This window comes from Cinclus cinclus, chromosome 8 (genome assembly GCF_963662255.1).
Source record: "Cinclus cinclus chromosome 8, bCinCin1.1, whole genome shotgun sequence".
NCBI classification, from domain to species: Eukaryota; Metazoa; Chordata; class Aves; order Passeriformes; family Cinclidae; genus Cinclus; species Cinclus cinclus.
In genome coordinates this window covers 29,953,037-30,057,311 of record NC_085053.1, presented here as the reverse complement: position 1 = coordinate 30,057,311, position 104,275 = coordinate 29,953,037, and the positions used below count along the sequence as shown (strand labels likewise).

General features: G+C 49.0%; 7 protein-coding genes across 11 annotated transcripts; 4 read left to right on the top strand and 3 right to left on the bottom strand.

Annotated features, from left to right (window-relative positions):
- Positions 1 to 5,094: 5,094 nt before the first annotated feature.
- LRRC40 (leucine rich repeat containing 40) lies at positions 5,095 to 17,106 on the bottom strand. Its single transcript, XM_062497490.1, has 15 exons — positions 16,950 to 17,106; positions 15,990 to 16,171; positions 15,668 to 15,741; positions 14,823 to 14,952; positions 14,323 to 14,446; positions 13,934 to 14,076; positions 13,228 to 13,400; positions 12,378 to 12,468; positions 10,267 to 10,312; positions 9,386 to 9,494; positions 8,757 to 8,864; positions 7,646 to 7,756; positions 6,817 to 6,894; positions 6,458 to 6,643; positions 5,095 to 5,843 (listed from the first exon to the last, which is right to left on the bottom strand). The coding sequence occupies exons 1-15, from the start codon at positions 17,104 to 17,106 to the stop codon at positions 5,738 to 5,740; spliced, it is 1,818 nt and encodes a 605-aa protein (XP_062353474.1). The 3' UTR covers positions 5,095 to 5,737.
- Positions 17,107 to 19,801: 2,695 nt separating this feature from the next.
- Positions 19,802 to 37,129, top strand: SRSF11 (serine and arginine rich splicing factor 11). 5 transcript variants are annotated; one of them, XM_062497968.1, is made up of 13 exons: positions 19,802 to 19,864; positions 20,011 to 20,163; positions 24,371 to 24,504; positions 28,331 to 28,440; positions 29,573 to 29,665; positions 30,880 to 30,929; positions 31,218 to 31,345; positions 33,559 to 33,640; positions 33,895 to 34,026; positions 34,186 to 34,275; positions 34,762 to 34,857; positions 35,446 to 35,584; positions 35,688 to 37,129. In XM_062497968.1, exons 1-13 carry the CDS (start codon positions 19,809 to 19,811, stop codon positions 35,880 to 35,882), a joined length of 1,458 nt encoding a protein of 485 aa, XP_062353952.1. In that variant the 5' UTR covers positions 19,802 to 19,808; the 3' UTR covers positions 35,883 to 37,129. The 5 variants fall into 5 exon arrangements, with proteins under 5 accessions (XP_062353952.1, XP_062353951.1, XP_062353954.1 ...); XM_062497967.1 differs by having other exon boundaries at positions 35,685 to 37,129; XM_062497970.1 differs by lacking the exons at positions 19,802 to 19,864; positions 20,011 to 20,163; positions 24,371 to 24,504 and adding an exon at positions 24,524 to 27,302 and having other exon boundaries at positions 27,911 to 28,440; positions 35,685 to 37,129.
- Positions 37,130 to 37,920: 791 nt separating this feature from the next.
- Positions 37,921 to 56,929, bottom strand: ANKRD13C (ankyrin repeat domain 13C). The gene is made up of 13 exons (XM_062497273.1): positions 56,608 to 56,929; positions 52,581 to 52,622; positions 51,054 to 51,158; positions 50,044 to 50,129; positions 48,997 to 49,042; positions 48,254 to 48,320; positions 46,878 to 47,022; positions 46,041 to 46,172; positions 45,136 to 45,297; positions 44,353 to 44,432; positions 43,655 to 43,753; positions 42,805 to 42,905; positions 37,921 to 41,959 (listed from the first exon to the last, which is right to left on the bottom strand). Exons 1-13 carry the CDS (start codon positions 56,912 to 56,914, stop codon positions 41,829 to 41,831), a joined length of 1,503 nt encoding a protein of 500 aa, XP_062353257.1. The 5' UTR covers positions 56,915 to 56,929; the 3' UTR covers positions 37,921 to 41,828.
- A 3,057-nt stretch (positions 56,930 to 59,986) lies between these two features.
- Positions 59,987 to 71,590, top strand: CTH (cystathionine gamma-lyase). Its single transcript, XM_062497956.1, has 13 exons — positions 59,987 to 60,148; positions 61,714 to 61,795; positions 62,241 to 62,336; positions 64,045 to 64,154; positions 64,895 to 65,026; positions 66,218 to 66,275; positions 66,507 to 66,584; positions 67,153 to 67,305; positions 67,444 to 67,565; positions 68,330 to 68,382; positions 69,445 to 69,583; positions 69,699 to 69,775; positions 71,407 to 71,590. Exons 1-13 carry the CDS (start codon positions 59,987 to 59,989, stop codon positions 71,588 to 71,590), a joined length of 1,446 nt encoding a protein of 481 aa, XP_062353940.1.
- A 9-nt stretch (positions 71,591 to 71,599) lies between these two features.
- Positions 71,600 to 82,325, top strand: DEPDC1 (DEP domain containing 1). Its single transcript, XM_062497955.1, has 12 exons — positions 71,600 to 71,677; positions 72,378 to 72,643; positions 73,939 to 74,077; positions 74,752 to 74,870; positions 75,265 to 75,395; positions 75,805 to 75,852; positions 76,543 to 76,683; positions 77,133 to 77,945; positions 78,510 to 78,682; positions 79,324 to 79,500; positions 79,700 to 79,885; positions 81,659 to 82,325. Exons 1-12 carry the CDS (start codon positions 71,600 to 71,602, stop codon positions 81,797 to 81,799), a joined length of 2,412 nt encoding a protein of 803 aa, XP_062353939.1. The 3' UTR covers positions 81,800 to 82,325.
- Positions 82,326 to 84,367: 2,042 nt separating this feature from the next.
- On the top strand, positions 84,368 to 90,918 carry RPE65 (retinoid isomerohydrolase RPE65). Its single transcript, XM_062497429.1, has 14 exons — positions 84,368 to 84,378; positions 85,137 to 85,219; positions 85,565 to 85,715; positions 85,992 to 86,099; positions 86,190 to 86,331; positions 86,919 to 87,066; positions 87,329 to 87,410; positions 87,608 to 87,740; positions 87,858 to 87,997; positions 88,873 to 89,002; positions 89,772 to 89,886; positions 89,990 to 90,084; positions 90,167 to 90,278; positions 90,767 to 90,918. Exons 1-14 carry the CDS (start codon positions 84,368 to 84,370, stop codon positions 90,916 to 90,918), a joined length of 1,602 nt encoding a protein of 533 aa, XP_062353413.1.
- Positions 90,919 to 91,808: 890 nt separating this feature from the next.
- Positions 91,809 to 101,253, bottom strand: LOC134046851 (biotin-dependent 3-methylcrotonyl-coenzyme A carboxylase beta1 subunit-like). Its single transcript, XM_062497665.1, has 14 exons — positions 101,012 to 101,253; positions 100,748 to 100,924; positions 98,888 to 99,084; positions 97,822 to 98,000; positions 97,032 to 97,112; positions 96,671 to 96,849; positions 95,775 to 95,967; positions 94,736 to 94,851; positions 94,395 to 94,551; positions 93,762 to 93,884; positions 93,243 to 93,385; position 93,086; positions 92,824 to 92,931; positions 91,809 to 91,892 (listed from the first exon to the last, which is right to left on the bottom strand). Exons 1-14 carry the CDS (start codon positions 101,251 to 101,253, stop codon positions 91,809 to 91,811), a joined length of 1,980 nt encoding a protein of 659 aa, XP_062353649.1.
- Positions 101,254 to 104,275: the final 3,022 nt, after the last annotated feature.

Sequence of the window (104,275 nt, the reverse complement as noted above, 5' to 3'; positions counted from 1 at the left end):
TATCGTGTCGCATACGAAAGTATAGAGAAGAAAAATATTTTCATAAACACCTCAAAGAAAGTATATATTAAATTAAATTTAATAATGTTCATTTATTTTCAATGCAAAGATATTCTATGCCTTATGAAAATACCTGTACATATGTCGTGTGTATAGCTGGCTCCGTAGGGATCAGGAACAATTCACTATACAGGGTGAGAGACTTCTCCAATTGTAACTCTGGGACCTCGGGACAAGGAACCCACGTGGGAATGGGAGAACTCCCTCTGGAATGGGAGAACTCCCTCTGGAATGGGAGAACTCCTGGAATGGGAGAACTCCCTCTGGAATGGGTAAATTCCCTCTGGAACGGGATAACAACTCCCTCTGGAATGGGTAAATTCCCTCTGGAGTGGGAGAACTCCCTCTGGAATGGGAGAACTCCTTCTGGGATGGGAGAACTCCCTCTGAAATGGGTAAATTCCCTCTGGAACGGGAGAACTCCCTCTGGCGTGGGTCAGGTTGGACACTGAGGCTTGGAGCAGCCTGGCCTAGTGGAAGGTTTCCTGCCCAAGGCAGGGGTTAAGCAAAGTGAGCTTCAAGGTCCCTCCCAACCCAACCCAATTCAACCATTCCATGGTTCTATGATTCCAGCTTCCTCTGGAATGGGTGAACTCCCTCTGGAATGGGTGAACTCCCTCTGGAACGGGATAACTCCCTCTAGAATGGGTGAACTCCCTCTGGAATGGGTGAACTCCCTCTGGAGTGGGTGAACGCCCTCTGGAATGGGTGAACTCCCTCTGGAGTGGGTGAACTCCCTTTGCTTTGGCTCTTCCCTCGATTCCATGTGCACACACTACAGGAGAACACCGAGGACAGGCAGGTTTGGCTCACGGATGGAGGAAGGTTGTGATGGTGGCAGTAAAACTCCTTTTGTTGCTGCTAATTTTACTCTTTAATTTCACATTTCAGATTCCCCATTGACATTGTTGTGTATTCCACACCCCCCCCCCCCCCCCCCTTCTCCAGGCCCTGCTCAGGATATTCCCATGGGTGAGGCTTTCTGGAATCCTTGACTGGAGTCCTGGAAAGGGATGGGTACAGAGCTCACACATCCCAGGAAGCAGCAGGTGACCCCAAGCCAGCCTGGGAGGAGAATTCCCAGCACAGGGACAACCCCTCATGTCCAAATCCTGGGGCTGTTCCTAATGGAGAATCCCAAAGCCCAGACTGTGCCCAGCTGCTCCTTCAGGGGTGCCGGGGTCCAGCCTGGTTATCCTTTGCTGGACAGCAAAATGGGAACATACAGGGAAAGCCCCCTGCAGGTGTTTCCAGGGGATCCGAGTGCCCTTGAGCAATGGCCAGAGGCTGAGGGACAGCTGGCTCCAGGGTCACCTACACCATTCCCACCCAAAATCCCACAGCCAAGGGTGCAGCCACAGCCCATGGGCACGAATGGGGATGTTCCACTGCTCTGAGAATTCCCAAACCTTCTCTCTCTGGCTGTGGGACCTGGGGAGCTGCAGACCCAGGGGAGCCTCCAGGACCCGCCACCCCTAATAATTTCTCATTTTCCCAGTGCCAGCTCACAGTTCCTACCCAGGTGATGGCAAACCAGGAAAGTTCTCAGCCAGTTGTCCCCAACAGCAACCATTTAACATCCTCAAATCCAGTTTCATGTTTTCCAAGGTATTTTTTAACACACCCACATCTGCATCTTAGTTTGGTGGCAGTGCCAGCCCTGGGAGGGGACAGGGAGCAGGCAGGACAAGGCTGAGGGTGAATGGGGCAGCTGACAGCAGAGCCAAGGAAATCCAGGAAAAATCTGAGTAGGAAATGCCCAGGAGGTTGGTTTGCTGTTGGTAGTGAGGACTTGGAGTGTAAAGATGTCACTTGGTTAGAATCATTTCCAGGGCCTAAAAGGGCTCCAGGAGAGCTGGAGAGGGACTGGGGACAAGGCACGGAAGGACAGGACACAGGGAATGGATTCCACTGCCAGAGGGCAGGGATGGATGGGATTTTGGGAAGGAATTGCTCCCTGGCAGGGTGGGCAGGGGCTGGGATGGAATTCCCAGTGTAGCTGTGGCTGCCCCTGGATCCCTGGAGTGTCCCAGGCCAGGCTGGACATTGGGCCTGGGACACCCTGGGACAGTGGGAGGTGTCCCTGCCATGGCAGGGGTGGGAATGGGATGGGATTTGAGGTCTCTTCCCACCCAGCCCAGTCTGGGCTGCTGTGACCCCTCTCTGCTGGAATTGAGAATTTAATTACGTGATGCATTCAGAAATGCTCCTGGACAGAAATCAGCAATCAGAAATGCTCTTGGACAGACAGACACGTACCAGAGCTCTGATGGACAGGGAATGCAAGGACAGGGAAATGCTCCCCACCCATGGGATGAGCTGAGGGCAGGGTTCAGGGGAGGCCCCAGGTCCTAGGGGGGATCAGGGTGTTAATTCCCAGGAACTGCCCATGGATGAGGGATGGGACACGGGGGCTCTGTGATCCCCTGGCCAGGCAGAGCCTGTCCCACAGCAGCAGGATTGGGGACAGCTCCCAACACAGCACAGGGGGGGTGACAGAGCTGGGGGGACACCACCCACCCTGGCAGGATTTGGACATGAACTCATCAAATCCCACCTCAGCAAGAGGAAGAATTTCTCTCCCTGGAGGTGGCAGAGCCCTGAACAGCTGCCCAGAGCTGTGGGGCTTCCCCCTCTGGAGACATCCCAACCCACCTGGACACGTTCCCCGCTCCAGGCTGGACTGGGCGACGTCCAGAGGTCCCTGCTGTGATCCTGTGAACTGGTGGGATGTCACGGTTAGAATTTCCAAAGGGGACTGGGGATGCTGTGTGCAGCTGGAGCTCCCTGCCCTGCCCCGTCCCTCCCCATCCCTTTGGCTGTTCTGGCAGGCAGGGCAGATCCATCCCGTGCCCGTACAACTTTCTGGGCAGCAGTTTGGACAGGACACGGATCCAGGGATCCACGGGGAGCTGGCCTGGCCCCGGAGCCACGGGCAGGCACAGCTGTGGTGGCACCACCACCCAATCCCAAAAAAGCACCATGGAATTTCAAACCAAAAAAAAAAAAAAAAAAAAAAAAACAAAAAAAAAAAAACAACCCCCCAAAAAAAGGATTTTTGCCAATCCTCTCCAGCTGATTTAGTGGGAGTGACTGACTGACACCATGGCACGGGTCAGGATTCCTGGGATCCTGGGCACTCCTGGCACAGCCCCGTGGCACAAGGGGTGGCACTGGGGCCTTTCTGTGTCCCCTCCCCGGGCAGGGCACCCGCTCATCACTTCGGTTTTCTACCTGTGAGTACTGTATCCAGTTCAGAACCAACAGCTTCCTTTAGTAAAGATTTTACCATTTTATAAAAGACATGTTTAATTATGATGGAGATGGCTGTATTGTAATTAATATTTTGAGATAATTGTGATTTTGAGCTTAAATTATATACAGAAATGGTCATTTTTGTATGTGTTCAAAGATTGCTATATTCCAGATGACTGTACTTTTCAGTTGAATTCCCGTATCCATGTAAATAAAGCTGAATGAGGAAATATTTACTACTTTATTAACATAGATTGTGAATGTACTTCATGTTTTTTGCAGTATAAAGACTTACTGAACTTGAAAGCTGCTTCATTTTATGTGCAAAAAGGTACTTCAAAAATTCTATTTTAAATCTATTGATTGAGTGCAATCAGCTCCTGTCCCTTGGCACATGCAGGTTGTCCCCTCCCCGTGCCCTGGAGGGCCTGGCCCGTGCATTTTGGGGTTTGCTGCATTTTGCAGATGCTTCTGTGCAGAGAGAGCCCAGGGACTGAACCGATGCTGTGCAGTGCACCAGAGCCATTTTCGGCTTTGCTGTACCCACCTTTTTCAGTATTTCCAAAAAAAAAAAGTGTTTTGAATAACATTAAAAGGTCTCTTTATTGTATAAATAATAAAAACGTCACCTTATTGTAAGGCTTTCGGATGTTGGTTTTTTTTTTACCCCCTGGGAGGCCTGGAAAATTGGGCAACTCCCAACTGGGACTCCCCTCCTGGTCCAGGTGCAGACACTGGGAATATGGAATGGAAATATGGAATATGAAATATGGAAAGGCAGCAATGGAAATGGGGAAGGAAACTCAGGTTTGGTGGCTTTTGGATGTGTGGAAGGGCAAATGTAAGGAAGGATAAAGGCAGGGAAGAAATGGATGAAAGGAAAAATGCAGGAAGGACAAAATGTATGGAAACAAAAAGGGGCAGGGGGTGAGGGCAGCAGCAGTTCCATCATCCAAGGAGCTGCACAAGTGTCCTTCAGGTGTCCCCTGCTGTCACTGCACGCAGGCACTGCCACCCACTTCCCACAGCCCAGATCCTCCCTTCCCATTCCCACTGCCCCAAACCCCTTTTCCACACAGGTCAGTGCCTCCCATTTTCCTTCCCAGAGGTTCTGGTCCCCTCCTTGGGGACAACAGGGAGATGCAGCTGGGCCTGACCCCCCTGAGCCATCCCTGCTCCAGCTGGAAGGGAATTCCCACACCTGGAGAGCTGAGGGAGAGCTCAGAGCATTTTATTTCATCTGGACACACTGAAAAGCTGGGAAATTTAATATAGAACTGTATTAAGTCTTGCTGTGCTACAGAACCTCCAGGGCTGTGTCCATGAGAGACTCTGAGGGGCTGGAACATGTTCAGGGAAGGGAGCTGGGAAAGCACTGGAGAATTCCTGAGGGAGCTGGAAAAGGGCTGGAGAATCCCTGAGGGAGCTGGGAAAGGGCTCAGCCTGGAGAAAAGGGAGATCAGGGGGACCTTGTGGCTCTGCACAAGTCCCTGACAGGAGGGGACAGCCAGGGGGATTTGGGATCTGCTCTCAGGGAATAGGGACAGGAGGAGAGGGAATGTCCCCAGGCTGAGCCAGGGGAGGCTCAGGGTAGAATTTCCCCATGAAATGGGATTTTCAGACACTGGAAGGTGCTGGAGGCCCACCCACAGCACTGTTACCATTAAAGGCAGCACCTGCAGGATATTTGGAAGAGTTCTGAATAAGAGAAGTGCTCAGTGTTCCATCCACAAAGCTCAATTACAGCTTGAAGGACCCAAAGCAGACATCCAAGGGGAACATTTATTGTCTGGGTGCAGCACCAGCCCCATCCTCACTCAGGTGAGCCCTGCACACACCTGGGGCACCTCTCACCTCTCACAGCTCAAACACTCCACCACACTCACAGCAGGGGCAGCTCTGGTGAAACGAGGTAAAACAGGGATACAAAAACCACAGTGTTGTCTCTGCCTTTGGCCTCAGTGCTTGATGGTGCCAACTCTCCAAAGCTGCAGGAAAACACCGTGGCTGAAGGCAGCTTTCCCTGCTGTCCTGTATTACAAACAGTGTAAACAGTGAAATCCCTGCTGGAACATGCAGAGGGCAGGGAATGTTTCACACCTGGGTTCTTAACACTGCAGCAAAGGCTCGAGGCCACACAGACACCCAGCCAGGAGCAGAGGGATGGAGGCAGTGGAGCCCAGGGGTGCTGGGGGGACAGGGGACACCTGGCTGCTCCTGTGGGGCTGGAATGTGGCTCTGCAGGGATTGCAGCAGTGCAGATGTGCCCTTGGCCAGGCCAGGCTTGGGAGGGAGGCCCAGGGCTCAGGAAGGATGCCCAGGGCTCAGGAGGGATCCCAGAGATCAGGAAGGAGGCCCAGGGCTCAGGAGGGATCCCAGAGATCAGGAGGGATGCCCAGGGCTCAGGAGGGATGCCCAGGGCTCAGGAGGGAATTCGGCTCCTCAGGTATTCCAGCACAGCAGCCGTGCCCTTGGCCAGCACCGCAGCTCGGGGCGTGCGGAACGGGTTCCCCTCCAGCAGCAGGCTCCTGCAAACAGGGATTCATTACTGGGATCAAAACTCCTTGTACCCACACATTCATCCACTGCACACAGATTTCTGAGGCCTTTGAAATTCCTGGGTAATTCCTCTTCTGTCCTGCTAAAGGAGTTTGGGTTTCTGCTTCCCTCGCTCTCAGCAGCTGAATTTTAATTTATGCTGAGAAATGAGTGGGGGTGTAGCACACACCCCACTCCTTCAGCAGGAGCAAGAAGAGAACTTCTAGAATACAGAAGCAGAATTCCAGAGTGGCTCAGGCTGGGAGGGAGCAGCTGGTCCAACCTCCCTGCTCAATGGGTGGTGCACCAGCAGTGTGACTGAGAGCACAGGAAATGTCACGCCCAAGGCTCCAGCATGAGCTTCACACAACCCACAGACCCTCAACACCAGCTCTGAATGATGGAACAACTCCCACAGTTCTCTGCAGTGCTGAGATTATTTTTTTAATTTTAAGCAAGAGATGATGGAAAAAACTGCCCTGTTCTACAGATGGTCAGAGAGACCCTTTTCAGGCAAACCCAGCACCCTGCCACTGGGTGCTTTTTCCTCTGGCAAACATTCCCTGAAGAACTCAGATAGAAAATGTGTTTCTAACCCACACACCTGAGGTTCTCACAGTTGCCCAGCTCTGGGGGCACCTGGAGGAGGTCGTTGTTCTGCAGATCCAGAGTTCCCAGCTTGTCCAAACCCTTCAGCTGCACGGGGTCAATGGATCCCACCTGGTTGTTACTGAGCAGGATGGTCTCCAGGGCTGGGAGGTGATACAGGACACTGGGAAACACCTTAAATCTTCAGGAAGAGAAAGGAGGAGTAGTCAGAAACAGGGCATTCAAAAGAGGAGCATTCAAGGGAGCTCCCAGCTCATCGAAGTGACTCCTTGTTCTCACATCACAGAAAATTGTGTCAAATTCAGCCCAGCTCTTTTTATTATTGTATTTTAAAAAATCTAAAGAATTGCTCACCTATTAAAAGCAAGATTTATTGTGTGCAGCTTTTTCAGTGCCTCCATTTCCTCAGGCAAGGCTGTCAGAACATTGTTCCTGTTACCAAAGAAAGACAAACAAGCACTAAACTTAGTCAGGGGCTTGGCTGAGAATTCCCAGATCAGCTACAAAATCTGGGGCCACTTCACTGCCTCATGACAGGGGCAAGAGCATGCCAGGGATTCCCATTTCTGCTAGGAGGACACTCAAAGCCTGTCCTCTAAAAGATTCCCAAGTACTCCCAAGCACCCACCAACTGCACAAACCTGCCTGGAAATTGAGCTCCTTGTTTCCAGAGGAAAACTTATCCAAGTGCCCAGACCCTGGTGCCCAAGTGAATCACTCAGGTCACTCTAAAGCTCCCCAAAATCCATGGGTTGAGCTCATCCTGATCTAAACAATGCCAGCATGTCTCAGGAATCAGAGAAGGCAAAGTGGCAACATCTCTTGCCTCTCTTTCCAGCAATGCAACAAAATCTGCACCTTCCCTGTCCTAATTCCCAGGATTTTGTGGTATGGTTTTCTTTTGAAGGTGGTGGGAGTGTTTTGAAATAGAAACAGCTCAGAACCCTTCTCTGACTGAAGCAGGATCTCTCCTCCAGCAAGTCTCAGAACTGCTCCATCTCTTCGTGTGTCTTCTTTAAGCCAGGCCCAAATTTAGGCCACATCCTATTCCAGCTCTGCCACGGAGGAATTTTGGGAGTGAGAGATGATTTCAGTGCTGCCATCCCACTGGAACAGATGGCTGCTTTAGGGAGGCAGGGAAAAAAGTTCCCAGGCAAGGAAGTGCAAAAAAACCATCACCAACCTGAGATCCAAATGTGTCAATTTTTGGAGCAGGCACAGCTCTGAGGAAATGGAGGAGATTTTGTTGAAGCCCAGGCTGACATCACAAACTGAGTCCTTCAGATCCACAAGCCTGAAGCACAAAAGGAAAATGCTCTCATCATGGCTGCTTTGTAAGTTATTTAAAAACCTGGTTTATTCCACAAATCAAGGACACGTTGTGTTTTTTTCTGAAGGGATTTTAGGGAGATCATGGGATGTCACCTGAGAGAGCTGCTGCTCCTCCAGCCTCACATGTGGGGTAAGGCAAAGCTCAAATCAGTTATCTACAGTTATCAGATTGCATTTTCTCCCACAAATACTGCTGCCAAAGCCTTCTCAGTAATGCAGTCAGGAGCTATTTCAGAGACCACGGCACAGGTGACATCACTGCCACCTCCTGCCCTGGAGATGTTTTAACACAGACTTTACCCACATTCTTCTGCAGCCAAAAAACCTGGAAAAAAGTCCTATTTTTCCCCATCTTTTGTTTCTGGTCCCTTGTTGTGCTGTTAAAAACTCTGGGAGTACCTGCTGCTCCATGTGGAAGGTTATTTATTGTACTAACACGCTTTGCTGTAAAAGTTTTAACAGCTCCAAAAGCTCCCTGTTGAAGCCCTCAAACAGAATGTCTGAAACAAAAGGCAATTAAATGAGAAAACACTCCTGTCTGCACTGGCACGGAGCTCACTGCACACTCCCCCACACCTATCCCAGGGAATCCAGCAGCCTCACACAGTGACAAAGCACGGGATGCACAAGCAGCAGCTCCCAAAACTGAGTCTCCAGAAGCCTTTTTGTCCCTCTGGGATTGCACCTCTCCAAGCTGTCTGTGCCAGAGTGTCTGCTCAGCACACTTAGGAATAAATTCAGCTGTCAAAAACCAGTGTGGATGATCTTTTGGGGCTCCCAGAGACACAGCAACCTTCCTGCTGACACAGAGGGGTTATTTGTTGCCAGCAGTGCCGGGGAAAGTTTCTCCTTGGCTGTGGCTGGCCCCAGCGGCTGATGCCTCCTCCCGCTGGGATTTGTGTGCACAAACAGCTCAGGAATGCTGAAAACAAAGGCAGGGGGGCAAATCCCAGTTTGGATACCTTGGGGGGATCTCCCTGAGCTGGTTCTTGCTGAAGTTCACGGTGGCCACAGGATTGGAGCCCACGGCATCGAACACAACCTCGGGGATCTCAGCAGCCTGCTTGTCACTGGGGAGGGAGTGACACCAATTAACCACGAATTAACAGAGCATTTCCCCCTCCTTTTAGAGAAGATAATGAGCAGAACACAGCTAACAGCTGCAGAAAGCTCCCAGCACTGCCCCGTGTCCACAATGTCACCCAACTGGATTATTTTTTTTTCCCTTTCCCAACCCCTCCAGGCTCATTTAAGGAAAAACTGAGCAGACACTCCTCTCCTACGAGATGTTCTGGAACTTAGTGAAAATCATAAAGAGTTTCAAAGGCACTAAAAGCACCTGCTGGGGTTCAGCCTTCAAGGAGTTACTACAGGAAATTCGATAATGGAAAAAAAAAAAAAAAAAGAAAAAAAGCAACAATCAAACCCCACACTCCAAATCTGCACATTCCCAAGAACAGGAATTAGAGGGGGAAATGCAGGATTTGTGGACAGCTTTGTGGATAATGAAGGTGGGAAATAAAAACCCACAAGCATCAAACAGGATAAAAGTGTTCTTACAACTTCAGAAATGGGTAATATTCCCAAATACCTGTATTCCAGTAATTTCAGCGTGGTTATGGCGTGGATGTTGACCTTGGACTGGCTAGGAAGAGTCATGGCTGTCACAGGAGGTTCTTCATTGGGGCCAGGGGCATCATCTGGGGACACCAGAGGGGTGCAGGGACACAGCTGAGCTGCTCTAAGTGACCCCAGGCAGATTCCACCACCTCCCTCTAATCCTGCCCTGCTCTGGTTCAACTCAAGATTCAGATTATTTCTGAATAATTTCTAATTATCTGATTCAACCATCAGATTCAGATTATTTCAATCATTTCCTGATAAAGGTGGTTTTTGGTTTTTTGGGTTTTTTTTTACCATCTTGGATTCAGGGGTTCTTTTAGGGTGAAGGAGAGAGAAGGGTTGACCTGGATTTTGTGAAGAAGGGGGGGGGAGCACTGGAGATGTGCTGTGAAGCTCTGTTCCATGGGGTAGGGAGCTGGAAACTACAAAAAACAGGGAATTCTGACTGGAAATTATCACCTAGAACAGCTTTATCCACACCAGCACATCTGACCACAATTTCAGTTAAAGCATTAATATTTACAAACCCTCCTCTATGAAGTGCCTTCTGATTACTCCCCACAATCCACATGAAAAAACTCCTGCACGCCTGAGATGGGAATTCCCATCCAGCTGAGCAGGGTGAGTCTGGTTTTGTAAAGGATAATCCTCAATTAAAAATGTTTATTATTCAGTCTTAGCTACTAAGAAAAGAAACAGAAATATCACAGCAAGCTGTTGAGTAAAGGAAATTATTACTGCAGGATAACTGGGGGGACCTGGATTTAAACAACCATCCTCCTCAAGTTCTAATTTACTTTAATTTCTTAGAATATTCTCCTTAAAAGGAAGGGGAAGAAAGCAACATACCTTGGATTTTGCTTCTCAGATATTTCAGCAGCTCCTGGGTGCCTTTCTTTAAAAAAGAAACAAACCCCAAGTCATTCAGCAGTGTTTGTGCAGCTAGGGGGACAATGCCAGCACACAGGGGCAGCCCACAGCACTCCTGACTAAAAACCCCACTGAAAATCCCACAGCAGCTTGGGAACTTGTTTAGTTACCACTTATTTATTCCAGCTGAGTATTTCTGAATCACAGCCTCAGGCTCCGCTTTTGCAGCTCCTTATGTGAAGATTTTTGCCACTTCCAAGAGCAAGTAAAAAAGTTCCAATGAGCTTTTAATTTTCCTTTTAAAAAGCTCCAGCACAATTTGCTGCAGAGAACACATTTACAGCTTGTCACTGAGGCTGACTGCTCATTGTTCTGCTACCTTTTTTATGGCCCAAATCATAAATTCTGAGAAAATCAGGGCAAGTTGCAACATTTGCAGGGATTTTTAACAGCTCCAAAGATTTCCCTCAGTCTTCACACAGCAACTTCCAGTGGTCAGACACAGCTGCCACCTGCATAAACCTGTGAGCAGTGAAGCCCAATCTCCTCTGCACTGCTTGTTTTAGGGGAAAGGCAGGTTTGGGGTGTGGTTTTACAGATTTGGGGATGATTTTGCAGGTTTCAGAACCAAGGACTGACCTCTTGCTGGATGTCAATGAACATTTCTCATTCCAGCTCATACAGCCTGAGAGACTGGATGAACACAGAGGGATAAAGGGAATGGGGATGTTGGAAAGGAAGGAATTGTCCCAAGACAGGCAGGGAGAGTGGGGCTGTGCTGAGCATGGCAAGGGAAACCAAGCTGGGAAATTGTGAGGGAAAGGTGAAGGTCAAAGTGAAATCTTAGTAACAGACATGGGGAGGAAAACAGAGAACAAGGTAAAATTCCAGAGCCCAGTAATGGCAGGGGAGTTAAAAACAGACCAGGATTTCCTAGAAATCAACTGGAAATTCATCAAGAACCAGGAATGGGGGTGGGACTGGAATGAGAGGCTTGAGGAAGAGAAGGTGAGCTGGGCAGGGCTGGAGAAGAGAGGAAAAGAATCTGCTGCTCCTCTACACTCAGCCCTGTCCTTTATCTCAATATCCACCTGCTCCAAGCAGTGCCTGGGGAGCCCTAAAGCTCCTCCATCAATTGCTCCTCTAAATCAAGTGGAAAAAATCCAGCCAGGTAGAGAAAATTGCAGCCACATGAATTTACAGTGTTGGTGATGGATCCAGGCAGCACAAATAGAGCATGGCCTTTGCTCCAGGTGGGAAATCCAGCCCAGGAGTGACAACTGCAGCTGAAGCAGCAAATCCTCAGGAATCCAGGACCAGCAGAACTGCAGCAGTCCTGACTCAGACTCCTTTCCAGGAGCACTCTGGACAAGGGTTCATTAACTCAGTGCACACTCTGCTCCCTCAGCCAGGCACACGAGGGCTTCCCTCTCCTGACAGATGTTACAGATTGCATTGCAACACACACTTGTCAGTTCTGCTTATTTTTGGAGCATCCCAGCACTTTAGGAACATTGATTTTACAACCCTGGCAAAGGCACAGAAGTAGGAATGTACAGCACCACTGAGGAGCCTGCCAGGGAAAAAATAACAGGGAATTCTGCAGCAGGAGAGGTGCCCAGGCTCCAGCCTCCCTGCTGCCCTAAGGACTCCTTTTTTTGGGGAACAACTCACACTTTCCACTCTCCTTGGCTGCTCCAGCCTGGCCTTGGGCACTGCCAGGGATCCAGGGGCAGCCACAGCTGCTCTGGGCACCCTGTGCCAGGGCCTTTCACCCTCCCAGGGAACAATTCCTGCCCAGTATCCCATCCAGCCCTTCCCTCTGGCAGTGGGAAGCCATTGCCTGTGTCCTGTCCCTCCATCCCTTGGGAATTGTCTCTCTCCATGCTTCCTGCAGCTCCTTCAGGCCCTGCAAGGCCACACTGAGGTCACCCCAAAGCTTCTCCTGTCAAGGTGAACATTCCCAGTTCTCCCAGCAGAGCTGCTCAATCCCTCTGCTCATCCTGGTGCCTCCTCTGGACCCTCTCCAGCAGCTCCAGCTCCCTCCTGTGCAGATGTTTACACACAGACCCTCAAACCCCAGTGCTTACTTGCAGTAGGTCTCTCCGAATGGTTCTCAAAGGATTTCCCTCCAGTGCCAGGAATTTCAGCTGAGGGAGGTTCCCCAGGGTGTAAGGCAACCTGCAGAGAGGAAACAACTGCTAAAGAATGTGCAATGGTGCTCAGAGAGGATCCTGAAGCTCAGGTTCAAAGGAAAAGATGCAGGATCCCAAATAAATTTAAGTTGGAAAAGCTCTCTCCCAGACCTTCAAGTCCCTGCTGTGCCAAATCCCCACCTTGCCCCCAGCCCAGAGCACTTAGTGCCACCTCCAGCCCCTCCTTGGGTACCTCCAGAGATAGGCACTCCAAACCTCTCTGGGCAATTCCAATTCCTGACCATGCTTTCCATGGGGAAATTCCTGCTGGTGTCCACCCTGAGCCTGCCCTGAGGCCATTCATTCCCTCTGCTCCTGTCCCTGTTCCCTGGAGCAGATCCCAAATCCCCCCCAGCTCTCCCCTCCTGTCACAGAGTTGTGCAGAGCCAGAAATTCCCCCTGAGCCTCCTTTTCTCCATCTGAGCCCCTCCCCAGCTCCCTCAGGGATTCTCCAGGCCTTTCCCAGCTCCCTCAGCCTCTCCTGGTGCTCCAGCCCCTTCCCAGCTCCCTCAGCTGCTCCTCACAGCACTTCCAAGTCACAGCTAAGTCACAGGCAGAACACAGAACATTTCACAAGTCCCAGTTTGATCACAGCAATCCCACAACACACAGAGGGTTCCTTCCTTCCATGACTGAGTTATTCCTGAAGTGCCCTTCCCACAGAAGGGAAGGAAGGAGCTGCCACCACCCAGCCCAGCCCAGCCCAGCCCAGCCCAGCTCAGCCCAGCCCAGGTGCCACTATTACCTACTGATGTCATTGTTGGCCAGGTCCAGCCTCTCCAGCTTCTGCAGCAGTGTGATCTCCTCGGGCACTGCCTTGATCTTGTTGTCCCTGAGCTCCAGCACACACAGGGAGCTCAGCTGTTTCAGATTCTCTGCATTCAGCATTTCAATCTGATTCTCCCCAGCATGTAATTCCTACAGGAACAAAGAGCACCACAACTGTTGTAAAATTAGTTTATAACTTATCTCCTAAATCATGACATCAGCAGGCATCAGTATGATGATGTGGAGAATATGGACATCTTGATTCTCTTTCATCTACCCACAGAATACCTGGATATAACCTGGTTATGTTAAAAGGAAAAACAGTGTATTTATGCCATAGTTACAAAGAAAAAATTATAATGAACAAAGTAAATGTATCCAGAAGAACTTCCCAGAGATTAAAAAAGTAACTGTTGCAAACAATATTAGATACATCTTTCAGTCATTCCTCTCCTAAACACTTTTTGTTTTCCAATTTTGGAAAGTCCTGCAAACTCATCTTTCAAAAGGTTGAATAATGAGGGCAGTGAGAGAATGGGGATGCATTAAACAGAGTTCTAAACACAGAGCTGTCATCTGGATTTGATCACAGCACCTCGCCATAGCTTGTGTTTAAAGGCACTGTCATCATTTCAAAGTTTACAGCAAATGCATTTCCAGCAGAGCAGCCATCCCAAGCTCACCTTCAGTAACTTGCAGGAGGGAAACTCGGGCAAGGAACGCAGTTTGTTTTTCCTCAGGTAAAGCTGCTCCAGGGATGCCATGGTTGCTAATTTAGGTGGCACCGTTTCCAGGTAGTTTTTGGTACAATCCAGCTGCCTCAGACCTGTGGAAGTCAATGTCCAGTGACAATGAGAAAGAGGAGAAGATAAAAACACCTCTCCACAGCAGCATAATTATCCTGGGGTTTAATTTAAAATAAACACAACATTTCGCCAAACAGATTCTAGAAGCAATAACTCTGATTTTCTCGAGGAGAGAGTAACTCTTTAAGGATCTGTTTTAAAACCCTGCTAAACATAAGCACAGCACTGGCTGTTTGGCATTTAAACACCCAAGGAAAGTTATTTACTTTTCATGGCACTGAGGTCTGCAGGCAGCTCCTTGAGCTGGTTACAGGCCAGGTTGAGCCGCACCAAGTTCACCAGCAGAGCAAAACTGCTGGGGATGGCTGTGAGCTGGTTGTTGGACACATCCTGCAGGTTGAAACAGAGACAGAGAGAGATGAGAGGTGTCTGAAACATCCCAGGAGTGCTGCTAGTGCAAAGTTAATTAGTGGCAGAACAGTAAAATTAGATGGCTGACAACAGGCACAAGTGTGAGAGAAGAAACAACTCCCCCAGGACTGACAGATCACCGGGGATTTCAGCTTTCCCAAAATATGTCAGACCAAGAACAAACTAAAAACAAACCCCACCATGCACTAACTGATCTTAGAACAGCCACTGGAATATTCACCAAGTTCTGCCACTGAGGGATGGCAGAGGGAATCTGAGGGATTTTTAACCAGCAGTGGGAAAACACGGATAAATCCTTTCCAAAGAAAGAAATAAGTGTGGAATTGTGCTTTACCAGCTCCTCCAAGCTCAGGAGCTGCCCCAGCCCCTCGGGCAGCTGGCTCAGCTGGTTGTGCTGCAGCAGGAGGCTCCTCAGTCGGGGCAGCTGCAGCAGCTCCTCGGGAAGGCTCCTCAGTTGGTTGTGGCTGAAGTGGAAATTTGGAACACAAAGGGAAAGGAAAAGCACTCGGGAGTTTTTAGGAATGCAACTGCACACAGAACATTCGTGTCACACAGCCTGCCGGTGGGGACACTGCCACCTCTAAGGAAAACCTGCCTCCTAGGAACAATTACTTATCTATTTGCTCAAGGAGACTTTTAATCCTACTCTGAACAACATTCCAGGATTTTATTTTTTTAATCCTACTCTGAACAACATTCTTACAACATTCCAGGATGTTTTTGTTTATGTACTTCACACACAGAGTGGTGGCATAACCTCTCCTTGTGCACAAAATTACCCCAGTAAATAGAAAATTCTGAACCTTCCAGCACAAACAAGATCTGCACAGTTATTTACAATGTGCATTATTCACGACTGGAAATGTTTTATCCTCAGAACTGCCAGACTGAAGCAAATAAATGCAAAAAAATATTTTGTGTATGATTATTCCGAACACCACTGTTTGCACCTTCCAAGCAAATGTGACTTTGAATATCAGTGAAAACAATTCCAACAAACCCAAGGCCACCAGCTTTGATCCAAAACTGATAATATAATATACATAAAATATAATAGCACTCTATAGTGAGTAATCTGGAATTAATTTTTTGACAGAAGTGTTGATATCCTGCAATCTCTCACTCACACCTGAAAGTCACTGCAGCATTTCTCGTGCTTGTTCTGTGACATGGCCTTACCTGACATCAAGTTTTTGGAGATTTTCAAGTTGCCCTAAAGCAGAAGGAAGTGATGCCAGTTGATTGTCATGCACCTGGAAAAGACAGGTTTTAGAATTCAGTTACTCATTTGTACCTCAGAGGGCTTTTTCCAGGAATTCCTTCCCAGTCTTTCATCCATCCATCCATCCATCCATCCATCCATCCATCCATCCATCCATCCCTGCCCTCTGGCAGCAGCAAAGACACATTTCACAGTGCGTCCTGTGACACGAACACACCAGGGAAATGGAAAACAAAGATTCAGGACATCCTGAGAGCACCAAGGGATCCCTGTACTCACATCCAGCATGGTGAGGGCAGGCAGGAGCTGCACGTCCTCCGAGAGGCTCTGCAGTTTGTTGGAGGCCAGGATGAGCTTGGTCAGGTCCGTCTGCTCCCACCAGCGATCCGCAGCTCCGAAGGACAGGTTCTGCTGGGCTTCCTCCGGCGTGTCCAGGTTGATCCTCCACACGTGCTCGGGCACTGCAGCACAAACACAAGCGAGCTGAACCCCGCGGGTGTTTGCTCCAAGATTTCACTGCCCAAGTGCTGACAATGGGTATAAAATCACAGAGTGTGTTGGGAAGGGATCTGAATGATCGCCTACTTCCAGCCCTTCTGCCTTGGGGGATGCTATCTATAAGGATATATAAATATATATGGCTGCATGCAGGCATGTGCACATACATACATAAAAACACGCACATATACACAGGTACACATAGATACATATATGGATATATAAATATATACGGCTGCATGCAGGTATGTGCATGTGTGTGTACATATATAAAGACATGAACATACACACAGACACACACAGACACACATAGATAAATTAAAACTATAACTATAACTATATTATTACATATATATGGATGCATGGAGGCACATGCATGCGTGTGTACATATATAAAGACATGCACATATACACAGATACACATAGATACATATATATAAATATGTATAATAGTTACATATATATATGTATATACACACACACACGCACACATATATATATTTAAAATACACACATCCCTGTAGTTACTCTACTATAGTCTAGACTAGACTAGAACGGACTAGAGCCCATTGCGTTCTAGATGTATTTTTGCAGAGGTAAAAGGAAACATGCCACAACCAGCCTGCAGCGAGTCCACGGCGAGCAGACGGCGCTCCCCAGGAGCCACTCCCGCATCCCCCCTCCCCGGGGATCCCGCGAGCTCCCCGGCACCAGCAGCACCGGGTTGGGTTCCTCACCCACCGTGGGTGAGGCCGCGTCCCGCCAGGTTGAGCTGCCCGCTGCGCCGGGCCAGCCGCAGCAGCCCCTGCGGTACCGGCGGCTCCGGCTCGGCCGCCCGCCCGAACCGCGGCCCCGCGCCGCCAGCACCGCCCGCCCGCGCCCGCCGAGCCGCTGCCATCCCCGACACTGCCCCAGCGAGGCCGGGAACGAGCCGGGGCCGGTGCCTGAGCCGGGGCCGGGGCCGGGGCTGGAGCCGCCCGCCCGCCGTCCTTCACTCGCAGGCGGGGCCCTGAGGGCGGACCCGGCCCAGCCCCGGCGCCGCCATTTCCCGCCCAGCCGTGCCGAAATGGAGCCCCCCGGAAGGCGCTGAGGGTGCTCGGGATGCTGTTATCAGTGAGAAACAAAAAGTCTCGCTATTCGGCAAAATTGAGATTGGTTTATTTGATATAGACGGAGGAAGCAGCGCCGGGGAACGTGAGGGGTCACTGCCCACGAGCCTTGGTTTGCAGCCTCTTCTTACAGTATGGTCTCTCCTTGTAACCAATAATTTTGGGGGGGTTTTGCTGTCATAACTTTGCCGGGTAAAGAGTGGTGGTCGAATAAACATTCGTAAAGTCTCTGGGTGATAGTCAGTCTCATAGATAACCATCTGGTCTTGGTAGATAAAAACTGGCAAAAGTTGGGAAGTCTGGTGTTTGTAGGTAGGCAGCATTGATCAAACGAAGGCACGAAGTCTGATTTTGCAAAATCTATCGGAAGGTCTGATTTTGCAAACTGGTAGTAGGTACAACTTATTTAGCATAACCGGGGGATTTCAAACAGAATTTCAAATCATATATTTTACCTAATATCCATGCCTCACTTCAGGGGTTTATACAAACCCCAATACTTTTATGACTAACACGAACCTTTCATCAGTTATCACAGTGTTGTACACGCGAGGAGCAGGAATTGTAAACGGCGCTTTTCCATCAGTTTATTGTTTTTTTCCTTTCCTCCTTAGCTCAGTGCTACACTGCAGCCTCGTGGGTAGCTCGATGGTTTTCAGGGTCTGTTCCAGCCTCAGCAGAATCTCAGGATGGGTTTGGGAGGACTTTAAATTCTGTTTCATTCCTTCTCTGCCATGGCAGAGACACATTCCGCTATCCCAGTCTCTTCCCAGCCCTGTCCAGCCTGGCCTTGGACACTTCCAGGGATCCAGGGACAGCCACAGCTTCTCTGGGTACCCTGTGCTTTGGAGGGCCTGCCCTCCCTCCCAATATCCCATCCAAATATTCCTGCCCATTGTCCTATCTGAATATTCCTGCCCAATATCCCATCTAAATATTCCTGCCCATTATCCCATCCAAACATTCCTGCCCAATTTCCCATCCAAACCAGCACATGGAATCAGCCCTGTGGCTGCAGGTCCCACCAGTAGCTCCCAGGGACAGGAAAATGATGATAAAGGAATGTGGTGCCATGTTTAATTAATTGTAGCTCCCTTCACTCTGAAACAGCACATTTGTGTTTCAAGCACTCCTCTCTTTGAAAAATGCATCTACGAGCAGTTCCATTGGAATGAAAAGTAATTAGTGGAGGTTTAAATACATTTGTTAAGTATGTGATTCAGGAAGCTCACTTCAGGCGCTTGCTCTTCACTAAGGATATTGCACTCATTAGTTTTATACCACTGTTCTTTAATTCTCCCTCTTTTTTTTCCTCCTCTCTCAGTTGAGGCAGAAACACCCAGAAGATACTGGGTATTTCAACTGGTTATTTTAAAAAAAATGCTAAAAATGGGTTTTAAGGACTTCAGAAGTTGCGTGCTCTGTGCCTCAGGGCCCCTGGTAAAACACACTATGTCACTTTTACCTCATTCACTTCCAGTGCTGCTGGAAATAAACTTAAGTTCCACGTGGAACATTGCTGACAAATTCAGATTTGGAATTTTGATAAGCTTTCAGCAATTCAGTACAAGGTACAGCATCTGTGATATTTTGTAAGTGGAAATGTGATATCTGGTAAGGCAGGACAATGAGCATCTCCTACTTTATGAATCGGATGCAGTAGAATTTCAGGTTGATTAATAAATAAGGCTTGTTTTATTTACATTCAGGAACATTTATGGGGAAATGCATTAACATAAAGCAACCAACTCATCGGGAAATAGAAAATTAAGAGAATAAAAAGCAGTAAAACGAGAGAATAAAAGTGAGCAGAAAATTGAGGATTAATCACCCAATGACAGCTTCAGGTAATGAAGTAATTTACCCCAAGCTTGCTCCCCCCAACTCACTTTTATTTACATTTCTCAGGGCCTGAGTCCTTGATTCCTTTGGAGAGGAATTGTTGTGTCTGACCAGAATGGGAGAGCAGCAGCTGACACTGGATGTGGAATTACACAAATATACGGGAAAAAAAAGTTAGAATCCTAAGGCATCACTCGGACAGTGTATTTGGTAAGAGTTTGGTCTACAAAATAGTGAAAAACAAAGCTCGCTCATGAAAATTTTTTAAAGTTTAATAAGGGATGAAAGAGCTGACAGATTATACTATATCAAAAGGCAGTTAAAAGGGAATACAAACTGTACTATATCCAAATCGTTGTGATTAACAGGAACTTGTAAAACCTAATATATAAATGCGAAAGCACTACATTTAGATTATCACGAATATTTTTGTCATAAACAACAACATGAACAATATTTGCGTTGTTATTTACGTTAAGATTACGAGGGGAGGAGGAGGAGATGGGGACCCCTCAGGTTTCCCGCGCGCGGGCTGGGGGGGGGGGGGGGGGGGGGGGGGGGTGTGTGGAAATGAGCGCGCCCTGTCTGCGCAGGCGCCGCCCCTGCGCGCGGGCGTCCCTCTCTCCGTGCGTGTCCGGCGGCGCTGCGCATGCGCGGGGCCGAGCGCCGCGGTGCACTGTGGGATACTGCGGCCCGGGCAGGCTGGTGAGGCGGCGCGCGCGGGGCCGGGCCGGGGGCGAACCGGAGAGGGAGGGGGGAGCGAACCGAACCGGGCCGGGCCGGGAGCAGCGAACCGCAGCGCCCCGCCCGCGCCTCACCCCGCTCTTCTCCCCCCGCTGTGTCCGCTGCAGCACCGGTGGAGCGGGCGGCGGCGCGATGGCCTCCAGCAGCGGCACCGACGTGATCCAGGTCACCAACGTCTCGCCCAGCGCCAGCTCGGAGCAGATGCGGACCCTCTTTGGCTTCCTGGGCAAGATCGAGGAGCTGCGCCTCTTTCCTCCCGAGTGAGTGCGGGCCCGGCCTGGCCTAGCCTGGCCTCGCCGCCTCCTCCCCCCCCCCCCCCCCGCGGCCCAGCGCCGCCTCCCTCCCGCCTGCCCCCCCGGTTCTCCCGGCCCGGGCCGCCCCCGCTCCCGGGGATCCGCCCGCTGCGCCCGGGGGCTGGGGGGGCGGCTCTGGCTGCGCACCCCTAGAGCTGCTGCTCCCTGCGCGGCTCTGCTCGGTCACGGGATTGCGGGGATTAATGCGGGGCGTGGAGTGACACGTGCGGCTCCGGTGAAATTCACGTTTGTCTCCGGGAGTTGTTTGTCCAGGGTTGTGCCCGCTGAGCCTCCGCTGTCTGCGTCACCTCCGCAAAACTAGATGTAGAGAAATGCATTTCCTACGGAGAATTTTGTGCTAGAGTAGCATCTTAAGTCAAATTTACCAAGAATACGCTTTTAATATTTGTGTTCCTTGGTAACAAATCTGTGCTGAGCAGAAAGGTAAACGCTAGCAGACAAATAAAAGTTTCTCATTTGCACATCTTCCAAGGAATTCTGTGCGAATTAAAACAAGTAATGCACATTTCAGATGTGTGCACGACTGAAAATAAAGTTTCAGGTACCCTTGCAATTTACAAATAGCCACAAAAAAAAAAAAAGAAATAAGAAAGTTTTTATGTCTTCACTTGCAGTTAAGTTCTGATGAAAATAAATAGTGCTTTCAGAATCCTTTCTGATGCAGTATCAAACTTGGTTCTTAGCAGTGCTGATGGTTTCAGTTTGATTGATTTTCAGAGCCTGGTGTCATTATATGTTGGTGTTTTCCATATTCCTTGTATAAGTTAAAGGTTTTCTTTCTGCCATGATGAAGGCTAATGAAACAAGAACGCAACCAATTATTTTTAATAGCCAAAATCACATGGATTTTTTATTTCAGGGGAAAAAATTCTCTCACAAAAATTTGTTTTTCCTCATCGAGGCTTCCATCCCTGCTAGCCCAAGCCAGAGACAGTTGCAGAGGGAGTTTCCTTGTTCACAACTGGCATCACTGACCTGGCAGGGGCTCGCCTGGGACAGGTGCAGTCCTCTCCGGGGCTGCTCTGACTTTGAACACTTTGTCTCATTTTTCGGGGCAGGTGGTTTGTATGTCTGAAACTTTGTAGCTGTAGATACACATTAACTAATCTGTTCAGAGATTGCTTCAGTGCCCTGGTGTCCTTTCCCTGGTGTGGGGAGGGCCCTGGCACTCTCTCACCCCCTGCAGGTTTTCCCGGGGCTCGTGGGAATCTGCCCTGGCTCACTGCAGGGCTCCCGGTTCCACGTCACCCCGAAGGCAGGGACATTTTCTAATAGTGCCACCTTCTTTTCCTCTTCCTTCTCCTTCAGATTCCAGCTCCTGACTTTTCCCTGCCTGTGGTGTCCATCCATTTTTGGAGGGGTATGGGGTACAAATTCTAATCTCTGAATTCTCCCCATAATCTGGATTCCCCTCAATCCTGGATCCTGCTGGGATTCTCCCTTGCTTATAGTGCTTGAGGAACCAATCCCATTTCCCTTGCTCCACCTCCTTGTTTGATCTGTGTCACTCTTCTGTAGAACTTCCTTGTTCTCCTGCACTTCCTGATCATGTGTGACTTCCTGTTCTTTTTACTTCTCTAAATTCCTGGTTTTCCTCCTCTCCCCTCATCCACCTGCTTTTCCCAGCTTATTTAATTCCCTGTTTCCTATGTCTTGTACACTTCAGCTTCATCTTTAATGCACAACCAGTTTTGGGACTCTTCCAGTTTTCCTCCCCCTCCTCCTGCTTTTTCTGGACTCCATTGCTTGGTTCTCATTTTTATTATATTCTGTAAAACTCCATCCACACTGGAAAGTGGAGGGAATGGATTTCTGGGTTTCCTGTATTCCAGCCCCAGGAAATCCTGGTGTGTCCCAGCATTCCAGTGGCTGAGAGACAATTCCTGAATGTTTCAGTCTTGGGTGAATTAGAATAATGATGGATAATGGCTTTTTTTGGGAGCTGTTGAGAACATCCAGTTCTTGTTGAATTTCACCCAGCTTGGATTTGAGAGTGAGTGGAAATACCATTTTAAAAAGTGCAATAAACAGATGTAATTAAATGTCAGGCTGCAGAAGCATTGCCTAACACATTTTCAGTTGTTATTTTAGGTTCATTATTTTGGGAAAAAGCTCAGCTATCCCAAAGCATTCCCAGTGGCACTCCTGGCTGTAAACAGGATCTGCTGAAGAGTGAGTAGGATCTGCCCTGGTTCACATTCCTTTGTTGTCACTGGCATTTTCAAAATGCCTGAAAATATTGGGCTGCATTTCTGTAATAAATTATGTAATTTTTATACAGTTTAGATTAGGAACTCCTTTAGATCTGCCATCACCCCTTGATTTACATTTCCTTACAAATTTACTGTGGTTTTTCTTAAGCACCTTCTTTTAGTGCTTCTTAATATTATTAATAGTGCTTATGTTATTATTTTGTATTGTTAATTAATTATTACTTATGGGCTAAAAAAGGCACCATTTTGGCAAGCTTCTGTGGATTCCTGGGCACAGAAGAGCCAACAGATTCGATTTTTTTTTCTCATTTATCACTGCAGTTACTTCCCAATTTATTCAGTCTGCAAGCTGTGGGAGCAAGTGGCTGTTTCTAATTTTAATGCTTCAGAAGCTGCAATGTGCTGGCTCCAATTTAGTTTTCCACATCAGGTGAAATGTAAGGTTATTCAAGCATGGTCTGACAGTCACTGGGGCAGTTGTGTGTGTTGGGCTCAGTGGGGCTGAAGGTGAGGGAGCTTTTGGCATTTGCAGTGCCAGAAATAGATCCTGGATCTGTCTGGTTGTGTCAGAGTTGTTCCCTGAATTCTGACAACCCCCAGTGCTGAAAAGCTTGATCAGCCCAGATCAAACTGCTCTGGAGCTGGGATGCCTTTGAAGTAGGATGTTTTGGAGTTGTGGCTGGGAATCCAGGTAGAAAAATTCGATTTTTGTCAGGATCAGTGATGTTTTCAGAGCTCCCCAGGCTGATCTGGACCTCTGGCCTGGCATAGGAACACGGGCTTTAGGATTTACTGCTGCTTCCACTCCCTGCCTGGGGCCTTCTGCAGGCAGCTTATAACTCCTCTGTCCCACAGTTCTGTCTGCAGAACAACTTTTCTTCCTGTCTTTCACTTTGTACATCCAATTACAGCAAAACCTGCCCTGCTCTGGGGACAGGGGGTCCTGAAAACCCATTCTGGACCTTGCCTGGGTTGACTGCACCTGGTTTTTTCACTTGGGTTTGGTTTTAGGGAAGCTACAGCTGCAGTTCTACAATTCTTTCCTGTTGCAGGAAGTAGATATTTCTGGGTTGGTTTTTCTTTGAAGTGACTCAAAACTTCTCACTTTTGGGTTTGTAGGTTGACAGACACTTGTTCTGAGCTGGGAACAGGCACAGACCTACCTCAAGGGAGAGTTTTGTTTTACTGTGCTCAGCTTTTCATTCCTGCCTGAGCTCCTTAAATTTCCTGCTGCAGGACAGGCAGGAGCTCAGCACTGGGCATTCCTCAGGATGTGGGAGCACGGTGAAGTTGAGTCTGAAAGCTGGAATGGGATTGGGTAGATGACTAAAACAGAATCTCAGACTGGTTTGGGTTGGGAGTGACCTTAGAGCTCACCCAGTGCCACCCCTGCCCTGTCAGGGACATCTCCCACTGTCCCAGGCTGCTGCAGCCTGACCTTGGACACTGCCAGGGATCCAGGGGCAGCCCCAGCTTCTCTGGGAATTCTATTCTGGGGCCTCAGCACCATCCTAGCCAGGAATTCCTTCCCAGTATCCCACCTATCCCTGCCCTCAGTCAGGTCAAAACCGTCACCTCACACCCTGCCCTTGTCCCCAGGGTCCTTTAATCATCCCCCTTCTCATTTCCCAGTCTACATTCATCAGTCACTGGGTGCCTGGAGCTGGGAGTGTGGAACCACAGGGTAGAACAGACACAAAACTGGCAACATTTTCTCCTTTTTCAGCCAAGTTTTCCTCCCAGCCAGGGCAGATCTTTACATTTGGGTGACCGCTCGCAGATCTACTGCGCACAACAGAACTTCTATTTATTTATCTTTGTTTATTATGCATAACAGACCTAATGCACATCTCCAAGTGAGGGAACAGAACCAAGGGTGTGATTTTGGGGGTTTGCTGTGGCTGCCTGCTGTCCCTGAGTGCTGGCTCTGTCTCTTGCAGTGACTCCCCCTTGCCGGTGTCGTCGCGTGTGTGCTTTGTAAAGTTCCACGACCCCGACTCGGCCGTGGTGGCCCAGCACCTGACAAACACTGTGTTCGTTGACAGAGCCCTCATAGTCGTTCCCTATGCTGAAGGTTTGTAACTTGTTTGATGTTCTACGGGGCCACCTTTGGGTGGTGGTTGGTTTCTGTCTAGTGCACAGAATTTATCACTAGTCCTATGTCAAACATTGTCAGAGATTGCCATTCTGAAACCCTTGGTATATTGCCTTTGGCCCCTGGATTTGATCAGTTTGTTTTCCCTAGCGACACCAAATCAAAGTGGAAAGTTTTGTGTGTCTGGAAGTGTAGAATAAGAACGTTTTAGGCAGAGTTCTGTGCAAATTGTGCTCTGTGTCAGTCTCAACGAGACGTTTTCCCAAGCAGACTGTAATGCAAACAGGTTGATATCTTAAGGAAATTTCACCTTAATAATTGTTTGCCACTTTCACTCTCTTAATGAGAATGGTTTCTCCCTCCCTGAGAGTGCATGGGAGAGGAATTCACATTCCTTTGGGATATGCTGCCACTGCATTTATTTGGGAACATCCCCAAAAAAGGCCCTCACTCTCCTTATGGAGTCCAGTATACCAAGGGTTTCAGTAATTATGGTTTAATTCAACAACTTCCAAGAGGTGCCACATGGGCACTGGTCCTAGTTTTTAATTCCAAGTTTTCTTGTTCATCCTTGATATATTTAATAGCATTTCACTAAATAATAAACTCTTCTCTCTGTTATTTGTGTGTGTGATTTTTGTAGTGGAGAAGGCAAATGCAAAGCCCTTCCAGATGACTGAAAAACAGTGGGTCCTCTGCAGCTACAGGGGATTCTAGCCATTAACTAAAGGCCAGCAAGCACTCAAGTCCCCAAGTGTTTTCCTGGTGTAACCACTTGTTAACTACATTTTCTCTTCTTCTTTTTATTTTTACATTTTAGGGTGTTACAGTAATTTGAAAGGCAATGAGCAGGGTTTTTGGAACTTACCTTAAAAGCAAAGTGCTGAGAAGACACCTCTTCTTACAGAAGTCTTATTAAACTCTTCTAGACTTGCTTTAGAAGTAACTGATTTCCATTGTACTTGTGCATTTCTTGATTTACTTCTGGGAAAGGTTGAATTGAATAAAATCTTGCAGATTAAGTCATACTACAGTGCTAAGTTTGGTACATGGCCTGGGGTCACACCTGCAATCTGTCATGCTGGAGCTGTCTCTTGAGGCCTGGGGAGCTGTCTTATCTTATCTTTGTGTTCCTTAAGCGTAAAAGATACGAAACTTAAAAGATGTTTAACCTAATTCCTGGAGTGTAGGAATGTGCAGGGACTGAGCCCTGCTGCTTCCTGAGGGCACAGAACCCCTTCTGCCACGGAGTTACTGCTCCTGCTGCCCCTGCTTGAGAACAGCAGAGCTGAAAATCTTCATGTCCCTGTGTGGGTATTAAACACAGCACCAGCCCAGTGAGATTGTGCTGGAATGTTCTCCAAGGCCCATGGGAATAATGCCAGTGTTTAACTCTTCCTACAAGGATAAACCCACTTTTCTCTTTGTCAGTCTGACTTTGCTCACTGTGGATAAAGCTGGCACACAGAGAAACCTGCCCAGCAGCTGTGCTTCAGAAAATCAAATTATTAAAGTAGAATATTTTACTGGGCCTCTTAAGTCATTCCTGGGCTGTACCTTGTGTTGTTTAACACTTCAGGATTTAATGGCCTTGGCACATCACAAGAGAGATGTTCAGCCAATCAAGTACTGCCCCAGGGTTGATAATCCCACACTCTGTCCCTGTGCTGGAGTACAGTTTTTCCCCCAAAATTCAGCCTGCCAGGGTCCCAATCCAACAAGAAGCAGCATTTCCCCAACCCACAGTGCCACTGCTGATGTGCTTAAAGCCAGGCCTGTGCTGAATGGGGCCCTCCTCTCTCTGATTTCTGCTGTGCTAATGAACCTGTGTGATTATTGCCTGTCACTAAAGCAAATGTTTATTATCTGTTTAGTGCAATAATTCCCCCCCTGTCCCAAGTTTTAGCTCACACAGACACTTTGGTGTTGGCTGTTGCTTTGTGTTGTAGAGCTATACACAAAGGCTACGGTAAGGTTTAGTATTTGTCATTTTCTCTGGGCTAATTCCTAGATTTGGAAGGAACTCTTAAGGTTAAAGATGGCTGGGGGGGGTGTTTAGGTTCTTTGGTTAATGTTTGTTTCTTTTGTCTGTTTCTTTTTCTTTCATTTCTACACATTCATGCAGTATTTCATGGTTCTAACAAAGCAGCAGTAAAAAAAGCTCTTGAAGCATGAAAATTAACTGGTGAGGGGCCTCATTGTTTTTTTTTAATTGTAGTTTATTTAAATACTTTTTAAAGAAACAATTAGAGGATCAGATGCATGATTTTTTTTTAATGGATGCAGATCTTCTATGAGGTGTCTCGAGCTAAGTCTGAGGATTTATATTTAGATGCCAGAAATGTTGTAGTTGCACTAATTTGAAATGTTTAGCTGTAATTGATAAATATCCTCTTGAGACATAATTTTGCATGCCAAATGACCCCATAATCTCTCTGTAGGTATGTTGATATATTTATGCATTCCTGCCCTTTGCCTCCATGACCTTTTTCCCCTGTCCCTCCATAACTTTGGGTATCTAAAGTGCTGCCAGCTCAGTGCCACGAGCCAGATATCAGTGCTGTGTATTGTACATTTGTGTAGATTATCGGCACTTCTCAGTATAGGTGGGAGGAACCATTACCTTTATTTAACAGTGGTTTTTCTTTTTTGTTGTTGTGTTTTACAGTTCTTTTCCCTGGTTCAGCCTGAACTATATACCAGGCCCTGCTGAAAATACCACCCAACAGTTTTCTTCTGCAGCTTATCCAGTTTCTCTTAAGTGCCCTGTACATATTGTATGTTTTATGATGAGATGCAGTTTCTTAATATGTATTACAGAAACACTACTGGTATTTGCAACTATATAGTAAAATTGTTTTATTGAACTCTCATTTTGGGGGCTTGGGCACATTAACAAATTAATCCATCTGTATAGGGCTTTTGCTGTTGGATAGAGTAAAATTCCCTCCACACCTCAGTGTCCTGAGCACTCTGTGTGCAGAGCAGGCAGTGCAATAACCCCTGGGCTTAGCTGGCTGCAGGACTTTGGGCCACAAGTCCCCCCTGTGCCACCGCAGGTGGCAGCAGCATTGTTGGTGCTCTAGGCTGGCACATACTGGAACAAATGCATTTTACTGCACAGGTAAGGAATGTGCCAGCATCCCTGTGTGTATCCCAGCCACAGACACACCCCCAGCATTCCCGGAGAGCCGCAGGGACCGCATTCCATGTGCCACGTCAGCAAAAGCCCTACCCAAAAAAACACCCATCCCTTCTCTTTTAAGTTTGCCAAAATTTGTATGGTAGGTGTAAAAGAAAACAATAGTGAACTGTACCATATTATTAACCCCTAAATCCAACTTTTTTTGTCTTGTGTATCTTGATTTTTCTGTGTGCTTTGTAGTGAAGCAGCCGACACGAGTCGTTGTTCATAAAACAGCTTTTGAAAGTTGAGAGCACTCTCACCCCTGGAGAACCGACTGTGCTTGCTTACGTTTGGTTCATGACTTAAAAATCGAGTACAGGTGATGAAACCTTGGCAGTGTTAACAACAAAGTAGTGTGTATTGTGCTATTTTTTTTTTGCTCTAGAAACTTAACCTTTTGTAGAGAAAAAGGAACAGTCAAATTGTCACCCATTGAAGTTGCATTCTGACAAAAAAAGTTAATGCTAAATATTAATAGCCATCAAGCTTTGTATTTTAGCCAACATAAGTACTTTCAACAAACTCAGGTGGTGTATCAGGGAGACTTTGCTGGGTGTATTTGTGTATTTGGTGCCTCTGGGCTGGGATGCTCTCTAATGCCAGGCTGTTTTCCTGCAGGAGTCATTCCTGATGAGACTAAGGCTTTGTCTCTCTTGGCACCAGCTAATGCCGTGGCAGGGCTGCTGCCCGGGGGTGGCCTGCTGCCCACCCCCAACCCTCTCTCTCAGGTAGGCTGGGCAACCCCTGGGTGTCTTCTGCTGCATTCCCACTTCATTCCTGCTGCTTCTTTCAGGACAGATGTGCTCATTCCAGTTCTAGAGCAGTGCCTGGACCCCGATGGACTGGGACACGATAGTGACAAGTTGTTAGATGGAATATCCTCCTTTCCCTATTTCCTTATTCCCTGGGTTCTCAGCGCCCTGTTTGTGCCTCCCACCCCTCTCACCCTCTGTACTTTACAGATGTGACAAGCAATAGAGATCTCACAGATTTTAAATTGCTCAAGTCCAAGGAGCTGCCACGCTGTGAGATTCCCTTCATTAATCCTCCAGCTGAGGGGAAAGTTGGAGCCTTGCTTGTGTGAACCCACAAGAGTTCATGTGGAACATGTACAGTGAGAATTGCACATTGTGGGAGAAGCTGGGGTCACAGCTCAGCTCTTAACAGGGCACAGAACCAAATTAATCACAATAAAGCCTCATTAATTCTGCACTTCTCAAACCCACCTCAGCTCCTGCTGAGCTGAAGGACCCCCTGGCCATGGAGCTGCTCAGGAGGGAAGAGCCTGAATTTAACTTTTGAAACCCAGGGAAGGGGTTGGGAGAATCAAATGCAACCCAAAAGATTTCATCCACTTAAAAAAAACTGCCTATAAATGCTGGAAATGGTTGTTGAGGCACCTTAATTGCAGCAGTGCCCAGGCTGCCCCAAGCTCTGTGGTGGGATGTGTTCAGCACACACATTTACATTTTAGGGGAATTGTGCACACTCAGGTTTCCAAGCACATCTTGGCAGTGTGTGTTGGCTTTGGGTGTCTGTCTCAATCCTCTCATTTGAAAGGGCCCAAAATGAGCTGCTTTAGGGAGCCTTCTGCTCTCCAGTAGCTTTTTAACCACATTTAAAACATTTGCAGGAATGCAATATTGTTAAATTGTCCTTTAACATAAACTGTGGCCACCTCAACCCTAAAATGAATTAGAAATCAGGCAATAGCCTCAAAAACATAGAATTAATTTCCATGTTAGCACTGAAAAATAACTTCATTTTCAACTATCCCTTCAATTTATGAAATGCTTTACTCCTTCACCTTTATTTCCCCTGCCCACTGATGTCACTGACTGATTTTTGTCCCTGTCACAGATTGGTGCTGTCCCTTTAGCTGCTCTAGGAGCTCCTGCTCTCGACCCTGCCCTTGCTGCTCTTGGGCTTCCTGGAGCAAACCTGAACTCCCAGGTATGTCCTCATCCCAAAATATCTTTTATTGCCCCCCTCTTCCCTGCTCTGAAATTGGTTTTCATTTGTATCAGTTCACAGCCACTGCCTGGAAACTCCAGGGATTGGTTTCTGCTGGGAATAAGAAAATACCTGCTTTAATATCAAATTAAATGTTGGAATAATTTGGGAAATAGCAATGAAATATTTCAAATATGTGTCATTTTCTGGCCATGAGCCCGCCTTGTTCTTCAAGTAAAAAGTAGTTTTTACTTTTTAATTTTGGAGGTGTCAAAAATGTGAGGAAACTTAATTAGAGTGTTACAGCTGAATAAAAAAGGCTTTTAAGTACTAAGGAATAGAATATTGAGTATATTTCTATCAATATAAATATATTGAGCATATCTATATAGATAAAATATTTAAGAGGTAAGAACCAAGTGCTCCTATGAAGCAGCAATAATTTAGTGCATTGCTACTGCCATAATTTCAATTTTTTTATGTATTCTCATATGGAAGAACAAACAAATGATGGTAAAAATTAAATAACAAATAAAAAATAATTTTAAATGCAAATTAGAAAAATGTAAACTTGGGTTGATGGATTTTTGCACATTAAACCATCAGATTGTAACAAACATTTCAAAAATGAATCTTTGGGTTCATTATTAAAAAAATGAGCTGAGGATTAAACATTTTCTTCTTAATACCCCATTGGTGCAGGAAGTGACTGATCATAATACTACTTGGATTATCCTAAGAGCTGTAAATACATTTTTTCATGGAATATTTAAATGTTTATAAGTTGGCATTGAGGTCTTGAGTGGACAGACAGCTTAAAGAGCTCTGCTCTCAGAAATAACCTGTGCACAAAAATTTATTAGTACATAATTAGAGATACAACACACCCTAGCAGTGTATTTTTATCTGTTTGTGTTTTTATCCATTGGTGGTTTTTTTACCCATTTGTGGTTTTATCCATTTATGTTTTTATTGCTGATCCTGCCCAGGGCAGGGCTGGCTTTGGCTGCTGTAGAAAATAAAGTCCCTGAGCCCCCCAGTGTGGGATGTTCACAGTTCCCAGCAGCCCCAGTCCCACCATCCCAGTGTGGCTTTTCCTGTTTGCTGGGAGTGTTGTGGTCTGGTTTTCCAGCTGGGAAGGGACATTCCAGGGAAGGTTCTCCTGAGCTCTCACATCTCCCAGCCTGCTTTTAATTTTGTTTTTTTCCTCACAGTCTCTCGCAGCAGATCAGCTCCTAAAACTGATGAGCACAGTGGATCCAAAGTAAGCACCAGTGTTCCCAACCCTTGTATTGGAATGTCCATGGGAATGTCTGTGGGGCCTCAGTGCCCAATCCCTGTCCTGCTGGAGCTGATGGCAGCTTGGAAGGGCCTTGGAGCACCCTGGGCTAGGGAAGGTTCCCTGCCCGTGGCAGGGGGTGGGATGAGATGGGCTCCATGTCCCTCAATCATTCCAGGATTCCCTGACCCTGTGAACTGGCTCAGTCTGACAGTGCAGACCTGTATCCCATGGATTCCTCAGTCCTGAGTTTCTGGAATTTTGTCTTGCCAGGTTGAACCATGTGGCTGCAGGACTTGTGTCCCCCAGTCTGAAATCAGATACCTCCAGTAAAGAAATAGAAGAGGCCATGAAGAGAGTTCGAGAAGCACAGTCCTTAATTTCTGCTGCTATAGAGCCAGGTAATCCCAGCCTGGAGAACAGAGCCAGGTGATCCCAGCCTGGAGAACAGAGCCAGGTGATCCCAGCCTGGAGAACAGAGCCAGGTGATCCCAGCCTGGAGAACAGAGCCAGGTGATCCCAGCCTGGAGAACAGAGCCAGGTGATCCCAGCCTGGAGAACAGAGCCAGGTGATCCCAGCCTGGAGAACAGAGCCAGGTGATCCCAGCCTGGAGAACAGAGCCAGGTGATCCCAGCCTGGAGAACAGAGCCAGGTGATCCCAGCCTGGAGAGTAGAGCCAGGTGATCCCAGCCTGGAGAACAGAGCCAGGTGATCCCAGCCTGGAACACAGAGCCAGGTGATTCCAGCCTGGAGAACAGAGCCAGGTGATCCCAGCCTGGAGAATAGAGCCAGGTGATCCCAGCCTGGAGAGTAGAGCCAGGTGATCCCAGCCTGGAGAACAGAGCCAGGTGATCCCAGCCTGGAGAACAGAGCCAGGTGATCCCAGCCTGGAGAACAGAGCCAGGTGATCCCAGCCTGGAGAACAGAGCCAGGTGATCCCAGCCTGGAACACAGAGCCAGGTGATCCCAGCCTGGAGAACAGAGCCAGGTGATCCCAGCCTGGAGAACAGAGCCAGGTGATCCCAGCCTGGAGAACAGAGCCAGGTGATCCCAGCCTGGAGAGTAGAGCCAGGTGATCCCAGCCTGGAGAATAGAGCCAGGTGATCCCAGCCTGGAGAATAGAGCCAGGTGATCCCAGCCTGGAACACAGAGCCAGGTGATCCCAGCCTGGAACACAGAGCCAGGTGATCCCAGCCTGGAGAATAGAGCCAGGTGATCCCAGCCTGGAGAGTAGAGCCAGGTGATCCCAGCCTGGAGAACAGAGCCAGGTGATCCCAGCCTGGAACACAGAGCCAGGTGATCCCAGCCTGGAGAACAGAGCCAGGTGATCCCAGCCTGGAGAACAGAGCCAGGTGATCCCAGCCTGGAGAATAGAGCCAGGTGATCCCAGCCTGGAGAGTAGAGCCAGGTGATCCCAGCCTGGAGAACAGAGCCAGGTGATCCCAGCCTGGAACACAGAGCCAGGTGATCCCAGCCTGGAGAGTAGAGCCAGGTGATCCCAGCCTGGAGAACAGAGCCAGGTGATCCCAGCCTGGAGAACAGAGCCAGGTGATCCCAGCCTGGAGAACAGAGCCAGGTGATCCCAGCCTGGAGAACAGAGCCAGGTGATCCCAGCCTGGAGAACAGAGCCAGGTGATCCCAGCCTGGAGAACAGAGCCAGGTGATCCCAGCCTGGAACACAGAGCCAGGTGATCCCAGCCTGGAACACAGAGCCATTCCAGCCAGGATGAGCCTTGTACACAGCCCATGATAAAAGCTGGTGGTCTGCAGATTGCTGCCTTAATGCCTGTGGTCTGCAGGGAATTAATTTATTAGGCTTTTAATTATCCTGCTGTGGATGCTCCATGTGTCCTGCAGAAATGTGCTGGAATTAATCTGTTGCTTTCCCCAAAATTCACTGATTTGAAGCTTCCCTGAGGGAAGTTCCTCCTGCTGTCTCAGATTCCTGGATTTCCTGGCTTCACCACTTGGCATCCCTGCTGATGCTTCTAAGAGATGCTTTCCTTTTTCTTCATTCCTAATCTGGGCAAGTTTGTGAATAATTCTGTTTTTGGGGGCTTCTTTCAGCAGGTTTGATTTTAGAACAAGCTCCAGCAGCTCTCACAAATGTCAGAGCCACCAAATCTGAGAGGCAGGAACTTGAACACTGAAAATACAGAATATTCATCAGTTCTGCAGCCTCCTGATGATTTCTAGGAAAGAACAGAGCTCCTGTTCTTGTTCTTGCTTATCTTGAGACTTTTTTGTGGAAGTTCAAAACAGTCATATGAGAGGTTCTTCGGCCCCTCAAGAAGTGGCAGATTCTGAGCTTTTCACAGGATTTTCCATTCCCTTGCAGCCATCAGCTTTTCACTGACTTAAATTAAGATTTTTTTCTGAATTTTGACTTCTCCAGTTTTACATAAAAATGTTATTTTATGTCACAAACATCCCCATCCTCTGTTGGTTCTTTTTGTCTTGTGGATAAAATTATAGATGACCCTTCATTTCAAACAGCAAAATCAGGTTGATTTATATCAATTGCCTGAAGCCCCAGGTACTTTCCTTTAGAAAATCTTTTTAAATATTAAAAAATAAAAAACATTGGTTTTTATTCTGCTTTTCCTTTTTCAGACAAAAAAGATGAAAAACGAAGACATTCGAGGTCGAGGTCGCGCTCGAGGAGGAGGAGGACACCTTCCTCATCCAGACACAGGTGACTGAGCAGTTCCTGAAAAACACCTCCCAAAATTCCTGCAGAAATCATTCTTGGGAAGATGCTTGGGGTTTGATTCAGGGCTCTAAAGATTTATTGACATTTCAGTCACAGAGCTCCTGTGCAGCACAGGGGGAGCTGAGCACGGAGGTTTTTGTTGGATTTTAGGGAGTTTTCCCTCACCCTGAGCAGCAGGGCTGGGAACATCCCATAATGTCCTTTCTGTGATTCCCATGGTGCTGTGTCCCTGGCAGACGTTCCAGGAGCAGATCAAGGAGAAGGTCCCACTCCAAATCCAGGAGCAGGAGGCGATCCAAAAGTCCCAGGAGAAGGAGATCCCATTCCAGAGAGAGGAGCAGGAGGTCTCGGAGCACATCCAAAACCAGGTGAGGACTGCAGGGAATGCAGCCCTGAGCAGGGCAGGGATTGTCCCTGTGCTGGAACTGCTCAGTTCAGGGAGCCTGGGGAGCCACCCCTTCCCTGTACAGCAGATGAGGAAGTGCTGCTTGAAAGTGACTTAAACTTCATCTCTCTTCTACTAAAAGGGATAAAAAGAAGGAAGAGAAAGAAAAGAAACGTTCTAAAACTCCCCCCAAAAGCTACAGCACAACCAGAAGATCCAGAAGCACAAGCAGGTACAGAAATGGGATTTTGATACACTTAAGTATTAAATAGAAGAAGATGTTCTTGTGATAGAGCAGCTGCTCTGTGGAAGGAGCTGGGCTTTGAGGTCCCTTCCAACCCAAACCATGCCTGGATCCCATTGGATCATGATTCCAATGTGGATGGGTCTGGTACAGGCACAACAGCCCCTGTACCACCGGTGTCAGTAAGATACTTTGATTTCCCTGCAGTGTTTGAGGTGAATTCTTTGGTCTTAGAACAGTTTCTCCTGCTCTGTGTCAGAGTTTGATCTCCAGGGTCACTGCCAAGCTCTTCCTGATTCAGGGAATAAATCCAGACAAAAGCCTTTCATTTTTTTTTTTTAACTTCCAAATTTAACATGCAGTTTTAACAGCTCTTTAGCACCCTGTGAGCAGGGCTAGGGCTGGAGTTAGGGATACATTTGTAGCTTTAAAGAAGTGAACACTGATTTCCCAAGCTCCTGTGTCTCCCTGCAGAGAACGGCGGCGCAGGCGGAGCCGGAGTGGGACACGCTCCCCGAAAAAGCCCAGGTCTCCCAAACGGAAAATGTCCCGGTCCCCGTCACCCAGAAGGTCAGGAAAACACTTGGCTGGAAAAAAATGTGTCTGGGTGGGAAATTCCCAAATTGTGACCTCCAGGGAGGCTCCCAGGGGATTCTGTTTGAGAGGGATCTTGGCTGTTTTTATGGAGCTGCTCTGGGGTCAGCTGGGAGCTCCAAGGTCCCAGGGGTGGTAAGAGTAGGATGTGCCACAATTCCCAGTCCCTTTGGCTCTGCCCAGTAGGAATCAGCTGGTTTTGGATGGCCTGGGAGTTTTGTGAGCCTGTTCCAGGATGGGGAACTCGAGGTGCTCCTCTGTAAAACCATGTAGCATCGCTGTTCTTGCTGTCCAGGATTTGGACTCTATGATCCCTGTGGGGCCCTTCACCTCAGGAGTTCCCATGGTTCTGTTTGCCACAGCATTGCTCAGCCTTGGCTTTGTTGTCCTTGAGCCAGAGCTAAGAAGTTGGGATTTTGGGTGTTCCTGGAAGCAGAGGCTGTTCCCTACTTGCACTCTGCCATTTTCCTTTGGGTTTGCTGCGGGTAACGCTCTGGACACAGTTCCAGCCATGGAATGGGGTGATGGTGATGGGTCTCATGCTCTTCCTGCTGATCCTCACAGGCATAAAAAGGAAAAGAAGAAGGATAAAGACAAGGAGAGGAGCAGAGACGAGAGGGAACGATCGACGAGCAAGAAAAAGAAGAGCAAAGACAAGGAGAAGGATCGAGACCGGAAATCCGAGAGTGACAAGGATGTGAAAGTATGTTCCAAAAACCCCCGGAGCTGCTCCCAGCCCTGCCCCACATCCCCCCTGCCCCTGCCCACAGGGAAGTGCTAACGTGTCCCTTTCCCTGGCAAAGCAGGTCACAAGGGACTACGACGAGGAGGAACAGGGCTACGACAGCGAGAAGGAGAAGAAGGAGGAGAAGAAGGTGGCGGATGCTCCCTCCCCCAAAGGGAAGGAGCCCGTGGCTGAGAAGGGCAGCGGGGATCCAGGCAGGGAATCCAAGGTGAACGGGGACGACCACCACGAGGAGGACATGGACATGAGCGACTGAGCCCGCCCACAGCCCCTCCAGTGTGATCCTTTATGCTGTACTTGTTAATCCTCAACCTAGATGTATCCAGCTCCGAGCTCTCCATGGTCTGTCCATCCCAATACTAACTCACACCCAAAGCTTGAGACAGGGACCCCCTGCTCCAGGGGCCCAGCTGGGGCCGGGCCAGGCCACACGTCCCTCCTGCCTCCCTCCCTGCTTCATTCCCTGGAGTGTCCTGGGCTGAGCCAGCAGGGCCAGGAATGCGGGGAGTGTGGCACAGCCCCCCTGTCCTGTGGGAATGCCCCGGGAGTGTGGCACAGCCCCCCTGTGCTGTGGGAATGCCCCGGGAGTGTGGCACAGCCCCCCTGTGCCGTGGGAATGCCCCGGGAGTGTGGCACAGCCCCTCTGTCCTGTGGGAATGCCCCGGGAGTGGGGCACAGCCCCCCTGTGCCGTGGGAATGCCCCGGGAGTGTGGCACAGCCCCTCTGTCCTGTGGGAATGCCCCGGGAGTGGGGCACAGCCCCCCTGTCCTGTGGGAATGCCCCGGGAGTGTGGCACAGCCCCTCTGTCCTGTGGGAATGCCCCGGGAGTGGGGCACAGCCCCCCTGTGCCGTGGGAATGCCCCGGGAGTGTGGCACAGCCCCCTGTCCTGCAGCCACCCAGGGGCCTCCCCGACACTCCGGAGTCAGCCTTGGATCACACCAGCTCTTTGTGTTCTTGGCTTTAGTTGTGGTTTTAAGCCACAGGCTGGGCTTGGTTGGGTTTGCATTCCCGGTGGGTTTTGGTTGGCTTTGCCCAGGGTTCTGTGCCCTGACCTTCCTGAGGGCTCTCTCTCCACCGTGTCTGCTCAGCTCCAGCCAGGACGAGCTGGGATGGTCTGACCCCAGGAGGGGGAATCCTGCCCGTGCCCAGTGAGGGAGGGTTGGGGGCTCAGGAGCTCACCCACTGCAGCAGGGAGTGCATTCTAAAATGACCTTGGTCTGTTTTTAAAGCAAATCCATTGATAATGTACTTTTTACTTGATCTCAAGTTGTACAAATGGATAAATTTGTGTTCCTGTCCCGGCCGTTCCCTCCCTCCCGCACTCGGTGATCCCATGGTATTTGCAGAGTAGTTACCCAAAGCTGTTCCTTAGTTCCAGCAGCTCCAGAGCTTTTACTTTTGTGCAGGTAAAGAGACAAAAGTAGCCGACAGTCTGTGCCATGTCGATGTACAGTTTCTGAAAATGTTTTACAAAACTTTGATAATAAAACCCTGAAACTTCACCTCCTCTTCCTAGAAAACTCCAGGGTTTTATTTCCACCACTGGATGCAGCAAACTTTGCCTCATTCCTTATGGGTGACTTTCCCATCTCCCTGTTACAGTGAAGAAGGAATTATTTTACTTTTGGGGGGAAAATGGGTTCAAATGGGGATGTGGATGTTTATGGGAGTGCTGCTGGGTGAAAAGCAACAGAAGGCTCTGGGGAGACCCTGCCTGGAGTTGGAGCAACCTCAGGGCCACAACTGCAGTTATGGAAATCTTTTGTTTCAACTGGAATGGTGGAAGCCCTTCCTGGCAGTTTTCCTGCCCCTTTAAAATCAGATTTTCAATCAGCAAATCCTGGGCCTGCAGAGAGAGGCCCTGATCCCTGTGTGAGCTCAGGGGCTGATGCTAGGGGCAGGAGGGCAAGGCTAAGTTTAGAAACTAAAAACCCCAACCTCTCCCCCCACCAGGAGTCCCCAGCTCTCCCTCAAAAAAACCCAAAACCCTCGAAGTCTCCCTCAAAGCCAACAGAAAACACCAAAAATCCCCTCAAACCCCGACCCTCCTGCAAGGTCAAAGCCTCTGTGGACATCCAGGCTTTGTTCTCCATTCCCCCAGCCCCATCCCGTGGGCCAAGGGAGCCCATCCCTGGCTGGAGGAAGTGAAAGCTCTGGAAGGACTGAACACAGTTCAGTGAATTTCAGGATCCTTTCCCCCCGCCTCCCTCCCGGGCAGCTGTTCCCAACCTGCTCCCATCCCTTTCCCCATAAAACCTGGGATACACAGGGCCGAGAAGAGGCTGTAATGAAAATGCAGGATTTTATTTAAAAAATGACCAAGAAAATGCCCTCGCAGAACACAGCAGCAGGAGCTCGTTCCCTCCCCTCCAATCCCGCTCCCACAGCGGAGCCGAGTCCCGGGAAGCGCCGGGACAGGAGAAGGAAGCCTGGATTGCACAGGTGGAGCAGTTTCCAAATCCAACAGCATAGTTTGGTCTTTATTCTAACAAATGACACAACCCAAAGTGACTATGAGTGAAGGGAAGAGAAAACCGGGGAGCAGACAACAGGAAAACCAAGAGAGGTGACTCGTTTTCCATGGGAGTTACAAACTGTCAGGAAAAGAAAAGTGAAACTGCAGCATTACAGGAATTGGTTAATCCGGATTAAATAACGCAGCTCTCCTGGCAGGAATCACAACTCAGGAGCAGAGACAGTAAAAGAACAGAGCGTTGCTGGGAATATCAACAGAATCTGTGGGATTCCAGCACAAACACATCCAGGGGAACGAACGGATTCAATGCAGGACTTGGGAACTGCAGTGGTGGGAGTGCAGTGGCTGGACAGCAGCTCCAGGAGAGGAAAACCAGGGTGTTCCCTTTGCCACGGGACAGAGCAGGAGTTTGGAAGACCAGAGGAATAGTTTGGTTCAGAAACGACCCACGGGATCCTTCCACAGTGAGGTCAGAGAATTGGGTTGAGCAAAATTCCTGGTTGTATTTTAAGAGCTATAAAAAAACCTCAGGAAAAAAACCAAGATGTGGTGGGAGGGGAGCCCCAAGCCCCCAGGAGCAGCAGGATGTGATTCCCACCAGGCTGACCCCGCTCCCTTCTCCTGCCCTGGACACTGACTCCCAGCTGGAGTGTCCAGGAGGCTGCTCCTGCTCCCCCCGACATTCCCAGGCCACGGGGATGAGCTGGAGCTGCTGCATGGACAAATCCATGGATCTGTGCTCACTCCCAGGCACCAAACCTTCCTGCAACACCTGGCCTGGCCTGGCCTTCAGGAAAATGGGGAAAGGTGAGGTGAGGCTCTGCTGGATCAATCCTGCTTAGAAAAAGGAAATTTCCCAGAGCCACAGGAGAGGGGAGGGACCCTGTGCCCCACACAGGGCTGGGAACACCCAGAGACAAACTGGGCCCACAAACATTCGCTGTGTCCATGCAACACAACCCAGTGACAAAACAGGCTTCAGTGGAGAAAACATGGATATAAACATGGATCTCAACACGGGCAGCCCCTCGGGATCCACAGGCTCAGCCCAGTGTCCCTCCAACACAATTCCTGCAGTGCATCCATTGGGAAACCTGCCCCGGTGTCTCTGTGTGTGAGAACTCCTCACCTGGAATGTTCAGACAGGAAACACATCCCAGGAGGAGGGGAAAGTCCTGAGAGCAGCTCCAGGGGGCACGGAGCTGCCCTGGGAGCTGGGGAACAATCCAGGGAATTCCCATCCCTCAGCTCCACAGGGAGAGCAGGAGCAGCCAGATTTGCTGGGATAAACCAGAACAAGGCCAGTTCCAAAGCTGTGCCCACATTCCAAGGCTGAAGAAGCCTTAGGAGCAGCCTCCTGCAACCCTTCCTGCAGACCCTGGAAGTGTCCCAGGGAGCAGCCGTGTCCTGGGGGGGTAAAATCCCCCAGATGTGCAGCCAGAGGCCAAGGAACCACAGGAAACACTTCCAGGACCTGCCCTGGGCTTTGGGTAGTTACCCCACGGCCACCAGAGGGGATGGAGCCACAGAAGCCTCAAATCCCACAGGAGGCCACCCAAAACCCTTTTTGTTTTCCAGTTCCAAGCCCGGGATCCACCCTGGGATCCAGCAGCAGCTGCACTGCCCAGGCCCCACAGCCCCACTGACACTTCCACGGAGCCAGGGATGAATTTGGGATAACCAAAAATGCAAAGAAACACAAATCCTTGGATCCTCCCTGAACCACTGAGGAAAGAGAGCTCTGACATTCACCTTGGGGAAGAACCTCTCCCCTTCACTGGAATTCCCAAGGAATGGGGTGCCCTGCATGGCACCAGCTCCACACCTGGCACAGGTCCTGCAGCTCCACAAAACATCCTGAAGGGATTCCCGGGAGGGGACAGGGCACCCCTGGGAGGGGACAGGGCCCTGTGCTGCCCCACAGGCACCAATCCAAGCCCAGCTCAGCCCCATGGACATTCCCAGTCTGTCTCAGAGGATCCCACCTGGCTCCCAGGAGCAGCACAGATGGTGTCAGTTCATCCCAGAGGTGTGAAACACATCAGGAATTCATCATTACTTGGGAGAACAAGTTCCATCATTCCCAGAGGATGCTTCACACCTGCCCTGACACGGCACTGCAGGAGTCATTTCCCTTTGCTTGTTTTCCCTAAAGTTTTATTTTGGATTTGAGTTTGAATTAACAACAAAGCTGCACTGCTCCCCTGTCCCAGTGCTCCCCTGTCCCCCCAGGTCCCAGTGTTTCCCTATTCCCACACGTCCCAGTGCTCCCCAGGTTCACAGAGGTGCTGGGAAAGGACCAACCCCACCCTCCCACTCCAGTGCTCCTGGACTTTGCTGACAAAAGTGATTTCCTGGGCCTCCTCTATGTCCTTCCCCAGAGCAGCCTCTTTGGGATGGATCAGAGATTCCAGCAGTTTGGAATCACCTGCTCTCAGGTGTACCTGACACCTTGCCCTGTGCTCAGCCCCTCCCTTGTCCCTCGTGCTCAGCACAGCTGTTCCCTCCACTGAGCATCAGTGATCCTCTTCATTATAAACTTTGATCCTTAACTCTATGGAATTCCAGAAAAAGTTTTACCTACAGTGCACAAAGAATATAATTTGGAAAATATTTACATTTTTTGTACAATGACACCACAGAACTTGAATCTAAATTTCTTCATACAAACAAATAGCACCATCAGCCTTCTGCACAAATCTTGCCTAACAAACCCCAAAAAGGTGGATTATTAGTAGATGAGGAGACTGGAACAACTGGGAATGGGAATAAGCTCAAGGAGCTGGAGTACTGAAACATCCACAAAGGGGGGGCTAGACAAGATGAGCTTTAAGGTCCTCCCACCCCAAACCAGTCTGGGATTCTGTGTGATGGAAACACAAAGAGGCAGGAAATGAAGTGGGAACACCCCAGTGAAAGCTGCCCATGAGCGCAGGGAAAGCTCCTCCCACAGGAAGGGGCAATTCCTGAGCTTTCCCCAGTGCCTCTATGCATCCCAGATTTCCAGGCTGCTGAGGGCACACACACACACTGACCTGGTGGTGCTCAGACGTTCTGGGACACCTCTCCCAAGTGAGGGTCAAATAAAGGATTAAAACAAGTGACATTCCCAGCCAGGCAGCCCTGGAGTGCTCCCCAAAACCACAGGGAGCCAGGCAGGGAGCAGAGAGTGAAGTGGGAATGAAGGGATCAGGTGGGGACAGCACCAGGCAGGTGCCTCGCTCCCTGCAGAGCACAGCTGGCTCTGCCCTGGGGTGCAGGAGGAAATCCAAGTGTCAGTGGTGCCCATTTGGTTCATTCATCTACAGCCAAGGCATTCCTTGGGGATACCTTCCAACATTCCACGGCTGAGCTGGGAGCTCAGGGAACAGGGAGCACAGGAAGGACAGGGAGGAGCTCGCCCCCAAGCCCCGGGCCCAGCTCGGTGCCAAGGTCCAGCAGTGTAAAAAAATTTAAAAACCAGCAGCTCCTCCCAGCTGGGAGCGGCAGCTCCAGGGCCAGGACTGGCTGTGCCAAAGGGAATGGCAGCAGGAGGCTCTGGGAAGGGGGAGCTGGAGGGGCTGGTGCCCAGTGCAGTGCCAGCACACCTGCACTGCTGCACGTTCCCTTTGCTGCGGGCTCACGGAGTTCATCCCTTCCTGTGCCCCACGGCTCTACCCTACTGTGGGTGCAGCCATTCCCTTTCCCTGGGATGTGGATGTTCCCCAGGAAGCTTCCAGCCCCCCCTAGAGGTCAGGGAAGCGGCTGGGATCCTCCTTGTAGTCGTCGGGAATGCTGAAGATGGAGTCATGGAACTCGTCGTAGCGGAACTCCTGGAACGTCACAGTGGCCGTGATGGTGGGGAACACCGGGATGTCTGCAGGGCACGGACAGGCCACCGTGAGGGCCAAGGAAAAGCCTCCAAGGGCACCAACCCCCAGCCCTGCCAGTGCCCAAAGCCAGCCTGGATGGGGTTTGGAGCAAGCTGGGATGCTGGGAGGTGTCCCTGGACATGGGAATGGGAGCACAAGCCGGGATTTGAGGTCACTCCCAACCCAAACTGCTCTGGAGTGCTGTGCAAGTATTATATAAACAGAGGTAGAGCAAAGCCTGGCCAGGACCACAGCTCCCTGCAATTCCAGAAACCCTGGATCCCTTAGGAAAGGGGCTACTGCTACTGGGATCATCTATCCCATGACTAAGTTGATTTCAGGCATTTCCATCTGTTACAAGTGCAATAGTTTTATATTTTTCACTTAAAATAAATCTATCATAAAACCCTTGAAGAAAAGGAAACACGGGAATGTTACAAAATGCTGCACACCTGAGATCCTCCCTAATGCAGGAATAATCCAGCACATCCCACTGGCCTTGGAGCAAGGCCCCAGCACTTCTGTGCTCCTGAACTCTCCAGCAACACATTCCTAGGTGAGAGTTCTTCCCCAAAACTCCAAAAAAGACCTTCTGAACATATTGCAAGAATAAATGCACATGTTTAGATCTGGGACATTTGGGAAAATTTCTCTTGGAAAGGGCTTTCCAGCCCTGAAGGAATCCCCATCCCTGGAGGGATTTCAAAGCTGTGTGGATGTGGCACTTGGGGACATGGGGCAGTGGTGGCCTTGGTAGTGCTGGGGGAATGGTTGGACTCAGTCTTTAGGGGGCTTTTCTAACCTAAAATTCTGGATATGTGAAGCCCCAGGAGCTGCTGTGTGCTCTTACCTAATTTGACAGGAAAGCCTGGTGGAAGCTTCATTTGAACAAATTCTCTAAGTTTGTTAAAGTGCTTGAAGGGTGCAATGACTTCTAAGACATTCAACAACCTGCAAAGGAGAGCAGAGCCCGTGACAGATCCTCCTGCCACAGCCTGTCCCTCTGGAACAGGAAAACATGATCCAAAGGGCCCAGGGGACAGAGAAGGTGACAATGATATCATCCCCCTTCCCCATCCCAGGGCTTCGGGGTCACCCACATCCAGCTCCTGCTGATCCAGAATTACAACAAACCAAGCCCAGGACAGCAATTCCCTGTCCTCATTTTCCACAGGAGATGAGGGATGAGGTATCACCCCCCTTCTCCATGGACATGTGGAACAGACCTGGCCTTGCACTGGTTTAGGAGACACAATTTTGTGCTAAAACTTAGTATGCGGAAAACCATTGGAGAATTCTTTGGGATCAGGCACCAGTTACTGATAACCCTGCCCAAAACTCTGCTCTTATCAAGCCAGTTACAGGCTTGGCTCCTCCCCCAGCCCCAGCAGCTCCCAGCTTCCCAGTTTCAGGGGGGAAAAAAAGCTTCCCAGTTTCAGGGGGGAAAAAAAGCTTCCCAGTTTCAGGGGGGAAAAAAAGCTTCCCAGTTTCAGGGGGGAAAAAAAGCTTCCCAGTTTCAGGGGGAAAAAAAGCTTCCCAGTTTCAGGGGGAAAAAAGCTTCCCAGGTTCAGGGATTCCTTGCTCAACAGCCTGACTGCACTGCCAGCTCCCACTCGTGGGGATCTGGAGTGTTTTGCAGTTCATGAACAATTAAAACATTCCCAACAGGAATGGCTCCCGTGGCAGGAGCTTCGACTCACGATTCGATTCCTAAGGGGAATTCCTGGCTCATTGCTATCGTGGCTTTGAAGGTTTTCTTGCTCTCCTTGCAGACCAGCTCCCTGCCCAGGTGAGGAGCTCTGTGAGGGACAGGAAGAGGCAAAGTCAGTGTTTCCCAGGGAAACCCTGGTTTTAGAGGAAGGAAAACAGACTTGGGTTGGAAAACATCAGGGAGGAATCTCTGCTTTCAAAGGATTTGCTTTATTGTAAAGCCATGCAGAATAAAGATAAAAAAACTTCTTAATTTAGATTACTTTGAGCTCTGCTAAACCAGGAGACAAGACAAAAACAGGAAAACTACTCCAATAAAATAATTCCTCCTAAACATGGTGTTAATAAACCCTACAGGAAGTGTTTATTAACCACTACCCAGAAATGCCCATGGCAGGGGGTGGAAGTGGGTGGGCTTTAGGGTCCCTTCCAACCCAAAGCATTCCAGGATTCCCTGCCTGTAGCTGAGGCACTGACACTGTTCTGCAGAGGGCTGGGAAGTGATCCTTGTGTACGGGAGCAAACACTGAGACACCAAACCCTGCCCTCCTCCCTCCCCACAAAAACAAGCAGCACCCACCAAGTGGAGAACTCAAAACCCCTCCCAGTTCCATGCCAGGGATCCAGAGGCGCCCAGCCCTATTCCCAGGGATCCAGAGGTGTCCCAGTCAGCCCCAGGAGCACTCACTTGCCACTCTCTGCAGAGATGTACTCCTCCCAGGAGATGGTGTTGGGGGACGGCGGCGTCAGCGACTGCCGGCGCACGGGCTGTGGGACAAGCAGAGCTCAGCTCAGTGCTCCTGTCCCCTCCCTCATCCTGAAATTCCCACCTGGAGCTGCCCCTCAGCTCCAACAACAGCCACACAGCCTGCCCTGCTCATGCCAGCTCCTGCTCTCAGCCCCCACCGAGGTGTTTGGCCTCCAAGGGCATTTTCTATAGGATTGGGCTCTGCTGCTCCATCATAATGAGTTAATTCAGGGCTCTGAGAGCCAAGGCAGCAGCTCCAGCTCACACAGAAATAAATTAATCACTTTAAAAGCTCTGTGTGTGTCCCCAGCTGAAGGCTGGCTCCTTCTGAAGAGCTCTTGATTTCCTGGTGCTAATCACAGGCTTCCTCCCATTTTAATGAAGCTCAAAGGAACACGATTGCCTTTCTGGCTTCCCTTTCATTCCCAACAATCAACATTGGGTCTAAAAGAATCCAAAGTGATTTGCCACAGCCAAACCCCTCATCTCTTCTAAGAGACAAATTAAAGCTGAATACCCAATATAACCACAAAAATCCCTCCCTCTGTGCACTAATCAGGGTAATTCATTAATGCATCACTACAATTATACTTGTGGGTCATGTTTATGATTTTTAAATTATGCCAACCAAAAGAAAATAAAAACATTATCTATGTATTTTGCACCATGAGGGGCGTGCAAGATTATTCTCCCACATCCTGGGAAGAGTTTAATCAGTTGTACCTCAAAATTCTGCTCCATGAGGTTTCCCCCTTTGCTCAGGCTCTCCATGATTGCTTTATTCCGAAGGATGTCCTCCTCACTGAGATGTTCCCTTCTTTTCCTGGATTCCAACACAAGTCCATTCACCAAGTAGAAATCTGCCAGGAAATTTCCTACTCTTTCCTGCACAAAAGGAATTGGGACATTAATGACTCACAGAAGATAAAATAAAAACATTTGGATTCTTGGGGATCAAATCACGGCAGTAAAGGAACTTGGGGGCTGAGCTGGAATCCCCCCAGCCCCACACATGGGCTGGCAGTGGGCAATCCCAAAAATCCAGCAGGAACAGGTTCCCTTTTTATGAAGGGAAGCTTTAAGACAGAGATTATTGAAGAATTTGAGTGAAATCCTTTTCCAGAGCACACCCACCACTCCCTCTCTCCAGCAGGAGTGCACAGTATCCTTCCTGCACTCCCTGCAATCCACCTGCAGAGATCAGAGCTTCCTGCAATAAAATCATTCCCAGGATTATCTGTCCTACCCCTGCCCAAAAGCTCCAGAATCTTTTTTCCTGCTTTTTTCTGCTGAAGGCAGTCCAGCAGAGAAATTCCACATGGAATGAACTTGTGGTAACTGGGGATACAGGGACAGGGATTTTTCCTTTGTCTTGAACACCTCATCCTTTCAGAATCCTGGATTGGTTTTGGGTTGGAAGGGACCTCAAAGCCATTCCAAGTCCCTGCCATGGGCAGGGACACTTTCCACTGTCCCAGGCTGCTCCAAGCCCTGTCCAGCGTGGCCTTGGGCACTTCCAGGGATGGGCAGCCACATCTTCTCCAGGAAACCTGCTCCAGTGCTTGTCCCAGTGCCTTTCCCTGCCCCCTCCTGCCCAGCACCAGGCTCCGAGCTTCCCTCCCACTCACAGTTTTGTCCTCCCTGAAGAGCCACCCTGTCTGGGCCCGTGTGAATGTGATGGATTTGGTGGATAAGGTGGCAGAGTAAATATCACTGCTCATCAAAATGTCAACCTCCTCTTCTGTCTCCATCTCAGATTCCTGGAAGAAAAATTCCAAAATACTCAGCAGAACTTAAAAACAAGGATTGCGTCTTCTAAAGAGACACCAATAAACAAATCCATAAGCCTTGTCCTTTGGACCTTTTCCCAGAAGCAGCATTTCCTGAATTTTCAAGGGGTTTTATAAAACCTCTGGCCAAATGGTTTCCAAATAGTTTAATCTTGAATATTAATGTGAATAAAGCATCCCAATGAGATTTATGCAGCAGCTCAGCAACCCCACCCTTTCCACAGGCAATAATCCATCTGCTTTAAATGTCTGGGGGATAAAGCTGCAATTAAAAGACTTGACTAATTACAGGGGGTCCAGTGAGTCAGACCCTCACGTTGTTATCACCTGAACTGGCCATGGAGTGATTAAAGGGATGCAAAGCAGTGGCAGCAGGTCTGAAAACTCACCTGAGGACACCTAAACTAAGCCCAGTGAAAAGATTAAAAGCAGCACATCATAATTTAAACCACATCTTTCTCATCTATTCCCATTCCAACTTTTCCTCAACCACAAATCTAGATTCAAAGCTGGTTTTCCTCACAAAATTCGACGTCACCTTCACAGCTCAAGTTGGAACAACCGAGGGAAAAAAATGCTTTAGTTTGCAGCTCTTTGGGTGTTTCTGAGGCAAATTTTGTTTGATAAATTCCAAAACAGCCTGGGATGTGTCCCACCCCCTTCCCAGAGCTTTACCTCGTGGTGTATTCGCTGGTAAACTTTTTGCTCATTGTCTAAAACTACAAAAGATTCGGAGGGTGCGGCGTCACCGTTAAAAATGAAGCTTAAATCCCCTCGTTGGCACTTCATGTCAGTAAAGTCTATCAGAGTTGTGTCCAGCCTGTGAAAACAACCCCAAATTTCACAAAAAATTACCCATAAACGCAGGAGGAAATTCAGCTTTCAAGCAGGAAAGTGGATTTTCTTAATGGCAAATAAACACATAAAGGGCTGAGTTCTCATAGGATTTCAGAAGTGAAGTATGGATGCAGAAATCAGCAAAAAATTGCTATAAAGGTTTAAGTTTTCTTCAGAAAATTGTATTTAATACTGCCAGCAGGAGGAGGGGAGGGGGAGAGAATTTATTCAGTGCTACACACTGAAAAACAACTCCTCAGCAGGGCCTGCCTTGAGTAACAACACTGGGACAGGACCCAAAATCTGAAGAGGACTCAGAAACAAACTCAATTTTTAAATTTGAATTATTTCCATTGCTATTTCTATTTTTCTCCCTCACCAACACCAAGGAAATGTTCCTGCAGATCTGAATAACTGGAGGAAGATGGAGCCAAGGCCATGGATCTCTGTAGTAATTCATATCCAGTATTGCCAGAGCATTTATTTCTCTAAAAAGGTGATTAAAGAACCAGAACTGGATGAGTTTAAGTAAGGAGGAATTAAAACTCCTCACAGCTTTGCCTCTGATCCCAAGGAAAAAACCTGTATTTATCTATTTCCCCTCAGTTCAGGCCTCACCCAGGCAGAGCATTCAGAAATGAGAAGAGAAGCAACAGCCCCAGACTCAAATTTCACCTAAAAATTCACTTTACACACCCAAGCTACCCCTTTAATAGAACAAAAAATTCTACAGATTGAATTACCAGGATCATACTCTTGCCTCTTTAAGTTTTGGCCCCTAAAGAAAATGCCAGAAAATACATTTGATTCCAAACTAAATCAGTTGAAGAGCTGAGCTTGGAAAGACTCCTTAAACCCTCTGCTGAGTTTGTGAATTTGTCACTTCAAACACCTTGAAGAGAGAAATTATACCACTTTTTTTTTTTTTAAACTACAGACTGGAGCAGCAACATTTCTCCACAAAATACTGGAATTTATTTGCAATTGTGTTATAGATACCCAAACCCTGTTTTTCACTGGCACATCTGGTAGATAAAGCCTCATCCAGCTGCTCTTGTTCTATATTTAAGTTATATTCAGCTCAAAAGAGAGAATCAGAGAGCCTGAAATTCCAAGTCATGGATGTGCCCAGGCTCCTCAGAGATTCTGTCAGGCCCACTGGGATCCAGCTTTTCCCTGGCACAGAAATATTTGGGTACAAAAGCAGCACTCACCTGATATTTATACCTTGTTTGTGTATTTTACATGCATCAGAAGGCAGAATTCGGGAAAGTAAAGGCACTAAAAGAGGGAGGGAAAAGGAAATCAGGGCACTGAGATCCCTCTGCAAAGTATTCCCATTAAAACCATTTCATCAGTTTGATTCTGGATGTGTTTTAATGCAAATACAGCATTTTCTATCATCATCTCAATCAAACACAACCAACATCAGGGGTATTTCTATTTGATAAAATTGATTTTTTTTGCAATTGTAATTGCACACCCTGCTTCCAATACCAGATAGAATTTGTATTTTCATCACAGGTAAACCATTTATAAATCCTAATAATTGTGGCTGTTCACAGTTTGAATTCTGGGATTTAATAGTTTATATAATGCACCAAGGGAAAGCCTGGCTCCAATTAAAGCATCAAAATGGTCCAAAGTATTAATATTAAATTAATAAAACACATAAAATCATAGACTGGTTTAGGTTGGGAGGGACCTTAAGGATCATCCCATCACCTCTGGGACACCTTCCACGACCCAGGTTCTCAAAACAAAGAGCTACTTCCCCTCCTTACTGAGTCACTGGATGAGAGAATTCAGCTCCAAAAGTGAGTAAGCAAAAATAAACCTGGAAAAAGTTGTGTGTCCTTTCCTCAGGACTCAGATCTGCAGCACAAAGCAGAGGAGAACGAGTGTGCTGCAGGCTGATTGCATTATCTCCCTGGGAAAGGGACATGGAAGCACTCACCCCAACTTTGAAAATCCCAGTGAAGCTCTAGATAGAAGTCACCTAGCTGAGAAAAAAAGAACAATGTGTTAACAAGCTTTTCAGGCTAAGTAACTGTAAAATTTGCTCCAAGGCAGAAGCTGGGTTTGGCAAACAAAGAAAAATTTCTCAAATGTTGTAGTTGAATTTGTGCTGAACTGAAACATCACTGAAGCTTTAGCTGCAGCAGAATCAATAATGATAAAATGATGTAACTCATTTGAACTCACATTTTTAATCATTTTTTAATGCTAGTTCAACTACCAAGGCCTGGGCTGCAGAAGATTTATTTGTAAACACGTGTTTAAAAAACACCTATGGAGCTCTCTGCTTGCTTTGATTGATCCAATCCAATCCCACGGAATTAGAATTAATTATACAATAATTAATGAGTCAAGTTTCAGGCAGGATTATTGCAAACACCAATTTCCACTGGCCCTGTGGAAATGTGCTGAAGTCATCAGGTCAGAGCTCCTGTGCCTCCAGAGCCAACCCCACCACGAGGCTGCTCAGGGATCACAACACAGCTCAGCTTGCACAGGGGCAATTTAATTAACTTTTGATAAATAAATGGGTTTCTACAAACTGCTGTCCCCAAACTGAGCAGTATTTTCACTGTGCCCAAGGGGAATTGGCTGCTGGATGCTGATGGAGAATGAAACCAAAAATCTCCTCCATCACTGGGCAAGAGTCATTTGGGGACTGAACAGACCAGGAAATTATTAATTGATACAAGATTTAAGAAAACCTTAAAAATCTAATGAAATAGAGATTCTTTAACTCTGAGATGGCAAAAATGATGAGTAAGTCTGTCTTAACAAACCTTTTATTTGAATTTCTAGAAGTTGAAAGTATTCCCTTAAAACACATAAAATTCTGTGAACCCTCACAACAGAGCCAAGATTGCTTTTAAGAGCAAAAGATTGGTAAAAACATGGAAAAATCTTCCTGGCAGTTTTCCAGAGTGTCCTTACTCAGAGCACAAGGCACTGCTTTCCACCCCCACCTGGTTTTGTCAGCACAACTCACCTCTTTCAGGGCTTTTAATAACCGAGGTCGCTTCTCTTCAACACTTTCCCTGGACTGCTGCTTGAGCTTCCTCAGGAGTGCTGAAACTACACAGGAATTAACCCATGAACTCTGTTTGTTTGGGAATTAGAGGTGAGTGGCTTATTTGAGGCCTTAACCCAAACAATGCAATGGAACATTTCATCACACCTGAGAAATTAATCCCAGTTACAGGAACTGCACATTAACCTGCTCACATCACTTCAGGAAGAAAAGCCTCAATAATTGCTTGTAAAATGAACTATATTATCATATCAAGGGGGTTTTTACACAGGTATTAGTAAATATACAAATATACTGATACAAATATACTGAATGTAACATCTACTCCACTGAGAAAATCAGTTGTGAGGAGCTGACATGGGAATGCTGTTGGCAGATTATAAACTAGTGCATTAATATATTAATAATATCTTTTTATATGTAATACATAATGAGTGTTCTGCTACAGGAATGCACCACCACACATGGCAAATACTATTAACATCCACCAGCGAGCAGCAGCAGAATAATTTCCTTTTGCTACTCCATGTCTGAGATGAATAAATAATAACTGAATAATATATAATATATAAACTACGTTTTCCCACTGGCCTGTTGAGATGCAGCCTAAAAGCCACATCCCACTGGCAACTGATCCATAAACAAACCTGTGAGCACAGGGAGATGATCCCACCCAGCTCAGATCCCATTCCAAACCCAGGACATGCTGGTGCAGAGCTTTCCCAATCCCCTCAGTCTGAGCAGAGTTAACAGTTTGCTTATGTAACCCAGTGCAACTTCTTATCAAGGAAATGGATGTGCCTGATCATGTCCAGATATAAAATGTTCAGCTGATTAAGAGAAACCCTTCAGAGAGCTGAAAGAGGGCTGGGGGAAAATAACGCAGCTTCAGAGCTCTGCTTTCCTGCTGTGAATGAGCCCCAGTTTGGGGCTAATTGGCAAACTGGGATGAATGAAGAGGTGCTTACTCATCTGTCTGTCTCCATAGCTGATGGCTTCGGCCAGAGGGCTCCATCCCTGAGCGTTTTTCACCTTTACTGGAGCATTATGGGCTAAAAGCAGGTGGGCACATTCTGGGACAAAAAAAATCACAGTTATTTACAGGAAAGGATGCAGCAGGAGCAGTCAGAATAAAACTCTATCAAAGCAATTCATATCAGAGATATTACACAGATTATCAAAACACATATCTGGATTCTGACTCACTCGAACAAACAAAGGCATTTATGCAAGTACTTCCAGCACTTCCCTGTTCAATACTACCACTAAAAATAATTGGTGATCAGCCACCAATTATGTAACACTGAAGATTTGTCCCTCCTGCTACGTGGATTTTGCTTTTTATAATATTTCTGCACGTCAGATACACACACCACTATGGAACAAGGCTATTTATATTTAATGTATGACATCAGCTCTCTGCTGCACACACAAACCAGAGACACCTCAGGGCCTTCGTCCCTCTCCAAGGGGTGAATGGATCATGGGCACATGGATTTGGGCAACTCCCATCAGGTGCAGGGCAGGCAGAGGAGGCTGAGGCACCAACACATGCCTGTGTGCCAGAACATCCTGGGCAATCTGGGATTTAAAGAGGGCAAACAGGCACCTCTGTTCCAGGAAAGCCTCAGAGCAGGTGTGGAACCAACAGCTGCATTCCCCATCCACGGGTGGACATGATAGTGGAATGAAAAAACAAAGGAGATGAGGAGGGTCTCAGTGCTCCCGCGTGCTCCTTGGAAATGGTTCTTCAGTTTACAGCCACAGGGAAACCTCAGCACGTGTCACTAAAGCCACCCTGAGCTGTCTGGAGGTGATGGAGCAGGACCCAGCTGCCTCATCACCAAGACAGGGACTTCCTGGGTGATTTTCCTACCACAGGTGCCACAGGAAACTGCACTGGTCATTCCAGATGCAGCAGCAGTGAGTCAGTGCCAGGCTGAGTGGCTGGGGAGGAAGAGATATTTCCCTGCTGAATAAACTGTCTCCTGTGGGGATGAACAAAGGCCCTGAGTAACCCAGCCAAGACACCCAGGATTGTTATGGTTCCTTAAGCAGTGCCTGGGACAAGAACATCACTCTGCAGGGAGCAGGAAAATCAGCTTGGAATCACCAGCCACATTCCATTTCCAGTTCAATAAACAGGCTGGGAGAGCTGGGAATGTTCACCTGGAGAAAAGAAGGATCCAGGGAGAGCTGAGAGCCCCTTCCAGGGCCTAAAGGGGCTCCAGGAGAGCTGGAGAGGGACTGGGGACAAGAAGAGACAGGAAAGGGAGAACGGCTTCCCACTGCCATAGGGCAGGGTTAGGTAGGACATTGGGAATTAAACTCAGATTCCTTTTCTCACTCTTCTCCAAATCCATCATCTTCCCAGAAAACCTCACTAGCTTGAAACACGAGATCACATTCAGGAAAATGGAAAAAACCCTTTGCTCCTTTTGCCCCCGAATCTTCAGGATCACTGAAGAGGTAACAAAACAAATGGTTCTACCCACCTTTATGTCCCAACATCACAGCAAGATGTAAAGGAGTGTTTCCTAAAAGAAAGCACAGAAATAAAAGATGTTAAAGTTACCATAATCCATTGCAATCCCTTCCTTAGGAAACCCCAGTTCCTGCTCTAACACAGGAACACACCAACACCCACCAGGAGTGACATTTTTCTAAGCAGCCATGTGGATTATAACTGTCAAAATAAATATACTGAGACACATTTCATGGGCCAAGAGAGGGTTTTTAATGATATCTTGAAACTCACTCCAAGCAAAGAAGTCCAGAGGTGTCTTTGAGAAAGACAAAACCCAAACCCCTCAGCTCCCCACAGCCTGAAGGGTCTGATCCCTTCCCAGCCTGACATATCTGGGTTAAAAGCTACTCACAGATATGATACTGATTAAAAATTTAACAGCCTGTTTTATTAATTTTTCAAAGATTGAGTACTCATTTTTTACAACTACAGTACTGGGCATATTGAGAAGGAACAGCACCTTCACTACAAAGCTGCCTTTTGGTAGTTTCCAAAGGAAGCTTTGGAGAGGATCAGCAGCCTCTCAAACCTGTCTCCATTTTCCTGGTGATGCTCCTTACACAGGTGGTATTTGTGTTCTTAAATATTCACTGTGAGGCACCCAGAGCTGCTTTTCCTGCATTAATGCTGCTACCAGCCTCATGACACACTTTATTTAGGGAGCTTAAAGATGCAAAGTTCTTCCATTTAACTGTATTTTGCACATTTAAACACTTTCTTAGAGCAGTCAAGACAAAAAAAATGATGGAAAACAAATTTATTGTGCAATTCTTGGTCAAGAGTTATTTTCTAACTCTCATTCTGTCAGCAGGAAGAACCTGCTCTGTGCAGAGGATGTGCTGCACATCTGGGAGAGGCTGCCACACAAATGCCAGCACCCTGCAGCATCAGGGAATTTCAGCTGGAGATGGGAACCGTGCCCTGCTTGCCCATGAGGGGCTGACAGGGCTGTTCAGTGTGTCCTGCATTTCATCCTTGCAGGACACTGGCAGCATCCCAGGCAGCCACAGCCCAGCTCATTATAACCCAGCTAAACTCCTACTTCTATTAATAGCTGCTCCAACATCTGGGAGCCAGCACAGCACTGGGAATCCTGGATGCTCTGGATGGAAATAACCTTCCTGAGGAACATGTTTGAGAGGGAGCCACACTGTGTGCTCAGGAAATGCAAACTGGGTGACCCAAGGGGAAATATTTTCATAAAATTATGGAATCACAGGACTGGTGAGGGTGGAAAAGCCCTCCAGGATCACTGAGTCCAAGCTGTGCCAAACTGCTACCTTGTCACCAGCACTCAGTGCCACATCCAGCCCTTCCTTGGACACCTCCAGGGATGGGGACTCCAAAATTCCCTGGATAGCTCCAGTGCCTGACCACCCTTTCCATAGGGAAATTCCTGCTGGTGTCCAACCTGACTCTGCCCTGACACAACTTGGGGCAATTTCCTCTTGTCCTGTTCCCTGACTCCCCCCTGGCTGTCCCCTCCTGTCAGGGACTTGTGCAGAGCCACAAGGTCCCCCCTGAGCCTCCTTTTCTCCAGGCTGAGCCCCTTTCCCAGCTCCCTCAGCCCTTCCTGGTACTCCAGCCCCTTCCCTTCCCTGGACATGCTCCAGCCCTTCCATGTCTTTGTTGGAGTGAGGGCCTCAGAACCGGGCCCAGGATTTCAGATGAGAACTCATCAGTGCCCAGCACAGCTCCAGTCCCTTTTCCCAAGAAATCAGTGCTCCAGCAGCTCCTGCAATCCTGCTCATGCACATCCAGGTGGGCATAAAACCACACCTGAAACACAGCACCTGTCCCCACACACGTGTGGCCTTTCACCTCTGCTGAGGTACCTCACACCAACAGGGAGCCAGGGCTGCTTTCCAACAAAAGGATTTGTCTACTTCAGGATTTAAGGTCTTAAATGCATGTTATAATAAAACTGTAAGTCATCTACTAGGTGTAGCTACAGGCTTCTCCCAGGAAACTCATTGTTTGGGAATAATGACACTGGCCTTCCCTTGGGCAGCGATCTGGAGGTTAATTTAGGAAGCTGGGTAGGCACTCAATTAACACACAATTGCTTTTAGCAGAACAGCAGGAGTCTCCTATTCCACAGGATTTGGCTTTCCTGCACTGAAGCAACACTAAAATGGGCCTGATTATTAACAATGAGTTCTCTCTCCACTTTGTCCAACCCTTATCACATCCCAGGATTCCCCTGGCTTATTTCTGAGCAAATCATCAGCTGCAGTGTCCCCCAAATAATTCCCAGTTCCAGTGTGTGTAAACAAGTGACAGAGGGAATCAGGAAGGAAGACAACAATAACAGGGCAATGTTACTCAGGCCTTTGGAATGTCAAGACATCAAGAGGTTTGTTATGGGTTTTTTTGAACAGTTCAAGTAAAAACTTGGGAGGGAGATGATGAGTCAGAGATCCCCAAAGTGTCCCAACTCTAAACAGAGCTGGGAAAGCAAGGGAGATATTAATTACAGATTAATATATGGATTGAAGAAGGATGGAATCAATGTGTGTGATAAACACTGAGGGTGACAGCACAGCAAAGAGGGATCAGGAAGTGCCTTCAAGGAAAGATTTGGAGCTGCTGCTGCTGCTGCTGAGTTGCTTGAAGGGGAACTGGAGGGAGGCCAGGGAGAAGCAGCAGCAAGAACAGAAAGAGTGGGAAAAATCCTCCCCAAGTCTACAGCTTTCATTCTAGCAGGATTTGCTGGAATGAAGGTGGCAGGATAAACAGATCTGTAGCTGGATTTGGAACTCTGCCCTTAGGGAAGCACTGTGCCAGTTGTAGGCAACACTCCTGCCCATCCTGGCTGGGAGCTGAGCCCTGTGTTACTCTGCATCCCTCAGCTGCCTTCCAGTGCCCAATGCCACCACAGACACAGCTGGAATTCCCAGTTCCATCATTGCTGCCACTGTACCAGGCCCAGAGATCCTTAACCTTCGTGCTCCTTTTGAATTTACAGACCACACTTAAGCACAGCCGATCTCCTTATCAGAAACACAGCGCAAGCCTCCCCTTTATCACAACTTCTCAGACACCACACACGTGGAACTTGCAATTCCCCAGCAGAAATGGATCGTGTTACTCTTGAAAGGGGTATTAAAAATAGAGATTAAAACTAACCATGAAGGTCATGCCGATCCCCCAGGCTGATTTCTTTGTTAACAGCATAAAATATTCCCCAAATTAAAATGTTTTGAAATGTTCTGGCAAGACATTCAATATTCACAAATTTCAGAGCAGCACAAGGATCAGATTCCACCTCTGCCACTGACACTGCTGTGGACAAAGCACTTCCAGAGGAGATAAGAACAACTCTCAAAATTCAGAGCTACATCATTTAAAAAGAAACGGGGAAAAGGGACTGGTTTTTGTAGCCTGGGGAAATATCAAAAACTGCTCTGCCAACAGCCAAAGGAACCACTCAGCAACTCCCAAAGCAAACAGGTGACAGCTCAGACATCCTAAAAGAGAACAAGTCTTTTAAATACAGTGGGGTCTTGGACGCAGAGCAACACCTGGTCAGAGGCAGCTCCGCCAGCACAGTGCAGGTACTGGAGCTGACAATGCTCATTCATATTACAAAAATCACGGAATTACATAATGGTTTAGATTGGAACGGACCTTAAAGCCCATCCAGTGTGGCAGGGACACCTTCAACCGTCCCCGGGTGCTCCATGCCCCAATGTCCAGCCTGGCCTTGGGCATTGCCAGGGATCCAGGGGCAGCCACAGCTGCTCTGGGCACCCTGTGCCAGGGACTGCCCACCCTGCCAGGGAACAATTCCTGCCCCATATCCCATCCATCCCTGCCTTCTGTCAGTGGAAGCCATTCCCTGTGTCCTGTCACTCCCTTGTCCACAGTCCTTCCTAAAGGGGATTCACACACCCTTACGACACTCCCTCGTAAAACTCCCAACGAATTTCCCGGTTCACCATCCGCATCTCCCGCCGCACCGAGCCCCGGATCCTCCGGTGCGTCCCGCTCACCGTGACTGTCCTTCTGGGCGATGCCCTGGGTGCGGATGAGCGCCGAGAGCCGCCGCACGTCCCCCTTGAACACGCACTCGTGCACGGGGAAGGGGCCGCGCTCGGGCCCGGCGGGGGCGGCCCGGGCCGGCGGGCGGTGCCGGTGAGCGCCGGGCCCGCGGTGCCCCCCGGCCCGCCCGCCCTTCCCGCCCGTGAAGGCGCCCCCGGGCGCCGCGGCCGCCTCGTCCTCGCCGGCCGCCAGCAGGTCCCCGTCCTCCTTGCTGGGTTTATGGTCCCTGCGCAGCGAGCGGAGCTTCTCGCCGGTCATGGCCGGCGGGAGCGCCCGAAGCGCTCGGAGCCTGCGGGGCCGGTCCCGCCCGGAGCCCCCGGAGCGGCCGCAGCTCCGCCCGCGCCTCACGGGCCTCGGCTCCGCGCCGCCATCTTCAGCCGCCGCTCTCGCGAGACTGCGCCGCACCGAGAGAGCGCGCGGGAGGAGCCGCGGAGCGACCGGGAGGGGCGGGGCGGGAACCGCCCCAACGGGCACGGCCTGAGGGGCGGGATCGGGAGCTGAGCATCGATCGGGACACCGCGTCTTGAGGGACCGGATCTGGGATCGGGAACCGGGAATCGATCGGGACACTGCGTCTTGAGGGACCGGATCTGGGATCGGGAACCGGGAATCGATCGGGACACCGCGTCCCGAGGGACCGGATCTGGGATCGGGAACCGGGAATCGATCGGGACACCGCGTCCCGAGGGACCGGATCTGGGATTGGGGATCGATCCCGACAACCGTGTCCTGAGGGACGGGATCGGGAACTGGGGATCGATCCCGATAACCACATCCTGAGGGACAGGATCTGAGATTGGGGATCGATACCGACAACTGCGTCCTGAGGGACAGGATTGGGGATCCATCCCAGCAACCGCATCCTGAGGGACTGGATCAGGAATCAGGGATTGATCCCAACAACTGCAATCCTGAAGGACTGGATCAGGAATCAGGGATCGATCCCGACACCCACATCCTGAGGGACCGGATCGGCCCCAACGGGCACGGCCTGAGGCACAGACGGGATCAGGGGTCGATGCCAACAGGCACATCCTGAGGGACTGGGACAGGGAGACTCCAGAATTCTCTGAGCAGAGAGAGTCTCTGCGCAGAGATTCCAGTGCTCTCCCACCCTCCACGGGAAGTTCTTTGGGAAATTATGGGACCTGGACAAAAAACGGGACAGTCCCCCTGTTGTGGTTCGAGCCCTTGGAGGAGCCTTGTCAGCTCAGAAAGGACCTGTTTGGGTCAGAGCTTCCCAATTTCCCACTGCACCTCCCACCCCTGGGCCAGTTCTGTGAGTTTCTGCTTCCAGTATGGGATGAGTAATTGTAAAAATGATGATGTCCCAAATTCCTGGTGAATTGGATTTTTTACTAATTCTCCCAGGGAAAACAACCCCTCAGTTGCCAGGAAGATCAGCTTTGCTGCAGTGACAGAACTACCTTCCTGGTGACCTTTTCTTTCCTCATTTTGCATCATCTCCATCATCCCAAGAATTCAAGGCATATTTAGGAATTTCTGTGCCTGCTGTCCCCAGCTGCTTCCCACCCAGCTTTTTACAGTCCTAATACAGAATTTTAAGTAGTTCTAGGGAAAAAAAAAACATGTTTTTTCTCTATACTCTAGTGATCTTTCCAATGAGATTTTTTTTCTTTCTCTCCTTGTTTTTTGACTAAAGTCAAACTCATTTGTGTGCAGAACGTGAGAGGCTGGCACTGTCAGCAGTTCTGATGTCTCTTGTTCTCCCATGCTGGAAACACACCTGGAGCACAGCCAGTCTTGTGGAATGGAGGAGTTGGCTTAGGTTTCAGCTGATGTTGGAAGCCTCATTCTGCATTTTTAATTACTGGAGCTATGAAGTCACTGTTTACCAGCTTATTATGGACTCCTTTATTCACCCCAGAAATGGAACCAAGGCATTACTCACGGGAAGGGCTCTGGGAACACTTGTGTTTGTAGGAAATCCCAGCTGTGGGATTACAATTACAAATGCTTGACAATGAGTTTTTTCTGTGCGTCTATCAACAGAAATTTCCTACACCAAGCAGATTTGTCAACAGGGAATGGAACTCCTCCTTCCTAAACCCCGGGGTCCTGCTTGTGTCCTGAGCGTGGGGCGTGGTTCTGCACACATCCAGAGGTTTGTTCTTCTTAGGTCCAGCTTTGCTCAGAGTTTATTCATATTTTTGTTGTAAAGAAAATGTTTCCTTACAAAATCTAATATAAAAATCATTCATGAGTGGCCTTCAGACTATATGTGCCCTTTGTCCTTAGATGTCAAAGTGCTGTTGCATGGACGTCAGTCCATGCAGGATAACCTTGGCAGGGAGACCCAGTGAATTAATTTTTAATCACAGAATCCCAGGATGGGTAAAGGTGGAAAGGACCACAGTGGCTCCTCTGGTGCCACGCCCCTGCTCCAGCAGGGACATCCCATGGCACAGGGTTGTGTCCCAATGGTTCTGGAATATCCCCAGAGAGGAGAATTCCACAGCCTCTCTGCAAAATTTGTTCAGGGCTGGGCACTGCCCAGGGCAGAAGTTCTGCCTCCTGTGCAGGGAAATTCCTGGGATCAATCCCTGCTCATTCTCCTGGTGCCTCTGCTGAGCCCCGGGAGCAGAGCCTGGGCCCTGCTCTGACACTCCCTGCACACAGAGACACCCAGGGGCACCCAGGGACGCCCAGGGCTCAGCCCCTCTCAGCTGGGGCTCCTCTCCAGGCTGAGCAGCCCCAGCTCCGTCAGCCATTCCTGGGCATGGAGATGCTCCAGCCCTTGCTCAGCTCCAGGAGCTCCTGTCCCTGCTGTGCTGAGGATCCAGAGCTGGACACAGCACTCCAGAGGCGCCTCCAGGGCTGGGCACAGGGCAGGATCACTCCCGGACCTGCTGGGAATGCTCTGCCTGCCACCCCAGGATCCCACTGGACGCTACTGGACAGGGACACCTCGTTGTCCCCCCAGCACCCCCGGGTCCTTCCCCCAGAGCTGCTCCAGCAGGTCTTTCCCAACCTGTTCCGCGCTGGAGTTATTCCCAGGCACTGAGGCACTCCAGGCAGCGCTGCCGAGCAGCCAGCACGCTGCTCCCCTGTGGATCAGCCACGTTCTGCGGGATCACTCCCGGCTGTTCCCGGCGAAGGCGCCCCTGGATCCAGGGACGGCTCCCCGGGAGCGGCCCCACAGCGCGCGGCGCGCGGGCGCCCCCTGGCGGGCGCACCCCGCCCCACCGGCAGCCAATGGGAGTGCGCAGGGGCCGCGCCCCGCCGGCGCCGCAGCCAATGAGGAGGCGCGAAAGCCCCGCCCTGCCGAGCCCCCGGAGCGCTGAGGGCCGGTTCCTCAGAGCTGCGGCCATGGCAGACAAGGGGACGCTGGGGTTTCTGCCTCCCTTCAAGCACTTCGCTACCAGCGCCATTCATGCCGGCCAGGAGCCCGAGCAGTGGCGCTCCGGGGCCGTGGTGCCGCCCATCTCGCTCTCCACCACCTTCAAGCAGCGGGCGCCCGGCGAGCACGCGGTGAGTGCGCCCACCACCAGAGAGCACCGAGCCCCGCACGGGGCACTGAGTCACCCACCGGAGCAGCGGGCCCCGCTCCGGGTTTGGGCACAGCCGGGGCACCAGGAGCATCCGGCGAGTCCCGGTGCGGGAAGGGGAGGGAGCTCCCGCTGCCGGTGTTTCCCCACGTGGCAGCTCCTGGGCGAACGCGAGCATCCCGTTCCGCTGGGAGCGGGGCTCCGGCCCAGGGAGGCGCTGGAATCTCCTCAGTGCGGACATTCCAGAGCCGCCTGCCCGCGATCCCGTGCCCTGTGCTCCGGGATGGCCCTGCCGAGCAGCGATGGGCGCGGAGGAGCCGCTGGGATTCCCTTCTAACCTGACCCAGCCTGGGGTTGTGGGATCGGCAGAGGTTGGGATGAGGTTGGGATGGTTCCCGTGAGACAGGCGGGGGAAGGGGAGCAGGGAGCTCCCAGTGCCCCCGGGCTCGCAGGGATGCTGCTCCAGGGACTGCCCGGAGCCGGGAATCTGGGAGGCTCTCCCTGCCCTGCTGGGATCCGGATAGAATCCCTGTTTCTCTACACGCACTTTATGTAAGAGCCTGCTTCAGTTTTTCTTCCAAACCGAGGGAATATTTCCTAAGGATTTTGTGGATGCCCTGTAAAAAGTGCCGGAAAGGTTTGTATTGAGCTGTGCTGAAGTTTCTGACGGGTTGTGGCGCAAAGCTGCCGCTTCTAAATCAGCACCTGCTGGTCGGGCAGGAGGAATTTGCCTTGTGATTCCTCATTCCACACAGAATCCCAGCTGTGCTGAGGGGGCCCTCAGGAGGAGTCATGCTGCTGTAGCCACATCCTGGTGACAGGATCCACGTTCTTGCCGGGAGCTCTGCCAGAGCAGTCTGCAGGATTCCTGACTATGAGGAAGTTGACATTAAAGAGAAATCCTAAAAGCAGGCAAATCCCAGGGTGCTCAGCAGGTTCTCTTGGTAACAACTGCATCTGTGCATGCATGAGTGGTATTTTCCTCATTGCATTTCCCCAGAATTTACATAAAAGCTGTAGCACTAAGAAAAATATAGGTTCTCAAGAACTGATGAGAGGATTTGGCCAGTACCCTGTGGGTATGATGGAGATGGACACAGGTTTTCCCTGAGAATTCCCTCCAGAGAGGCTGTGGAGTCTCCCTCACTGGAGATATCCAGAACTGTCTGGACACGATCCCATGCCCTGTGCTATGGGATGGCCCCGCTGAGCAGGGAGTGGGACCTGAGCACCCTCGTGGTCCCTTCCAGCCTGACCCAGCCTGGCGTTCTGAGGATGGTTGGACTGTGCAGCCCAGGACCTTTTCTCCCACAGTGCTCACAGATGGATGTCTGGGCAAAAGCAGGAGAATGTGGCTCCTTGCCCCAGGGCACCCCAGGCCCCTTTCTCCTGTGGGGATGCCCAGCTGGATGCTGTGCCAGGACAGCCTCCTGCTGCTCTGGGAGGAGCTGGGTGCCCTCAGCCAGGGCTCTTTAAGGAACCTAGAGCTGCTGTTATTCCAAACTTCCCCATACTCTCTCTGATGTTTGTTTCTTATTCCCACCCCAGGGTTATGAATACTCCCGGTCTGGGAACCCCACTCGGGAGTGCCTGGAAAAGGCTGCAGCTGCCCTCGATGGAGCCAAATACTGTGAGCACCTCATGGGTTGGACGTTGGGGCATGGAGCAGCCTGGGACAGAGGGAGGTGTCCCTGCCCATGGCAAGGGGTGGCACTGGGTGGGCTTTGGGGTCCCTTCAACCCAAACCATTCCATAGTTCTGTGACCACAGCTCTGGCTGTTGGCTGTGGGCAGGAGCAGCTCCAAGGTGGGGAAGAGCCCAGCACTTCTCATTTAGGAAACAGCAACACTGGAGGCAGCAGGAGTGGGAGCAGGCAGCCCCTGCTCCCAGTCTGTCCCAGTGTCTGTGCTGGGTCTGTGCTGCTTCTGTGCTGTGCACATCAAGCTCCTGCTGTCACTGGCTCCACGTTCCCAGTGAGGCAGTGACAGAACAGGTTCTTTTCAGAGGCAAAGCGAGGAAGGCCAAGGCAAGTCTGACTTGTTGTGTCACATCAAACACTTTCCTTTCTCCTCCAGGCTTGGCTTATTCCTCTGGCTTAGCAGCTCTTTTGAACATCTGTCACCTGCTGAAGACAGGGGACACAGTTATCTGCATGGATGATGTCTATGGAGGTGGGTACAGCACTCTGTGGCTTCTGTCTTCATTGTGCAGGGGATCAAACCTGTCTGTGGCTCTCAGGAACTCTGAATTTCCCATGTAGGACTTCACTGTTGTTTGAAGCCTTTTTGCTGTGTGAGAACACAGATCCCTCCTGTCTGATCTGGATGTTGAAATATTCCGTTGGCATAACATGGAGGTTTAGAAAAACATAACCAGAAATGCATGTTTGAATGAGGGGAAAATGGCAACACCTTTGTCTTGCCCAGGTTTGTTTGCAGAGCAGGACCCTCTGCAGCCCAAGGCAGCAGCACTTCCCAGTGCCTGGTGTTTCTCCTGTCCCTTCCCAAGGTTTGGCCCTTTCCCAACCAGTATTTTGTCTGGACTGTTCCAAACAACAATTCCATCATTTCTTCCAGAAGCACACCTTCCTTCTGTTGTCGCCATGTCCTCTGAACACCTCAGTGCTGTGCTAACCCACCCTGTGGTGGTGGTGTTGTATTTATCAATGCCCTCTCCCAAGCACTCCCCAGTGGCAGAGTGCACCCAGCTCTGCCCCAGTCCCTCAGCAGGGTGAGCTCCCTCCCGTTGCCAGGACAGCCTGGCTGTCCCTGCTGTGCCGTGGTGTCCTTGCTGGGTGAGCTGTGTCACTGCTCAGCAGAGCTGTCCCTGCCCCAGCCCTGGCACTCGCATCCAGCCTGGTGATGTCCAGGGTGGGGTACAGAGCCCAGCCACTGGTGGCTGTTCCCAAGCAATAGCTGGGGAATGGAAGGAATCCCCTTTCCCCTCCCTGGGAATGGTGGCTGCTGGCCAGTGAGTGCCCTGTGCTTGTGCACATCCAACACAAACACACACGTTTGCTTTTCATATCACAGCTCTGCCCCGCCAGGTGACCTCCAAAGTGCAGCTGGATCCTGGAAACAGCAGGAATCCCTGCTCCTCTCACTCCCAGGCCTCCCCCCAGCACTCAGTTAATCAAAGTCATTAAGGCAGAGCAGGGGCTCAGTTCCTCATGCAGAGGGGCTCAGGCTGGGTCTGTCAGGCAGAGCCCATCCCATCAAAGCCTCAGCCTGGGCTGGGTTCTGCAGGGGTGAATTTCAGTGTCTCTCCCCTGGTTTGGTTTCTTATACAGAAAGGGTTTCTCACAAAAGAACCACCCAGCCATCACTCAGATGTTTCCTTCAGCTCACAGAATTCACCTCCATGTTCCATCCCTCCCTGCTCAGATGGGAAACTCAGTCCCTGGGGATAACCTTGGCAAAAGGACCCAACCAACAATTTTCAATCCAGGCAATATTTCCTGGCAGTGAGTGCTGCACATCCATTGATCGCCTGTTGCTGCTGGATTCTCTAATCTTTCCAGGGAAAGGCTTCAAAGACAGGAAGGAATAATTTTTAATGGGATGATGGGAAACAGTAGCTGGAATCTTCCCCTTGATGATTCTTCTCTGTTTAGTTTCCTGATGATGAAACCCCACAGTGATTTCAAGTACTTCATAAATCACTCTGATCCCATATTCCCATTATTACTATTTCATGATCATCAAATCCACGGCAATCCTTAAACTTTGTAAATAAAGAAATTACAAATGTGCCATTTTTGGTGTGCAGCATAAAGCTGTGCCCTCCTGCCTGTGCCTGGATGATGCAAGAGGCTGGAGAGCAGGGAATGAAAGTTAAGGAAGTTGTTTCATTTTGTGATTTCTTTTGGGTTTTTTTTAGGCACAAACAGATATTTCCAGAAAGTAGCCTCAGAAATTAATTTGAAAGTAATTTTTGTTGACTGCACAAAACCAAAATGCCTGGAAGCTGCAATTACACCAGAGACCAAGGTAGGGGAGAGGGAATGGATTTTAAAGGGGTGTTAAATTGTTTTATCCTTGCTCCTGTTGAGTTTAGGGGGTGTGTCGAGCTGAGGGGGGGCAGCCTGGGGCACAGCTGGATCCACCATGTGGCACTGTGCTGCCTCATGGAAAACATCCTGAGAAGGGCAAAAACCCCTTGAGGGAGAGAGGAGGGAAAAGGTGAGGAAGAGCAGAGGGAACACTGAGCTCAGAGCCAGAAGTGCTCCATGGCACTGGGTGGGTGATCCCTGCTCCAGGGGAGGGAACTGAGCTGGGAAGGGCTTTGGGAAAAGGCTCTGTCCTGGCTGTGTCCTTCTCCAGCTGGGAAGGGCTTTGGGAAAAGGCTCTGTCCTGGCTGTGTCCTTCTCCAGCTGGGAAAGGCTTTGGGAAAAGGCTCTGTCCTGGCTGTGTCCTTCTCCAGCTGGGAAAGGCTTTGGGAAAAGGCTCTGTCCTGGCTGTGTCCTTCTCCAGCTGGGAAAGGCTTTGGGAAAAGGCTCTGTCCTGGCTGTGTCCTTCTCCAGCTGGGATGCTCTGGGATGCACTTCCCAGCTGAAGGGAAACCTCCCTGAGCTTGGAGGAGCTGAAGCCTCCCCCGGCTCTGGCAGAGCCACTGCCCGTCCCCCCTGCACAAACCCCACGGGGAGCTGACCCCACTGAACTCCCAGAGCCCTTGGACTCAGCCCAGCACTGGGAACTCTCTGACCTGGAGTTTTGTTGGGTTTGTGCAGCTGGTTTGGCTGGAGACCCCCACGAACCCCACGCTGAAGGTGATCGACATCAAAGCCTGCTCAGATGTGGTGAGCAGACACCAAGGGGTGCTGCTGGCAGTGGACAACAGCTTCATGTCTGCCTACTTCCAGGTGTGTCACCTGCCCCAGGGCAGGTGGATTGGGAAAGGGATTGGGAAGGGATCATATCAGATCTATTTCCCAGGACATCAAGCTAAGCCCTGGTGTTGCAGGTGTGAAGCCACCCTTTCTGCAGAGAGAGAAGTGCCTGGTTTTGTTCAGGGTACTGTGACCTTGCTGAATTAAGAGAACTCTGCAGAAAGTGTTAATGCTTAGCTCAAGAAGCTCTGCAGTTGGCCTGGGATATAGCTAAGGCTTGGGGATTTCCCCAGCAATGTGTTATTCACTTCAGAATTCCCAATTTCCTCCAGAAAGGGCTCTGTGGAAGAACACAGGGTGCTGGTTAATGTGTCTGGAGCAGTCCAGTGTGGAGAGAAAATCAGTGCTAATGATTAATTGATGGGAGCAGTAGGTGAGGTACCACACTGGGCTAATAAAATGAGAATTTCACAGTGATTTGTCCATCAATGTTGAGTGTAGAAGGGCTTTTCCATGATGGTTCTGGCTGGGCATCTCCACATTCCCTGGCTGGGAGGCCATGTTTAATGTGGCAGCAGCAGTCTTTGTATCTGCCTGCTTTGTTCCATTTTAACAGAGATGCCCCTCTGCTCTTTAGAATGTGTTGATATCATGTGCAAAGTGCCTTAATTAGTGATTGATTAAAAATCTGGCACTGCTCATCCACGTCCTGGTTTGTCTCACTTGAGGAGGCTCCTGGACAGAGCTGGGGGGTGAGGGGGGAGAGAGAGCTGCAAAGGAACCTCCTTTCCTCGTGTTCTCAGCTCCTCCAGGGCAGGATCTCCAACAGCTGGGAAACAAAGCAATTCTTTGCTCTGCAGTTGGAGTCCTTCATTTCCCAGGGAAATGCACTTTACAGGGTAAATGCCATTGTTTGTCCCTGCCTCAGCTGAGCAGTAGAATTATTTTCTCCCAGCTATGCACTGGATACTGGATGTGCTCAATCTCTTCTCTCCCTGGAGCCTGTGGGAGTTGGAGCAGTGCTTTCAAATGACATTTTCTTGTGCTTACCTTGAATTCAGAGTGCCTCCCTGTACTGTTGCTTTCAGCACATGTTCCATTGTCATCCTCAGGTTCTTGTGTTTGTTTCTCCACTGATTTTTCCTCACAGCCCTTTGGAACAGCTGGGAATGAACCTGAGTGCACCCAAACTTAAATGATGATGTTACTTTCCTTTTGTTTCAGCGTCCTTTGTCCCTGGGGGCTGATATTTGTATGTCTTCTGCAACCAAATACATGAATGGTGAGTAGGAGAGTTCAGCACATCCTTAGAGCAGGGTTAGATGGGAGACTGGGGAGGAATTCCTGGCTGGGAGGGTGGGGAGGCCCCTGGGTCCCTGGCAGTGTCCAAGGCCAGGCTGGACACTGGGGCTTGGAGCAGCCTGGGGTGGTGGGAGGTGTCCCTGGGGGTTTGTGGCAGGACCCTGGAGCAGCTAGAATGGCTGATCCCATTCTTGTCCCCTGTCTTTTGTAGGGCACAGTGATGTTCTCATGGGCCTGGTCTCTGTAAACCGGGATGATCTATATGAGAGGCTCAAATTCTTGCAGAACTGTAAGTCCAGATAAGGAATTCCTGACAGGAATCCTGTTCACATCCACAGCTCCTGTTGGGGAGGGTGTGCATGCACACAGCTGGGAAATCTACCTGGGAATGTAAATTAACAGAACTGGGAAAACTCAATTAGAAAAAATCCCATGAAATGAGAGACATGGGTGTTCACCTCCCAAGCACTTGAGGAGAGCACTGGGGCACATCCTGAAACCAGTGAGGTGCCCACCTGCAGTTAGGGAGGTTTGAAACTCATTCACCCATCAGGATGTGCCCAGTGCAGAGTTTTCTTATCTCTGATGATTCCAGCAATTTTCCTGTCCAGGGTTCTGCCCTCAGCAGTGAAGGTGCACTGTATCCAAGAAATGTTAGTCCTTGATGTCTGAGCCTGTTAATTGGGCTCGTTAATTGGTTCCCCAGTGTGGGAGATGAGGAGCAGAGATTGTGTCTGGTGTCCTCCCACTTGTTCCAACCTCAGAAATGCAGGAGATGAGGGCACGTTTGGCTTTGCTGCATGCAAAACTCCAGTGTTTCTGTGGAATTCTGTGGAATTCTGTTCCCATTCCCACAGCCCTGGGAGCTGTTCCCTCCCCCTTTGACTGCTTCCTCTGCAACCGTGGGCTCAAGACTCTGCACCTCCGGATGAAGCTGCACTTCCACAACGGCCTGGCTGTGGCCAAGTTCCTGGAATCCCATCCCAGGGTGGAGAAGGTCATTTACCCAGGTGGGTGGGCAGGACTGGGAGCATCCCAGGGGAGGGATTTGGGAGCTGCGGTGTCCCGTGGCTGGGGTCGGGTCACTCAGGTGAGGCTGAGCTGCCCCAGCTCTGCACTGGGAATTCTCTCAACTCTCTCCGTTCCAGGGTTGCCTTCCCACCCCCAGTATCAAGTGATGCAGAAGCAGTGCACGGGCTGTCCTGGAATGATCACCTTCTACATTAAAGGGAACCTCAAAAATGCCTCTGCCTTCCTCAAGAACTTGAAGGTAAAATAAAGGCAATAAAATCATCCTCAGAGGGAGCTGAACCTGCCCCGCTGAGGGGAGGGTGGAAGTGGCTTTTCTTGCCAAGTGCTTTGGGTGTGCCCCACTGTAAATCGGGGATGATTTGTCCCTGGGGGTTAATGAGAGGGAACAAAGGGAGGCCTCAGCCCCTTGGGAGTGTTTGTTTGCTGCCGGGGTGAGGCGTGTCCAGCTCAGCCCGGGAGCTGCTGCTCAGCACGGGCTTTCTGCGGGACTGGGGAGCTGGGGCTGCTGCTGCTCTCTGCAATGTTGCAGGTGCCCTCAGGACAGGAGGGAAAGCCTGTGAGGAAGGGCCTGAGTCGTGGGGCAGAGAGGGAGCCCCTGGCTCTGGGAATGCTTGGTTGGCTCCAGCCAAGGACATTGCAGGGATCCATCCAGGGGGCAGGATGAGCCTGGTTTAAATCTTAGCTCTTACCTGCCAGATGTGCACTTTATTCCCTAATTGCAGCTCATACAGTTTATATCATGAAAATTGTCATTATAGAAAACCTTGAGGGAAAAATGTCCCTAAGTTTTCCTTTGTCCTCAATGTCCTTGAAGAGGTCCCAGCCCCGAGGCTGCCAGAGCTCCAGGAGAGTTTGGACAGAGCTGCCAGGGATGCTCAGGGTGGGATTGTTGATCCAGAAGCTGGATCAGTGATCCCTGTGGGCACTTCCAACTCAGGATATTCCCTGATTCTACGAGCTCTCTTTCCATGCATCCATAACCTCCTTCCCTTTCTCCCAAAGGTGTTTGCCCTGGCTGAGAGTCTGGGTGGCTACGAGAGCCTGGCAGAGCATCCGTAAGTTCATCCTTCCATCCATCCATCCTCAGAGCCTCAAAAAGCTGCAGAGCACCACAAAATTCCCACAGTTTTCCAGCCCCCAGAGCTGTTTGGCCGTTTTACCTTTAGCAAAACTCGGGGACTTAGCACAAACTTGTGCTGTGCAGCACAAAGCCAGGGGAGATTCCAGAGGGAGGGAATTCTGAGAGTGCAGACATGGAGGAATTTTGCCCAGAGGGCTGAGGCACAGTTGGTGGCCATGAAGACAATCCCAGAGGCTGCTGAGTGTTGGGATAAGGAGCAGCTGGCATTGAGGAACGCTCTGCTCCCTGCTCACACAAGGGGCTCTGTCACTGTGTGCACCCAGCTGCCTCTGCCTCCCTGGCAGCGCCTCCTGGGGGCCTTTGAAACTGCCCCAAATAGGATTGGCATGGAATTGCATTATTTTACTCAATGCCAATTTGCTTTTAGAAAAGGTATGTGGAAATTAATAACTATATTTAAACGCTAAATCATTTCACTTACTGATTTCACAGCAGATCTTGAACCCCTCCAGCAGGTGAAAGGAGCTGGTGCCAGTGACTGAGCACATGGGGAAATCCCTTCTTGCCTGTATCCTCTGTAGCTGGAGAGAATAAACCTCCAGAGTCATCTGGGACAGTAGGAGAAGGGATCTGAGAAACCAGAAGTGGAACCAGGAGATTGTGTACTGGAGGTTGCATGTTCCCCACATGCAGAGCTTACAGCCCCTCTGTAGAATAAAATAAAACAGCTCTGGAAAGAAGGGGAATGGGATTTTCTCCTCTTTCAGATACAGATTTTTTTAAGTATCCCCTTCTCCTTGATCCTTGGTGTTTTGGAAGCACAACCTGGAGATGCAATTCCCTGACTTGTGAGCATTCCCATTGTTTCCAGGAACTGCTGCCAGGAGCTCTTTGAATCTGTGGGGTCACACGAGGGGCACAGAGGAGGTGTCAGATCCTGCTGCCATTGCAGGGGTGCTGGCAGGGAACCATCCAGGCTGGTTTTACCAATAAAAATCCCAAATTCTTGGGATAAAGATGTTTTTTATCCCTGCAGGGCCATCATGACCCACGCCTCAGTGCCTGAGGAGGAAAGGCAAGCTCTGGGAATCACTGACACCTTGATCCGCCTCTCGGTGGGGCTGGAGGATGAGGAGGATTTGCTGGCAGACCTGGAGCAGGCCCTGAAGGCTTCGGTGAGTGGGGTGTTCCCTTCCAAAAATAATCCCCAGCCAGCCTTTGCCAGGGGCTGAGCCTTCACCTCCTCCCACGTGGACCCTGGGGTGTGGATTAAAGTTTCCCTGTTTGCAGCCCTGCTCAGGCACAGCTCCCGTGGATTCTGGAGAGGTTGAGATGTGCCAGGCACAGCTCCCGTGGATTCTGGAGAGGTTGGGCTGTGCCAGGCACAGCTCCCGTGGATTCAGGAGAGGTTGAGATGTGCCAGGCACAGCTCCCGTGGATTCAGGAGAGGGTGGGATGTGCCAGGCACAGCTCCCGTGGATTCAGGAGAGGTTGAGATGTGCCAGGCACAGCTCCCGTGGATTCTGGAGAGGTTGAGATGTGCCAGGCACAGCTCCCGTGGATTCAGGAGAGGTTGAGATGTGCCAGGCACAGCTCCCGTGGATTCAGGAGAGGTTGAGATGTGCCAGGCACAGCTCCCGTGGATTCAGGAGAGGGTGGGATGTGCCAGGCACAGCTCCCGTGGATTCAGGAGTAGTTGGGATCTCCCTGGGGTTGCAGTGCTGGGAATGGCCCTGCTCAGGTCAGGCTGAGGGAGACTCACACAGGGCTCAGGTTTGTCAGGGCAGAGTTTCAGACAGCATTGGAAAGGTTTGTTCCTGTATTTTCTCCTTTTTTGTGTGTGTGTGTGGTTGTTTTTTACTGTGGGGGGAATCAGTTACTCCACGTATTTCTCTTTGCCAGCATGAAGTCTATTGCTAAAATGTGACTTTAATTTATGAAAAGGAAAGTAAAAATGTGTAGTTGATAGAGGGGCAGAGCACAATGAACCCTCCCTTTCCTTCCTGCAGTTTGAATAAACCTCGAGGGTCAAAAAGGAACTCGGAACTGGACATGGCTGTGGATGAGGACATGGAAAACCAAACCACTCTTGCTTTGCCTTTGGGAATTCCAGCCTGGGTTCCTGGCACTCCCCTGTGCTGCTGTTGGGTTGCTCTCCCTGGCTGTGCAGGGTGTGCTGGACACAGCCTGGGCTCTCCCTGGCGATGTCTGGAGCCAGGAGCTGTGTGGGAGCAGCCGTGGGCACCCCAGGAACGTGATCCCAGTTCTCCCAGCAGAGCTCAGTGTTTCTCCTGCTGCTGCAGGGTTTGGGGCACAAGGGCTGGTTCCTGTTACTGCTCTCAGGTCATTCTCTTGTCACCCATCAGCTCTGCTCAAAAACTTGATTGACCTCAAATTTATTTTAATTAAGTTAGAAATTTGCTTAAGAGCTTTTCCTTCTCTTGATGTTTTGTTGAAAATGAAGTCCAACACCTGGCCAATAACAACCTTCTACAGATGAGTCTTTGTCTCTTTTAAGAAAAAATAATGTGCTGTGGGAATTATTGGAATAATTTTAATTAAAACACGCTTTTCCTTTCCTTGCTTGTGTTTCCATTAGCACGTGCTCCTCGTGTTCAGAATCAGGGGCTGCAGTGACCCTGGAGCTGTTGGAATTTTCCTGTGGGAAGGCAGGAGGGGATGGAGCTGAGGGGAGAGGGGAATGGGATGGAGGTGAGGAGAGGGATGGAGCTGAGGCAGGACAATTCTGTATTGGCCACAGCCAGAACACTCTTCATCACACAGGGGGATGAAATCCTGACAAAACCCAAGTGAAGGTGTTCCCTCTCAAACCTCCTCCTTCCACAGAATCCCAGACTGGTGCCACCCCCTGCCCCTCAGCGGACATGAGGCGGAGCCAGCCGTCCCAGCACGTTAATGACTGTCAAATAACGAACTGGGGGTTGATGAATTTCTGTAATTACTGTTAATCACAGCTGGGTAATTAACGCCTGTGAAGTTGCTCGGGGCGGGATTCGAACTCGCCGCCTGCAGAGTCCCCCAGCCCGGCCCGCCGCGTGACGTCACGCGCGCTTGCGCCTGTCTCGGCCAATCAGCGGCCGCCGGCGGATTCGAACGGCGGGGCGGCGGCGGCCGTTGGGCGTGCGGCGGGGCCGGCAGGGGGCGCTGCGCTCTCCGGCTGAGGGGCCGCCATGGCCGGACCGGGAGCGGGACCGGGACCGGGAGCGGGACCGGGAGCTGGACTCGGGCCGTACCGCGCCACGAGGCTGGTGAGCACCGTGCGGGACTCGGGGACGCGGCTGCTGGAGGGAGCGGGGCGCCCGTGGCACCCGTGCGAGTGCTGCGGGACAGGAGGTGGCTCTGCCCCTCGTGACTGCTGCTGTCACGACAGAGCGGCGCTTAGGGATGCGCCGTGCCCGCTGCCGCGACATCTGCGTGTTCTGGGACCTTCCCCTCCCTGCTGTCGTGACGGTGCTCAGGGACCCCCCCCCCCCCCCCCCACTCCCTGTCACGACACGTGGGTACCCTGGGACCCCCCCCCCCCCACACACACACACACTCCCTGTCACGACACGTGGGTACCCTGGGACCCCCCCACTCCCTGTCACGACACGTGGGTACCCTGGGACCCCCCCCACTCCCTGTCACGACACGTGGGTACCCTGGGACCCCCCCCACTCCCTGTCACGACACGTGGGTACCCTGGGACCCCCCCCACTCCCTGTCACGACACGTGGGTATCCGTAGCCCTCCTGCCCCGTGCCCGTTTTCTCGCTGTGCCGATGTCCGGGACGCCCTGCCCGCTATCGCCGCATGGGGGAGCCCTGGGGCGCCCCCTCCCTCTATCGCGACATCGGTTACTCAGGGACACCCCGTGCCGTGATCCATGGGTTCCCTTGCACACCCCCCCCCGCCCTCTGTCGCGACATGGGCTGCTGCAGGGGCCGTGCCGTGTCCGTGTGCCCGCAGTGGAACGAGCTCACCCGGTACTTCCGAGCGGGGATGCCCCTGCGGCGGCACCGGCAGCGGCTCCGCGCTCACGGCAGCTGCTTCACGGCGGCCGAGGCCGCGGACTGGCTGCACCGGGAGCTCCGCGAGCACCGCAGCTTCGGGCCCGACGTCACCCGGCAGCAAACGGTGCAGCTCCTGCGGAAATTCCTCAAAAACCACGTCATCGAGGACATCAAGGGCAGGTGGGGAGCTGAGAATCTGGAGGATAACGGAGCCCTGTACAGGTAGCGTGAGATGGGAGGTGTTCGCGTAGCGTTACGTAATTCATACATTCGTAGGATGGTAAATAGGTAATTCACGGGGAAAAAAAAAAAAAAAAACAAAAAACCAAGACAAGGTTCAGTTTATTGGTAGATTTTTTAAAAGTTTAATAAGATGCATGTAAAAAATGAGGTTTGGTTTCTTGGTAGAGTTTTTTTAAAAGTTTAATAATAAAGTGAAAGGTGACAACGGCTGGGTGCTGGGCATTCCACCAAGAGCACACCTTAACTCGGAGAACACTTCTTTAAATGCTTCAGCATGTTGCATATTCATAGACCTTCATGCATTATTCAAAATCATCTCCCTCCAACCTGTAAATCAACTTTTTAACTTTTTGTTTGTTTGTTTTTCTTTCTGGTTCCTCCTTATCGGTGCACTCCTTGATAACGAATATTAATAAATCTTTTTTCTTGGAGTTTTGGCGTTTGTTACTTTTGACTTTTTATCTCAATAGGATAATCTAAGAATGTGAAAATTTATTTTTTGTTACATGAACAAAAGCTTTTTATGTCACCCTGTTATAGTCTAAAAATATATTTATCACACTGCTATTTCTAAGTTTTAATAGCAGAACTAAAAGAAACTCTATTCACACAGCAAAGTTTCCCAACATTATACATGCAGCATTCGTTTGAATATTTGCAAAAAGCCAATAATATAATATGTACTTATAACATTAATAATAAATAGGTGATGTCTCAGGTTGAGAATTTTATTTAAAATTGCTCAGATTTACAAAAATCCCTTGCTCTGGGTCGAGCATGTTGGACAAAAAGTTGATTATTTAGCAGTGTTTTGCTCCTCTGAGTGTTTTACTTCACTCCTGTGTGTGTCCCCATGTTTTGTCTATCCAAGTTTTTTGCTGGAACACAAACTGCACTCCAGTGCTCTGGAGTGAAGCCAGAGTGTTTTGTAGGAGCTGCCTGCTGGGTTTGCTTCTCTTGGAGCTTTTATACAAAGTCTGAGTAGGAAACAGAGCCAAACAGCTCTGAAATTAAAGGTATTAATTGGCCTCACTTCTCACGTTCTGGGCTCAGGCTGTGCCAACATCTTCAGCTTGACTTTGGCATCAAGAAAAACAGCCCAAAGCTAATTTATCATAGGATAAATTAAAAAAAAAAAAAATCAGTGTTTTCCTTTTTTAAATGAATCTAACAGAGCCACGCTGGTGTGGAATCAGAGGGTTTGTTTTGTCAAGTCATTTATTTAATTACAGATCAATTCTGCATGTATTTCACATCTCTCCCATTCATTACAGATTTCCTCCAACTTCTCCAGTCAAACCTCTACCAAGCCCACCAAGGGAGAACTTGGAAAACTTCTCTGGAGACAAAGGAAAACTTTTTAAACTGCCCGGTTCATCCAAGAGGAAAAAACAGGAGATCCTGCAGTCTCTGGTAATAACTTCTGTTCTTTACAGCACTGCAGCTGTCTTGCATTGTCTTTATTCTTTAAATTCTAGTGGCACTGCTCTGTTGTGGCATCTTCCCTTAATAAAGAGTAGTTTAGACTCAAAGGAATTGAATAATGTTAAGAAATAAATAGATATGAGAGGGGTTTTTATTTTTTGTGTTTTCTCTGTTTTGGCTCAGTGCAGAATTATCTCTGCTAAGGGATTTTAAAGTATTGGGAGGGCTGGAAGGTGAAGTCCTAGAAATGATCTGCACAATATGGCCTTGTTGAAATTTAATTTATCTTTGGGGGACAAATAAAAGGCAGAAATTATTAAACTGGTCATGGGGTTTTTTTTTGAGAAGGTGGAATGTGTGTGTGGCCCTTAATTCAGCTGAGATTTGTGTGCATAAATTCTGAATTTGGGCTCCAGTCCTAAAGGAGGATAATTCACATATTAATACATCTGGATTTGAGGTGTTTTTACCTTTGAAATTGCTGACTTTGGATTATCAGGGTTTTTTTTTTTTTTTAGTTGTGTGCTTCTGTCTCAGTGCTGAGGCTGCAGGTTACTCCTTGGCTTATGTGGAATTTAATGTTCTTCTAATTCCAATTCCCTCTAATTTTTAATTGCCTTAAGAGGCTCGTTTATCTTACAGTATAAACCACTCATTTCCAGGAAAACTTAGCAAGACCAAAAGCTGATGTAAAAGAAGAAAAGAAGGAAGACACCCTGCAAAGGAGGGAAATAACCCAGGAAGATGTGCAGGAAACATGGAGAAATATCATCCAGATCCAGTAAGTGAGGAATTACACCCAGCACCTTCTCATTTGGTATGACACAGCCCAAGCAAGCTTTTGCAATTCATTTTTCATCTTTAAAACCATGTTTTAAGTAGAATATTTTTTTCTGTTGTTTACACAGGTTTTCTAACCTGTGTGTTGACACTGGATTGTTGCATTTCAGGAATATCTGCTCCTGTGCTGGTGCTGAAATGTATTTTAAACACCACAGGTGCTGTTCCTTGGTGATTGTTGCTGTTTGTCCCACGGAGAAGTGTCCTCAGTTTGTCCTCCTGGAAGGGAGAATTTGCCAAACAGCACTTCAGCCCTCCCAAGAGTTTTTGAATAGATACAGAAAGAATTGGTTTTTCTCCCTCCCTTGCAAATATTTTGTCTCTTCCTCCCCCAGTTTGCAAACCATTTTGGGAGTCCCCTCGTTGGAAGAGGTTCTGCAGGCAGCCCAGATCATCCCTGAGTTTGTCATGTACAACATGAGCAACACCAGCAAGCACGGGGTGGTGATGCTGCAGGACAAAGCAGGTGATGTTCATTCCCCTAGATTTGCTTAAAAATTCTTTGTTTAGAAACAATAATTGATCTATTTCACAGTCTGTTGCTTGCACTTTTTCCTCAAACCCAAATAATCCCATGGCAGGGACACCTTCCCCTATCCCAGGCACTGCCAGGGATGGAGCAGCCACAGCTTCTCTGGGAATTCATCCCAGCCCCTCCCCACCTTCCTAGCCAAAAATTCCTTCCCAATATCCCACCTTCAGTTTGAAGTTATCCCCCTTTATCCTATCAAAATTAACACGTGTAGCAATATTTAAAGCCAGTTTTAAATTGAATCTTTTGTACTTTTAAGTGTTATTTAATAGTGTGAGCCATTATTAGTTGTTAATTATGTGGGCTCCTGTGTAAATGATGCATTTATCTGTTTGCATTTCAGAAGACCTCCCTCACTGGGTGCTGTCAGCCATGAAGTGTTTGGCCTACTGTAAGTCACTGAGGAGCTTTTTACTTCCAGAAACCTTTTTGGAGAGTTGAAAGGGAGATGTCTGTGTGTGTGAAATCAGCTGTGATGTTTCAGTTCAGAAACTGGGCAAAACCTGTGGGTGGTTTCTTCTAATGCAGTTTTTCAGGAGTGAAAAGGACTTTGTCCAGTCCCTGGCTTTTAACTGGACTAAAACATTTCCTAGACTTGATATTAAACTGGGGAGATCAGGTTTTTTTTGGTTTTTAAACAATCAGCTATAAATTAATTAGATGAATGCCTCTCAAATGAAACCAGAGATAATGAGCTTTTTTTTTTTCCATGTGCCGAGTTTCCTTTTGCTCAAGGAGCTTGAACTCCCCGTGGGAGAACTGGGATCACTGTACTTTGGAAATGAAGGGACATTTTAAGAGTTTGCTATTATCTTGCTGAGGAACCTGTAAAGACCACAGATTATTTTTTCTTTATTTATTTTCCTGCTGTGGAACAGAACTGAGCACAGCTCTTCAGTGGCTGCCTGGAATCTCTTAGACTGCTTTTGCTTACAGATTGTGCCAAATACAGTATTTGTGGATTGCTGATAGGATTCTTTGCTCGTGAAACAAGAATAAAATTAGGCTGATGTTCAAAAATTTCTTTTATAATGGGATTGTGGATTTTTGGTGTGAATTTCCTTTCTTCCCCTCTTTTCAGGGCCCAGGAACAATGACATGAGCCAAGCCACCTACAGTGGCTTTGAGCGGGACGTGTTCAGAACAGTTGCTGATTATTTTGTCAGTCTTCCTGAGCCATTGCTTACTTTTGAATACTATGATCTCTTTGTTAACATCTTAGGTATGTATGAATTTAGAAGCAGTAAGGGAAGTTCTAAGTTCAGATCAGCTGAGGTACAAATGTGTGATTCAAAGCAGAGCTTGGCCCCCTGATCCGTGTGGGAGCTTCAATGTGAGGATAATCCCTGCTCCATTCTGTACTAGTGTCAATTAAAATGTAGTTCTGCCTCATGATTTCCCATTTAAATTGCTGTTTCAGCTCACATTCTAAATACTCAATAACAAAAACTTAAAAGGATGTGCTTGTCCTGCCTGCTCCTCACTACTGCAGCGTTACCTGGCTTTGTTCTTGCATGTTGTTTGCAATGACCTTGTTAAATTGCTTTGGGACTGAACTAAAGTCTTAATTAATATCTTAGCTTTGTTGTCTGTCTGCCCAGTTAGCAGCTCTCTGAACTGGTTCATTTTCATAGTGCTTGCATCTTTAACATCTCTTTCATTTCCTGATAGTTATGTGTGGCTACATCCAAATTCCTGGTCTGGGCAGTGGAAAACGTTCTGTCCAAGAGGAGAAATGTGACCCTCAGCCTTCAAAAATTCTTCACTTGAACTCTTTCAAGTCCACTGAGTGTCTTCTCCTAAGCCTGCTCCTCAAAGAGCCTGATGAGAAAGAGAAAGGAGAAGCTTCCAGGTTTTCCTCAGAAGAGCTGGGAGCCCAAAACCAACACGGAAAGAAATGGCAGCAGCACAAACTGCCACGTCAGCAAAGGAGTGTTGGGAACCTGATGGGAGGGAGCTGCCAGAATCTTGCAGGATTCAGGAGTGGCCAAGAGCCACCTGGAGCAGTTAGGACAAGGTGTTACTCCTTGGAAAGAATTGGAGCTGCTGCTTCAAGTGTGTGTAGTAAAGGAGGATGTGCCCCTCTCAGGGGCGGTGGTGTGAGCACCATCAGGAGAAGTGGAGAACTGCTGGAGGAGCAGAAAGTGAACTCGGTGGTGGAGCTGGGCTGGGACAGCTCCGGTCAAACGCAGAGGCACAGCCTCGGGAGAGGGCCTGCCCCACCTCCCCGGGGTGATGGCTCCAAGGGAACATTGAGCCTGCTGGGCAGGAGGAGCTCCAGGAGCTGCAGTGCCATCAGCAGACCCAGCGCTGAGACCACAGTGCAGCCACCGCCCCGGCCCTGGGGGCGAGGAAAAGCCAACCCCTCAGAGGCCAGCAGGGCTGAGGGCTGTGCCATCGGCACCACGAAGAGGCTCAGCAGGAGCAGCACAGCACTGTCAGGAGGCTCTGTCCCCCCCTCCCCCTGTGTGCTGGCTGGCACAAGTAAGGGCTCTCTGCAGCATGTTGTACTGCCTTGTTGTGTGCCCTCACTAATCCCTGCTTCCCTCACCTCTGCCACTCTTGCTAGGTTTGTGGATAGGCACAGAGCATGGATTCGTGGGGCTTTTATAGAAAATCTGCTGGCTGTATTGTTTAAACTGCTGTAGCTCTGCTAACAAGCAGCAGTGTGTAGTGTCTGTGGAGTATGAGCTTGCTGTGTCAGTAATTTCTGCTCAGGTAAGTGGTGGGGCAGGGAACCTGCACACACCTGCCTGTTGGAGATGTCTTTTTCTGTTCTGCAAATCATTATTTTCTGGAAATACTTCTGGGAATAATTAGTGTCATTCCTTAATTGTATTGTGGTCCTAATTGCATCATAAGGAAGGAAATTGAAGAAGACCACGCAAAGAAAGGCCTGTACATTCTCTTCTGTGTTACAGCTGATTTCCCTGAAACATAATTAATCACACTGAAAAATAAGAAATCTGCAGTACTGAGGTAAAGATAAAAATATGCAGGAAGCTGGTTCATATCTTAATGCCAGCTGTCTTTGTGGTTAACTTGCAGATCTCCTGCAGCCTCACCTGGAAAGAATTGCAGTGGAAGCTCTGCAGATCTGCTGTTTGCTGCTGCCACCCCCGAGGCGCAGGAAGCTGCAGCTGCTGCTGAGGATGATGGCCAGGATCAGTGGCAATGTTGACATGCCACGGCTGCACGATGCCATGGGCACCAGGACCTTGGTAAGAGAAGGAAAAGCTCTTCTTAAAAAAAATGCAGATGATTCCAGAGTCTGATTTCTCACCCAGCTGCCATTTAGAATCTCAGACTGGTTTGGGTTGGGAGGGTTAAAGCTCAGCTCATTCCAGTTTAAACCTGGCTCTTAGTGTGCATTAGGTCTGGGTTAGGTTGGCTCTGCAGGTTTTAATCACCTCACTTGTCTCAAGATGGCCAATTGAAGATTTAGGTTTAGATTAGAAGCAGGAAGAAATTCTTTATTCAGAGAGTGAGTGGACCCTGGCACTGGTGCCCAGAGCAGCTGTGGCTGCCCCTGGATCCCTGGAATGTCCAAGGCCTGGGATGGTAGAAGGTGTCCCTGCCCCAACCCAAACCATTCCAGGATTCTATTCTGTGAAGATGTTAGTTTTTCTATAGGTTAATCCTTTTTCTGCTACTACCTTTTTCCAATATGTATTTTTCATTGAAAGTGCTGTTCCATTCCACAGAAATCACTTTAATTCACATGAGGGAACAACGATGACTTTCCCTCCTTGTATGCCCATACTTGGAAGTTGGTATTGGAGGATTTGTGCCACTGTGTGGAGTGGAGAGGAGGGAAATAAATCCCAGTTTTGCCCACTGAAGTTGTGCTGAACTTTTGCAGCTGATCCAGACGTTTTCCCGCTGTGTCCTGCGCTGTGCAGAGGAGGAAGACCTGGATGAGCTCCTTTCCACATGCTTGGTTTCCTTCCTGATGGACCATCAGCAGGAAATATTCCAGATCCCAACTTACCTGCAGGTTGCTGTGCGGGATCACCTCGAGTACATGAAGATGGCTCAGGTTGGTGCCGTGAGAGCAGTTCAGATTCATTTGTTAATTGCTACTTCTGAAGTTGGGAAAATGCAGATACACCCAGGACATTTTGAATGTATAGATATTAATGATAATGTTTTGCAGCTTGAGAGTGTCTGAGTGTTTATGATGTACTTAGTGAAATAGTACAGAATCAGCTCAGCATGCTGAGCCCTTTTTCTTTCAGTGCAAACAGGGAAAAGAAGAAATTTGTGCCATCTTGCCAACATATTCCTACTGCAAACAAATCACTCCTCAGGAGTTTGAAGAACAAAAGGTCTCCGCCTCACAGGCTGCAGTGGCAGAGCTCCTGGAGAACATCATCAAGGATAAAAACCTCTCTGTGAAGGACAAAAAGAAAAAGTTAAAACAGGTGAGTTTATTTCATTTCATCTGCTTCTACAGTGCCTTTGTGAGGGAAGGGCTCAGGCACCAGAGCCTGGGGCAGGAGAGGAGCTGAATGTGCTGGGAAGTGTTTGTGTTCAAGAGCTCTCCAGTGCTTCATGTGCTCTGCTTGGGATTTTAAAGATGGCTTTAATGCTGCATCCGTGGAGTCAGGCTGGGAGAGCTGGGGCTGTTACCTGGAGAGAAGGATCCAGGGAGAGCTGAGAGCCCCTGGCAGGGCCTGGAGGGGCTCCAGGAGAGCTGGAGAGGGACTGGGGACAGGGATGGAGGGACAGGACACAGGGAATGGCTTCCACTGCCAGAGGGCAGGGATGGGTGGGATATTGGGAAGGAATTGTTCCCTGGGAGGGTGGGGAGGCCCTGGCACAGGGTGCCCAGAGCAGCTGGGGCTGCCCCTGGATCCCTGGCAGTGCCCAAGGCCAGGCTGGTGCAGCCTGGGACAGTGGAAGGTGTCCCTGCCGTGGCAGGGCTTTGAAATGAGATGGGATTGAAGGTCCTTTCCAACCAAACCACTCCATAACAATCCAGCCTTTGACTGGCAGCAGTGGTGTTCAAACAATGGTGTAAAACCAGCATGAAACCATTCTGCTGGAGCTCCTGCTCTCCATTCAGTGCTTCCTGATGGAATTGCAGCCTGGATTCCAAGTCACCATTACCATGCCATAGCTGGGGTTAAATTCAACAGATGTTAAAAGCAAGAATTTTTGGCTTTAAGAGACCAAACTCTCTCTGTAGAGAATCCTGGAACATTCTTTTGGTGGCCTTGGCTTTGTGTTTTGTAACATTTACAATGCTCAAGATTATCTTGCACTTCTCAGGCCTACCAACAACTTGCCTAATAGTAAGGCTAAATCACAGCAGTTCTGGCAGGATTTAATCCTGGAGGGTTTTTCTCTCCTTTGGCAAAACTTTCTGGCCAATGGAGTAGTTTTGTACTTGTCCTGGAATCTCCTAAGCAAGTCTTGTGACTCCCATTTGAACAAGCAGCTTTTCAGGGCAGCCACTCTTGGCTTTGGTGCCCCTCCTGTAGCTCTGACTTCCATCTGTGTTGTGGAAACTTTCTGGGCCTCTAAAAGTGAGTCTTGTTTGGTTCAAGACCATCAAAACTCCTGAGTGTAAAGAAGAATGGTTAATTATAGTTGATTAAAGCTTGGAGTCAGTGAAGAGTAAGAAATTATTCACAGCAGCAGGGCAAAGGGGAGGAAGGAAATGGTGACCCAAAAATGATCCCAGGACTTGGGAGGTGCCTCAGCAGTGCCAGCACAGGGATGGGCACTTCCCTGGAGCTGCTGGACATGTTCTTCTCCATGGGAAATGTTGGGAATTCTTGGGAAAAGCCAAATTCATGGCACTTTCTAGAGGGTGAGTTCCCAATTGTGTCAACACCAGAAGTTACAAAGGTGGTTTGAATCCATTAGTGGAAGGGTTTAGCTCATGTTCAGATGTATTTACAGTTTTTCAGTCCTTCCTAAAGCCTTGCATGGGAAACAGGCACAATGTCCAAATCACTGCTCTGATTCCAGGTATTTTAATTTTCATGGAATCAGAGGTAAGCTTTCCTGGGAGAACCCTTCCCAAACAGGCTGAATCCTGGCTCCCCTGTTGGGTAAAACACACTTATCCAAGGAATTCCTGCAAGGCAGCTCTGCAGGCACAGCAGGCGTGCAGTGTGCTCTGGCACAGCTGGAGTTTTTTGTGGCATCTGGGATTCTGTTGTCACTGGTGCCTGTGTGTGCTGCAGTTCCAGAAGGAATATCCCCAGATCTACAGGAACAGGTTCCCAAGCACGGAGTCGGAAGCGCTGCTCCTGGAGAACAAACCCACCATCAAACAGCCCATGCTGAGCCTCAGGAAACCCAAATTTCACAGCCTCAGGTATTGATTTCACCACCCTGAGCCATTTCTCCCCGCTGGAAGTGTGAGGGATTCACCAAAGGAATTGCTCCAGGAGTTTGGTGCTGTAGAAGGAGGAAATGTTTACATGGACACTGTGCTGGAAGGTGCCAAAAGAAGTTTTTTCTTTTTTCTTTTTTTTTTTTTTTGTGCAGATACTTTGGAATAACTTCTAGAAGAAAAATATTTATCTGTTTACAAATTATTACAATATATTGGAGTAGGAATATGTGAAAGTACACATAAAGCTGTTGTCAACAAAAAAATTTATATACGTTATTTAATGCAAAACTAATGACCTGCCTCTTGTTATAACCTTTAAATATCTGGTGAGGAATTTGTGCCATTTATTGTAGTTTTTACATGTCTATATGTTGTGACTAAGTGCCTTTTCTATTCTCAAAATGTTTGTCTTTAAACAAAGGAGCTTTTATGAGTTCAGGACCAGGAGAGCCAGTTCACCATAAATAAATGATTATCTCACTCCATAAATGCTTCTGTTCATATCATCTGTAAAACCCTCATCAGCTTTTTGATATTTATTTATATTAAAAGACTTGAAGTGTATTTCTGACATTTTCATGGGAAATTCATTTAGGAGCTGTTGGTGTGATTCTCAGAACAGAAGTGATGGATGGTCCATGAAGTAAGAACAGCATACGCTAATTTTCCCTATTTTTCCCTGAGTTAGGGATTTGCTTATTAATTATTATAAAGGTTCCCCTACAGGAGTTTAAATCTCCAGGAATATTTTTGGGGAAAGTATAATTGATAGTAGTTAATCGACTGCAGGGCTCTGAAATTCCAGGGTGGTTTGGGTTGGGGAGGAACTTAAATCCCACCCAGTGCCACCCCAGCCGTGGCAGGGACCCCTCCCACTGTCCCAGGTGATCCCAACCCCAATGTCCAACCTGGCCTGGGACACTGCCAGGGATCCAGGGGCAGCCACAGCTGCTCTGGGAATTCCACCCTGTGCCAGGGCCTGCCCACCCTCCCAGCCAGGAATTCTGTGGTGCATCTGTGATCCCGAGCCTGAACAATACCATTTTCTTCTTTTTTTAAAAAAAAAAATATTTTGTAAATGATAAACCCAAATTAGCCTCATTTTACCCTGTATTAATGATGCCTTCATGTCCTGTGGGAACTTTGTGCTTTCCAGGGGCAGTTGCTCCCCTGGAACATCTGTAACCAACCACCTCCAACACTCAGCACCTGCCTGGACCTGCTTCCAATGTTCCCTACCCCATTCCATGTTGTATAAATGCTTTGTTTGTGGTGTTCCAGTTAAGTAACTTATTAGGTGAGAAGCTCACATTTCCCTGGATTTGGCTTTTCAAAGGCCTGCCCTCATTATTCCCAGTTTTTGATCCAGGTTATTTAACGTTCCCTTCTAAGGTTTCAACAGAACTTAACCAAAATGGGAATAATTAGAGAAATTATGGTTCTTCAACAGAAAGGGTTAATAGGAGGTCTCAATCACAATCTCAGTGCAGTATCCTGGTTTTTCTGTGAGAAGCTTAAATGAATCCTTGTCCAAGTGGAAACGCTGCCTTGGAAAAGGGAGCAAACATGCAAAGCCAGGGACAGAGTCCAACCCTCACGTGCTGGTTGTAGCAGCAAATGGAACAGGAGCTGTTTCATGTCCCTTCACCCCAGTTTGGATCCTGGGGCTGTTTCCATCTATGTGGGAGGTGATAAAACACCTTCATCTTCTGCCTGAGAGTACAGCAGGAAACTCACATCCTGTTAATCTTTGAAATGACTCTTTACAGCACTGTTTGTTGTTTTCGTAAATGGTGACTCTTAGGAGGGGTGGTTCCTAATGCTGAGTCTGGAGGAGGCTGAGGGGAGACCTCAAGGGGCTGCAGCTCCAATCTCTGCTCCTGTGACAGGGACAGGATCCCAGGAACGGCTGGAGATGTGGCAGGAGAGGCTCAGGTTGGATTTTGGGAAAGGTTCTTCCCCCAGAGGGTGCTGGGCACTGCCCAGATCCCCAGGGAATGGTCCCGGCCCCGAGGCTGCCAGAGCAGCTCCAGGAGAGTTTGGACAGCGCTGCCAGGGATGCACAGGGTGGGATTTTGGGATTGTCCTGTGCAGGACCAGGATCTGGATCCATGATCCTGTGAGCCCTTCCGGCTCAGGAGATTCCTTGATGTTTGCCACTGGCATTTTCTTCTCTCTTGGTGTCTCCAGTGTCACATCAGTCCTGGGTGAGGTCCCTGCAGAGCCAAGTGCCAGGTCCCAGCACAGTTCCAGCTCCGTTTCACTCCTCCCTGTTGTTTTTTTTTTTTTTCCTTTGTAATCACTTCTGCTTGGGAAGAATTTAGGTCTCAGAAAAATAGTGAAAGCCCCTTTTTGTGTGAACAGCAGGACAAAAGCTCCCAAAGCCCAGGGAGGATTTTGGTGCTGAAAGCCGGCTCTGTTCCCGGGGTGCTCTCATTGGTGGGGGCTGGTTTGGGATGGGGCTGCCCTGGGCAGGGCTCAGCACCCCATAAATACCCAGCACAGCTCTGGCTCTGTGCTTGGCTCTGGAGGCTTGGGCCCTTCATCAGGGAGGATGTACAGCCAGTGAGTATTCCTGAAGTTCCTCTGTGTGGGAGCACATCCCAGATGGAGCATTGCCTGGGGCTGCTGGGGGGGCAGCAGGGTTTGGAGGGGAGGAGAAGGGGGGAGGTCTCCACGTGTCTATGCTGGAACATCCCATGCCAAGTGTGGTTCTGGTCTGGGGAAACCTCCAGGTTCCAGAGGATTGACCAGAATTTGGAGTAGAACATGGAATCTTGGGATGGTTTGGGTTGGAAGGACCTTAAATCCAATCCAGTGCCACCCCTGCCATGGGCAGGGACACTTTCCACTGTCCTTGTGCTCCCAGCCCCGTCCAGCCTGGTCTGGGACACTGCCAGGGATCCAGGGGCAACCACAGCTGCTCTGGGCAGAGTTTACCAGGCTGGTGTGTCTTCATGGGCTTTGCAAGAGATAAAATTGGAACGCAGCAAATAATTCTTTGGTTTAAAAAAAAAAAAAACAAACAAAAACTTTTCCAGAAGCTGGGAGGTACAAGGAGGTAAAAACTGGATTTTGCTTTCTGATGATTTGGGTATCCTGGATTTGTGGGGCTGCAGTGTGGGCTGTCCTTTCTCATGCTCAGGACAATTCTCTGTAGCTGTTTGGAGCTCAGAGCCTTTCCCCATGGAAAGGTGCTTCTCCTTCCTCCCTCAAGTTCTTTGCAAGTCATGGACCGTTCCATCCAGAAAGATCCATCCCTCCCTGGGAGTGGGCTCCCAGCCCTGCCCCTGCTCCAGGCTCACCCTCCTGTGCCCTTTCAGGGTAGAGCATCCTGCTGGAGGCTACAAGAAGCTCTTTGAGACCGTGGAGGAGCTGTCCTCTCCAGTGACTGCCCACGTCACAGGTTGGTCTGGGGCCTCATCTCCTTCTGCTCTGCTTTGTTCCTGCAGCTCAGGGGCTTCCAGGCCTCAGAGGCTTCATAAGGCTGGATGTGAAGGAGCTCACAGGGCTGGTGATGTGGGCTAGAAAAAGGTCAGATCGGGTGGGGAACTCTTTAGACATTTCAATACTGAATGTATTGGTCCACAGCAGGCGTGGAGGTGAAAAAACAACAGAGCCCGTAGAGCTCATGTGTGTTTAAACACTAAGTTTAATTAGAAAATGAGCTGAAGTTTTCATTTTCTTGCTGTCACAATAAAAATTCCTTGGTGTGATTTGCCTGCCCATCCCAACGCTGCCTCTCCCACAGGTAGGATTCCCACCTGGCTGCGAGGAAGCCTCCTGAGATGTGGTCCTGGCTTGTTTGAGGTGGGCTCAGAGCCCTTCTACCACCTCTTTGATGGCCAGGCACTGCTCCACAAGTTTGACTTCAAGGAGGGGCACGTCACCTACCACCGAAGGTACTGCCAGTTTTCCAAGAAAAATGAACAAATGAGGAAGCATTTGCTTGTCTGAAATGCTGGGAACAGGTTGTGTCTGTGGGACACACTGGTTATTGTGACTCCATGTGCTTATTGGAAGAGCTCTAGCAGTGAAATCATTGAACCCAGCTCCTGATGCAACGTGAGGTCGTGGGGAGCTCCCAGAGGTCTCACGAGGTTCAGCAAAGGAATATTTAAATTTATTGCACAGCCTGATGCCACCTGTGACAGACTTTCTCGCCCTGGCCCCCCCAGGTTTGTCAGGACTGACGCCTACGTGCGAGCCATGACGGAGAAGAGGATTGTGATAACGGAGTTTGGCACCTACGCCTACCCAGACCCCTGCAAGAACATCTTCTCCAGGTACCTCGGGGTGCTGCAGACATTGCTGGGATGTCCTACAGTTTCTGCTTCTCAGGAGCCCCTGACTGCCTGTTGGTTTTCTCTGCTCAGGTTTTTCTCCTACTTCAAAGGTGTGGAGGTGACAGATAATGCTCTGGTGAATGTCTATCCCGTGGGTGAGGATTACTATGCTTGTACTGAGACCAACTTCATCACCAGGATTAACCCAGACACCCTGGAGACCATCAAGCAGGTGAGTCTTTGTCCTGGGCTGACAGAGGTGTGGAGGAGTAAAACCAAAATGGAAAATCATGGAGTCACGGAATGGGTTGGGTAGGCAGGGATCTTAAAGCCACCCCAGTGCCACCCCTGCCATGGCAGGGACACCTTCCACCATCCCAGGGTGCTCCAGCCTGGTCTTGGGCACTGCCAGGCATCCAGGGACAGCCACAGCTGCTCTGGGCACCCTGGGCCAGGGCCTGCCCACCCTCACAGATATTTTTCCCAATATCCCACCTATCCCTGCCCTCCTGTCCCTCCATGCCTTGTCCCCAGTCCGTCTCCAGCTCCCCTGGAGCCTCTTTAGGCACTGAAGGGTCCCCCCTGAACTCTCCCTTCTCCAGGCTGAACACCTCCAGCTCTCCCACGGCAGGGGGGCTCCAGCCCCTGGAGCATCTTCAGGTTTGGGTCGGAATTTGCAAATCAGAGCTCAACTGCAGACCTTGAGAGGAACTTCCCACGTGTAGAGCAAGGATGTACTGACTCACAACACCTTGCAGAGCTTGTGCCTTCCCACCTGCTGCCAGGGAAGCTCCTGACTGTGTCCCTGCTGTTCTCCAGGTGGATCTGTGTAAGTACGTGTCCGTCAACGGGGCAACGGCTCATCCCCACATCGAGAACGATGGCACCGTTTACAACATTGGGAACTGCTTTGGGAAAAACTTTGCCCTGGCCTACAACATCATCAGGATTCCTCCTCTGCAGGCAGGTCAGTCAATCCCACCTCTGAGCCAGCTGGGAAACTTTCCTCTTATAAATATTTTCTTTATCCTTTAAATGAATTTTGCCACTAAGTTAGCTTTTTTTCAAGCTCCTTTAGATTTTTTTTTTTAATGTTGTATTTAAACCACTTCCAGGTGGCTTCTAAATGATGAATTTTGTGTTAAAGGCAGGAATTTTCTGGGTAGATGCTCTAAGTACAGAGTAAGTGTGGGTGAGACCTCCATAACCTCTCACCTGTCCCATTCCAGACAAGCAAGACCCCATGAACAAGTCGGAGGTGGTGGTGCAGTTCCCCTGCAGTGACAGATTTAAGCCCTCCTATGTCCACAGGTAACATTCCATGGGGTCAGCAGGTCAGCTGGAACCAGGGACTGGTTCTCACATGTAATCAGCAATGAAAATGAGGTGATTAACCAAAATCAGACTGATTTTGAATGTTGATCCATGTGTTTAAGAGGAGCAACTCCATGGCTTTTGTCCAAACTGATCCTGGTGAGCCTGATGTGGTTCCCTGCTTTTCCCAACAGCTTTGGGCTGACCCCAAACTACATTGTGTTTGTGGAGACACCAGTGAAAATCAACCTCCTCAAGTTCCTCTCCTCCTGGAGCCTTTGGGGAGCCAACTACATGGACTGCTTCGAGTCCAACGAGACCATGGGGGTGAGCATGGGGTCATCCCAAACTGGGTTGGACTGGGCAGCCAGACCTGGGCTGGGAGGTCCATTGGCTTCGCCTTCATTTCCCTGAGCCTAAGCCCAGCTGCTGTGTGGTTTCCAGGTGTGGCTTCACGTGGCAGAGAAGAAGAAAGGCAGGCTCCTCAACCTCAAGTACCGCACCTCGGCCTTCAACCTCTTCCACCACATCAACACCTACGAGGACAACGGGTTCCTGATCGTGGACCTGTGCACCTGGAAGGGGTGAGGCCAAGGCTCCCTGGGCATCTCAACTGCCCCTTGCACCACACGGAGCACTCCCTGCCCTGGCACATCCCTGCTGGGGCCTCTGGCACTTTCACCAATCCATTTAACATTTAACACGTGGTGACATGTAGACTATACAGCATTGAGTTCTTCAGAGGTGCAGGGAGCCTGCTTGACACTCATCTTCCAGGAAAAAAAAATATTTTTATCTTTTATTTACTTTTGTCTTTAAAAATGTTAGTGACTGGTGAAGGGTTGATGATATTCTGGCTCCTGGGACTGCAATGAGCAAGGTGTGCATGAGGCATGAATGCTGGTCTGCATGTAAACACAGAAACGTGGCACTGAAATGATGAAGCTCAGCCCTGTGTTGGCTGCACACCCAGGACATCCTGAGAGCTGAGCTGATCCTGGCATAGAGTCATAGAATTTCAGGCTGCTTTGGGTTTGAAACGGACCATAAAACTCATCTTGTTCCACCCTCTGCCATGGACAAGGACACCTTCCACTATCCCAGGGTGCTTCAAGCCCTAGCCAACCTGGCCTTGGACACTTCCAGAGATCCAGGGGCAAAACAGAGTAACACAAGCCTCAGTCCAGCTCCTCAGCAGAGCTGAGCTGTGTGTGCACCACAGCCCCTGTCAGGAAAACCCAGCAATTGCTGGTGTTCATCACAAGCAGGGGAAGGGGCTTGGAGCACCCTGGGATAGTGGAAGGTGTCCCTGTCCATGGCAAGAGCTGAGATAAACATTAAGGTTCCTCCCAACCCAAACCATTCAACACTTCAGTGAATTTTAGGCACAAAACACCTACAGTTCCCCCACCTTTGCAAAGCCCAGCTGTGTTTCTCTGTGTGATGCTGTTTGGTGCAGGTTTGAATTTGTTTACAACTACCTGTACCTGGCCAACCTCCGGGCTAACTGGGACGAGGTGAAGCGGCAGGCGGAGAAGGCGCCGCAGCCCGAGGCCCGCAGATACGTCCTGCCCCTGAGCATCGACAAGGTACTGCAGTCTGCTGCACTCCCTGCCAGCCCTGCTGCCCCCATCTGCTTCAAATCCAACCTTTGCATTCAAAGGGCAAACTTGAAGCATGGGTATTCAGAGAAACTTTTTATTTTCTTTAGCTGGTCAATGTTTTTCTGGTTTATTTCTATGGTTGCCAAGAGAGGTTGTGGTTGCCCCATCCCTGGAAATGTCTCAAGGTTGGGATGGATGGAGCTCTGAGCAACTGGTCCAGTGGAAGGTGTCCCTGCCCATGGCATGGCAAATGAGATGAGCTTTAAGGTCCCTTCCAACCCAAACTCTTTGCAGCCAGAGCCCAAGCACATGTGGTTAAATCCTCCAGCCCTCAGTGTGAGGTCCCTGGAGCTGCCAGCCTGGCACACACAGAGCTCTCTGGCTGGCAGCTGCTGGGTTCCTTTCCCTGACCCTGCTCGTGGTGGCTGGCGGGTGGGCCGAGGGGGGATGCAGGGGATGCTGGACAGCCCAGCCTCTCTCGGAGCTCACTGGGCTGTGGATCAAGTGAGAAGTGCAAGCCCACGTGGCAGAGCTTAAGGAAAGCTCTGAATGCCTTCAGGAGGGAGGGAGGTTGTGTTTAGGCTGAGGAACAGGACAGTTCTTGCAGCACTGCCAAGCACTCGGCAGCCGTCGCCTCCTGCCGCTCGCTGAGACTCTGAGAGCCTTCCATGTTCAGTGCTGTTTGCTACAGTTGTGGGCAAATAGACTAAAACTTCTCTCCACTCTCTTGGGTATTTATTTCTCTTTGTCACAGGCTGACACAGGGAAGAACCTGGTCACCCTGCCTTACACGACAGCCACAGCAACACTGCGCAGCGACGAGACAATCTGGCTGGAGCCAGAGGTGATTTTCTCAGGGCCACGTCACGGTACAATGACACCCCAGCTCCCCCAGGTCACACCAAGTGCTGCCTGCACGCCGTGTCCCACTAACCCTCAGCATTAATATATGGATTTTTTTTTTCCTTGTAGCCTTTGAATTCCCCCAGATCAACTACAGGAAGTACGGTGGGAAGCCGTACACGTACACCTACGGGCTGGGGCTGAACCACTTTGTCCCAGACAGGGTAACTATCAGCCCATGGGGGAATTTGGGGACATCAAGGAATATTTGTGAGCTCTGTGGTTTTGTGTTATCCCCACTTTTAGCTTTGCAAGCTGAATGTTAAAACCAAGGAGACCTGGGTGTGGCAGGAGCCGGACGCGTACCCGTCGGAGCCGATCTTCGTTTCCCACCCGGATGCGCTGGAGGAAGATGATGGTAATGCTGGGGGCTTGGTGGCATTGCCACTGGCATTGGGAAGGGCTGTGCCAGGCTGGCCGCAGGGCTGTGCCACAGCAGGGCAGGGCAGAGCCTGCATGGCAGCTCCTGGATGAGATGGGACAGGTGCTAACACCCGTGGGAAATTTCTGAGGAAACATGGGAAAACTAAAACTAGAATAATGAAATTTTTGGTTTGGGAGAGACCTTAAAACTCATCCTGTTCCATCCCCTGCCATGGGCATGGACACCTTCCACTGTCCCAGGTTGCTCCAAGCCTTGAACCTGGCCTTGGACACTGCCAGGGCTGGGGCAGCCACAGCTTCCCTGGGCAGCCTGTGCTGTGTCCCTGCCGTGTCCCTCAGCATCGATGACACCCTCGGGATTTCTGGTGCCCCGAGTGCCAGGGCTGCTCTCACCTTGCCCCGCCGGGGTCAGACACAGTCCACACCCACCTGGGCCACACCCATCGTGTTCTCACCTTGCAGGGGTGGTGCTGAGCATCGTGATCAGCCCGGGGGTGGGGCCCAAGCCTGCCTTCCTCCTCATCCTCAACGCCAAAGATATGAGCGAGGTGGCCAGGGCCGAGGTGGAAGTGAACATTCCCGTGACATTCCATGGGCTCTTCAAGAGAGCGTGAGCACGCACAGCAACACCTGGCCCGGGCTTCTTCCAGCTCCCAAAAAGTGCAGTCTCCGTTTACAGGTGACCCAGACTCCTTCCACAGCCCCTGGCATTTGTGGAGCTGCTTAACTCAGTTCAAGCAGTTCAGCCTTTGTCGATAATTCTTCACAATGGTAAATCAGGTATTTTTTAAATGCACCCTTTGGTATCATTTCTAGTTAAACCGCAAGTTTGGGGTGGTGGAGAGGTTCTGTTTATGCAAAATTAAACTTTGTAGCTGCAGCAGAGTGAAAGGAGCTGGAAGAGCAGAGAGTAACCTCAACACTTTTACATCATGTGGTAACATTGTGTACAACAGGCTGTGCTCTGTTGCATGGTTGAGAATTTTTAGCCTATGCTGAAGGATTTCAGATTTAAACCTCATCCTGATCATTGCTGTAGTATCCTCAGAGCAATCCTCAAAGAGTGGAGCTTTTCCACAGCTGCTTTGGGAGTCCCAAGAGGGTGGCAGGTAGAGTTTTGTTCTTCACCTGGGCTGCAAACTGCACACCTTCCCTTGTGTGTTTGCTCTTTTCCCTTTCTTTTGTCCAAGCGCAGTTCCTTGATTTCTGGATTTCATGTTAAAAATGGACATGAAAAAAATCAAGCAATTGTTACCCCTCTGACTGACTGACTTTGCTTCCTTAGAGTTCTACAGATGGTCAGCTTAATCCTTCCTTCTCTCAAAATAAACTTACAGCTGATGTTAAAAGAGGCTATTGTTGAAAATAAAAACTTTCTGCCATCAGATTTAAAATCTGGGATTCCTGTTTGTCTTCAGTTGTTCAACATTTTTATTAATGGTGTCAAATAGAAAATCCTTATACTCAGAGTGCTGGTAGAAGGCTCTGGTCTGGGGGGCTGCAGTTACATCCTGATGATGGGATGGGGATGGGACAACACAGTCTGGAACTTCTTCTGTTCCATGATCTCCAAGCACTGGGCAATCACCTAATTAAAAGCAAAAAGCAATATAAACAATGAGCCTCAAATAAACAAACAAAAAACCCCCAGTAAAACTCATGAATTCTGTATTTATTTTATTTGTTCATTCTTCTTGTGAAACACTGAACACAGTAAAATGAACAGTTCAACTCTCACTTATTTTCATGCGTAGCTCATAAAGTAGGAATTTCAGGGCTCTAGGACTAAAAAAACTTCTTGGTACTCTCCAATTATCAAAGTTCCCATAAACTCCAAGAAAATATTTACCATCCACGTGATTCTATAAATATGTACCATATTTAGAAGGGTTGTGTTGTGATTTAACCCCAGCTGAAACCAGGAGAGATTGAGATCTTCAAGTAAACAAACTTCAGAAGCGCAGAGGAGATTTTTAGTGCTAATAAACAATCTAACAAGGAAAAATAAAAGAACAAAGGCAGCAGCTTTCAGAAAGAACCTAATGGAGGGAAGGATGTGTGGCAATTTCAAATCAATAAAAAGGCAGGGGAGCATCCCAAATGTACACAGCAAATTTAAAGCAGGAAGAGAAAATTGCAAAAAGCAACATCCCAGGATAAAAGAATGGAAACAAAAGGAATTCAGAGAAGCCTGAACTTCAAAGAGTGATGATATGGGTAATTATATGGGAAGATATGGGTAATAACATGGGAAAAAAGGGATTCAGATGTAGATTCAAGTTATGGTCAAGTCAAAGGAGAGGCTCAGTGAGGAAATGCTGTGGTCAAGTAACCAGAATTCAAGATAAACATTTTTTATAAAGTAAGGGGGAAGAGACAGGATGAGAATTACAGAGAGCAATTCCATGAAGTGAGAAGTGGGAGCCCCAGGTGTGGAATGAGGACATTGCCAACCCTGAGAGAGGCATGTTCACCCATTGTGAGCTTGGAGAATTAAACGGCCTAAAAGGAAAACCCACCTTCCTGGTGTCTTGAGGTAGAATGATCCCATCATCCCAGAGCCTGGAAGAGGAGTAAAAGGCACTGCTTTCTTCCTCTAGCCTGGAGAGGGCAGAGAATTGAACAGGCTTAAAAGCACAATAAAAACAGCAGAGCAGTGAAAAAAAATTACAGATGAAACAGGCAAATCCATCCACCTGAAGAAAATGGGCAGCACTGCTGTTAAAATTTGTCAGAAAACTGCAAATAACAGAGCTGACCATTCTGCAGCAAAGGGAACACCCTAAAAGAAAGGCACAGAAATACATGGAAATTTAAAATAGTTTTTTCAGTAGAACCATGTTTGTTTCACTAGTTGGGATGTGCTGCTGTGTACGATGAACAAAAGCAGGTAATTTAACAATGAAATCCCTGTCAGGATTCTATTAAATGTCCTTACTTTGCCTTCAGCTGTTTTAGCTCCAGTTCCTCTCCTGTCCAGTCCCCAGCTGGTGGAACTGTGGGGAAATGTTGAGAATCCACAAGAGCAACTCTTGCATTGGGCCACAGGAACAGAAAGTTTGGACTGAATGATCTCCCACACTACAAGGGGGGAAAAAAGCGTCAAAGAACAGAACAAACTCACTGAGATGAATCATAAAAAGGTGTCTGTGGGATGAAACAACCAAGGGCAAGGCAGAATGGAACACGCTGGATTTGTATGAGGACAGACACCCCATGCCAGGAACCACCACCTCCCAATGCCTTCAATATTTCTATTTTAATGTTTCATTTTGAATTCCAAGCACTTCCATGTTTAAGTCTTCCATGTTTACTTTTCAGCAATCACGTGCCCTGTCACATTTCTTACTTAAATATTAGTTCAGAGCTGGAGTTCCCCAGCTGTGTTTTAGGAATGCACTGACACCTGAGCAGTGTGACAGCTGTGACAGTCCCCAAGCCCTGGTGCCACCCGTACCATGACATAGCTGTCACTCCCAAAACAGCCTCCAATGACAATGGTTATTTTGGGAACAGTAGCACAGGCAACTGCAGCCATCATGGAGGCCTGGGCCTTCAGCCTGTTGGAATGAGCTTCTGCCTGGAATAAAAGTAGATATTTTAAATCCTTTAAGACTTTGTTCTAAATTGTCTCAGCTCGCAACAAACTCGTATTTCTAAATAATTTTTAAAATTCATTTACAATTCTGCAGAAACAGATCTGGAATCTAATGGAGGTTTTACTTTCCTTAGCTCAGGACAAATCCTACTTTAATGCCTACACTTTAAAAAGCTAAATAGCCAGTTTTCTGGAGTGCAGAGTTAGCAGAGGAATCAATAAGCTGTATTTCAATGTCAAAAGCACTGCAAATCCCAAACTTTCCAGCCTGCCTTGCTAATTGAACAGTATCATTTCATATCAGCATCCAGGCCTGCTTAAAATTCAAGTGAGAATGTTCTTAAATCTTTCCATTAGCAAAGTCATTACAAAGCTTCTTCAAGAGTGGTTAAAAAAACAGTTTTCCTAACAGTTAATAATTCTGAAAATGTAACTTTAGGCACCACAAGAACTAAGAGGTGTTTGAAATACATTGAAGCAAACATGCCATACCTGTGAGATGCTTGCAGGCCCTGCTGGCTGTGGAGCAGTGTTTTGGAGGAAGAGGATGGGAATTCCCCTCTGGCCACAGAGCTGGACAAAGTGGCTGCCCTTGAGAGCAGCATCGTGAGCCAGCTCCCCATTGTTGGCCACTATCCCCACCAAGTGCCTACAGAACAAACATGGACAGTTGGACTCCATGATCTGAGAGGTTCTTTCCAACCTCAGCAATTCCATGATTCTCCCTTTTGAACCCCAGAAATGATTGGCATGGTGTAGAACCTGCTGAGGACACAAAAGCTGTTGAGAAATGCATGTCCATCCGTTTGGATGGGGAATGTTTCCAGCCATACCCTTCCACATGGCCAAATCCTGTCACTAATGTTGTTCCATAAGGAGCCTTGAATTCCTGAAATCTGCTTCCATCCACCAGCCGGCTCAGAATCTGCAAAGAATTATACAGACTTGACTTTACTAGAGAAATTGTCATGAAAATAGCAGAGCTCTGCTAAAAGAAATGCTCTGTTCAAACAGACCTGAGTTATAAGCACAGAGGGTCTTTGGGTGACTTGCTAAATGCTCAGTATGCACAAACTATCTAATTTGTGTTTAGTTGAATTACCAACTCTGTATTTTAAGACAAAGGCCAACTCCAAAATTATTTTAGTTTTATGAAGCACAGTTGCTCCTGCACACAACTGCAAGTGCAGTTCAGTTACAAGTGAAGTGCAAAAAAGCAAAAAACAAACCCCAGTGTGTGCAGTTTCTGATTCTGTGCTTAAGAAATGCTTGGTTCATATGGCTTATGCTTTTTTCCAACACAGTTAAAAGCTGCCTTCAAAGATTTCTACAGTCAATTCCCTCAAGTGCAGGGATTTACACTGGAAAAGATACTGGATTCACATCCATGGAGATGAGATCTTATGTAGAACACAATGAAAACAGCCTGGGCAGCTCTGCATGTCTCTGCTTAAGCTTTAGTGTCTGTCCCAATCGCCAACAACTTTGATTTGAGCTGTGCTGGTTCTCAGGCAATAATTTCACCATTTCTTTCTACAACATCTTGAATGCTTAGGGGGAAGAAACAGAAAGGCAGGGGCAGGGAAATACAGACATTAAAGAGGTGTATGTTCTCAACACAGTGCAAGACATAAAGAAAGCATCCCAACAGTGCATGGAAACAGCTGGGCAGCACTGGCACAGTCTGGGATAATTTTATCTCCAGCAGGATTTCAGGTTAAATATTTTCTATAATCCCACAGAACTGTTGACATCCTGCTTTTTTTCAGGCTTAAAACAGGCTGGCAGCAGATGAAGTAATAATTCAGAATAACACCTGGAGTGGAATGGAGCAGAGTGAAGGATGCAGGAATGAAATCCCTGTTCCCTTACCAGTTTGACAGGAAGAGTGCAGCTGTAATCCAGTGGTGCCAGACCCAGGAGCTCCTCAGGGCTGTACAAGGGACTGTCAGGCTCCCTGTCCTCCCCTGGCACTGGCTCAAAGTTTAAGGTAGAGACAACATTACGAATGCACTCATAGGCCTCCTCTTCTGAGACTGCAAAATGGTCACTGCAGCCACTGACTCTAGGAGAGAGAGACAATCATTAGCATTGAATTAATGAGTTCTGAATCCTGAGGGGAAATCCAAACTCTAGAAAAAAAGCTGAGACTCTCCAAATGCCCTATGGAAATACTGTGTGATTTGGTTCTGTATGGATGAGCTGAAAGCAGTCACTCAGTGATTTCTGTGCAGTCCAATCCCCAGTTAAATTCACAGAAAGGAGTTGTTCTTCCCTGCGACTTTTGCGTTTATCTGGATTTAAAAAAGACCTTGGAATTTATTTTTGTGATGCTGTTGTTGCAGAGAATATCAAAAAAGGAAAAGAGGAAAGCAAACTTCAGAAATTATTTCAAAGTAAGTGGGTGCAGCCAAGATATAAAGACAGGAATGTATTCCATGTACCATAACTGGGTTAAATTTGTGTATTCTGGAAAACACTTGGAAAAGAGGAGATATCCTTCTTCTGTGGCTGCTCCCTGTGAGGCACTGAGATTAGTTGCCTGAAGTTGTTCAAGAAGTATGTGGAACAACAGAGATCCAAACCCAACCTGTCCAGTCTCTGCCTCACCCCATAAATAACTTAATTTGACTTCCATTTGGCTGATTTAACCCAAACCCCTGAACCCAAGAAGGCAAACCAGTGTTAACCCCAGGCTCCACTCTTAGCCCTGCTCTGAAATGTCAGTGCCACATTCCTCTCCCTATTTTTGAGAATACTGCACATACTGTGAGTGAAGCCTGGCTCCTCCAAGGTCCTCAGGAGAGACATCTTCTCCCGTGGCAGCTTTCACCAGGGGTGGCCCAGCAAGGAACAACGTTCCAATTTGATCAATGATCACAGATTCCTCAGCCATGGTGGGCACGTAGGCACCTCCAGCCACACAGGAGCCACACACCACGGCCACCTGAGGGGACACAAACTGCAGTGCTGGAGAGGGGACAGCAAAGGCAAAGCCAAGCCCAAAGTTGGTTCAGAAATGCAGAAATTGTTATATCACAGCTTGGGGAAACAAATCAGAGGCAGAACAAAGTTCACTCCACATTTCTACCTTTCCTACACCCCCTTGCACTCCCCGTGCCACTGTACCTGAGGGATTCCCATGGCAGACATGATTGCCTCGTTGTAGAAAATCCTGCCACCGTGCAGCTTGTCAGGAAACAGCTCTGACTGAGGGACAGGGAGAAGAAAAAGGGATTTTTAATATTAACTACAAAAGCTTATGCTTCCTCTCTGCTCCATTCATTCCCAACCACAACAAAACTGACACTGGGAGAGTCCCCATTAATAATCATTCCTGAACCTCTCATGTACAGTATTCATTATGGTATTTATTCCTTTATACATTGTCAAATCCCTCAAAAATACCCATTTGCTCTGAAAGCACAGGTTAAATTTTGTGATTTTTTTTTTTTTTCAGAAATCACAAACTGACTGCAAATCTGGAGAAGGGTGGTAGTTCACCTGAAATGCCTTCAGCAGCTTCTTTTTTTACTTAGTTTTGGATACAATTCCAGGTAAAAACTTTTCCCGTGTGCTTGCCCTCAGTGTGGAAAGAGAACAACTACAGTCTCTATGAGAGAATGATCTCAGCATTTTGCAAAAGAGCCTGTTCAGACTCTTATTTTGCAGTCAGAATTGCAAAAACTCCTAAAGGCCACAGAGCATCGCTATCACAAACAGGACAATAAAATACAGAACACTTAAGACATTCTGAATTGAAAAGAGACCTCCCACTATGTACTCATTTATTAGACACAAAAGCAGTTCAGCACACTCACTGCAGTTTCTAAGCTCTGATTAGGTGGGAGGTGCAAGATTAGCCCAAGTGATGAAATAAATTCTGATATTTTCTGCTCTGCAAAGGTTCCAGCAGTACCTGCAGGGGCAGGAAGGCTCCCCCACTGTCCACGATGTGCACAGACAGCAGCCTGTTCTCCATGGCAATTTCTTGGGCTCTTAATTGTTTTTTCACTCCAATTGGGTAAATTGTTCCTCCTTTCACAGTGGCATCACTTGCAATGAAGACACACCAGACCCCACAGATTCTGCCAATCCCTGCAAGTGGTACCACAGAAATTTATCATGACCCTGTAAAGCAACAACCCTGTAAGGCAAAGCAAGGAGGCAAACTTTAACAGGAGTTTTTTTTCAGTAATCATACATCAAGAAGCTCCAAAGTAACTTGAAAATACCACACATGGAAGAGGTCTACACTCTTCTCTGGATGACAGCATTGAAAAAATTAATGCGAACGACAGAGGAATCTCAAATAGATTTGCTTACTGATGGTGACAATGTAACAGAAAAAAAATACACTGTGACTCCCAACCTTTGAGATAAAAGGGAAGGCAAATAAAAAATACCCCTAATAAAACTGAAAAATACAACAATCTGTGATGATTAAAAGGGTTTTCATATTGTTCTTCCAGTTACTTTTTAAACTGGAACCACTCTTCTAAATACAATTTCACTGATATTGGATGAAATTGAATTTCATTGAATTTCAATGAATTTTGAAGGGCTTCATTTTGAAGAGCTGTTCCAGTTTAAAGAGACAATGTTTGCATAGAAAATGCAATTGTCTGTGATTTGAAAAACACTTCATAATGTACGTCACAGCTCCTGTTTCTCACAATAACTTTGTCCCCTCTCCTTTAAGAGGCAACAGCTAATTTGACACAGCACCCTACATTTTTTGAGACAAAAATTATTAAGTGGTAAGTAAAATTACTAAATCTAGAAGAAATTAAAAACCGTTTATTTGAAAGGTTTCTCTCAGATTTCCCATTATAGTGATACAGCAGTGGCTGAACTCTTCCCTGTTGGGAACACGAACTGAATAAAACTAGTGTTGACTTTTCCTGTGAAAGCACTTCAGATACTAAAATAAATTTTATTCCATACATCCTTTTTCCTGCCGTTTCCCTCTCGAGGTGCATTACCCGTGAGGCAGCCGGCAGCGGGGACATCCCCGTAGGGCATGTCCAGCCCTGCCAGTGGGGACAGCTCCAGGAAATCCTCGTGGTCCAGGAGCAGCCTCAGGCGCTCCCGCACGAACAGCTTCTTGTTGCGCTGCGTGTGCCGCAGGATGGCGTTTTCTCCCCCTCCTTTCTTCACCCTCTCCAGCAATTCCGAGTATCTGATGGGGTAAAAAAACAACAACAACAAAGTTTTGATCCATAGGAACAAAGCTGTGGGGTGTGGTCGCACGCTGGAGGGGAGGGGTGGCTTCCAGAGGGACACACGGACGGGTGGAGAGGTGGGGCCGGAGGAACCTCAGGAGTTCAACAGGGCCAAGTGCAGGTCCTGCCCCAGGGCCGGGAACATCCCAAGGACAAACACAGGCTGTGGGAGAAAGGATGGAGAGGAACCCTGGGAGGATTTTGGGGGTTGGTGGATCAGAAGCTCATCCTGCCCTGTGCAGAGGAGATCCTGTAGCTGCTCCAGGGCTGGAGCCAGGCTGGGAGAGCTGGGGGTGCTCACCTGGAGAGGAGAAGGGTCCAGGGAGAGCTCAGAGCCCCTGGCAGGGCCTGAAGGGGCTCCAGAAGAGCTGGAGAGGGACTGGGGTCAAGGATGATTTCCAAGAGGTCAGGGATGGATGGGATTTTGGGCAGGAATTGTTCCCTGGGAGGATGGGCAGGGCTGGCCCAGGGTGCCCAGAGCAGCTGTGGCTGCCCCTGGATCCCTGGCAGTGCCCAAGGCTGGGCTGGACACTGGGGTTTGGAGCAGCTTGGGATAGTGAAAGGTGTCCCTGCCAAGGCAGGGGTGGCACTGGATGGGCTTTGAGGGTCCTGCTGACCCAAACCATTTTCCTTACAATTTAGCCTTTAGCAGATTGATCTTAAATATATTGCACAGTTTTCACACAAATGACATGAAAACAAAGATGAATTCATATTTCCAGATTATTGTTTTTACAAGGTATAATAAAAATGTCTGTTATTTAAAGCAAACATTTCACTTTTGTTATTCAAAAATTGTTTAATAAAGCTAATAATGTGATATATAATAATGAGGCTATCATAATGTGCCTGTCCTAACTCAGCATGAACCTCCATGTACCATCTACTCTTGGGAATAATCCAGCCAAGAGCTTCCTCTGTCAGTTCCTGCAACAAGCTTATTTGATAAAAAGCAGAAAAAAATAAAATAAAAAAAAAATCCGAGACAAGGAGTCTGGAAAAACTTTGGAGGGAAAGGATTTTAATCACGTCCTAAATGCCACCACAGGAGGGCACACTGAGTTTTCCAAAGCTTTGCTTCCAGCTAGTGGATCACTCCCCTGAACAAAGGCCTTTGCAATTTTGCCATCTGATCTTTCACATAACCACATAAAACACATTTTGTCGTTTTATCCATAAATCATGATGGATCGCAGCACCCATCCCCTACTCTGTCAGGAGTGTGTGAGTCACCATTTACGTCTTCACATTGAAAATGCAACACGAAACAAGTGTTACGTAGGTCTGCAAAAAGTATTTCTTGGCAATATATGCAAAACAACATATGGCACTGTTTTAAATAGTTTGCACCTCCGTTTGGGTATTTCGGTCAACATTTCAGGGACTGGTTTGTGTTGGAAGGGACATCAAAGCTCATCCAGTGCCACCCTCTGCCATGGCCAGGGACACCAGGCTGCTCCATCCAACCTGGCCTTGGACACTTCCAGGGACTGGGCAGCTTCGTTGCTCCATGGGGCAAACACTGTCCCACGTTAAAAGTCCCTAAAGTGCCCATAAGTGACTCTCACACCACGTAACAAATAGCAACGCTCAAAAAACCCCACAAAACCGGTTAATTACCTTTTAATCACGGCCTTGCTGTTCCTTAAATTCTCTTCAAACGCATGCTGGTACACGGCGGGGACACGGCCGTCCAGAACCGGGAATGTTTTGGGATTCCGCTTGGATTTGGGTTTATTACTTACAAACCGGCGGGGAGGCAGGTGCAGTGTCCTCCCCCAGCCCTGCCCCAGCAGCTCCCGATTTTCCCTCTGGAGCAGGCGGGTCGGGGTTTGTTCCCGATATTCCCTCGGGGTTTGTTCCTGATATTCCCTTGGGGTTTGTCCCCGATATTCCCTCTGGAGCAGGTGGGTCGGGGTTTGTCCCCGATATTCCCTCTGGAGCAGGCGGGTCGGGGTTTGTCCCCGATATTCCCTCTGGAGCAGGTGGGTCGGGGTTTGTCCCTGATATTCCCTCGGGGTTTGTCCCCGATATTCCCTCTGGAGCAGGCGGGTCAGCGGCTGCAGCGGCGGGCAGGGCCCGGGGCGCCGCCGGCCCAGGGCGCACAGCGGGGCCGGGCTCCACATCGCCCCGAGAGCTGAGGGACAGCGAGTGACAGGAATTAATTACACACTGGGGTCCCTCGGCTGAGGAGCAGCGCGGCCCCTTCGCCTGGGGTGCGGGTCATGAGGGGACACCCTGACTCCATTCTGTTCTGAGGGGACACCCCCGGTCCCGCGAGGGCCGTGAGGGGACAAGCTTTGTTCCGTGAGGGGACACCCCCGGTCCCGTAAGGGCCGTGAGGGGACAAGCTTTGTTCCTTTGTTCCGTGAGGGGACACCCCCGGTGCCTGCCCTTCCACGGGGGTTGTGAAGGGACGCCCCTGTTCCCGCAGGCGACATGAGGGGACAGCTCGGACTGCAGTCCTGCATCGGGGTGGTGAGGGAACACTGCCGTCTTCCCGCAGGGGCTGTGAGGGGACACAGCTGGTTCCCGCTTTGATACGAGGTAGTGAGGAGCCACTTTGACTCCAGTGGATCGTGAGGGGACACGCCACGTTCCCGTGAGGGCCATGAGGGGACACCCCCTGTTCCCACAGAGGCTGTGAGGGGACAGCCCCTGTCCCGCGGGGGACACCCCACGTTCCCGTGAGGGCCATGAGAGGACCACCCCCGGTCCCTGCCGCGCCATGGCGGCCGCGAGGGGACAGCCTCGCACCGGGCCGGGCCGGGCCGGGCCGGGTCCAGCCGGGCCTGCAGAGCGCGGAGGGGCCGGGACCGGGGCCGCCCGAGCCGGGTTGCCAGCGCGGGGCCGCGGCCTCTCCGCCGGAGCCCCCCGGCCACCGCTGGCCCCGCTCCCTGCCCGCCCCGTGCCCGCCGCGGCCCGGCCGAGCCCTGCCGCCACCTCCCCTTCCTTACCCCGTCCGGTCCGCGCCCGCCTCTCGGGGCGGCTCCGCAGGGCGGCCCGCCCCCGGTGTCCTGTGGCCTGGGTGTCCTCTGCTCTTGGTGTCCTCTATCCCCGGTGTCCTGTGGCCTGGGTGTCCTCTGCTCTTGGTGTCCTCTATCCCCGGTGTCCTGTGGCCTGGGTGTCCTGTGTCCTTGGTGTCCTCTATCCCCGGTGTCCTGTGCCCTCGGTGTCCTCCGTGTGCCGTGCCATGTGTGTCCTCTGTCCCCGGTGTCCTGTTCTCTCGGTGTCCTGTTCCCTGAATGTCCTCTACCATGTGCATCCTTTGTCCCTGCTGTCCCATGCCCCGAGTGTCCTGTGCCCCAGGTGTCCTCTCTCAAATGAAGCTTATCATTAGAATATTAAAACGAATTTGATTTTTCTCCTTCCATACCCCATCCCATCCCTGGGCTGCGTTGGGTTGCTATTGTCAGCCATGGCACAGCCTTCTAGAAATTAGTGTGTTGCCTTGCAGTGCCTTCATTAAAATGCATCCCTGCCAGGGAGCTCTTTATCCGTATTATACATATTAATAAGCCTGGGTAGCAATAATTAAAGCATGACTAATATGTTCGTGAGTGAAAGTATCCAGCATGGGCTGGAATTCGTAGGTAAATAAGTTATGTATGTTGTTGAAAAAATCTTGAGGGTAATAATTAAAATTTCCTGAGTTATAATAATTTAAAATGACAGGTTTTGTCATTTTTTACAGCTACAGCACACAGGACACTTTTCAGTGCTGTGCTCACTTCTAACAAGAAACTCAGTTCAGGTGGTTTAACAAAACCACTGATCCAGACAGGTTATGAGGACTCCTACAGCCACATGAGGTTCCTGATGGAGGCCATGCATGAATTCAGCAGCTGCTGCACCATTCAGGCTGCTCTGGGGCATTTCTGAGGGTGGTTGTTGCTCATTTCAGTTCTTCCCTCGTTCCCCAGTGTAGCTAGAACTCTTTTCTCCCAACACTTTGAAAAACTTGTGAAGAGCTGCAGAGCAGACAGAGTCACTGTGCAGCTTTACAGAGATCTTTTGCATTTCCTGTGGGATCTCATGTGAATTCTTGTGCTCTCTGTGGTGCAGGTGATAATGGGGAAGGAAGGAATGGTGACAGAAATCCGTGCAAAGCAGAATACATTTGAAGAAGTCTGGATTTCAGAGAGTTGGTGGTGGTGCTCAGCCTCCTGGAGGAAGAATTGCAGATGCAAACACTTATCCAAGTGTTTGAAGTGAGGTTTGGACTCCCTGGTGTTTCTGGGCTCCTTTTAAAGTTGACCCACATATCATTTCCCTGGATTAATAAGATTTTTGAGTTCTCTGTTCTGTGAATGTATCAGTGACTCTTGTCCAATTATAGTTTTCATGCTTATTTCATTTTCCATAATTGTTAGGCTTCCATAGGAGACATTATCTCTAAATCACTGGTGTTGCATAGCAATTTTATTATATGTGACTTTAATGTGCAGATTTTCTATAAATACCATTTGCTGCTAATTTCTTGGCTTATATTGTGGTGGCTGGCAAGCTGTTTTGGCTTGATGACCTCAAAGCTCTTTCTCAGCCTAAATGATTCTCTGATCCTTTATTATTTTACAGGTTTTCCAGTAGATAGAATCAGTGGTCACAGGCAGAATTTGATGCATGTAACAGAAGGGGTTTTCACTCAGGGTTAAAAGAGTAATTTGATTTCATTCTCGTGGAAGTTAATTGTTGTTTGCTCAGATTAAAGGAGAAAGAAACACTTTCAGCCCCCACATTTTTAAGTGCCTGTTTATCCCAGAGAGAAGGTGTCAGCCACCAGTTTGTACTGGGAGGCAGCCTGGGATAAATAACAAATCCTCTAATTAAGAGCCAACAGATCCTAATTGACTTATGTTAGTCCTCCAGCTGGGCTCAGCCTTCCTCTCCTGTCATGGCATGGAGCATCCTTTGTTTAAGGCACTCTGAGGTAGGAAAACCCAGCCCCTCTGAGAGGCTGCAGCTTTGGGAAGTGTTTGAAGTTGTTATTTTAGGAGCTTATTTTAGCTACTCCTGAGCTGAGCATTGAGAATATATAGAGCAGCATTTAAGGAAAACGTTCATGTGGTGGTGGCTTCCTTTACCATGAGCTGCAGCTCTGCCAGCCAAGCTGAGCTGTGCCATTTAAGGAACACTGAAGCTTTGAGT

Excerpts from the sequence above, each read along its gene's own strand:
- CTH (XM_062497956.1), top strand. The coding sequence starts at position 59,987 with ATGGCAGACAAGGGGACGCTGGGGTTTCTGCCTCCCTTCAAGCACTTC. Across the intron at positions 60,149-61,713 it reads GGGCGCCCGGCGAGCACGCG|GGTTATGAATACTCCCGGTC; the intron begins GTGAGTGCGCCC and ends TTCCCACCCCAG. Across the intron at positions 66,276-66,506 it reads TGCAACCAAATACATGAATG|GGCACAGTGATGTTCTCATG; the intron begins GTGAGTAGGAGA and ends TGTCTTTTGTAG.
- RPE65 (XM_062497429.1), top strand. Across the intron at positions 87,998-88,872 it reads GACCTGTGCACCTGGAAGGG|GTTTGAATTTGTTTACAACT; the intron begins GTGAGGCCAAGG and ends TGTTTGGTGCAG. Across the intron at positions 90,085-90,166 it reads ACCACTTTGTCCCAGACAGG|CTTTGCAAGCTGAATGTTAA; the intron begins GTAACTATCAGC and ends CCCCACTTTTAG.
- DEPDC1 (XM_062497955.1), top strand. The coding sequence starts at position 71,600 with ATGGCCGGACCGGGAGCGGGACCGGGACCGGGAGCGGGACCGGGAGCT. Across the intron at positions 72,644-73,938 it reads GATAACGGAGCCCTGTACAG|ATTTCCTCCAACTTCTCCAG; the intron begins GTAGCGTGAGAT and ends CATTCATTACAG. Across the intron at positions 78,683-79,323 it reads CCATGGGCACCAGGACCTTG|CTGATCCAGACGTTTTCCCG; the intron begins GTAAGAGAAGGA and ends GAACTTTTGCAG.
- LRRC40 (XM_062497490.1), bottom strand. The coding sequence starts at position 17,106 with ATGGCAGCGGCTCGGCGGGCGCGGGCGGGCGGTGCTGGCGGCGCGGGG. Across the intron at positions 16,172-16,949 it reads GGGACGCGGCCTCACCCACG|TGCCCGAGCACGTGTGGAGG; the intron begins GTGGGTGAGGAA and ends TTTGTGCTGCAG. Across the intron at positions 14,953-15,667 it reads CTCCAAAAACTTGATGTCAG|CCACAACCAACTGAGGAGCC; the intron begins GTAAGGCCATGT and ends TTTCCACTTCAG.
- SRSF11 (XM_062497967.1), top strand. The coding sequence starts at position 19,809 with ATGCGCGGGGCCGAGCGCCGCGGTGCACTGTGGGATACTGCGGCCCGG. Across the intron at positions 20,164-24,370 it reads CTGCGCCTCTTTCCTCCCGA|TGACTCCCCCTTGCCGGTGT; the intron begins GTGAGTGCGGGC and ends TGTCTCTTGCAG. Across the intron at positions 34,858-35,445 it reads CGGTCCCCGTCACCCAGAAG|GCATAAAAAGGAAAAGAAGA; the intron begins GTCAGGAAAACA and ends TGATCCTCACAG.
- ANKRD13C (XM_062497273.1), bottom strand. The coding sequence starts at position 56,914 with ATGACCGGCGAGAAGCTCCGCTCGCTGCGCAGGGACCATAAACCCAGC. Across the intron at positions 44,433-45,135 it reads TCATGGAGCAGAATTTTGAG|CCCGTGCGCCGGCAGTCGCT; the intron begins GTACAACTGATT and ends CTTGTCCCACAG. Across the intron at positions 43,754-44,352 it reads ATCTCTGCAGAGAGTGGCAA|AGCTCCTCACCTGGGCAGGG; the intron begins GTGAGTGCTCCT and ends TGTCCCTCACAG.
- LOC134046851 (XM_062497665.1), bottom strand. The coding sequence starts at position 101,253 with ATGTGGAGCCCGGCCCCGCTGTGCGCCCTGGGCCGGCGGCGCCCCGGG. Across the intron at positions 98,001-98,887 it reads CGCTGCCGGCTGCCTCACGG|GGATTGGCAGAATCTGTGGG; the intron begins GTAATGCACCTC and ends TACCACTTGCAG. Across the intron at positions 97,113-97,821 it reads GAGCCTTCCTGCCCCTGCAG|TCAGAGCTGTTTCCTGACAA; the intron begins GTACTGCTGGAA and ends CCTGTCCCTCAG.